The sequence below is a fragment of the Perna viridis genome, chromosome 2 (genome assembly GCF_037379345.1).
Source record: "Perna viridis isolate PV_CMFRI_1.1 ecotype Kerala chromosome 2, ASM3737934v1, whole genome shotgun sequence".
Taxonomy (NCBI): domain Eukaryota; kingdom Metazoa; phylum Mollusca; class Bivalvia; order Mytilida; family Mytilidae; genus Perna; species Perna viridis.
Window position 1 is genome coordinate 37,706,240 of NC_142446.1, and position 137,518 is coordinate 37,843,757.

A 137,518-nucleotide genomic window follows, 5' to 3' on the forward strand; every position below is an offset into this window, starting at 1 on the left:
GTGAGCTAGCACACTATAAACCTGACTCAGGCTGTTGTTTCTGTGAGCTAGCACACTATAAACCTGACTCAGGGTGTTCTTTCTGTGAGCTAGCACACTATAAACCTGACTCAGGCTGTTGTTTCTGTGAGCTAGCACACTATAAACCTGACTCAGGGTGTTCTTTCTGTGAGCTAGCACACTATAAACCTGACTCAGGGTGTTGGATTAGTACAAAGCAGAGTCTATTCAATTAATCGAACTTTTCTGACTTGAATTGCATGAAATCCATAGGATGCTTAGCTACAACTAATGAATCAAACCTAAATGGCAGAGTAGAAGAGGAGTTATTGGTATATGTCTTAGAACATTTGCTTAGGTAAAATAAAAACGACATCCTGTTGATAGCTTTCTCTGGTATTTTTTGCATTTCATATTTTTTTAAACATGGTTTAAAATTCTTATATATGTATCACTAGTATCTAGGGGGTTTATGTTAGGATACAAAAATAGGATAAGAGAAACAAAATTGGATTTTCTCCAAAAGGAGAATGACACTATCTAAGATATTTGTGACCATGTTAATTCCTCACCAACAAAGGTATGAAGAGGATATAGTGAGAAAATCCTTTCTTCTGGTTCATTCCATCATTCTGGAATCATCATCCTTCGATGTAAGTGCATGCTTTCTTTTAGGACAATCTAAATTAATTCTTCAGATCAAAATTATTTAAAGTTTATTTCGTTAACATTATAGAATCACATCCTGCTTTTGATCCTACTTTGTACATATTAAGTTTTGATTGATAATCTATTTTTTTTTATTTGTTTTGAAGTTAATCTCTAGAGTTTTCACAGGTGCCAGGTGATGTAACATTTCACTTAACCCTTGTTCAACAGAACCAAGTAACTTCAATTTTTTTTTTTTTTACTTTTAGGGTGCCAGCATTTAGATGCGAAATGATGACAATGTACTCAATGGTCCTTTTTATAATTGAAACTGTTCTTAAAATTTGACACTTTATGGTAAATACAGCTTCAATGAAATCATTTGAATCAGAGATTCTAGCACATAGCTTTTTTATCCTTCCTATATCCCAATATAAATGTATTAGATAGTATCAGCTAAACTTAGCAATTCTATAAGTAAAATCCCAACATTTTTCTCTCTTATATATCAAAATGTATTTTTATAATTCTCATAACAGACACAAAGTTGCATGCATCGTGATTGAAAATCTCATAAATCTAACAATTTAACTTACATAAAAATGAAATAGGAACATAAAAGGGATATGTATCTACCAAATGGTAATAAGTCAATTCTCTTACCAATCAATTCAACACTTAGAAGAAAATATCACAGACCAATCACAATAAACACATCACCGTCAATAAAACTCCTAACCTAAAAATTATTGTTGGAATTATTACTTGGATGTACATTTTTGAGATATGCTTTTAATTACTCTAAAACTAATTGTACATTAGGGAGTCTTGCAGGGGCAGATCCAGGATTGAGTTTTTTTGTTTTTTTTTTTTTATTTTTTTATTTTTTAATGGGGGGTTAATTGAATTAAATACCATGCAAAGCAAGGCAAAAATATGGGTTGAAACTTGAAGTGAATTTTTTTTTCTCACCGATTTAGGTGGGGGGCATACGCCCGGCACGCCAGCCCGTGTTGATTTGGATACCCCTGCCATCAAAGTTTTGGAGATATATAAGAATCTTATTGTTAATCTGACTGCCCATACATTCCTGTAGCTTTCATAACATACATTTAATTTTGATGAATTTTGCAAAAAGTATAGGCATCTTATGTAGATATTAGGCAGATAAGCACGACAAGATACTTAAAAAGGTAGAGCATTCAACGTAGGTGTTTTATACGTTTTATAAACTTTTAAGTGTAATTATTCCTCCTCAAACATTCAATTGACTTAGTTGAATTTTGCATGCTTACGAATGCTGATACGCATAAATCTAGAAGGTTATTCGGTGGCAAAAGGAAATGTTTGTCATACTTTGTATTGTAAGCGTTGGGGTGTTACTGTGCTATTCCGGAATATGCACGTGTTTCAGAACGAACGCATACTGTCAGGGGTGTGCGTGTGTGTCTGTCAATGAATTAGGCCTTAATAGGTGACTTATTATAAGACCATACGCGTATATTTTGACAAATTCGTTCATTGACTAAAGAATAGTAGCAATGGGCTACTTTTATTTGTCAAATGAATTAATTACAATGAAAAATTAAATTGCAGGATCAGAGAAAATTCGGATTTGAACAAGTGCCTAGTGTTCTGTTTTTCTCATCGGACTATATAATCAAAATTAATATTTTTCTCGACTATAAAAAGTATCAAACTAATATATATTTTGAACTGTTAATATTCTTCACTCAGGGTATTAAACTGCTCATATTACTTCGTTTTGTTTCCGATTAAGGGAGCAGTGTTGAAATTTGAAATAAAAATGTAGGATGAAATTAAAAGTTTACATAAACAAAAAGGCATGATAAGCCACAAGGAAAGAAAATAAAAGGAAAGATATAGTTTTGTCTTCGTATTTATTTTAAAAAAAATCGCCGCTTTTAAGAAAAACTGCAGTGCCTATATTATCTCAAAATTAAAAGGTAGGATAGAAAATGTCATTTTTGCCGCCTTCATAACCAAATGGTTGCTTTCTGTGTATATATTGGTTTAAAAAACTTTCCGTCACACTTTTGTCAGGATTTGTCGAAACACTTTAGAGCGCTTTACTCGCCGTATAAATGTGTGACGATCTAACGTAGTTTAAAAATGAAATACACGATGGAATGCAAGACTAATGGTTGCATTATTTTTAGTGATCATGCGTAATGAGCTCGAATTTTCCTGGTTTCTAACTCCATGGTAAATATTCCTTAACTTGTGTTTCTTTCATTTTATTCATTTTATATATGATGACCTGTGGTTGACTTTTAGCTCTTTAGAATCCGATGACTTTATCACATTGTGGAATCGGAGTAATTGCTGGCTCAGGTAGTCGTTTGGATTTCCGGAGCTTTATGATTAAATGGCATCTCCTTGAATTTTTTCTTAGAATTCCATCATATATGATATCGGAACGCGAAACATTTGAGACGTTCTTAGACGAATCATTATTTAATATCAAAATTGTCAATAATTAGAAAATAAAACCGCCGTAAAATCCTAGGTGGCGGGTTATTGCACTGTGATTAATGCAAAGCCATTAGTTATATAGCATTTGACAGACGATATTGAAGATAATATTTCTATCTAAATACAAGTCAAATCAAAATTTGTTCATTTCAGTCCGCATGGGAGCGGGGCCGAATCCAAATTAATGGCTGTCATATTTGGATAAATAATATGTGGGAAATACGTGCATGTCGCCTTGCTGTCCCACAGCAATACACCATCGAAGCAGAAATTATAATGAAATGATGTTTTCCCATCCATCTTGTTATTTGGTGGCATTTTATTCTAGTAAGAGATGAGAATTTCTAGATTTTAACTGAATAAACCTAACTTGTAGAATGACAATACACGACTGACTCCATACGGTACTGTATATGGCCGACCGCGAAGTCTCCGTCTACATTTTCAATTTTTAAATAGACAAACCGCGATGTCATTAGGACTGCACACTAAACAATATTAACGTAGTAAAACACATGTCAAATCCATGTGTTGATTTCAAGATCAATAAAGTATGTTTAGACTTCATTAACCAAAATGCCTGAAAATCATATATAGTTTATGCATTGGGCACAGGGACTTGCTCCCACTATCAAATGTGCAGCCGACTAGTATGTATATGTATTTTTTTTGTCGTTCCCTCCGCGGGACTCGAACTCCTGTGACATTTATGGCAACATCGCCTGCACTAAGTCCACCGCCCTAGACCACTCGGCCAGCTAGGCTATATTAAAATATAGCTTTCGCTAACCGTGTCATTCCTCCTCGTAGGATTAATCTAGGGCTGTAACTTAATATACGATGTATGGTAGTACGGGACAGTTCATCTAGGTGTTTTTATGTAGGACAGAGGATCAAATTAATGATGCTTATCATAACAAATCAATATTATACAAACGTCTCAGAATGTGACGACTCCATTCGCTACATTGCTCCATCGGATCAAATTGATACAGGGAAGATAATGTAAACTTATAGAAGGGTCTGAAAAAAACATCGTTGGGAATTTATCAGACCTTAAAAATTTGCATGGCAAATTTGACAGTTCAAACATCGTTGGGAAGTTTATTTAAAAAATATGAGTAAAACTTTTGGTCTTATCAGACAAAAAATCCGAGTGGATCCAGGATTTTTCAAGAGAGAGGGTGCGCGCGCGCAGAAAAAAACTCTTTTTCTACAAGCTCAGTGAAAATGTGAGGGATGGACGCTAATGGCCACCGCCGTACTTTAATCTACTTTTTGGAAGAGTAATCAGAGTTATAGCGGTAATCAAAAGAACGTAATCCAGGGACAAAGACCAGACATGGAAAACAGACATACACAACAAAGAACATAAAGTAACTAAAATCATACATACAGAGTAATAAAAGTAAATGAGCAACTCGGACTCCACTAAATACTGGGAGCATGGACCAGGTGCACCGGTAGGGTAAGCGTCCTCTGCTTTTCTAGAAACACCCGCCGAGTTGCTCATAAAAAGTCAAGTCCGGGGTAGACAAACGAGGGAAGGAAAACTATGACCCGTTGAATAAATCAGTTTTCATTGTGCTGATGGATACACCATAACGATCCACGAGTTCATGATGATGACCATAAAACTTCTGTAGTGATTACATCAATCTTGTAGAATATTTTATTGTTGGTTACTCATGATCAATATATTATCGTACAAAACTTTAGAATTTAACTTGAAAGCCCTATATGTTGTGATAAAATCGATGCCGTTGTTTGATTCTAGCTTATGTTTCAGTGTACAGATGCTACTCTACAGCTTTGAAATGCTTTGAAATCCTGACGATATACACAAGGAGGAGTTTGAACTCTTAATTACTAGAAAGCTTTTTGGTGTTTCTATCACGTGTAATTTCTTGATATTTGTAGCGAGACTAAATATTGAAACCCTACCACTGAAAGATGTCAAGAGCCGGAGTATAGGTCGCTGAACTCGATTACAGATTCCAAAATCTGGGTACAGCAATTACCAAGAAGTGAAAACATTCGTCTTCTCATGATTTTCTTCTCCATTAGCGCAGAACATAGTAAAAAACTTTAATGTTTTGATTTCTATTTCTGTACAATTTCAAATCTTCAGACAATTTATTGGTTTTCACAATTGCATAACATGAAAAATGCCAACAGATATGGGAGGTCTTAAAACATTGTTTGATGCCATAACCTCTAGTAGTGCAATCGCTAATTATCACAAACGATGAAATTATGCATTTATCTTTAAAACTTCTTTCCATTCTTCTATGATAGCACGCTGACTCACAAGTTGTTCAACCTTTCTCCTGTTCTCAACTTTTTGCATATATCTTTCCTCTCTCCTTTCATAATTTTATCAAAAACTCACAATTTTTCATTAAGGTATCTCTCTTTACAAATGTATATTTCTAATGATGTTGACATAATCGCGGTTAGCCACCCTCTCGGCGTATACGTGTCATTAGCTACGTTACCGTTTGTTGAAGCGTTTCACGTTACGTCATAGCCGTGCCAAAATTTTGGTTATCTTGACAATAGATACAATCGAAGCACGACGTTCTTATTTCAAAAATTCTTATCTTCAAAAAAAAAATTGGTCAGTCTGACTACCAATTAAATTGTTTCTATTGGGATATAGATAATGATATAGATAAATGACATACATTTTTTCCGTGATCTCCTCTAACACCATCATTCAGAGAAAACATCATTTTGGATTAATATTATAATGCTTATAATTTAAAATAGCGTATTTGTGTTTTCTCCGTGTATCGTGTTTGTAATAAAAAGTCTGTATTGTTCCGCTCTGGATTTCATAAAAATCTCAAATCGAAAATTTCTTTCTTATTTAAGTCAGTTATTTTTTTTCTCATTTTCAGTAATGATCGATTTGATTGGTCAAAATTTGAGTTGAGTAAGAATTTGAGGAAAATTTCAATTTGAGATTTATTATGAATACGTGCATCATACCCGTAGGAAGGGTATTCTGGGTGACAAAAACCCCCTCTCAAAAAACGTAAAAAAAAAACTTTAAAAAAAGATCAAAATTTGTTAAGCACTGTTAAGTCAGGAAAATTTGAACAAATAACTCCTTCAAACCCCATAAAAATGTCTGGCTACCAACCTGGCCGACGTTCCTATAATTTTTGTGAATTTAACCTCGACTGCTGTAAATATTTAAAGCTGTCTTGGTCAAATCATTCGTAAAATGGTATCCAGTGTACACCCTGGAAGACCTAGACTTTGCAGACGATATAGCTGTCACTTCGCATACTCACCACCAAATTTCAACAAAATATCTGTAATACCATTTCAATTTAGATTGAGGAGGGGGGTAAAGGCAATGAATGAATATTGGTCAAATTAAAAATTGAAAGGATGAATACCAGCGGCGAATGACCTGGACTGTAATGGAGGTCTAAAAGATAAGCAACGTAATGAACGATTCAACTTTTCATTGATCATTGATAAGGGGAAATAAACAACACGAATGTTTTAGCTTTTTGATCTTCATTTTTTTAAGCATTGAAGTTTGAATCCGGTTCACTGTTCATCAGGTTATAGGTAACTTATAGCCTTTTAATGGTGACCGCAATTGTGATATGTTTCTTGATCTCGATTGATAATTGAAATAGAAGGAAAAAAAGTTTTATTCCAAGGACCAAAATCCATCCGATTCGGTCCATTTATTGTTTATTTTATATATATACCAGTGTATATCATGATTCCGAGAGTCAAAGATATTTGATTCAGTGTGCAGAACTTGTATGGTTATTTCCTAACTTTTAACTGATTCTCAACTGCTGTGTTTCTTTTTAGTGAGTGTGTGTATGTGCGTGCGCGTGATTTGTTTCGAATACTTTACATTGTCGGGTGCCTAGGCTTTTTATACATTGTTGTAATATGTGCATGTGCCTTTATGTCTTTGAGCTTTCACTTAAGACAATAAAAAAAGCTTTTTTTAAGAATTCAACCAATCTCACAATATACGTCTACTTTGCAAGTGGGTGCAATTATAATGAGCTCGGACATTCAAAGGATGGAGCTTTACTAATAAAAGGTGAAAATTCGTAAAAGTTATTTTAAAGGTTTTTTTTTATTGTTGTTTTTGTTTCCTCGTTTTATTGTGTTTTTTTGTTTGTTTGTTTGTTTGTTTTGTTTTGTTTTGTTTTTTGTTTTGTTTTGTTTTGTTTTGTTTTTTTTTTGTTTTGTTTTTTATTTTATTTTGTTTTGGTTTTTTTGTTTGATTTTTTTTTCATCAACCTCTCACATGAATTCGGCTGAAAGCCTCGTTCTATATCGGCGATAACAATGTCTGGGTTGACTAAAAACATTATTTATATTTTGTTTTTCATTCATTTGTTCTCACTATATCAAATATAACGTGTGTGTTCTATAAAGAATTCTGTCTTCTAGCAATACAAGTACTTGACAAAAGTGTTGTTTGCATTAAGATACGAAGATACCAAACTTCTTCAGGGCTTCAAGAAGAATTTGATAATTATTTTCAAATTTTCCTCCCCATCATGCATATATACTGTTGTAAGTCATCATTCATCTAATGTACGTCATCTTATTAACGTGGGTTTAACATCTTTTGCTGTCTGTCGAGTGATTAGCTCCGATAATTACGGCTCTTTGAGAATCAAGGGATAAAAAAAATCGTGTTTGTTTTCAGTCAATTTAATTAGCTATGACAAGGTACCTCTTCTTAGCATGAAGATCATCTTGTATTTTGATTTTGATAAATTATACAAATGAAATTTTGAAAGGAAGCCAGATTGTTGTCGGAGTTGTCTTTCCACGCTGAGAAAACATAGTTCGGGTCTAATTGGCAGGCTCCATCTTGAAATGATCTACGATCTCGTAGATAATGTCTCGTGTCGTTTTCTGAAAAACAACACGAACCTGTCCTCATTTGTATTCCACGATTTCTCAGGTACTTTTTTGTTTATATTTCCTAGATGTCATAGATCGAGTTACAGAACTTAAATAAATATAGAAGATGCTGGATAGAGACAACCCTGAGAAAGTGACTGTGTTTAGGCCGTACTAACGAAATATACAGTACTAATCTTAGATCCCAAATATCATTAATGATTCCAAGCACAAGAATGTGTGTGTCTTAATTGTATAATTACACCACGACATTGTGCATGACAGATTGTTTTGTTGTTCCATCAACGTACAGACACATTGACGTGAAATGTCTATCGGGGAGCTGTCGTCATCAAAAAAATGTCAGCACCATGGTATTAATATCTTTATGAATCTGTGTGGCTACAACCGCTAGATGCCATATAGTCTATTGCTCTGCCGAGACCTCTTTCATCTTGTTAAATGTTATTTAAAGCACAAAGACCCCGACGTTTACTTCTGCATTTCCTGTGCATTAGTGCATCGTGTAATTAGCACCTACTGCAGTGATACCTTCAGAAACGGTTCCCAATCTGACGAGGTGATGAGTTATAAAACTATTACATCCAATGCTCTGTATACAAACTCTGCTAACATCATCAACCTAAGCTGTTTTCCTTGGCTAATGCTTTTTTGCTTGGCTATCAATTTTTAAGCAAATTGGTACCATTTGCACTGGAAAGATGGAAACGGGTCAAAGACAGCACGAGGATGAAAAATGCTTAACTAACCCGGCAGACAGTTCCTTATTGGATATTAATTGGATCTTGAAGAAAACTAATGAGAAATGTGCGAAGAAATGTGTAAATAGCTTGTCTGGTATTAAAACAACGTATAATCTACAGTGTATATTGCATAAGATGAAGGATATATGGTTACATCATGGAACAATTTAGTATACGAGTACCTATAAACAATCTGGTAATCCAGACTCCCCTCTCTGTGCTAGACCATTCACTAAGTCCATCGCCTCCTATAAGAGCCAAAACATATTGACTGATTTACTTAGTAATTGTTGTACTGATGGTTCTAATACCATGACAAGGAAAGTTTCATTTTATTTAATAATAAAAAGTATGTGTAAAACTGCTTAAGATAAGACAGATACAGTGTCATAAATAAAATTTGAATAAGTTCCATTTTGGAATATTTCCCTTCTATCGAGCAATTCAGTGAGTGTCTATAAGATACGATATGTATGTTTGCCCAACCGGTGCACGTGGTTCGTGCACCGGGTGGGGGTAACTTAAGTACAATGGATAGGTACAGATGTGCGGCCCATATCGGTCTACTTCTTATGATTAGTAATATATGAAAAGGGTAGGAATTTAGTGGCAGTATATGTGATTGGGGTTAAAATTTACAAATTATAGCCTATATATTTACATATGATTTTACATCAATTGAATTACCCTCAAAGTCAAAGATTAACACTTGACTAATAAGCAGGAAGAGGTCCAATTAGCTCGGACATGATGTTCTGACCAGTATCCTGCTGTGAATGGGTGTCGGTTTTCATTGTCAGAATATATGAATGGGGTGGGTAAAAATTTTTGGGACCGCACACCTGTACCCTTATACCAGTTAAGTAACCCCCCCCCCTCCGTGGGACCACGCCTCCAGTCTTTTTTTCTTGTTTATGGTACTTGTTGTTTAATATTTTTTTCTCGAATCTCTCCTTTTTCCTTTTTTTCCCATTTCTATGGCAATAAGACCAGTTAATGCTAAAGTAAGGTATGGAGCCTATAAGCACAACACGAGTTCTTCATTTGCGTATGAGGTCAATTAACAACAAGTCTTTTTAACATTTTTTTCGGAATAGATTTATAAAAACGAATTTTTATTGACTATAGTACAGGAACATATAAATTCAAATAGATAATAGACAATAGATAATTCTATTTGCACAAACACATACATTTACAGTAAATGGTTATAGCATGAACAAAAATAGTACAATGTAATTACATTACATGTAAACTAAATTTATGAGCAAGGTACAACATTGGTGTAAATCTTATCAAAACAGATTAATCTATAGTTTAAACGTTATAAATTAATATAATTTCAGTTAAATTAAATTAAATTGACCTTCGATTACAACATTTATGCATGAATTTGATAGATATTTTTAGTATTTCTATAGAGCTACTGTTTAATATATATGCTATATCTCTTGGTGTGAAGTGAGGTTTTGATGAAGAAATTAAATTATGGTTGTCTAGTTTCATTTTGTATTGATTTCTTTGCGGTATGTAGTGGGTGCACACCGAGAAGAAATGCTATTCATGCTCTATATTCCCACTATCACATGATTTACAAATACGGTTTTCTCTATATTTTTGTACCGACCCCTTTCTATATCCAGTGCATGTGCACTCAAACGAAATTTACTGATGACAGATCTTTCTATTTTAGGTATATATAATTCAATACATGGGGGTCTTTTAGACGGAATAAATATTTTACGGAAAAATGACAGTTTTTCACTCATAGCTAGTGAGCCTACTAAATTTTGCTTGAATTGATCGTGTAGTTTTTGTTCGATTCTTTTGATATAAAATTGAAGGCTATTAAGTTGTAAGTTAAGATGACAGAACCCCAATTTATTTACTATATTTTTTTACATGGGACACCCACAAGTTGTTGTTTTTAACTTCTCTGAATATATAGTGTATCAAAGGAGTTAGGAATATAGTTTAAAAATTTAATCGTATTCAATTGAACTTTTAGATGTAGAGATGTTCTGTTCAGTTCAGCTAAGCATGCAATGTTTGTAGTTTTACTATTTACTCCAAGGATTTCTTTTATGAATTTCGAATGTAAGTGTTCATATGGTCATATTGGTCAGAGTCACTGAAAGTTTTTCCAGCTCCCCAGACCTCATCAGATGTAAGTGTTCATGTACTTTTAAGCAAAGATCTCTGTGATGGTTTCTTTTTTGCAAGTCGAGTTTGATCTTGGGAAATTAACATTAATTTTCTGGTAATATAAGATCTAAATTGGCATAATGATCTTGTTTGTAGAAACCTGATCATCAACTAATTTATCTTTTAGATAGGTACTCAAAACAAACCTGTTAAGCAAATTAAGTGAGGGGGTATATCGTATCCAGAACCCATTCATTATGACGGATGATTTTACAAGTACAATTCTACACTCGACACAATGATCTTAGCTTTTTGTCCAAAGTCAACACCGAAATTCAATTAATGAATTTTGATCTTCGTCTCTTATCAGAATGCACGATGGATTAGTGAAAAGCACGGAAAGTTTAGATCCAGGTATGTACTCCCTAGTGATATTATACATTCAAATTTATAATAGATCGAATAACTTCGAGATTTGAAATTCCAATAAGACGAGCTTCAAAGTTTTAGACCACAGCCATGATCAAAAAGTGATAAACACATGAACAATTATCATTTTATTGAAAACATAGGCTGCGTCTATTCCAAAATATGAAGAAACTAGTCTCTATTAGAATCGAAATAAATCACGTAAACTATAAATGGCCAGTCCATTGTAAAGCAATGATAGAATGAAGTTTCCGTGATCTATTTCTTAAGTAAGGTGTTTCCTTGTAGCTCTGTCTGTTCCGGGTTATACAGAATAAAGAGTTTTAAAACAAAAATCACCATGCACTTCAATTTTGTTATCACAGAAAATTCTGCTCTAACAAGTACCATATTCCTTAAAAGATTAAAAGGGGTGTCTGATTTCCCGGTCTACACAGCTGTAGTATCCACTTTCTGTTCGAGAAATGAACGTTCGTGATGAAATTACGATAACTAGGAAATTAAAACCTAGCTAGTGCTGTATATAAATCGATGAAAAATTAATTTAATACAAACAAGCACCTGTAAATGAGATATTTTGGACCGTTATTTATTCATTTAGCCATCGTTTTAGTTTAATATTGGAATTTGAAGAACGTGTTTAATTCTAATTATTGGGGAAATGGCTTGAATTTCACAGCATAGGTCAAGTTACCCGATGCTAACGGTGTTTACCTAAGAAAACTAGTTCGCTCTACAGCATTGAAAGTGGCACGAAGTTAGCGTAATAAAAGGGTAGTTAAAAGACAAAAGGTTATGGGGTCAATCTTAGTCATTTAACTCAATGAACATCTGTCGTTCTTACAACATTGAGTGGTCTATGGTATCAAAAATCGTCAGGGTCGTGCGACTCAAATTCAAATTTTACATGACAAAAAGCCGGAAATCACTGCTGGAAATGAGGACAATTGAAGTTGCTCTAATGATACATACTTGATAAATTGACCATCTATAAACACATGGAACAAACTAAACTGGCATCTAATCACTAATTCAATGTTAGTTTTCGATACATTTGTTCATGTCATTAAGGATTGAGATACGTACTGAACATCATTTCTGATTTTTTTCTATGAAGCATTTTTTCTTAAATTTTGTTTTTGTTTTTTGTTTTGCTTTTGCTTTGTATTGTTATTTTTCTTTCCTTTTTTTGTTCGTTCGATCGTTCGGTTGTTTGTTTGATTAAATTTTACATTCTGATTACTGATCAATCATTACAGAATTGTTTGTCTGATATTCTTTTCTTTTTACAGATGAGAGTTGTCTATCTTTTGTCCCAGAGAAATTTCAGTTGATGGTGTTCAGTTTTTCTATATTCAAATGTTAATTTTTGGACCGTATAATGCGATTTTATTCAATGTTTATGCAGTAAAGAAACTTCAGATTTGTTAGATTTTTATTTTGATATAGATCAATTGAAATTCGCGTAGTACTTTGATATGATTTTCAGTAGGCGTGGTTTCAGGGGAATGAGAAAAGTTGATTGGTCTAACGATGCCGATCTAATGTAAACAAAAGCACATGGCAAGCGGGTGCTTGTACAACGTTATATCATTTCAAATCGATCAATGCTAAAGTATACCATTGTCAGTTGACCACCTCCATGAGAAGTTGGATAAAAAATAATTTATTAATGATTTCAGCATAAATATTTTTAAGGTGTTTGACAAATAAGAATTTTAAATATTTTTTTTGTTTTCTTTGTGTAACTAATGGATTTTAGAATTTAAAGCTTATATAGCAAGCTGAAACAAATAGATTGTAAATGATATTCAGTTTTAACTTCGACGCATATTCTCTTCACACAGAATTGAAAGCTGTCTCTATTGAGTGTCAGGCAAATTCGTTATCACCGCCTATCTGTTGGATTATTTTCTCGCGAATGCGCAGATGCTGAGCTGGGGGTGCGAGTCGGTCAATCAGAAGCTGAGATAACAGGCACTTTGACAGTTATTAAGTTTTGTGTTGAGGTGTAAATTGGACATTAAATTTGCGATGTGTATCTTATGACAGCAATTTTTATAAGCTATGGATTATCGATATAACACCGGAATTTGTATAGCATTAGTTAGTTTCCTTGGTAAGTTTTGTCAACTTTAATAGTTCTGATCACTGACTTAGTGCATTGCCCCTTTAACATTGTTTCAGCTCAAGTTCTTTTGTAGTGAACTTTTCCTTTGTCCGCAATAAATTACACATTGGTGTCAACTGACCAATAACCCAGCGTGTTGTAATGTGAATGGTCATAAATTTAATAGCATTTAGATTAATTCCTGGTCAGGGGTGTGAAAAATACCAAATTAACTACAAAAGGAAATTAATGACAAATAACTTTTTTCCTTTGAAAATCGAAGTCCAGGGGTTATGATGTAAAATTGTGAAAGCCATTTTACAGGTTGTCACTACTGGAAATTTTGCACTTCCTTACATATTTGACAAATACAAATCTGGAATTAACAGTATGAAATTGTCATATAATGAAAATGTCATAATTCATTTAAAACCTAATGTGTCATAATTTTCTGACAATGTCTTAAAATCATTTAGTACCTTTGGATTTCAATAAATTTTCAAATCCATTTATTTTTAATTAAACAAAATGTAAAGAATATAATATTTTTTAATAGACCATATTAACTTAAAAAGATTTGAATTCTTGTTAGGATCTGAATTTTTAACTTCAGTATTTATGCATATTGGTACTATTACCTTGCATATGTGAACTATAAGATTCAAAATAATTCTCAGGTAGTCTATTGGAAAAACTTTGAATTCTAGTTTATAATTAACAACATGGTAGATATTACTTTTTCTCTATTTTGGTAGTTAATTTATGACAAATGGATAAAGCACTTAGGAAATTTTTTTTAAATAATCTATGATCAACCACACATGGTAGAGAATGCCAACATTGGATCCATTTTAATTTTATCAATGAATAATGGTTCTGAAACCTCATCTATTAACAGATCTGTTTTTTATCTAAAATTGCTCTGAAATTAACCACGTTAAAACAGATTTTTACCATGTATTTTCTGCAAATATTGTCCTATTTTTTTAAGGTACAAAAAAATTATTGTGCGTTAGTTAAAACATTTTGGATTTTGCAATCTTAAAGAATGATAAAGATTTTTTTCATTAAGTTGCATCTAGAATATCTCTTAAATATTACACCTAGTGTTTATATTTCGCATGTCTTCAACAAAGATGTGAAGATAATCTTGTTTTAAACCATAACCTGCCTTTTTTACCTCCAACACAAAAGAATAGGAATAATAATGTGTCTATCAGAGTGAGCCATGCTGTGGGGTTGTTGGTCTATGTTAAACTTTATTGACTAATAAAATTTGTTTTATTTGCTTTGTAATTCAAATATGGACAATAAAAATTTAGTATGAATAAACAGTAGATTTTCTGACACTTCTATGCATTGTGAAAAGCATGGAGAATGAAGCAAGGTAACTTCTCAGAGTCACATTATAAATTTATGGGAATATGAAATGTAGAGAAGCTATTTTTTAAGGTGTATAACACTGAGCTGGCTGAAAAGATTTTAAATATACATCATTGAACTAAATATGGATCTTTTGAGTATGATTAAAGGAGCTTAGAATTTAAATTCAGTAGAAAAACACCTTTTATATCATGTCTAAAAAGTTAAGTTTTTTCTTTTTAAACAATACATGTACAGATATATACAGAATTAGTGCCCTGCCCCATAGGCATTCTTTGTGTAAATCAAGTAGTTTTATTTCATGAACTTCTTGGCAAATATATTATTTCCTAATTCTAAGCTACATGTACAATTGACGAATCGTAATTCAAATGGTTGCAATATATAGACATTCTTTTAGTATTCTGTAATACATGTACCCATACATATTTAATTGCTAACATTACCATAGATGGTAACGTAAATCAAATAAATAAATTCATTGTTTCCCCTTTTGTATGAAAGACAGGGGCAGATCCAGTCCCTTTTAAAAGGAGGGATGGCAACCAGGGTTCCTGTGAAAAGAAGGGGTGAAAACTTAGGTTCCTAAGAAAAAAGGGGCTAGGAGAATGATTAATCATTTTTTTGTCAATTTTACACATGAAAATGATAAATTTCCCAATAAAAAGGAGGGGGTCCTAACTGCCTGCATCCTTTACCCCTGGATCAGCCATTGATAGAGACTTGAGATACAAAATGTATCCACAGTCTCCAAAATAAGGGGTGGTACAACATAGCAGATCATCCTAGATTTAGGGAGAAAATGGAATGCAAACCTTTCCTCTTTCTCTGTTAGTGGCAGATCTGTAACAGTAAGAGTCACAAAAAATGTTGACTGTTAATACAAGTTGATGTAATTACTGCACAGAAACATCACTAAATGTCAGAAATATTGCTAGAAACACAAGAAATCTAATAAAACCAACACCGTAACTGTCGAGTGTAGATGCTCTCGACAAATGGTACTCAGAAGCGATAATAATAGGACTGTCAAGCAGGTCTTGCTGACAGGCAGAGTCATTATATTGGCAGAAATCAAACATGGAGATAAAGTCAGTAAACAACAATGTCACATCCTGAGCAGGGAACTTGGTAGATAGGCTCTATAAATCCCTCAACTTTGTAAACATGTACTTAGCCAACTAATGTAGCTAGGGATAGGGGTTGATAACGGTGGTATTGGATTTTCTGATGAAAGATATGGAGAATTATACCATTCTAATTCAATAAATTTTATCTAAAGGACATTTTGTAATCATTTCAGAATAATATCATTTAAATGATGTTCAATATTCATGAACACAGACTTGTTTGTTTACATGCATGTTATACATTGTATTATGGTTTGTTGATAAAAAAAATGTTGAGCTGCTATTCTATATTTCAGCCTAAAAAATTCCTGTCATTTATAGATATTTCATTTTTCAAAAGTTCCATGTTTGCTTTTTAAAAAGATACTTTGTTTTATTTAATTTCTTCATAATTGCTTTAAAGTCCCCAATGGAACATTCTGAGGCTATTTCTAGCAAATTTTCTGTTTTCTAGGATTGAATCATCCATCATTAATTACATTGCTGTATGAAAACATGTCCAAATGTATGTTAACAATTTGATTGTATTTGATCAATCTCACCTCACATATATTTGACTTTCATCTTTACATAACACCCAACAACCTTACTTAGTTTTTCTTTGAGTGTAACATGTGATTATGTTATCTTAGAAACGAGAAAATGATTAGTAGCATATTTTCCATCTCTTTCAAATGGCCATTAGCTCTTTGATATTATTCACCAGTTTATGTATTGGAGTTTGTTTATTATGCCTAGGAGAATTATAAATGGTTGTTATTTCACTTTTTTGTCTAATATACTTTATGAGAATGGTAAAACAGCAGACAATCCAAAACTTTCAGTGTAATGGACTTGTTATATTGACATAATGTAAAGATTTTTAAGAAGATATCTATCATTTTATATGTTATACTTGAACTTGTATTTCCTTGATGTTTCGTTATCAAAGAGGACTATAGGGTATGACTTTGTATTTAGCACCCAAACACCTTGACCATTACGCTTCATTCACTGATGTAATATCATACCAGAATTATATTATGCAAGTGCTGATATCTGGTATACATTTGTATGTAGCAAAACAATGAAAAAAAAAGTTTTCATTATTTTCACATTCTACATTAAATTCATCTACTTATATTATACATTTACATGTGTAAGGCAAAAAAATGGTAGTCTTGTTTCCAGCAACCAATAAAAAAAAATAGGGTAGGTACATGTAGGTAGGGAAATTATTTTATTTTTTTCAATATCACTTCAAATAGAGTTGATGGGGAAAATATCTAGACTTTCACAGTGCTTGAGCCAAAATTTCCATAAATGTTTAGGGTAGGCACAAAAAAACTAGTGTAGGTAAGGTAGTTGAAAAAAAAACCTTAAAGCCTAATTAAGATTGATATGAAATATCAAGGTCCACATTATTTGTACATGTGCATGTAAAGGAACCACTAAAAGTTTAAATAAGTATTCAATATAGAAAGGTTCAGTACTGTTTAAAATTTAATGCCAGAGGTCAGTGACTGGAAAATCACATGAAACATAGGTTATTCATATAAATGGACAGTACATGTATTAAAGTCTATTTCAATAAAGGCAAGTTCTGAATCTGTGATCCTGAATTAGGTCTATTCCAATTTAGACAAGTTCTGAAACAATGACACTGACTTATTTAAACCCTGATAAACAACTGTAAACCATCTTATACATACATGTACATGTATTTTTATGTTTCAAGAACAATTCAGTCTTGCTGATATTCATTTTTGCAACTTGCTTTCTTTCCAACATGCAAGAGACTTTTTCATAGAGATTTATTTTCACAACTTTTTCTTGCTTGTGAAATTAGCCAAATTAAATTGATTGTGAAAATACATTTACATGTACATTTAAGTTGGTTTACATCATTGAAGCAAATATTATGGGTGCTATTAAAACTAAAAAAATGATAGTTTCCATCGGGCAAAATGTAGTGCTTTTATGTGGAATAATTATATAAAATGTACCTTTTTCAGGATTTTTATCTGATGCTCAAGATACATTTTACTTCAGCCAGACTCCACAGGACAGAGCTGTTGTAGAAGGTACAGAAACTGTTCTAGCATGTGATGTGAACAATCGCAGACATATTGTATTTGATTGGACCCATGATGGGAAATTAGTGACTAATACAAGTAGACGATTTCAGGAAGGTAGCAATCTGCGTATTTTACGTGTTACAAGAGAAAATGACGCAGGACCTTTTCAGTGTATTGCTACAAATATAACTTCTGGATTTTCGCTTCAAAGCCGGGAAGCAGTTCTAAATATAACATGTAAGTGGCAAATATCTCTAAATTTATTATTGTTCAATAGGATAATGGAAGATGACCTCAGATTAGTGAAATAAGCCTTTTCTTTTGTGTTAAAATGTGTTAATGATTTTAACTATTTTGTGCACATTTTTAGGTTTATGATGTAAACAAAAATGTACATCATCTTACTATATTTACAATTTATACATTTAGTTTTCTTATTTACATGAACATTTTGTGTATACATGTACATATTTACATGTACATTTTGTGCATGTGCTAGGACATGTTTTTGTTTGCAAATTTGCCCTAGATATTAAAATCATAAAGTCGTTGATCTGTAGACCTCCAAGAATACATTGTATACTTGATAGCAATTCACAAATAAAAAAGTAGTTCAAGTCCAACCTTGGGGCCCTCTTGTTACCTTGATTCAAAACCTTTGGCTATTAACAAATAAATGTAGAAGATTGTGTAAATAAACAGTTCTATCTGTTTACATTCACAGACAAAAGTTCAGAAATGATTTTCATGTTTATTTTCTTTAATGTTACATATATTTCCTTTGTGTTTCTATAAACAAAAGATAATCTCCTATCTTCTCATTTCTAAAGCACTAAGGGATTACTCAATAACAGTACTGCCAAGACAAACAGATTCTAATCTATGTAGAATTTACTACATAATGTTTTTACAGGAAGTGATCATTTTTCTATGGAATTATGCTGGAAGGAAAGATATTGTAAATCATTGTATTGAGCGTGTTTATATTGGAGTTGATAATATACATGAAGGCAGTATGTTGGATGATGTGAAATTACATTGTATGACTTAAATATAACCTATTTGGGGAAAAATGGTTGACCTAACATATATCTTGGCTGCAAAAATTGAAATAATCATTTGAGATAATTCTCAGTTTTTAGGTCACCTTATGAGAAAATTTCAGACATTTTTTTTGGTGCAAATTGCTTGCTTTTATTTTTTATCAGTATTCAAAATAACAGGATAAAGGTGATAATTTTGCTGAATATTAAAAGAATTCTGATTTAAATAAGGACCTTCTTAAAATCAACCCTACAAAATACCTGTCCAATAAATTTTAGTTTATGCTGAAACATGAAAATATTGCAAAACTGTTATGCCTTACATGTACAAGTAAATTTTATCTGTTCCTTACAGCTAAAATTTTCATTAGTATTAAGAATAAATTTATTTTATTTGAATGAACTTAAAAGTACCAGGTACACTCAGATAAGCTGCTTAATTCTGTATGTCAAGTGGTACACCCATGTACATACACAACCATTACCAGTAGCCACCAAAGTTACAAAACATGTACATGCAACTCATAAACTGATTAACCTTTAACACTAAACATGCTAAAATGTGTGATAACATGGATAAAACTAATCAGAAATCTGTGGGAAATTCTCTCACATCAATGGGCTTGAAGATTTGATAAGGCTATAATAGAAACTGATGGTCAATTTGACCTCTATTGCCTGAAGGTCAGACAATGATGGATGTCTGCTAATTTAGTCCAGGGTCTGGACAAAAGGAGAATTTTGTTATTTAATGTAAAGTAAAGATTTTTGACAGGTGTCTTCAGTCAAGTTTGAACCTCGGGTAGCAGTTTAATAAATAGATGAAACATGGCAGTTTCTCTCTCATCACCATTTGAACTAGTTAATCAGGCATAGTTGAATGATGAGAAATTTTTGCAGATTTGAACAATAACTTGTGGCTATTTGTGGGTTAATAAAGGCGTTCCATAAGAACACATCCTATCTATACTGAAATGTCAAATGCTATGGAGTGAAGTTCCATAAGAACACATCCCATCTATACTGAAATGAAAAATATTATGGAGTGAAGTTCCATTATAAGTTTGTTTTGTTATTCACAGAAAGCTGAAGATGATGATTTTCACAAGTAATATAGAAATATACTTGTACATGTATACACAATGTCCTCATTTGCATATGCAATTTTGTGAATCTTAAACAGTCGTGACTGTTAAACTGTGCTGTTAATGCAGAATTTACATTAATGTATAAAAAGATATGCTATTACAAATTTGGGTTGTTATCCAAACACATAAAACTCACAATTTTGAAAATTTGCTGAACTAGTGCTAATTTACAATAAACTTCATGTAGGTATTCATCTAATTGTATTTGTATTATATAACACACTAGGGTATTCATTGTATACATTTAAGGTACAAATCACTAATTGAACTGCTTTAGAGCCAAATTCATTGCCCCTATTCTAAATGACTTTGCTAATTGAAAAAAAACTGCTGTGAAACAATTGTATACAGTTCAATACAATAAGATGTTTCTGATCATGATAACATTGTGTACCCTCAGAAATCTAAGATCTCCATGTTATCGACCCTATTTGGGTGGGCCTTTGTTATTTTTGCCCATTTATCTTCCCATGATTTGATAATTTATGGGTATTTTGGTATGAAGGGATTTATTTTGGCTAATTTTATATAAAAGGTGACTTGTTTGTCCCAAGTTTAAATGGTTAAGGATCAGTTTATGTAAATTTTCAAGTGTTAATAGGTTTTCTATTCATTCTTATTGTTGGATGATTATTCCCTTAAATAATTATGATGAAAATTTCAAAATGTGCATTTTTATTGCATTTTGCGTATTTTTCAGATGGACGATTTGCGATAACCTTATGTTAAGAATGTGTTTAAAGTAAAATCTAAAATAGACAAAAAACACATTTTAAAAGAGTTCCTACAGCAATACATGAGATAAAATGCTTTTATTCATGTAATCTTTAATAAAATCTTTTAAATCGTTTTTCTTGTGTATAATAATCTTCAATTCCTGAAGAAATTTTCAATGATAGTTTATAAATATTTTTGCTTGCAAATGTTTTTTTGTTGTATAAGTTCAACTTAGTGAATATGAGTCTTAATCAGGTCAATCTTTGGAAAAGACGAATCCTGTTTTCTAAGCATTTTCTTGTAGATATTTCTAAGGGGTTTCATCGCTGGAGAATTAAAATCATTTGGTTTAAACAGGTGTGTTAATTACCTAGGTTAAAAATATATTTAAACTGACACAAAGGGGTTTTAATGTGTCCAGTTTTTAAATATTTTTAAGGTTTAGAATAAGCAGGTTACAATATACATGTATTTTAAAAGTTTTGGATATGCAAGTTACATGTAGTACAAATTATGCTGGTTAATGAAGCTTCAATAATACAATATACACATACTTGGAGTTTATAATTCAAAAATTACTGTAAACCATGAAATTTTCGCGACAAGATACATAAAGTGAAAATTAAACTGTTACAATTATTTTATTTGGTTTCTTATTCACAGCAGAATCCACAAAAAAAGTTGGCGCAATTTTTCCAGTTTACAGTACTGCCTTGAACATGAACATGTATTTATAAGGAACTACATATACAATATTAAAATTATATACTTTTTGGTACATGTATGGTCAAAATGCAAACTTCCCATGAAATAAAAGTTCTTAAATTTCGAATCTGCAATAATAACTAATTTGACTATACAGTCTATATTCATTAGACACCTGGAACTACAAAAGTTTTCTCTGGAGCAGTGGGAGAGAGAAAAGCAATTTATCCCATTGGCCATATCTGCTACCAATTTACCCAGTAACTGATTCAGCATTACATAACAGCATGCGTCTGGATCTTGTGAAACTTAGTGACTAAAGTCCTCCAGGGTAAAAAGTTAATAATAACATGCTATACCGTGACATATTCAATAAATGGGGAAAATTACTTGATTAATTCGGTTGACCGAGGGCACATTATATCTGCAGGAATTCTGAGGGTAATTTGATACTTGTCCATTCAGTGACATGTCACACAAACAGGAGCCTTATTCAGTTTATTCAGATCTGTAATGTTTCAAGGTTGAGGGTTTCTTGGATGGCTGACAGGGATGGCTGATGGGGACAGGTGTTAATCAATAATAAAGGGTGTATAATTCTCAGCTGTGATGATTTGGTCATGAATTTTTTTTTTGAGAATATTTAATACCTATGCATACAAGCTGTCATTGTTTGTCATGTGTTGTACTGTTGAATTTGTTGAAATCATTAGAACTTTTTCTTAAGTAACTTTGACCTCATAAGAACTTTGCAAAAAAAAATAGAATGTCAGAGTGGGAAATTATAAGAAAAAGGGAGGAGGTTTTTATGAGCATGAAGGAAGAAATCATTAATGGAGGTAGTCATTAGACGGGAGGAGAATTATTATCAGTTAGGAGGAGGAAATTATTAGTATGGAGGGAGTTGTCATTTGTGAGTAGCAGATATAGTGATAAGTATGGATCAGTAACCATTAATAGGAAGGGGAGGAGGTCATGACAAGTTTGGAGGGATCAAGTATTCATTAGTTGGTAGAGGGAGGAGGTAATGATCAGTTTGGAGGTAGTATTCAATTTTGACTATAGGGTTGAGGAAATGATTAGTATGTTAGTGGGTAGATGAAGGCAGTCTATACATGTAGAACATAGAAAAATAAGTTTTGAAATGTTTCTATTTAAGAGTCTAGACATGGTAAAAGGGCTCATGAATTTCATTTTAAAGATAAGATTGCAAACTCTGTGGTTTATACTAGTATACAATTTGATACAAATAAATGTACTAAATTTAAGAAGAAAATTTAATTATTGCACTGTAGTTATGTAAGATTTTAATTCAAACATCATGAATATAGGATATCCTACAGCCTTCTGACATTTTTGGGTACTTTTATTTAAGTGCTATAAGTTCTCATTACAAAGCAGTGACTGACTATTATAAAAATTCAAGTTCTTTGTCATACTATTTTTTTCTGCCATTGGTATGACAGTATGGCAGTTACCTGTATAATTAACTAAAATGTCTTTTGACAGAAATCATGACTTATAATTTAGAATTGAAGCCTCAGTTTTATTTTCTAGTTAAGGTTATTATTACCTAATATTATTGATGTTTCATTGCATTTAATAGTCCTTTAATGTGAACAATGCACAAATCAAGTTTCAGTAAAAGTGCTCCCACTTCTCAGTGTTGCCATGGCGCAGCGATAGGTGACGGAAGAATGCAGAATTTATAATCACATTATTGTTGATCAGAGTTTTTTTGCAATGTTACATTGCATTTGAAGAACTATCTAAATGCTTTTAAATGGTATTTAAATAACAAAAAAAACATTAATGTTTAAGTCATAGATTTGTTCTTGTGGTTTAATCTGACAGTTTTATAGTAGATCTACTAATGTAAATAAACATGTATATAATATGAAAATTTACATGTATGTTATAACAATGATGTCTAATGATAAAGTGTAAAACATTCATGTATGTACTTGATATAATTAAGCACTACTAGTATATATTTGTGTTTCCCCTGCTTTGGAGCCACAGGTGGTTATGGTATCCATCTGTTTGACTGCCTGTCTATCTGTCTTCTACACCTTGTGGATGCATTTCCTCTGAAACTCTGATTTGTTGATTGTTTCCATATTTTGAAGGATGTATTGTTGCCATTTTAATGCAGAATTTTTTTCGAGTAATGGGAATAAGGCATGCAAATCTTTATAATTAAAGTATGGCTAATATTATACTTCATAATCTTTTTTAAGGGCTTTGTACTTATATTCAATTATTTTGTCTATTTTGAGCAGGGAAATTTAAATTTTCAGAATAAAATGTACTTGTACATGCAAATTAATAGCTACTTGTACACTAGAAATTCTTTGATTCCAATTAATTTTTTAACAATATTAACCAAGAAAATGCTCACATGTACCATAATATTTTAAGAAAACAATAAAATCATACTAGCGGATACAGGAACGTGGATGTATGGCATACTTGAAATACACATTTGAATTCCTTCAGTTGCAATGTTCCCTGACATCTGTGCACTTGTTGCAGGTAGTACGCCATGCTATTGGCAAACATAGCATTTTGGGAAGGAAGGTTTATCAAACTTCGGATGCCAAATGTCTCTTAGCATGACTTTAGTTTCCTGATAATTTACATTGATTTTTAGTTCAATCACTGTGGTATTCTGCAACCTGTTGAAATGCAGATTGCTCAATGCACTTGGCTTTAGGATGTTTCATAAGGATCTAGTGAGGCTTTGTTAAATGATTCAGAAGTAAATGGACATCAATATGATGTATAAGTTTTTTTTCAGATCTGAAAACTACAATTCATTGCAATTTGTGCCAATATTATGCCTAATGCATTTTGCTTTGAACTTAAATGTAGTTTTCAGTCTTTAAAATGAATAAGTGTTAAGTAACTCTCCAGCTAAGAATCATGCAAAATGTGATTCATGGGTGAAAAGCCTACATATTTTTATTTCTGATATTTTGTTTAAATTGCCATAGATAGTAAACAGAAATTAACATTTGGTTTTTCGTATAACCTGTGTTCTTCAGAGATAAAAATTATATAGAATGTACTGTAGATTTCAAAATTAAGGGAGATAACTCTGTAAATGACACTCAAATACAATAGAATCTAATTGGATTTTCAATTTATTTATCCCCTAAGAGCAGGCAAATTTGAATGAATAATTACACATTTCATAGTATAGACCCATAAAACAACTTAATTACAAAAATAAAAATATGTAGCCTTTACTGGGGTGTATCACATTTTTTGAGATTTTGCATGATTCTTACAAAGACAGCTACTTAACTATAAAACTTGTAATTCTAAAAGCCTTAAAGCAAAACTGAATTTATCTGAAAACTTAAAAAAGAAAAACCTATAAAATAAATACAGTAAAACAAACATCAGTTGGTGGTATTAGGTACATAAAATGATACTTGCTAACAGTTAGATTAAGCAGATGGAACTAAATTTGTTTTTACTGAACATCACAACATTATATGTGTGGCAGTCCTGTTTGAAGTTTTATACCAGATCACTCTTTTATCTTCAAATTTCAATTGAGTGGAAAAGTTACAGTTTATCTTAGAAATTTCACAAATGGGCAGGCAAGTATATATCAAAAGATTGGGAAACATTGTGTGAAAGATTTAAACAGGATATACCACCAAATCATTTCTAAATCGAATTAAACTTGGTAACCCGGCAACTACAGATAGTGGGATTAACTGTATAGGGAAATATATCCACTGTAACTTTGATGTATGTAAGCCCGCCAAGCATGCAATTATTAAAAAATTTTGATATTGGAAAGATTGTGTGAAGATTGGAAATTTCAAGCCATGTGACAGTTTTGTTTGGTATAGTTTAGCCTTTGAGGTGCAGGTGATGTTTACATGTTTAAGCAAGCTAATGCTGTGCATGACTGGGAGAGAATCCCTTCAATTAAAAATCGCTGTCAAAGCTAGATGTTTATTTCCATTCAATTTCATAATGAAGCAATGAAATCAAAGAAGGAAAGAAAAGTCAACAATTCAAAGTATAATAGTCATATAAGAGAATGACTTACCAATTATCCTATGTAAGGTTTTTCATTGTTCGGTTGATAATTTTTTCTTTTGTTTTCATCTTTGTTGAAGTTTTTGTATAAGTTTTGGAAATTCGTTTAATTGTGACAGCTGTATAGAAGATTGTTCATGTCCTACAGGATACATCTACATGTACATGTGTATAAATGCTACATTTATAATGATTTGAATTTGTTCACAAACCCAGTTAAACTTTTGTATTCTAGCTGTGTTTCTCCACAATATCAAATTCTTTTGATCAATTTGAATAACTGGGTGTGGACTTGATCATTCTCACTATCAATATAAAGGAAAAACCCTTATCTGGTAAGGTTCATGTAAACAAAAACTTTGGCTTAGGGTTTTAGCCAAAGATCATTTAGAGCTTAAAGATGACCTTTAAAGTAATTCAATCAGAATTTTGAGAACATTCTTACATTTTTTCTTGCATACCAGTATATGTTTTTTAAAACACAAATATATTTTTAAATAGTGGCAAAATAGTTTAAAACCTTGAAATGATAACTACTTGTGTACAAAAAAAAATGTAGGTTGTAAAAAGAAACAACAAAACTTAGTGGACATTTTCTGATGCTTTTTTATTTACAGCCACATGTAACAAAAATCTTCAAGTTTTAAGTCAGAGTTACTGAGTTACTGCAAGTTGAAAATGATAAGTCACTGGCTTCCAAATACTATTTCATTCTGATTGACAATTAGACATTCAAGTATTTGTATGTTATTACATAGGTTCTAATACATTTATATAGACATGTATATATGTACTTGCTAAGTATATCTTATGTCTAAGATGTACAATACATGTGTACATGTATATCTCACTTTTGAAAGAAACAAGGCCAATCCAGGATTAGCATTAAAACAATGGTGGTCCAGCTTATGGTCTCAGTATCGTATTAATTTTCCCATAGACCTCTACAGTGAAGTGCATATTTTTAGGATTTTTTTAAAAATATGTAAATTGATTCAATAAAACTTTCACTTATGTAGCATTTCTAAGGACATGTGAAAAAATAATTTCCTGCAAAGAAAATAGGGTGAGTCCACGAAGATTGGACAGAAAAGTAGTCTTGAACTATAAATAGCCATTTTCCCTACTTTCACTTTCGTTTTGCACTCACCTAACCAACCTTTTCAGTGGAACATTTTTATGATATTATGTTAGATTTTCTTTTAAAAAAGTTCTTCATCTTACAGTGTGATGTTTGCTCTATTTTTTAAGTCATTGTTCATGTCTTTTGACAAAACATTAGTTTGTAGAGAGGCAAAAAGAAAATGCACTATATTTTTATGGCATCCATGTTTTGACGTACACCCGCTCAGGGATATGCAATACGATACTGGTACCTATTACTAATAAACATTTCAATATAATCCTAAAAGTTGTTGTTTTTCTGCTAGAGTATTCATTTCCATACTGAAAATTCAGAATATCATTGCCCTGCTACAAACATGAGTTTTCTATTAAAATTCTTATATAGGTACCCTATTCCAGGCATAAGACTAATATCTCAATGTTAGCCAGAAAATATTACTTTTGATAAAAAGCTGCTGCATTAATCAAACTAAGCAACTTTGTGGTTTATTCTGACATGGTAGATACATAAGCTGTACTATGAGTTCCAAATCATTATTTAATCCCCACTTGTGAGTTCCATATATGGAAATATTAATATCCGAACCTCCTTTTTTGTCTTTAACTCAAGGGAGCCTCTTGTTTAAAGTAAAGTATAATGACCGGTACAACCAACTGTTTTAAACTATAGATATGGTCATTTCAATTATAATAAATCCAGAAAAAATTATACCAATATCATAGTTTTAAAAAAATATAGCTTTTCATATGCAGAAAATACAGATTTTAAGCCATTTTGGTACCCCAGGCAGATACAAATGGACCTCAATGTCACAGGAAAAGGACTTTTTCTTTAAAACAGATAGCTATGATGCAAGAAATATAGTTTACTGGTATAAATATTATAATAACAATTGTCTGCTTTAGATACTTTTTGAAAAAATTCAGTTTTTATATGAAAAAACACCATTATTTTTCTTGCCGCATTAGAATCTGTCCATTTGAACCACTAAAAAAAGTCCACTAAAAAATTGGCTGATGACTTTTGTGACATTTCTGTGTTTAAATCAACCACACAGTTATATGGCAACTCATTTTAGCTATTTATTTGAAAGAAAAACAAAAAATAAAAAAAATATTCATTTTTTCATATATAAGAGGCAATGTATGGAAAATGACTATTTTCAAGTCCTAACCACATACTTAAAATGTGTTGTAACTTGAAAACTATCCTTTATGCAGGAGTATTACTTGCTTTAGGTTACCTGAATATAGATATGCTCATCATAAATAGTCAAGATAATAATTTTATTGAACTGATATCCTACAAATTCATGAAAACAAAATGCATTTCCAAATTTGGTCAAGATTAACCATAAATGCAAAAAACCAGAGCTACCATAAAAAATCAGGTTCAAAAGTTGGCTAATTCATCTTAAAAGTGTTACCTGTATTGGGGTACTACTTTTTCTGCTGGTAAAGACCACTTGCTGAATATCCAACTTTACTTGAAAAACTGGCTTACTAGGTCTCAGTATCGTATTAATTTTCCCATAGACCTCTACAGTGAAGTGCATATTTTTAGGATTTTTTTAAAAATATGTAAATTGATTCAATAAAACTTTCACTTATGTAGCATTTCTAAGGACATGTGAAAAAATAATTTCCTGCAAAGAAAATAGGGTGAGTCCACGAAGATTGGACAGAAAAGTAGTCTTGAACTATAAATAGCCATTTTCCCTACTTTCACTTTCGTTTTGCACTCACCTAACCAACCTTTTCAGTGGAACATTTTTATGATATTATGTTAGATTTTCTTTTAAAAAAGTTCTTCATCTTACAGTGTGATGTTTGCTCTATTTTTTAAGTCATTGTTCATGTCTTTTGACAAAACATTAGTTTGTAGAGAGGCAAAAAGAAAATGCACTATATTTTTATGGCATCCATGTTTTGACGTACACCCGCTCAGGGATATGCAATACGATACTGGTACCTTATAGATGATCATGAATCAGCTTTAGCTTGTCTGTCCTGACATGACTTCTGACCTCTGGTGGTGATGACCAATATTTTATGACCTTGTCAAGCAGGTAATAAAATAGCCATAAATTCAGCATAAACTGGATGGCTATCTTGTAATCTAACTGTAAAATTGACAGAAAATATTATTGTTATGACAACTCACTTGGGAATTCTAATTTTCTCACATTTGTACATGTACATGTATATGGATGATGTACAAATTCTAGATAATAGAATGTTTTGTAAAATTTTAAGGGAATGATAATTTGATACAGATTTCAACCCAGTCCTAGACCATTTGAAAATATTGAAAAAAATATGCTTATTGTCCAGACTGTACTGGTATGGCCCAAATTCATGCATGGCCTAGCATCAGAATTAGTTAATAGTGTCACCAATATTTCAGAAGATTAGTGTTTTCCCATTAGTTCAGTTTACAACAATTGTACCCAATAATTTAGGTTAATTGATAAAAAAGGAATTTTAAAATAAAATGTAGTTACACATAATCATTGTAAATAATTTTAGTGACTGATAAAATTTAATATTCATATAAATTGTGTCTTCAGGGGAAAGGCAATTCATTATTAGTAAAAAAAATATTTTTGTAATTTTTTCTTTGAAAAACTTCCTTGAAGCTAATGATAATTTGTATATTGAACTCGACTTTGTCATTTACACATTGTCTGTGGGGGGTACTCATACATGTACATGTAAATATATGTCATATGTATAGGTTCATCTAGTCCATCTGTTATTTTAAAAATCCCTTTATCAAGATAGATGTAACTTTTTTCTTTTGTTAGAACAGAACTGATTTTTTTCACTGATATTTTTACAAAATATTGATTTGGGGTTTTCTGTTTAGAAATGTTGCAAAGTAAAGATCTCCAGGTAAGATAAAATGAACAAACATACTTTTTATCCCACAAGGAAAGTTTAATCTTGTTGATCTGGAAACTTCACATTTTGACCCTTAAATTTGGAATGAACACCTGTAATTAAGGTTAAGGCTACCTGGGACTTTTTTCTTTGATCTCATTTCTCAGGTGTTTTCTACATTCTGTCACAGATAAATTGAGTTTCTTTGTATATTGTTAAACTTCAATTATAACTTTTTCTTAGTCAGAAATTCTGTATTAGATTGGCTAAATATTCACAGAGTTTTCATGGATGTTATAAATTGTAACTACAGAGTTGATGGAGTTCTCTAATAGCAATCAAAAATAGTTTAAAATTTTTGTCTATTTTAAAGATTTTAAACTTTTATAAGAAAAATAAAATAGGACTTTGATCTTTCCATTAGAGTGAAGAGACTACCAATCAAGCATTACTCCATTGGATGAACAAAAACATTATTTTTTTATTGCACTTGTGATAATACTACATTTTGTATCAAACATGAATCAAGATAGCTCTGGGCTACAATTTCTTGACACTTTGTGTACATATGAGAAACATTTAAATAGCTGTAAATCACTCTATTTTATGATTGAGATGATAATCACATAATATAGAAAAGATTCATAATTCACAAATCATAATTCTGGATGTATATGAATTCTTTTCAATAGAAAATGTTGATATAAAATTTAAAAACCAAGAATTTGAATTGAATTACACCAATTTGACATTAGGCAAAGACCCAGGACTTATTGACTTGGCTTTTTACATTAATGAATTTTCAGTTTTTTGATGTCTGCTCCGTAGAACTAGACTTAGATATTATTGTGAACTATTCCATCTTGAGCATTTCTTTCATTTTGACACTTCATTTTTTATTTTCAATTTTATAAATGATATTAGATTTTATATCAACACATTAAGGTGTAGGGTGTCAGGACTTTATTGAAGACCTTGTATGATTAGTTCATGATGGCTTTGCTGTCCTTTCATTTTAGAGACGTGCATTTGAGAATATTCTTCAATTTAAACTTTCTTGTCCATAACAGAGGACTAATCTTTTCAATTCAATAGGTATTTCTTCTATATATTAATTATGCTACGAAATTCTCTTCATGTTTTGTTGGAATCATTCACACACAAGTTTTAGTCTAAAGCAAATTTGGACAATATCTGGCTGTATACCATATGATATCTGTCTGTTCCTTTTTTCTGTGGGAAAAGAATAAGAACAGGAAAAAAATACTATGGAAAAGATTTCATCTCAATCTCCCACTAATAGTATTATAAGTATAAAGTATAGTGAATATACATGTATATATGTCTTGTCAGTGTATATACATATATATGTCTTGTCAAGCATAGTGAATATACATGTATATATGTCTTGTCAGTGAATATACATATATATGTCTTGTCAAGCATAGTGAATATACATGTATATATGTCTTGTCAAGTATAGTGAATATACATGTATATATGTCTTGTCAGTGAATATACATGTATATGTCTTGTCAAGCATAGTGAATATACATGTATATATGTCTTGTCAAGTATAAATATACTAAAGAAATTGGAATAAGTTCTCGTCTTCTGAGGCCATTTTAAACAGTGGGAAGACTTCAATTTATATGAGTATTGTGATACATGAACAGTTTTAATTAATATATAACCAAAAAATTTGAAATAGGTAAACATTTTTTTCAGCACCTGAATAAAACAGTTCTATGCCCTTGCTTCAAAGTGACTGGGGTGAATTTTAGTATAATTGTATGTAAGTGCTACTGATTAGATAACAGAATGAACCACATATCCCTTGAATCATAATGAATAGAACTACTAATGTATTTCAATAGATTTGAATGTTCAGTTTGAAGTGGTGCTTATTGGTCCCCTTTTTATTAAAAAGCATAGGTAAGGGTGTTGAGGAACTACATCCACACTACCCCTTGCTGTTAGTGATCCCAGTACCCTGTTTTTACTAAAAAAAACATGTGTATGTCTACATCAGACTTGGGCACTTCCTTTTGGTTTAGGCAAATACTAAGACTGAATTTTCAATGATTTCATCATTAATGAGATTATACTTTCTTGTGAATCTTCCTGCACTTCTCTTACAATGCAAATCTAAATTGAATGAAGATATTGCAGCTCTGTAACTTCGCAATCATCACTACAGATAAACATGTGCAATGCTTTCATTACAATGGCATCAACTGCAGATGATTTACAATGAAATGTGCCAGGCAGGTCATGATTTAAGGAAAACAGGGAACCTTACAATGAAATGTGCCGAGTGCATCATGATTTAGTGAATCCAGGGAACCATTGTCTTGAGCTGCTGTCATCGTTCAGGAGATTTTTTCTACAGATTATCACATATTCTTCACAATATATTCAATCCCAGGTGATGCTGCCGCAGGAAATGATGAAAGGGGTTTCTAGAATCTCTACAATCAAGGATATTAGGGCAGGAAATGTTGAAATATGCAACAGAGAGGATGTTCAAAACTAATTTTCTTTTGGCAGGCATGGTCTTGAAATTGGTTCATATTTTCTATGAACATTTTGCACAGTTTGATTGTAGGAAGTTGTGATTTGACATGGTTGTATATAGTTTATGCGTGTAAATAAGCTATTTAATGCATGAAAATGTTTAAAACAGGAAATACCCTTAAATGAACCTTAGATATATATTTGAAAAAAAATTATGGTATAGATGTCGCTTTGACCATGGTCTCTCATTATTACTGGTTAGCGAAGGTTGTTCTAATACATGTACATGTAATGTTGGACTCCATTTATATTTATTTTATTAATAGATAGGAATAATGATAGCATTGGTTAATAGATCAGTTGACACTATTGCATGCCATTCTATATAAAGAGTTTTTTTTTGGAGGGGGTGGTCTTTCAGGTTAAATTGTTATTTATGTTTTGAAATATGGGTGTATTTTAACAAGAAGAAAGGTACTGTCTGTTTTGGAACATTTACCAATACTTGTAATACATTCTTACCGTAAAATTTTCTACATGAATCTATAGATTATTTGGATTTTAAATGCTGCACCTGGATAATTTAAGAATTACATTGTGATAATAAATTCTTTAAAATTTCTCCTAAATAACAATAAAAAATTGTTTATAACTTATACTTAATTTTTAGATTTAGGGTTTTTTTTGCCTTTGTTGTGTAGTTTTATTTTCTTCTGTTTCACAGTGTTCAGAAATCACAACATAAAAATTTCATAATTATCATGATTAATGACTAATATTTTACAATTTTATGATTTTCCCTCTGCAACCTGTGCAGGTAAAAAGTTAATCCTCCCAAATAAGACAGGTGGGATGAAGAACAATCATTTAGCCATATCACACTGCATGCAGACTCATTTAGTCATCTTGGATCAGAACAGAACAGCAGTTTGTCATTTACCAGAATTAAAAAAAAAGCAAAACTGCTGCACGATAGGATTTTGACATGTCTTTGTTGAGCAGGTTATTTTGTGAAAGCCATTGATTAATGAGATGAAAATTATGTTTGGAGAGTGGGTTGACACTTTTGTCAATAAAATATCGGCTACTATTATAGTTTTCTGTTTACTTTAGAACCACTTAATTTTAGTCTATAACTTCAACTTTTTTACAGCTCTCTCTTCTTTAATTGTTCTGCAAAGAAAAATTTCTATCACCTAATGTGTTATATTGAATAAATGTTTGGAAATAAAGGTGATGATGAATTTAAGTGGTTTAATTTCATTGCAACTAGGAAAGTAAAAAATGTCCTTTCCTGTAGTAATAGGTGCACCTCTTTGTCTAATGTAAAAAGATTGATATTTCATGAGTGCCAAGTAGTCTCTGCCAATATTATGGTGAATACAAAATAGTCTTGTAGGTTCTCATCTTGTTTGTGTGTATTGTTATGGTTCAAAAAGGTTATTTATTTATAAGCTTTTAAGGGTTCAGTGGGTATGGGTAAATACCATATGTACCTAGTCCTTTGTCATTTTTTCATTGTTGTATTAACTGCCTTTTAATAATAAATCTTGCTCTTAAAATCTTAGTACACTCTAAACCTACTACTTTTCAAGGTTGCTTATTTTTACAGACTTTGTCAAGTGAACTTGTTCCAGGGTAGGATTTGTCTTTGCATTTAAAAAAGATATGTGTGTTAAAAATTAATTTTTAGGTACAAATTTTCATGATTGTCTACATGAAAGTTAAGACAGATTTACAGTATGTCCTATTTTAATATAATTATCAGACCAAAAATCAGTTGAAGTAATTAATTAAATGTCATGTAAAAGATTGGTAGAAAACTTAAAGTGACCCCATTGGCATGTTACAAGGGTTGCAGTGTCTAAAATCATGACTTTGATCAGAATGAAAGCCTCTTGACCAGCCACAGTCATGGTCAGAATTCACGCTATGGTCTAAAGTGGTTCTTAAGATGCTCAGTGTGGAGAAAGCCTGATACAATCCCCATCAAAGAAATCCTCCATAAATCATTAGAAAATCTGTGGTCAAGATGCTCTTTAGGACTTGCACCTGACCATTGAAGTAACAGGAGATAATTGATATGGTAAAACTACAGGACGAAAACACACCTTTATAATGTTTTCTTTGAGTATCCATGCATGTTAAAAGGAAGAATGGCATTGTTTTCTTTACCTTATCAAGACCAGCTGTCACTGTAATACCAACTGCAAGTACTGTCTGACTTTTTAGATATTAGCTGTAATATAACATCTAGCACAAAGGATAGCTCCTTATTTGTCCTCAAAATCAGAAAGATGAATTTGAACTTTAGCATACTGGTAGTTACGTAAATTTCATGATATTAGCAAGGAATGTATCCTAACTGCAAAAATACATTTTATCAAGCAATACCTTTGTCTCATTTTTGTAATTTTGTAAATTTTCCAAATACCTGTCTAAACCAGACACTTTTTATAGTCCCTTCATATCAATTTAAATGTATTTTGTACCTTTGAAAACCAAACCAATTTAAGTCAAAAGGGGTTCTGATTGGACAGGTTTCTTTTTACCTTTTTATTAAGTAGATTGTTTAGTGGTCATGCCATTGTTGCTAACTAACCAATAAGTCAATACATATTCAATCTAAGTTCTTCCAAAAATTTGTTATTTTTTTTTTAAGTATTCAGATACAGCAATTAATAGATGATAGATGTAGGTGAACTAATTTTTGGAAAAAAAACATGTGGCTTTTATCAGTGCCATTTACTCATGATACATATAGTATCTCTTGCTAATTTAAAACTCTTCTTTTTCTGATTTTAAAGTTTCTGATGTAATGAACATTCTTTAAGATATGAAGGTAGGTTAAATGTCAAATGTCAGATTTATGATGGTTTTGAACTTATGTGTGCAAATTTGACAGAATAGGTACCTGTTTTGATGGTTTAAAAGCTGCAGGAGGTTCAATGTGTACCTGCTAACAATTGTGCAGTTAGAGGTCATCGCCTGATGGTAACACTAGGACCTCTGTCTAGAGAGCAGGGTTCTTGGACTCAGTAAACATCAAAACACCTGTCTTGAGAGCAGGGCACTTGGACCCAGTATATGTCGAAATCCTCTTATTGGGTAGGACATTTGGATCTAGTTGATGTCAAAGCCACTGTCTAGAGAGTAGGAACTATTCACAAAATCAAGTTATTGTCATATTGTCCATCCATCTGTTCATTTGACTTTTGTAACAATTATCTGAACTACAAAAGATTTATCGATTTTATTCATTGTGGTTGCTGTCCAATATCAACTTCATATTTTGTGATATAGAAAATTTTCATCTCAGAATTCTTGACTACCACTAGATGAATTGATTTCAAATGTTGTTTTTGGTGTTATATAGATCAGGAATATGTTAGGAGTGATTTTGGTTACTGCCGTACAGAACCCACATGACATGTGTGCAACTTCATTTTTAGCAATCACCTTTTACATGTATTTTATTAAGATACTGTATTTTGTTAATTTGAACTAATAATCAAGAACTAAGTTAAAGAAATGTAAAACACACCCACGTTATAGTTGTATCATATTTTATATTTCGAGTAGGGAATAAGGTAAACCAAAACACAATTACTTAAGTACAGTTCTCAGAACATGTACAAGTATATTGTGAATCTACAATGTACAAAGGATATGAATATTTGGTAAACTGTTTTGTTTTTTTTTTTTAAAGGGTGGGGGTACTAGCTAATTTGTTGATTGGCTTCGTTCATCAGGAAGTTATGTACCATCATACAAGGTAATGTTTATATTCTATATATTAAAAGAGGGAAAGTTAAGTTGTTCATGTGTCCATTTTAATAAGACAAATACTGGAAATATTTTCTTTGTTTCTGAGTGGTTGAAACTGAATCCTGAATATCTTGTAATCTATGATACAATTTATACAATTATTGACACATTAGATGCTTGAGACAGCTATACAGTTGACACTATTACATGGCCAGATGGAAACTCAGACCATGAACAATTAAGTCACAATATATCTGAAATTTTAGTATCTGATTTGCTTGTGCCAATTTAAGATTGTTAGAATGGGATTTTATTGTTAATGATCTTTTCCGGTAGTGTATAGATTATAATGATGGTATTGTTCCGGACTTTGTGTCCTAGGTTAAGTTACGAGACTTGATTGACAGATCATTATGAAGATTTAATGGATGCTTTGACCAGTTTTGGATTGGGTTTCATATTTTATGATTAGGTATCGCCTATTGTTAAAGAGAAAAAAATATTTCTACTTTGTTTTCCTTTTTTAACATCTGACTTTTCCACTGTATTTGATAAATGTTATAGGACGTCTGCTAATATATGTTCGGATACCATTGTAAATTAATGTAGCAAGTTGAAGTGAAGCAAAATGTCAAATTGAGTGGATAAAAAAAAAAAAAACCAGTAAAGATGGTGGAAGGCAAATTACGCTAACCAGTACAACCAGACTTTCATAGCTTCTTAAGTTGTTCTTTGTCATGAAGGATGAACAATTTTGTTATGCGTAGTAATTATGTACTAATATTGCGTAGAACAGGATGTGTGGGTAGGGGTCAGTATGGTAACAAATAAATACAAATTTCAGGTTTATTCACGGTTTTGTTAGACTAGTTTTACTGTTGTTTTCCCTAAAACCTCATTTATCCAAACACCTGTCGTATATAATCACTATCAGTTGTTGAGATATTATTGACTATAGGAACTTCACTGAAGCATAATTTAAATGAGCTTTTATGTCCATTTATCTCCTTTTGGGAATTCTTATTTTTCTTTCATTCTTTTCTTTTTTCTTTCACAAGCTTTATCAATACCACTAACTGTATTGACTAACTCAGTCATCAAAGAGTATTATAGCACCATTAATACAATCACCAGACTGATCTTAGACTAAGTCTTTCACTGCAAATAAGAACAGCATTTTCATTAGTCTGTGTCATCTGATTATATTCTGCAAAGAAAACTGGATATTCCCCTTAATTTTCACAACTGCACTAGATGATAGGCAACATAACCATCCATCAAATATAAAGCAGCTTTCAGATGAAAGAGATGGTAAATTGTACCTAAAATGAACCAGTTAGTTTCATTTCATGGTTCACTGATTCTCACTTGTTAAAACAAAATTTTACAATTGCTTTTTTGCCATCAATTATTTTTAAGCATGTTTTGATGGGATGTAATGCTGTTTTGTGTTTATTGAATGTGTTGTAAATTCCTAATGTGTGTTTGTCATGCAGTTGATTGGAAATTTTTACCATGCATTGATTAATTGTGGTACAGGGCGTACCAACGGAAGTAAATATTGAAAGACAGAGTAATGGAAAAAAAATAACATTTTGAAGTCTTTTTTAGCTGAATGCATTGGGGCAAATTCAACTATTGTTAAAAACACATAAAGAAAAACTTAAAAATTGGGTTCCTTGAACAATTTTGTGAGTCGAAACAAATTCAGCTATGTCCAGTACAATTTTACCCAGTGATTAGTCAAATACATGTATAGTTGAAATGGTATATTAGATAACTTAAGCGATATTCCACAAGTCCATTGCTGAAAGCTTATTTACCTTGCTGGATTAAAAAAAAATCAAATATTCATATATGCAGAAGTTCATCCTCCTAATCGAGTGTGAAATCTATGAAGATAAAGAATTTAATCCCTCTTGAGACAGCCTGACAAAGTAAACATATAAAAGTCGAATGTTATGAAAATTGAACCTTTCAAAATTGAAACATTTTGCATTTTCAGAAGTTGAAACATGAAGCATGGATTTCTTTTTGAAATAAAGGAAGTTTGATCTTTGAAGGGAGATCCTTGTATAGATGTGGATTTAAATTGGGTAATCTGATTGTGACCTTAAATAGAGGTTCTAAATTGGGTAAATAGGAAACTTTATAGTAACAGTCAAATTCCTTGTCAATACAGGCATTTCAGTTAAGAAATGTGCTAGACTACTATTTATCAGATTTTGTAACTTTAAAATGAATTATTCTGCCTGTTTCCTAATGAACCAGCAAGAAAAAGTCTATTGTTGTACACGTATGAAGAAATTGCAGATTTTTCTAGTCATGCAGCAAAAGAAGTTATATAATGATTGGACAAGCTTGTAATAATGCAGTTGATATGACAAAAATTCCTAAATGAAACCCTTTTTTTTGTGTGATTTTAACCACATAAAATACTATTTTATGGAAGTTTATGCCCTATAGATGAAACCTTGTGATCTGCGGTAGATAAAAAATTAGGATATTAAACATATGGGTACAAGTTTATTTAAGTTTTACAACAATTTTATGGAAGAACCCTTGGCTTTGCATTCCATTTTGATAGCAGTATAATTTGAGTCATTTTTCACTAGTCATAAAAAAGTTTATACTTGTTAAAAATTTGAGAAGAATCATCAGGCCCATTTTGATTGGGTAATAAATCATCCTAGTAATTAATGTGAAGTGTTGGGTGGGGTAGACATTGAAAAAATCCAGATCAATCATCTGAAATCTTTGTTGAAATGGTTTCAATGCAATTTGTTGCGCAGCAGTTTTAAGTGGTGAACCTGGCCAGCTGTTGAACAGAGGAACACTTACATGGAGCTTAGGAGCTAATCTGGTCTGGTTTTCTGATAATTTAACATGTGTAGTGTCTGCATGTACTTGTCATAGTCATTCCAGAGAACAGGCTATTAAAAAATAGTCCTGCATGGGAAGAGATGTGAAAAAACACTTTCTGGTTTTTTTTAAATGGCACCTGTTGTTAGTTTTCTAAATTGTTTCATGTATGTTGTGTTAAAAATGTTAGATATTCTTAGACTATTGTCAAGTTCTTAAAATAAGTAAAGAAATTAGTTGACCTGCTCTGGATGTGGTAGACATATTATCGAATCTTTCAGTCATGTGCATGTATTGACTCTGTTTCATACAGAAGTACAAATTATTAATCACTGCATTGTGTAAAAGAATACCAATAAGCTGTGATTTAGTAGAAGGGTAGAGATCAATATTAAAATAGAAGACTCAGCACTGCAACTTTTAATTTAAGGTCAGAGCTCAATTGACTAGGTGATTGAACACTGCGATTTTTAGTCAAAGTTTGAGGTTAAATGACTAGGAGACTCAGTACTTTGGTCTTTTGGCCTGGTTAGATGGTAAACACTCTTTAGTTTGTATAAAGATGATATCTTACTTGGACTATCAATCACAATTAAAATAGGTAGACTATATTCTGATGGTGTGTAACTCGATACTTTTCTACAACTGTCACTTAATGAAAAATACTTTTTAAAAGGAGGATACTTCAAATGAAATGGAAGGACACCTTTTATATGATGATAAGTAGCAAAAAGTTGACTGTCACCGTAGTTCAAAAGGTCTCCTGAGGATAATAGGGGGCTTGCATGACAAGGTGCTTAGTTAGATGGCCGATTACCGATAAAGTTATATATAATATACATGTCACCGAAATAGTAACCTGCAATTATAATAGCAACGTTACAAGATTTCACAGTAGATTAACTCATTCCATAGTCATTTGACATCTGATTGTTCATCGAGTCAATAATACCTTTTGTGGATGTGTTTCAATTGAAAAATCAAGATAAGATTTCCAAAGAAAAAAGACCATAAATTTGAAACTGATTACCAGACATACAGATGTACTTTTTAGAATGTCAAAATTATACATGTTTTTCAATTATGTTTTTAACCAGGGAGTTTCTCATGGAAAATTTATGTCTTATTTGTCAGGATCAGCGTTCAAATTGGTATACAATTCAGAAAATTTATGTCCATGTTTCATTTGTTATTTTGTATGACATATCTTGGGTGGGCAATTATAGTATAACTTTTCTGAATACTGTGACATTGGTATTGTTTCAGGGACATATTTTATACCAAATATGTATATATCAATTTCTTAATGGGGAATTTGTCATTTTGTATCAGCTCAGAAGGGCTTGGGTTTCAATGGATTTTCCAGTTAGGGAAAAATATATGATTATAGAGACTATTAACACATGTTCTTCATAACTCAACTGTCATTGAACTTACTTTTTATCCCATGATATGATACAATAGGTAAGGAAAAAATGGAAATCAGCAGATAATTATGTTAGGTAGCATAATAAACAATAATAAATATAACAACATGTAACAATATGGATTTTTTCATTAAAGGCATTGGTCATTTTGCCAGCCTTTCAACTAAAACTTAATTTCAAAATTGTAACCACACAATGTAGAAAATTATTTAATAATAGTCAGTAGCCAAAATTTCATCCTTGAAGATTTATCTCCCTTATGTGATACATGTATATTTCTCTTTATTTTGACATAATGCCCCAGTCTTGTCTATCCTGTACTGTATTTTTGCTTAATCTGGTAAAAACATTAACTTGCTTGGCTTGGTTAATTACTGATTTTGAATGTAAAGTAGAGGAAAAGCCAGACAAAATGAGTTAGACAAGGTTTTTCTTAGCCATTTTGCAGGCATTTAATCAAATACACCAGTTTAAATGATGGATATGTGATAGAGCAGATAAGTAAATATGATTTGGTCTTGGCTTTAAAGAGAACCAATGGGATGAATGGGTCAGTTGAAAGCTCAAATGAATAGATACTCTGTTTTAGATCAAGCTTTCAATTTATTTGAATATTTTGGTTGTGGTTTGAAGAGGAAACTCATCCTTTTTCGATGTGAAATGATAGCACCATTGATATAGCCCATGTAGAATTGTATGATGGAAGTAGGGCCTGCAACATAAGTACTTGTGTACCTGAACTTCTTTCTTGGAGTGTTTCAGGAAGAAAAAAAAACAAGTGTGAATTTTATGATTACCATTATAGTGTATCATTCCTATCCCTTGTAGATTGAGAAATATCTGTTCCCCAAACATCCTGTTTGTAAAATTGTACCTCCCCAGAAAGGCCTTGTTATGACAATAATTGATCACTTCAAAACATTTTATGTAATGAATACTTGAAAGCATGGTGCTTGTATGTGCTGTTTGAATATTTTAGCATAGAAATATTCTGTCTACAGGAAAATAGCAGGAAAAAGCAATGTGTGAAGTAAATGTATAAAAATATGTGATTCATAAGTTTTCTTACATATTTGGATCTTAAAAATCATTTGGCAATAGATTACGTCTTTTTTTAATACATACGGAGTATCAGATTATTCTTTTCCATCAATTTTACTATTTCATGTACATCGCATATGCTCTTTGTTGATAGCAACTTTTCATTGATCTTGGATCTTAGTCAAATAAGCTGTTTGAATTTAAAAAGTTTGAAGTGTTGTTTAAAGAATTATGTCTTTTTTGCCGATTGAGTATATTTTCTTTCGAAGATTATCAGTCTCTCCAAGACAAAGTGAAAATGGGTTTCTGACATGAAGCTCTGTATAACAGCAGGTGTAGCTCACACTTTTTCTTTTTTATCTCACAAGGCAAATAAATAAAGTAAATATCTGCAAAATGTTTGCAGTGTAAATGCATTTGGTGTTATTATTTAGCTCGTTCAGGTATATTCTGCAGCATGTTTTAATCTCTCATTCACGTTTTTTATGGGGCTTATTGAAATCCACCTGAATATTTTTTATTGATAAATAATACCATTGTGATTGATCCAGGCAATGGCTTTGCTTATTTATCTTCTGAGGTGTTATGCAAAAAAAAATAAAAAAATAGGCCAGTTTGATTTTTAATCCCATCAACATGTTTTAGATAATTGTGAGAGAGTACATATGCCATGTTTTGTATAGTCTTGAACATGTTTGATATACAAAAAAAAAATATGTAAGATTTTCAATTAACAGAATAATAATCTGTTACATAATTGTAGTTTTGCTTAAATTAATATTTGCATGTAAATAAATAAGCTGTGAGGTGCATATATATAAATATTTTTTGTTGATTTGGGGCAGGATAAACCCATTGTGGTCAACCAACCAGAAACAATGTTTGCCTTTTTGCTAATTAAAGTGGCTTGTACATTTTCTTTACAGGGATAAATAAAGAAGCTATTGTGGAGCTTAAGAGACCAAAGTTAGAAGAAATTAGATTAGGATCTGAAATCCTGCTGAAATGCCAAATTACAGGAAACCCAAAGCCTACATTTCTGTGGTACCATAACAAATTCAGGTAGGTATTTATTTGCAGGGTTGATATACTTATAGACTTCCTAACAGATTATAACATATGTTTAAGTTAATTAAGTACAGCTCTGCTTAAAAACCAGGCAGAGTCTTATAATGGGTTATTCATGCATTCCTTAATCCCATATATTTTTTATTGCAAATCCTTTCATAGGCCCATATAAACTGTCTTAGGAAATATAAGTGCAAAAAGTTTGAAAGTATCCACTGGAGATATTAATACTTAAAATTTTATTATGTTCTAGTACAGGAGAAGTATTGGCAAATTTCCTGCCAGTATTTTTACACTATAACCAGTAAAAAAAATATTTCAAGATACATGGATATAGAAGATCCCAAATATTTTTTTATTGGAAATCCATTAGCAGGCCTCATGGAAAGAGTAACCAAGGGAACCAAGAATCTAGTGGAAATCTAAAGAATTAAATCCAAAGACATTGACAAGACATGGAAAACAGACAAACACAACAAAGACATAAAATAACCAAAATAATACTTACAAAGTAACAAAAAAAAGTAAACTTGGACTCCACAAAAACTGAGAGAATGGACCAGATGCACCAGTAGGGTAATTGTCTTCTTCTTTTTTGAAACAGAAACTGTATTAAAAAATAAAAGGGCAAATGAAAGTTGCCCTCTAGAGATATTAACACTTTGGTTATGCTCTACTACTGATACAGGAAAACTTCTGGCCGGAATTTTTACACTATAACCAGTCAAGAAATATCTCACTATAAGTAGCAAATCAAAGGAGTTGAACATAGGACATGTTGGTTTTAGAATCTAACAATCACCCTTTGCCTAGTTTTTAGGCAGAACCGCACTTGATTTCTACAAAGTAAGGAGTAAGAGGACATCAAATCAAAAAATTGCTTCATTCACTAGCAATGCTGGAAAAGCTATCAAGGTATTATAAGAATTTGATGGAGCTATAGTATATATATATTTCAGTAAGAAGGGTTTTAGTAAAAGCATTTAATGAAAGGAAATTTAGTAAAAAATAGCCTTGTTCTATACCCTTATCTACTTTCCTAAGCAACTCTTTACCTTTACTTTGTCCTATACCCTTATCTACTTTCCCAAGCAACACTTTACCTTTACTTTGTCTTACTTCACCTGTAATGTAGAAAGTTGTTAGTTCAATCTCCAGCCTTGTCATACCGGAAGTCTTTTTTTTTTATTGGCTGAACCGGCAGCATATAGAAGATAAACTTGTCTTGGAAGAGTCATAATAATGTGCCTGATTGGAATAACAAGCATTTGTGCAGGCTCTTGCTTCTGTGGGCTAATGCAGGTTCTGCTTGAAATTACTGTCATAGGAAGTGCTTAATGAGATCAATATTTGAATTCATCTCTGGCAATTCCCAAAATGCATAGTACTCATTGTCAGATACAAATGGTACTTGCAGAAAAATTGTTGATATGTATCTGATAAAAATTGTATGAATACATCTATTAAAGATTGTGAAAATATTTATATCACCTTACTATAAATTGTGCCATCTTTACTGATAAAATATATTTGTAGTCAGCAGTTACACACATGCATCATTGCCTTGTCAGCATGATCCATAAAAACAGCATAAAATTTTACCCAGTGTATACAACTGTTATAAGCTATTTTCGGGCTGTTATACATCATCAATGTAATTTTACAGGTAAAACTTCAGGTAAATGCTGTTGAGTATTGGGTTTCAAACCATGTTGAAATTGCCTATAAAATCTGCTATATGGTGGTTTTATGTGTTTTTATGCTATAAAAGTTTGTCTTTATGATGAAGGGAAGAGCTGAAGTTTATATCATATTTGCATGGAATAGTGTGATAATTTCATACTTGCTTATTTAAAATCAATGATATATCCGTTTTCATGTAGTTAGTTATGACTATATTTGTAACATTAACAAAGATAAGGTTAAAAGATGGCTGAAAAAAAATAAATTAATTGCTCAAAATATCTCCTGACATTTTTAAAATGTGAAAGACACATAAATTTTGTATCAAGAATTCAATCTGGGTTTTAGTGAGTTCATTTTTGTAGGCTGTCAATTCTAATGGTAATATTGAAAATTTTTGTATTAAAGAGGAAGATTGACTGAAACTTTTAAAACAGCTGAGCTTAAAACACTCAAATAACTCCCCATTAAAATATAACCTTTAGATAAATTGATGGCACCAGCATTCCTGTTAGAGGAAGGTATCAGTCTTCACAACTCATACCTACTTTATTTATGTAAAAGAAGATTGGATTAAAAGATCCAATAAATATGTTCCATTGTAATGGCTTATTTGAAAAAAATATTTATATACAAATATTTTATTTAAATGAAATCTGATTGATTAATGAGGTTTTTTTTTCACTTTATGTTGGTATTAAAGTACAAGAAAAGGAAAGAGTTCTTGATAGAAATGTATCATAAAATGTAGAATTTTGATTGTTTGTTGGATGACTATATCTCATTGGCAATCATACCACATTTATTTTTACATAATTATTTATTTTAATTGTTCAACCAGACTTCAAAACAATTTGACAGAGAGTATTTTACTATATGTAAGTTGCTAAGAAAGCGCATGTAATGCATGCTAAAATGAAAGTATCGAACAGATTTTTCTTCATAAATATTAGGCTGAGCAGTGATGACAGAATATTTGACGTGCAGTAAACCATTTTTAAGACTTTAAAAAAATTGGTGCATGAAAATAGAGGAAAGAAAATTTGTATTACTGAGAAATATTTTTTTGTACTTTTACCCACCCGTAGATAAAATACCATAACAGTCCATTACACCTGATATTGAAATGCAATAACAGATGTTACTAGGGGTCATTTTGAGAAGCCTGACCACACATTTGTTAGCTAGATTTATCCATTATTTATGTTTATTTATCACCTATGAAGAACATCTTCTGCTAAGTAATCAGAAATTGATATATTGCTCATAAATCTTTAGATGTATCATATACAGTGTAGGAGTGAGGGTAGAGCTACAACAGATAGCATTCAGGAAGTAATAACTTCATCTTGTTGGCTGTTTTTATGCCACACTTAGTTTAACAAAATTGCAGGTTTATAGACTGTTCTTCTATCAGTTTACCTAGGTTTGGGTTTAGGTACATGATTAGTCTGTTCATCTGTCAGTTTACCTAGGTTTGGGTTTGGGTACATGATTAGTCTGTTCTTCTGTCAGTTTACCTCAGGTTTGGGTTTAGGTACATGATTAGTCTGTTCTTCTGTCTATTTACCTCAGGTTTGGGTTTAGGTACATGATTAGTCTGTTCATCTGTCAGTTTACCTCAGGTTTGGGTTTAGGTACATGATTAGTCTGTTCTTCTGTCAGTTTACCTCAGATTTGGGTTTAGGTACATGATTAGTCTGTTCTTCTCTCAGTTTACCTCAGGGTTGGGTTTGGTTTGGGTACATGATTAGTCTGTTCATCTGTCAGTTTACCTCAGGGTTGGGTTTAGGTACATGATTAGTCTGTTCTTCTCTCAGTTTACCTCAGGGTTGGGTTTGGTTAAGGTACATGATTAGTCTGTTATTCTGTCAGTTTACCTCAGATTTGGGTTTAGGTACATGATTAGTCTGTTCTTCTGTCAGTTTACCTCAGGTTTGGGTTTGGGTACATGATTAGTCTGTTCTTCTGTCAGTTTACCTCAGGTTTGGGTTTAGGTACATGATTAGTCTGTTCTTCTGTCTGTTTACCTCAGGTTTGGGTTTAGGTACATGATTAGTCTGTTCTTCTGTCAGTTTACCTCAGGTTTGGGTTTAGGTACATGATTAGTCTGTTCTTCTGTCAGTTTACCTCAGGTTTGGGTTTAGGTACATGATTAGTCTGTTCTTCTGTCAGTTTACCTCAGGGTTGGGTTTGGTTTAGGTACATGATTAGTCTGTTCTTCTGTCAGTTTACCTCAGGGTTGGGTTTAGGTACATGATTAGTCTGTTCTTCTCTCAGTTTACCTCAGGGTTGGGTTTGGTTTAGGTACATGATTAGTCTGTTCTTCTGTCAGTTTACCTCAGGTTTGGGTTTAGGTACATGATTAGTCTGTTCTTCTGTCAGTTTACCTCAGGTTTGGGTTTAGGTACATGATTAGTCTTTTATTTGGTCAATATACAGTGTAGGAGTGAGGGTAGAGCTACAACAGATAGCATTCAGGAAGTAATAACTTCATCTTGTTGGCTGTTTTTATGCCACACTTAGTTTAACAAAATTGCAGGTTTATAGTCTGTTCTTCTGTCAGTTTACCTAGGTTTGGGTTTAGGTACATGATTAGTCTGTTCTTCTGTCAGTTTACCTCAGGTTTGGGTTTAGGTACATGATTAGTCTGTTCTTCTGTCTGTTTACCTCAGGTTTGGGTTTAGGTACATGATTAGTCTGTTCTTCTGTCTGTTTACCTCAGGTTTGGGTTTAGGTACATGATTAGTCTGTTCTTCTGTCTGTTTACCTCAGGTTTGGGTTTAGGTACATGATTAGTCTGTTCTTCTGTCAGTATACCTCAGGGTTGGGTTTGGTCAAGGTACATGATTAGTCTGTTATTCTGTCAGTTTACCTCAGATTTGGGTTTAGGTAAATGATTAGTCTGTTCTTCTGTCAGTTTACCTCAGGGTTGGGTTTAGGTACATGATTTGGTAGTTCTATCGTGACATATTACACACATGATAGTTTGGATGGACAGGGAATACCTACTTCCACTTCCTTTCCTTTTATTTTGACTCTTTACCTAAAAAAAATCCCATTACTTTCTTGCCAGTTCCAATCTTACATCCCCACTTCCTGATCCCCTAATTACCATGCTCTTGCATCCCCATCTTGTCAGCTGTTCCATGGATAAAATGAAACTCTGGAATATACAATAAACCAATTTTAGGTTCAGAATGAATTCTACAGAGCAGACAATATCTTAAATTATTTTCATGTAAATACTTTGTTCTTCTTCAGGCGTTACTCAATTTCTTAAATGTTTTTACCTGTCCTACTTTAATAACTTTGGATAAGGGGTGGATTTTTCTGCTGCAGAGCCCTAATTAAAGGATAATGGATAGACTTTACTGATAATCCGTCTTTATTTTTAGGTAAAGGATGTGTTTTATTTTGAACATACTTCTTAACTTAGGTAGACTGTGTCTTCTGTAATAAGGATGTCTGCTGTAATATAAAGGATGTCTTTTTCTCTGGTGCTTTGTAGGGTTGATAAATGCATTTATAAATATGGATTAGTGTACATTAATAAAGATTTACTTACAGATTGTTTTTTGGCTCCAGCTGTTAGCCTTAGGTGTAAAATATGTGTTTCTGGAGCAGTTTTTTCTGCTATTATCACGCTTTTGTATGATTGTATGTCGAGTTAATAAATGTCTTTTTTCTTTGTCTGACATTACCAATAGATCAGGTCTAAATTGCTTGAATTCAAGTCTGATTAGTTTAAATCATCCTGCATATTGTTTGTACAATCTTGCAGTCCTGGCATACCAACATGTCTAAACATTTGTATGCTTTGCACCAGCAATCTGTTTTTTTTTAACCAGTTTCCATTTTATTTTTAACTCAAAGCATTGAATAATTGAGTTTAATGTGGTATTGGTTGTTGTATATATGAGGCATTGACCAAGAAAGTCTGTAAATCTGTAAATAACTTAATATTGAAGACTGCACCCTTGGCCTTGGCCTCTACAGTAAACACTTCCTTTAACATTGTTATGTCACTACAAATAGACAATAATAGAGTGCATCTTATATGAATAAAGCAATTCTTCCTTATAACTTTTTGTATTTAATAGACTAGAAGGCATAAAACTTCTTTTTTTCCAACAAAGATTGTAAAGATTATGACAATATAAAAGTTAAGTAGCATTCCAGCTAAGAATCATGGAAAATATGATACATGGTTGGAAAGCCTACATATTTTTTATTTTGGATATTTTGTTTAAAATGCTTCAGTAAACAGAAATTAACATTTGGTTTTTCGTATAACCTGTGCTCATAGGAGATAAAAACTGTATGGAATGCACTGTAGAATTCAAAATTAAGGGGGATAACTCTGTAAATGACACTCAAATACAATAGAATCTATTGGATTTTCAATGTTGATTATCTCTTAAGAGCAGGTAGATTTGAATGAATAATTACACATTTCATGATATAGACCCATAAAACAACTTAATTACAAAAATAAAAATATGTAGCCTGTTTTTGGGTGTATCACATTTTTCAGATTTTGCATGATTCTTACAAAGACAGCTACTTAATAGGTATACCCACTTTGTACTTGTTTTACTTAGTACAAAGTATTGCCAGTGATTTCTTTAGTTTACCATTGCCATTGACTTGATAACTTTAGTCTACCATTGTTGACATGATTGACAAACGGTATGCCAAGAATTGTCAACCAATTCTATTTTTTCATTGGCAATTATTGTATATGTTGGCAATTCACATGTTACCAATTAGTAAGGTTGCCAGTGGAATAATATTAGGATAACTAATTGGAAATTTATGAGTGAATAACCAAAATTTGATCACAAGTGCCAAAGAGTGCCTCGATTTAACAAGGGCATGAAACTATTGTTAAGTTAAATCTTCTAGTGTTTTTTTGCACAAGTAATTGTATTTTGGTAATTCACAATAACTGGTTGATTGTCCTATTTATCATTTATGTTTTTTCTGTAAAGGCAACAATTTTCTCAGCATTATTTTAATATTGTTAAGACTTAGTGTTTATTCAACAGAAGGGATCTACCGTGTTAGTGCTCAATGAAAATGGTTGGTTACTTCTGGGTATATACCAGTAGCCTAGCATTGCCCAAGTATATGGGATTTGTAAAGAACTGTTCCTAGCCAGTCGAAATCCTAGAAATTTATATGTATTGGAACAATTATAAACATGCTTACATATCTGTTTTTCCAGTGTACATTTAGTTGTGTATCATTTATTCAACATTCTTGTAGTTCCAAGATGAATTTGAAATTACCTGTAATATATTATGTGTTTTCATGATAGCATCAATTTATTAAACTTTTTAAGAAAACATATAACTGCTAGGGAACAAATTAGATGACAAATTTTCATTATCTTGTGTGACACAAGAACAAATAGGGTCATTAAAATTAGAAACCACAAATAACTCATGTCCTCCGAGTTATTTATTAGTGGAAGTTTTTGTCACCATAATTGAATGTTTTAATCATATGGGAATTAGTGTTCTGTATTTAAGAAAAGGTTGTTATCTAAATTAGGTGTGTATATCATAGAATGGTGTTTTTTTTGTGAGTGTGTAATTCAATAAAGTTGAAAAGCTGCTGCAATTTTTTAAAATCAGAATCGCTATCTAATGTAAATTGGAACCGTTTCCAGATAAGTCAGTGTGATCGACCTATGGAATAGCTTTGCTGATAAGTTATCAAGTATATGTAAAGAGAATATACCAGTATGCAGATCTACACCAAAGTCGTATAACATGCCATGGATGGACAAGGAAACATTGTCAATAGTCCGAGAAAAACGTAAACTATGGATGCATTACATTCACTGCAGGAATCAGCAAAATAAACAAAACTATGATCAAGCAAAAAGAATAGCAAACGCCAAAGTAAGGGAAGCTGAGATAAAATATGAGAAATCAGTAGCTGAAAAAACCAAAACAGACCCAAAAGCCTTCTGGAAATATGTCCAATCAAAAACCAAGATTAAAGAAAACATAGATTGTATAATGGATGAGAATGGGTTGATGTACAAGTAATAGTACAAAAGCTGAACTCCTAAGTCATTTTTCCAAATGTCTTCACAATTGAAACAAATCTAGACAATTTGCCACCCTTCAATGCCAGAACAGAGGAAACAATAGAAGAAATTGTTGTTACAGAAGACATGGTAAAAATACATCTCAACAAAGTAAACGAAAATAAATTGCAAGGTGCAGATGCAGTACATCCAAAACTAATAAGAGACAGTAGATAGTATTACCAAACCAGTAACAAACATATTCAAAATGTCTTTAGAAACTGGTGAACTGCCTGAAGTTTGCCTGGGTCCAAAACATCAAGCCTCCAACTATAGACCAATAAGCTTAACTTCAATCATCTGTAAAACCGTAGAGAGAATAGTGAGGGACCAATTGGTAGAATATATGGAAACAAGCGAACTTTTCACCAACCACCAAGATGGTTTCAGAAAAGGTCGATCCTGTGTCACTCAACTTATAGAAGTTATGGAAAAAAGGATGGAAGAGCTAGATAAACAAAATGCTATAGATTGTATATACCTCGATTTCCAGAAGGCTTTTGATACAGTTCCGCACTGGCGTCTTATTCACAAATTAAAGAGATATGATGTTTCTGGGAAACTATTGAAATGGATAGAAAATTTTCTGTCAGATAGAAAACAACGGGTGGTACTCGATGGTGAACACTCAGAATGGACTCAAGTCACAAGTGGCATTCCACAGGGGAGTGTGTTCATGCCTATCCTGTTAACGATCTACATTAATGACCTCCCAGATGCAATCGAAAATATGGCAAAGCTGTTTGTGGACGATACAAAAATTTACGCAGAAGTGAATACATGTACAAACGATGATCAGAACAGCTTGCAAAGGGATATTGATAGCCTAATGGACTGGTCAGATAAATGGCTTCTCAAATTCAACAAATCAAAATGTAAACATTTCCACCTAGGTCAAAATAACTGAGCACAATACACTATGAACCAAGAATAATTGAAACTACTACACAAGAAAAAGACCTTGGCATAACTATAGACAGTAAATTAAATTTCCAGGATCATATGAACTTACAAGTTTAAAAAGCCAACCAAAAATTAGGAATGATCAACAGAACATTCAAGTATATAGATAAAAATATGTTTCTTGTGCTTTACATGAGTATAGTGTGTCCCCATCTAGAGTATGGGAGCTCAGTATGGTTGATCATAAACAAAAAAGAAGCGGTAAAAATAGAAAACGTACAGAAAAGGGCTACAAGACTACTCAAAAACATCCAACATCTAAGTTATGGGGAGAGACTGGTGTATCTAGGATTACCGACACTACAGTATAGAAGGGAGAGATCAGACCTAGTAGAAACATATAAGATCCTTAATAACATTGATAAAGTTGAATGCGAAAACCTATTTCCAATGCGTGAATCAAACACCAGAGGTCACCAGCAAAAAATATATAAGCAATACTGTCGAACATATGAAAGCAAAGAGTGGTTGATAATTGGAACAGATTACCAGACAATCCAAAACTGTAAATAGTCTTAAAAGTTCCCTGAATGCTCACTGGAAAAACTATCCAGTAAAATTTGTGCTGAGTTTCTGTGGGCCGGAAGAAGGCATTAGAAGAGAAAACCTTATCAATATGGGTCTGAGATGCGATGAAACGTAGTTACGAATTAACTGATCTCAGGACCTGATGAACCTGATGATAAAGTAATGGCATGGTTAAAGTGAAAGTAGAAATTTGAAAGTGTCTAACTGGTAATGGCCTCCAACTGTCAAAGATACCCTTGCTCTTTTACCTGACTGGACATTCAATGATCAAAACATCAGGTGTCTTGCAAGAAGCAGGAGTTATCTATCCATCCAGAGCACCTGAGTTATCTACCCATCCAGAGCACCTGAGTTATCTTCCCATCTAGTGCATCTGAGTTATCTACCCATCCAGAGCACCTGAGTTATCTACCCATTCAGAGCACCTGAGTTATCTTCCCATCCAGTGCATCTGAGTTATCTACCCATCCAGAGCACTTGAGTTATCTACCCATCCAGAGCACCTGAGTTATCTACCCATCCAGAGCACCAGAGTTATCTACCCATCCAGAGCACATGAGTTATCTACCCATCCAGAGCACCTGAGTTATCTACCCATACAGTGCACCTGAGTTATCTACCCATCCAGAGAACCTGAGTTATCTACCCATCCAGTGCACCTGAGTTATCTACCCATCCAGTGCACCTGGGTTATCTTCCCATCCAGAGAACCTGAGTTATCTTCCCATCCATTGCACCTGAGTTATCTTCCCATCCAGAGAACCTGAGTTATCTACCTATCCAGGGCACCTGAGTTATCTACCCATCCAGAGCACCTGAGTTACCCTCAATTTTTAGATGGCTGGGGCTGTTCTGTTTTTTGGTGTATGCTTTTAGTGTTGTCAGCATTGTTTTGTCCACAGATTCTACCTGATCTGTACCTTTGAAATTATCTTCATTTACTTTGAGGGAAATCAGACATTATCAAAAAACATAAGATACAGAAACTCACAGAAAACTACTGAAATAAGTTACTGAGCGGCATGCAGGCTTCAGGAAATATGCTATTGTTTCTGCCATTTTCCAATATTATACAGAAGAAAAAGTGACTTTTGACCTTTTTAGTACAAAGCATTTTATTGTTCAAAGAATGCATCTCAATTCAGTGGTGGACATCAGATCTGCCCTGAAACATTCTGCCTAAATTGTCCATTTGTTGGCATGAAATATGATACTTCCATCCATCTGGTGAAAAATTATGATAAAAATCCAAGAGTCATTAATAATGTAGCATATTGAATGTTGAAAATATTAATTGCTTCATTTATAACCTTACTTTTTATCTTAAAGATTTGAAATTTGGCTTGAAATTGAAAAATGTTGAAAATAAAAGAAATTAGTCATTTTATTAAAGGCTTTTTAACTTTGATTAATAAGCTCCACTTAGCATGTAAACGAAGCCATTATTAATAAAATCACTTTTTTATATTCCTAGTGAGAAAAATTAACGGAGACTCTTCTCTCGCTTTTTGACGGCTAACAATATCATTAATATCTTTAACAAGTGATTAATCTTCACATTTTTTTACCCATTTGATAGTATACAAAAAACATATGGTAAACTTACCGCTTTGGCATTGGATTTTGGCAGGTAGAATTCTGCCGACAAAGTTTAATTAATGAGTATGGAATTGTTTAGACTGATTTTGTGTAGAAAAGTAATTAGAAATAATTACCATGTAATGTTTAATTTTTCTTCTTGTCATCAGAGAATAGACAACCAGTTGCATTGCAATTGGAGATAATTTTACAGTAGATAAGTATCAGAAGATCATCAATACTTTTTTGATGGCCGACACTTGCCATTTTTTCACTTGCTTGTATGTTTATACATCATAACCATAGCATTATTACTAAGAGTAAAATAGCATGACAGTATATTTATGTAGTATGCCAATCAGTTTGAGAATCTAATGATTAGAATGTAAATCTGTAGAATAGATTTTCATATGCTTTTAAGTACAGAAGTTCAAGCATTATTTTACTTAGGAATAAGGTTTTGGGAGAATTGGTTCAGTCGTTGTATAAAAGATTTTGAAACTTATTTTTATATGACCACTTAACAAATAGAATGGTGGTGTTATTGTTGTCTGCATTGTCATTACTCATAGAAATTATCAAATTTATCAATGAAAATTAAACACAAGGTTCCATCCCTCAAAAAGGAAGGTGAGGATTGATTTTGAGGATTGTGGTTCCTATAGCCTCATGTTGACATGCTTTTGAGAGAGGCTTTGGGTTTGATTGATGACTAAGTCATACCTGAATGCTTTTAAATTGGTAGTCACTGCTTCTTCCTCAAGCATGCAACATGTAGAGATCAAGTGTCAACTAGCTGGTGAGTAAACCTCATCATGAAATGCATGAAATACCTACGTAATAGACTTTAAACATTTAGTCAATCAACCAATCAGATTTACAGAAAAAAAAATAATATAAAAACATGTACCAGTATTTAATGTTTAAAGTTTTTTCTTGTTTTCAGACTCTTTAACACAGACAGAGTAAAGTTGTTAGATGCTGGGAGTAAAGTCAGGATTCAGAATATTAATGCTGAGGACAATGGGATATACACCTGTAGGGCAGAAAATGTGGCAGGAGCTATTGATAGTATTGGGGACTTTATGCTCAATAAAGCAGGTAATCAGACATACAGACAAATCAATATGTATATGAAATTTAATGCATGTATTCAGCGTATATATATAAATATTTTGCTTTGAGCAAATAGTTAGCAATTTTGTATAATTCCACTAGTATTGGAAAGTAAGGGTAACTTATCTTGAATGTCTTGTAATGTTGAAGAGGCCTCGTATTGTGATAAAACATAGAATTCTTAAGATTTATGGTTTTTAATGGATTTAAAGAACTGTACATTTGGCAAAGTCGATAAATGTCTTACTAATGTCATAAGGTAGACAGACAAACAGACAGACAGATTATTAAGCTAAAAGTATTTCACTGGCTTTTAAGACTGCTTTCAAATAGTTTAGACATACATGTAGTTTACATTTATTTAAAACATCTTGCAAAAAAGAAAACAAAACATGAATATTATGACATTAATTTCATCCAAAGTTCCATCATACATAGGAAAGTCATGAATTAAAGCATTTTAAAATCAGCAATTTGTAAAACATTTGACTTGTTAATGCATTTCAAATGTTAGCTGTTGGCAAGCATTCTTTCAGTAATCATTTGCTGTTGTACAAGTACATCAAGCCTTTACTAATGTCAATTTTAGAGATGGGTAAATATTGTAAATTATATTATTAATGCAAGTAAGGCAATCAGTGTCAAAACTAAAGTGCTGCTGAAGTAGTATTGTTATAGAGTGACACTGGGTGAAAATTAGTTAAATATGCTGTGTCCTTATCCTTAATTAAATGTTAAAGTTTAATTTATCATTTTGTAATTAAATTTTTATTGGTTTTATTATTTTATACCTAATGATGGGCATTTTAGTTGTTGAGGTTGTTCATGTAATTGCAATAATGTATTTGATCACAAAATTTAATATATTGAAATTATCGAAGCATCCAAAAATTATAATATTGCATGGATAAAGTTATGTATGTATATATATACATATGATTAATCTTCATGTCCTGTGGACATCTCACTTGTGCTTTTGGAGTGAAGATAAAAGAATTACTCAACTAAACCTTTAAAAAAGGGTTGAACCATACAAAATAGACCAGTGCCTATAACAATACAGTATAATGTATATCACATATATCATTCAAGAGTTCAAGTCCCCTTTAAAGTATTAAGTTTGGAATGCAAAAGTATTTGTGACCACCAAATTTTGGAATGTAGGGGTATTTTGGTCCACCATAGAATGGAATATGTGGGTATTTCTGACCACCATAGGTTGGAATGGAGGGGTATTTCTGACTGACAAATCAATTTTCTCTGATTTATGAAACTGGAACCAAAGAATAAAGACAAAAGTGATATGACAAAGTAGGATGGTACAACCTACAATAAAATACAATTATTATATACCATCACAGATGTGGTACTTAGAAAACAATACTGAACTATTCTTTTTACTATCATCCCTCGTACTTATTAGAAACATATTGTTCTGGGCAGTAATTTTTTTTTTTTAAGTTGATTTTTTTGTTAAGTGATTCTTTGTATTTTAAGGAATAATTTCTGTTTTTTGAGGAGAGTTTCGTTTTATATTTGTACCTCTTTGTTTTTTCAGGCTACAATTCATTGTTACAGAAGACATAGCTTCTTTATTCTATGTCTATTTACTTTCATACTCTTAATATATCAAAAGATTTGCCGAATTTATTGTCATGTAAAACAACTGTTTTTACTATGTTATTTCATGTTTGATGTAAATTTTACTGTCTGTTTATATACTTTTTATATATTCTACAGTTTGTTAACTTACAACACATTTACTTACTTCAATAAATCACAAGAAAATTGTTTTAGAAGAAAGTAGTGGGTTAGGACATTGTGAATTAGATAGGTGGATCCTCATGTCTACAGCACGAAATTGGTGTTTGAAGAAAACCTTTTCTTAATTATGTAATTTACTTTGATGACCTTACTAAGGGCCTAACATAAAGTTCAAAGTGTAGAATATTTATAATGCTCATCACAAAGAAGATGGTATTAAGTACCAATCTCTGTAAGAATCATGCAGAGGGTGAACATGGTATGAAATATCCCACCACTTTGAAATTATTACCATCAGAATTGGGGGATGAAATTAGGTTTTTCAAAATCATCTAGGTTAATCAAGTTAAAATTTCTTTAGAATACAATGCAAATTAACATTTGATGGCTGGTAACTCTGTCAAATCCTCTTTATTTCAAAGTTTTCTAGTAGAATATTCCTTACATCTCCAGCAAGGCTGAGATCAAATAGTGGTAATTTATTTTTATATAGAAGACTCCTTGAAAGCATACTGTGAGGTTGGTGCGGTTTTGTCATGCATTTTTCAGATATTTCACATTTTGCCTGATTCTTGCGAAGACTTTTACTTAATATCTAAAGTATAGAAGATTTATGCTTTCCATTATGTTAAGTTTTTATTAACCTTTGTGTTACTTGTCTCCTAAGGAAAGATAATTGTCACCATCTTGTCACGTTTGAAGCTTTTTGCAGTGGTGGTGGCATAAAATATTATTCTTCAACAAACATTGCGATTTGAAATTAGGATGACTTGATAATATGCTTTTCATAAACCATGGTTTAAAATGCTGATTTATGTTTTTTTCTGGTTTCTCTCTTGCATTCAAGTTTTATGGCTTCTGGTATTATGTTTTTTGTATGAATTTTTGTTGTTGCAAGAATATAAGCATTGTGATTTTAATGCTTCAGTTTTTTGTTCAGTTTAATACTCTTACCAATATATGATCCAGTTGACAGTTTTTTTTTTCTTTTTCAGCACCTGGTACCCCACATCTGATAGAGGACCAGTTCACCAGATCCGTACTGGTACAGAAGAATGATCCAGCTTGGTTACACTGTCCATTTGAAAACTTTCATAGAATTGATTGGTTCTCTTCACATGAAAAAATGACCAATAATTCAAGGTAAAGAGGGCTGAAAATTTCGGCAATTTGAATGGAACTGATATCACAGATCTAGCTAGGCTTCTACGTCTCTCCTACATTAATATCAATGTGTACTACTTAAATTATCACTTGTGGGATCTTTAAGAATAAGGCTAAGTGGTGGATAGTTAAAACTGAGGTTAAGGCAATCATTGACAGGTACTGAGTCAAAACCGACTTACAAAGAAATTACCTAACATTTATTTATTTCAAGTAGAGAGTATCCAAAAAAAGAAAATCAAAAACAGAACTAGCATTGAAAGGACTATTGAATAATATACTGAAAATAAAATGCACTGTTTCCAACACTATAACTTGAATCCAGCATAGTTACAATTTCTAGCTGTGTGCTCATTGTAAGATCATTGTAAAATTCTGTTCGCGATAAGCAGAAACAGTACCATGCAACAACGAGAAGTAAAAACACAGATTTGTTAAGCCATCATATACTTCATATCTTAATCCTATATGATTGCAATAAATCACAGCGTACTGCTAAAATGTTACTAAGGCAATGACATAAAACAAGTATTATGTAATCTTAATCCTTTGTTATTCCTTTGTTTCTTAGATCAGTCACATTTCTGTGGCATTTCAATGTTCAAAAATATGGAAACTATTTGACTTCTACTTTTATGATCTCATGGGTTCCAATCAATGCTTGCTCAGCTGTATTTTTTTCATAAATTTTTTATCATCAAAAATGTGGTGCAGTCATATTTTTGTAAATGCTTAGGATTAAGATTGGAACGAATAGGTGGGTTAATCCTTTATTTCAATAATTATATGTTGAATAATGTTTGCACTGAAACTAAAAAAAAGATATCTTAAAAATAGGTAAACTAAAGTTTGTAGACACCGACTTATATTTTGATTAAAATATATTCCGAGCAACAATTCCATATGCATGCACAGAACTATTTGTCCGTTAGGTTAGTGTCGACAGAACTATTTGTCTGTTAGGTTAGTCAGTGACAACTTAATCCTCCATCCCATTGTTATATAGTATAGACATGTGTTTATTGAATTTGTTCTCAAAAAGTGATTTTCTTATTAAAACTTCTAATAGTGGATGATTATTGACAGGCACACTGTATTTCCAAATGGTACCCTGCATTTCCCAAGAGTCAGACCAGCAGACGAAGGAAGCTATAGATGTGAAGGTTTAGGGAGGAGTCGTAATATTCCTGCTCAAACATTTGTTTCTGATTTATTGTTGACAGGTATTACAATTTTTAAGCAAAAGTTGAAAACAAAAACATTGATAAGAATGTAGGTACATGTGATTGGTGTTTCTTCACATGAAATACACATATCTCAAAAGAGCTTTCATAGATTCTAATTTTTCTGACAAGTCTAAATTTTTTAAAAGACAAAGATTGAGAGAGAAAAGTCTTTTTGAAATATGATTAATGAAATGGGACGATGAAGACTGAGTCTATGTACAGGGCACATGATTTGGACAAATGACAAGTACTATGCACAAAGTAATTGTCAAATCAAATTTTGTTCTCAATAAAAGTGTAAGTGGAAAAAAGAATGGACATGGTGAACAGCCATGAGCATATAGCCTAAATCCAAAATAGTAAATACTTTCAGACATCACCAAAAGATCTTCAGCCAGTGTAAACACACTTTTAAGTAAACTATGAAAGTCCTTAACAACAAGAGTAATAAAATCCACAGTAACAGAACAATTCTTCAAAAGCAGATGAAAAAATAATATAAGGACACAAAAACAAATTAATGACCAACATCTCCTGATGAAATTTGCAGTGAGGTTAAACTAGTTTAATAAGGCCTTTACAGTTCCCCTTAAATGTAAGTTAAAAAAGAACTGAAACAACAAACAAACACATCATGACATTCACTTAATAGTAAATCCAATTATCTCCATGAAATACTTCAATATACACTATATGGACAAAAATGAGATATGCTTGCACTTACTGAAAGCTAGCTCAAAACATTTCAAACTGCAACTTCCTTCACCGAAGAAAAAAGTTTCAAAATATGTCAACAACTGTAAGCAATAAAGTTATTAGAAATTTGTTACCATTTAGTAACTTTTTCTTAAGAAAATCTTTTTGTCAAATCTTTCTGGTATAAAAGAAGGTGGTCTCTTCAAGGCACCATGATCACAAAAATAATCCACATTGCCTGTACCTTTGAACTTTGAAGAGCTTTATTTAGACAGAAATAAGATTTACTGCAAATTTTGAAATTTAATTTAAACAACTTTTTCTCTATATTCATGTCACACTTCTATAAATCTTGAAACTATTCCATCTCAATTATGCATTTGTTTACATGGGGTCATGCCGAGAATACTTTGTGGGGTAAATTACAATCTGAAATTGAGACTCCAAATGTAAGCTTAAGTTCAGTACAAAATAATTTTTCAAGATGTCATGCTGATGCTGCTTATGGTTTCAATTTCAATTTGATTTGGCACAGAAGATGTCGGCAGGTTTAAATTACAAACAGAATGAACCATAAATCATACTTATACATACCTAAGTATACTAATTACATGTGATCTATTGTACTTCCAGGCTACACAGTCTGGTGCAATAATGAATCAATGGCCAGATTTCATTATAAACATTTTGCTTAAATAGTATGGGTTCACCGAACTTTCTGCCTAGCTAGCTTAATTTGTCACATTAGTTTATTTATGGGAATGACTAGTTGAAGTTCCATATTTAAATATCAAACTGAAAACAAAATACAAATTAAATAATCCATTTTACATTTTACAAAACTGGTTAAAAAAAGTAGTAGGACATATTTTTGATAATAACTGTAAGATGGCTAGATTTAGATTCATGTGGTATCAAGTTCTCTTCTTGGCAAATGTCTTCTGTATTTAGGAAACATATGTTGTCAAAACAGGATGGTAGGAAAATGCCCATGTGACAAAAACCATAGCAAAACACAATACACGGAATACAAGTTTATTAAGCCAATCAGGCATCAACATTACAACGTGAATAAAGTTTAAGATGTTTTAAATGGCGCTTCTAGCATAATATATATTTTTTAAAGTTTATAACAGATTCAGGAGTGCCATCATAATATGTCAATATTTTTATATACCATATCTGTTATGGATAATAAGAAGGCTATGTCTGTGTTCATCTATGGTTAGGATTCACGCTAAATGGTCCTGATGACTGTGCTTAGAGCTTAAACTAGTTGATCTTAATAAATTTTCCTTTATCCTTTTTATATTTATATCCAATACTAAGGGTCTAATGAACTTACCTTACCAGGTGTTGGGTCACATTTACCCATGTTTAATATTTATCACGTTTATCAAAAAAGAAAATTTGGAAAACACAGGAACACATGAACATCCAATAAGAATTAATCATAGCGTATCTTCCTGGAAACTACAAATAAAGAGGACAAGATAAATTTTTAAGGGGACTTAATTTGTCTTAATATACAGTTCTTGAACCAATCAATGCAATTATTTGCCAGACCAATTTTTGACTACTGTCATTAACCAATGACTGATCAGGTCATGGCCTCAATAAATTGACAAATGATTGATTCATTTAATTTTTTTAAAATTTGTTTGGAACAATTAAAACACATATATAAAGTAATTGTAACTTTAAATTAGGTTCACTATATCAATTCTATGATTTTTGTTGGTTTTATTAACAACAGCAAACTAAAAATAGAAATAGATTGCCATAAAAATATATGAAACAATCACTAGTCACATGGTGGTGAATGTTTGTCACTAGTCACATGGTGGTGAATGTTTGTCACTAGTCACATGGTGGTGAATGTTTGTCACTAGTCACATGGTGGTGAATGTTTGTCAATAGTCACATGGTGGTGAATGTTTGTCAATAGTCACATGATGGTGAATGTTTGTCACTAGTCACATGGTGGTGAATGTTTGTCACTAGTCACATGGTGGTGAATGTTTGTAAATAGTCACATGGTGGTGAATGTTTGTCACTAGTCACATGGTGGTGAATGTTTGTCAATAGTCACATGGTGGTGAATGTTTGTCACTAGTCACATGGTGGTGAATGTTAGGTGATTACCAGTTTAATGGATTGGTTTGATGGATTGATGACTGATTTTTTAGTGAGCGAGGATCAATTATTGATCTTTTTAGTGATCGACAATCAATGATTGATCTCAATAATAGTTACATAATTAGGTTTAGGTACTACACTTATATATGTCAGTCATTCTTTAAAACAATAAGACCTATTTTATTCTTTGTACATGTACAAGTAATTTTAGTTCTGAGTTCCTAATATAAAAAAAAACCAACCCATTATAAGCTTACATTTTCTAGGTGACATCAATTCCTGGAACAAACTCCAAACAGGAAAGAGAAACCTGATAAGGGAAAATTGCCTAGGAACTATAATAGGATTAAACCAGAACATGCCATATTTTAGAAAACTATAAATCTTAAAGATTTCTGTTGCTTTGGTGTCTTAAAAGTACAGTTTATTCTCCAGATACTAATATCTCTTACATAAGCTGTTATCAATGTTTAATAAGACGTTACTCCAGATACAATCTACTTGCTTTCCAATTATACTGTAGGGACTTGAAGCCCTTAAGTTGTTTATTACATCTTCTAGGTTTTCTGATTGTAAAGAAAACATTCATTTATTTGGATTGGTTCTGAACTGGATCATGAATTAGGGTTTTGATACTTCAATGTCAATATCTCCAAGTATATGTGTATACTTTAATTTCATTAAGGAAAACATGATCAGTTTCTTCTGGTAACTAATTTACAGTGCACTAGTTAATTAAGCAGTTCATTTGTCTAATTAATTTTAGAATCCCACTGTTTTAATTGTAGTTAAGGATGATGGAACTGGGTGCATAAATCTATTGAACCATGGTGTAATTGTTGATATTAATAATGTTAATTAAGGGGCAGGAGTGTTGATTCCTTACTCAATATGTAATGTATATTGACATTTATAGTAATAGGGGTAATTTCAGTTGGGGCTTTTATTAATCTTTTCTCCTCTGTTCATGTTTTTGCATACAGATGTTGCAAATGAAAGAGTTGCTCAATTTTAGTTTAATGATTGTTCCTGAGAATTTTACTAGAATACTGACTTGAGCTTAAAACTTGAACATGACTCAAAAATAAGTCTCCTCACTGAGTTTCCTCTACCAAAAAAAATGTTTAAGCATGCCTGCTGTTTTCTTTTTCATGCAAACATGTTATTTCCTTCATACTCTAGACACCTCCTTAAAAATGTAAGTGTGGTCTTTACTTTAAGGAGTTTATGAAGAGTTGTCATGAACATTTTGCCATGAGCAATTGCCTCGAATCTAAGAGCACTATTGACTTTTATTATGGTTCAGATGAAGGCTTTACAATGCTGAACTTTTTTCTTGTTTCCAATTTTTCCTTGCTTTTCGGACCAACAAATAAATTCTTGCTTACGTTGCCTTTACTTTTTTCCAGAATTAAATTGTTATCTGCTAAAAAGTTGCTGATTAAAGCAAAATTGCTTTGAAAATAAATCTCAGTGCTCTTCATTACCCTTTTACATGTCTATTAATTTAAAATAATAAATCATTCGGCTCAAAATAAAATTAAAAACTATTAAAAACAAATAAAATCCACCTTCTATAGCAATAAACCCCCATATTGAGTTTGATATTAAAAAAAATGAGTGATTACATTGAACCTCACAGGATTAGGTATCTGATAATATAATTTATTGGCAAATCTGCACATAGAATGATATATTTTTCATTTTGACATACCAGTTTTATTATAGGGATTTAGTTCTCTATGGGGAAATTTGTAATTTGTAAAAATGAACAACATAGGAAATTTGATGACGGCTTCAGCGAAAATCTCTTTCTTTCTTCAGAAGAGTTCACACTCCTCATATTGTTTCGGAAATGGATTAGTTTGGACAAAAGACAAGAAAAACAAGTGAAATCTGCTAATGTAATAGATATAGTGTGACATAATGAATCGAGATAGTATTGCAAAGGTTTTCTCATTAATTTTACTCAGCATGTTAGATATTAAAATTACACCTATGCATATTTTACCCAGGGAGCCATTGTCAAAAATTTCAATGATTCTTGCCTATAAGCCAATTTTTGAGAAAGGCTTGTTAAATGAAGCTGTTGGATTGGTCAGCAAAAATTAATTTGATGTTAGATAAAATAGAAATATGACTAAAAATTTTTTCAAGGAAAAGCTTTTAATTTTAACTAAAGCTGGCAATATTTTATATTGGCCAGTAAAATTATACATGATATGTATTCATTGTCTTAAAATTATATCTAACCTAAATGACGTCCATGGCTGTAGCACAGTCTCAAATCCAGTGAGGTTTCAAAGCAGTGTGCTCAGTTTGTTGAAATATGAAAGTACAGGGCCTGGCACCAGAGAAGTTATAAATACTTAAGTCTGAGAATATTCTTAACTTCCATGGTAACTTCAATCAAAGTCTTTGAAATTGATGATGTCACAAACAGTTGAGAATTTTCTTATACTTAGGTAATTTGTTTAAAGTTTTATAGCGCTGGTGCCAGTTATGTGTATTTGACTACACTCTAAAACCTTTACTAAGAACTCTTCAATTCTTATGGAAAACTTAAGAATGTCACAAATCTTTTTTTTAGTTGTTGTAAGAATCTGTCATGTAATAATGCTTGTTTATTAAACAATATCTATTTATTTTTCAGCATTAGATGATTTTAGAATGGATTCCTTTGAACCAAGACTGGTACCAAACTATCCCATAGTTGTGCCAATACACAAACACTTTGAATTGAAAGTTTTTAAGCCATATGGACGTCCCCAGCCATCTTTAACGTAAGTTTAAGTATTATTTTAATTTTGAAGTTTCAGTCTAAAGTTCCATGAAAATATTTCTGTTCCTTGGGTAACAATGCTTCAAGTAGATCTACACATTATTTCTCCTATTTCATTTTAGTTTCATCTCAGATGACCTTTCTGTTTAACCAATCTGATTTGAGTTTTTCATGATCTATAGAGAAAAACCAAAAGATTCTGAAAAGGTGAATGGAGCTCTTTTAGATGCAGTGACTGAATGGAGTAATTATGTAGCTCTAATTTCACTTAGATTGACAATTCTTGTCATTTTTGTTTGATGATCAAACATAATTCCCTACTAAAAGTTTATTCAGTAATTGAAAAGTATGGTTACTGGATGTATGGCTCAGATTTCAGAAAGACAAATTTTGCTGGCTTGACATTTCAGAGGAGGTTTGACTAAATTACAGGTACACATTCAGGATGGTTTCTATGATAATTGTTAGTTTAGAGATATAACCCTTTTACTTTAACTACCTTTGATCCTTATTATTATACAATTAACATCCTTTAAGTCTAAGACTTCCAAACTAACCTGACCACTATGATTCAGACACAATCAGTTGCTCACGAGGAAGACAGCAATGTAATTAACACATCAAAGATAGATTGTTATGATTGCTGGTCATTATTGTTGCTTGTGTTGGCATTTACAATAGATTTACCCTATGTTCTTCAACAGTAAGGCTACTGGTCAATATAACTTTGTGTCAGTAGCAGACATATAGCAGATTAACACATATAGCTTTGTTCTTATGATGTTTCATAGTGTCTCTTCTCTCAAGCATTTTACTTTCATTTAAGTAGCACTACACATAAGAATCATGCAAAATGTGATTCATGGTCGGAAAGCCTACATATTTTTATTTTTGATATTTTGTTTAAAATGTTATAGTTAACAGAAAGTAACATGTGGTTTTTCATATAACGCATGTTCATAGGAGATAAAAATTATATAGAATGATCTCAAAATTAAAGGAGATAACTCTGTAAATGGCACTCAAATACAATAGAATCTACTGGATTTTCAATGTTGATTATCTCCTAAGAGCAGGCAGATATGAATGAATAATTACACATCTCACAATAAAGACCCATAAAACAACTTTTAATTACAAAAATAAAAATATGTAGCCTTTTTTGGGGTGTATCACATTTTTCAGATTTTGCATGATTCTTACAAAGACAGCTACTTAAAACCTATGTATTGCATTTATTTGCAAATTTCTTTTGTGATCAATGTTTTCAATGATAAATTATTCTGAACTAAAATGCTCTAAAACACTAATCCATCTCAATATGTCCTCCACATGCAATTTCATTAATGAAAAAAAAACATATTTGTACTTTTATTTGGCTGGAGTCTATTTAGATAAATATCATTTAGGAAAAACAAGACTGATAATATCCTTAGTATCTCAGTCAATGGGAAAAAGAATCTTTATTTTTTTCCCTAGCTAAATCAATGGAAATTTATGGTGTTTTTTTAAATTGAACGTTAAGAGCTATTACAGCTTAAACTATTATTGTCTTTGTCAATAAATGAGTTAATGTGACTTTTTAAAATTCTAGGAAAAATGTTTGAACTTCAAGCAATGATAATATAAGCCATTATTGTTAGTAAATTTCCATGTTTTACAGGTTAGTTTCTTGGATTTGATATAAGTTCTATTGGTATATTCTGCTTCAGATCTTGCTGCATAATTTTTACAGCCACTATCCTCAATACTTATTTTATAATGTTTAGAGTAATCAAGGGAACCAAGGTTTTAGCGATAATCAAAAGAATGTAACCCAGGGACAAAGACCAGACATGGAAAACAGACATACACAACAAAGAACACAAAGTAACTAAAATCATACATACAAAGTAACAAAAGCAAACAAGCAACTCAGACTCCACTAAAAACTGGGAGCATGGACCAGGTGCACCGGTAGGGTAAGCATCCTCTGCTTTTCTAGAAACACCTGCCAAGTTGCTCATAAAAAGTCAAGTCCAGGGTAGACAATGAGGAAAGGAAAACTATGACCCATTGAATAAATCAGTTTTCATGGTCCAGATGATTAGATCTTCTCTTTTTTTTACTTCCTCAATCCTGTAGTAGGGTTAAACTTACTGCTAAAGAAACATCCCTTTTAAATTCTATATTCACTGTTAGATAATGTTTATACTTCCTTCATCCTACAAATGCATTGGATGATACCTACTCCTTAAAAGTATTCTGCAGACCTTGATTTTAAAGTGCATATAAATTTGTCTTAAATTGAACCATGAATACATTGAATACTTGTTACAACCAGAGATCTCTCTGTAATAAAGATTAAAATTTTGGGAATGGTACAATTTTAATGGTCTTGAGAATTTCAATAGGCCATTCTTTAACATTCTTTGTAAAAATTCTGATTTTGATGGAACTGTTTCAGCATGAATGTGATAAAAAGCACAGGGTTCACTTCAATCCCAATCACAGATCTCTTGATGTTCCTTCTTATAAGTCTCATTGCATTAAGAACCTGATAGATCCAGATACCCTGTCAAAATAGAATATTTCTCAGTTGGAAAGGGGTTCAGTTTGGACAGATTGCACTGTATTTCTACTGAATCTATACTTGGAACCTGAAACCAATAAATGGATCAGTGCCAGACATTTTCTACAATTTAATTAATTGTTTATTGCCTAATGATACCAGAGATGTTTAATGCTTAGAGAAAAGCAGAAACAAAAATCACCATCTTGACAAAACTTAATAATCAACCGCAGACACAGATCAGAAGTAATTGAGGAGGTATTAAAAATAAGTACAGTTTTTCACCAAGTTTCTTTTGATGGTCGTTCATATCAGAAAGATTTTTCTTTATGTCCTAGTACTACTTAAACATTGCAAAACAATTTTCTTGAAATGAATTTATGTTTTTCATTATTAATATTGTGTGTTATGTGCATATCTTATTAAAAAGCAATCAAATTTTTATGTTATAAGGAGATTTATGTCTGTAACTATACTGATATGAGCCAAATTTTGACTATTATCAAAGAAAACTGAGTAAGTTTTGAGTCCATGACATCCTTAACTCAGACATGGAGCCTTGATACAGTGTTTTATGTTTTTATGGTGCCTGACATTCATACCTACATCAATGAAGTTTATCATGTTATGTTAAATAACCTAGGTTATTTCAATAACAAGATTTTAATTGTATTGTTGAATTCTTTCTTTTGACTACCCAAGATGCTTGTTAATTACAGACAGAACAGTTAAAGATATATATGTACATGTTCATAGGAAGTCTTTTGCTATACCATTATCAGAATTGAATTAAAAAATCAAGCTTAGTCCAATTTCAATGCCTTTGGAATGCTCTGTGTCTCAAAAAAAAAACAAAAAACAATTCTTTTACTGTGGGAACCTAAGAATTCTTTACTTGAAAGATTGCTGACAATATTCAAGAAAGGGGGTCCTGGCAGTTGGAACTTTTTCTTCGTTCGAAAATTTTAACATTTTTGAGTATTTCTTTAGCAAGAATTGGCCTGGAACCCCTCCTTTTTTCTGGACCCCTTATCAAAATCTGTCGATCTTTGCCTGGTTTTACTACCTAGAATTCCATAAGATTGAAGATTGCTGACATTATTGAGCTTACTGTGTGGTTTTACAGAACTTAACTTACCTTCACCTGTTTGTTGATCTATTTTAAAATGTTTAAAGTGCAGTAATTGTATCTGATACCAGGAAAAGAATAACATGATTTATATAAGCCTTCTTACATAATACCAGAATTGTAAATTCAGAAATCTGTTTATTTCCTAAACATTTGAATTATCCAATTTCAAAAAGACTGCTGGATATCCAAATTGAAATTTGAAAAGCAATTATATAAGATAGATGGAATTTTTGTGTGATTTTGAGAGGTTAAATCATAAGAGGAGAATTCTAGATAAGATAATTAGGAAGGATTATTAAAGTTTTGATGTCAGATTTCTATTTATATTTCATGATCTTTGTTGCTACGGAAATGTAGGATGTTCTTCCCTCCAACAATGAAGATTTAATCACTAGGGATTTCATTAAACCAGGAAAAATAAGTTAGATTAACTCATTTAATTCCAATAAAATGTGCCATTACATTTTACATCAACAGGATTTTAAGTTCTGTTTATGGATCATTTATCTGGATATTTATCATCCATTTATAGCAGAAATAGGAGTTAAGCCCATTAAAATCTGCCAGTTAATTAACTACCTAACCACACTAATTACAGCAAAAGGACTCCATCTTTCCATCAAGTTTATTTTGTTGTAGCTTCTTATTTTCACTGTGTTATTTTCTAAAGTAACAGCAGCTTATAGTCTAGATAAGCTAACCACTTAACAGTCTTTTTATTTTGACTGTGATTTCCATTCGACTGTTACCAAAATTATCGCTTGTCATGCCAAGCGAAATGTAGTAGTCAATTTACTGTAATGAAGGGAAAAAAGTCACTTTGTATTTTCTAGATAAAAATCATTGGTTTACAAACAGGTAATCAGTTAAAGTTAACAAGATTAAGAAAATGATTTATTGTTAATAAGGAAAATTCCGGAAGGTTCTCTTTTTCTGTAATGATGGCTTATAAAGCATCTAAGTTCAATTAAAGTCATGGTATTTATATGTTTTAGGCATGAAAATATGTTACAATTAAGCCTGTAAATTCAGAACCCATTAGGGACTGAAGAATTGTTTGTAATGACTCGGACAATATTCTTTTTCATGCAGGGTTAAGTTAAAAAAGGTTTGGGGTTAATTCAGGGTATTGATTGGACAGGTTTTTATTTAATTTAGAGTTTTGATTAGACAGGTTTTAGGTTTTTGTAGGGTTTGGTTTGGGCCTAGGGGAGATTGATGTGGGCTACAAGTACTATTTCATTCTAATTTCCTTTATCATATATATTACTTTCATAGTTAATGCAACATGTTAATGGTACTGCTATCCAATTTCTAAATATCATGGTATCAGATTAAATTGATTGTTTTTGTATTGTATGTTAATTGATTTTTGGTAGAAGAGTCAGCTGACCCATTTATACTGCATGTCCGGTCTTCCAATTCTGTCAAAAATTACTGCACCTTATCTTTACTTATGTAGATGTCAATTTTTATCTTAAAATTTAGTATACTTTAGTGGGAAAATATTTACCCAAAAAATTAATGTAAATGAAAATTTCCTCCCTCTAAAAATGGAGTGGGTAACATTCTTTTCGACATTTTAATTTTTAGAAGGTTGTCATGACAATTTTTCATATTTCCATTTTTAGGTGAATAACTGTCCATTTAAATTTTGAAACCTCATGTTTGTTGTTCATTTATTTCTGATTTTACATTTTAGAGTGATTGAGGTTTTGTTAACACCAAAGTAGAGGGGATGAGCATACCTTGTGTATATTACTTGTACCCTGTTCTTAGATTTCCCATGCTTGACATAATTGACTTCTCATGGCCCCATTTTGATTTTTTTCACAAAACCACAAAGTCAAGATACTGAACGATTGTCTCTGTAAGAAACACTTATCAAAATAGATAATCAGTTCCTCCAAGGTTATCTTGCTCCTTAGAGACTGCACATTAGTGCAATGGAAAACAATGTCCAGATGTGAAACAACTAATTAATCAGAGATTTACCATTGTCTAATGCCTGTGTTCTCTTTGTCTTTGGAATTTAGGAACATCAACAACCGCATTGTTTACATTCCTGATGAAATGAAATCTTTTAATGGTTAACACTTCTGTCCTTAAAATGAATAGTGGTGTCTTCATGCCAAAGTGAGGTACATAAAGTGGCCATTTGACTCAAATATTATGATATGTTGTTTGAAATTGGGTCAGAACTTGTGTTTTTGTGATGTGATTGATTTTTTAGAGATAATAGGACAAGATTGCTTGGAAAATTTATCTTCATATTACGGTATTTTTTTCATAGAATTCTGGTGTAAAATAGATGGAAAAGTTTAATGAATGAACCAAAAGTTTGTATTTGATGTGGTTAAAGGGTGTTTTAGTGTTCTCACCCAATGGCAAAAAAAAAAGTTAGTAGTTGATGTGGTTAAAGGGTGTTTTAGTGTTCTCACCCAATGGCAAAACGTTTGTATTTGATGTGGTTAAAGGGTGTTTTAGTGTTCTCACCCAATGGCAAAATGTTTGTATTTGATGTGGTTAAAGGGTGTTTTAGTGTTCTCACCCAATGGCAAAAAGTTTGTATTTGATGTGGTTAAAAGATGTTTTAGTGTTCTCACTCAATGGCAAAAAGTTTGTATTTGATGTGGTTAAAGGGTGTTTTAGTGTTCTCACCCAATGGCAAAAAGTTTGTATTTGATGTGGTTAAAGGGTGTTTTAGTGTTCTCACCCAATGGCCAAAAAAAAGTTTGTAGTTGATGTGGTTAAAGGGTGTTTTAGTGTTCTCACCCAATGGCAAAAATAAAGTTAGTAGTTGATGTGGTTAAAGGGTGTTTTAGTGTTCTCACCCAATGGCAAAAACAAAGTTTGTATTTGATGTGGTTAAAGGGTGTTTTAGTGTTCTCACCCAATTACAAAACATTTGTATTTGATGTGGTTAAAGGGTGTTTTAGTGTTCTCACCCAATGGCAAAAAGTTTGTATTTGATGTGGTTAAAGGGTGTTTTAGTTTTCTCACCCAATGGCAAAATGTTTGTATTTGATGTTGTTAAAGGGTGTTATAGTGTTCTCACCCAATGGCAAAAAGTTAGTAGTTGATGTGGTTAAAGGGTGTTTTAGTGTTCTCACCCAATTACAAAACAAAGTTTGTATTTGATGTGGTTAAAGGGTGTTTTAGTTTTCTCACCCAATTACAAAACATTTGTATTTGATGTGGTTAAAAGGTGTTTTAGTGTTCTCACCCAATGGCAAAAAGTTTGTATTTGATGTGGTTAAAGGGTGTTTTAGTTTTCTCACCCAATGGCAAAATGTTTGTATTTGATGTTGTTAAAGGGTGTTATAGTGTTCTCACCCAATGGCAAAAAAAGTTTGTATTTGATGTGGTTAAAGGGTGTTTTAGTGTTCTCACCCAATTACAAAACATTTGTATTTGATGTGGTTAAAGGGTGTTTTAGTGTTCTCACCCAATGACAAAAAGTTTGTATTTGATGTGGTTAAAGGGTGTTTTAGTGTTCTCACCCAAAGGCAAAAAAAATGTTTGTAATTGATGTTGTTAAAGGGTGTTTTAGTGTTCTCACCCAATGGCAAAACATTTGTATTTGATGTGGTTAAAAGGTGTTTTAGTGTTCTCACCCAATGGCAAAAAGTTTTGATTTGTTTCATATTTAACCACTTTAGATCATTTGGTTTTCCATGTGGATGGTAAACACCCTGTTAAACAACCATTGGAAAACTATTGCTGTAATATAAAGAAGAAATCTTTTTTGTCAGGCAAATTGCATGGTTTGTATTGGATTTAAATTGAAGTGGGAACAAAGGATATCATATTTGTACCAGTATATGACATTGTACGGTATAGCCCCTGACATTTTCATTATAAAGAGAATATCAAATGATTGATCCTTATTTACATATATACTTATGCATCTTTTCCTTTTTTCAGCTGGTTTGATAGAAATGGAGACCAAATTGGCACATCAGGCAATATTTATGTCCAGGACAATAATCTGATTTTTAAAAATCCTGCCCAGATCGACACAGGCAACTATACATGTAAAGTTTCAAACCTGGCATACACTAAAAATCAGACAGTATGGATCATTGTTTCGGGTAAGTGGTTTTTAAAATGCATGGCATATCTATCTATAACAATCTGCTTTGCTCTCTTGTTACATAACTATATTGAGTCATAAGAGCAATTGGCAAAAACTGATAAGAGGCTACACAATGTATGAGGACACTCCTATGTAGGTTTTGAGTGTTTAATTGAAAATGAAAGTCTAGAATTGAAATAAGGAAGACAAACAAACAGACATATGTGTTAGATAAATTGGATGTTTGAGATACTTTAAATTAAATATCACTTTTAAGTTTCTGTATATGAGACTACTTCTAAATTGCTAAGTTTCAATGCAAGTACTTAAGTATTATTCAAGAGAAAAATGAATTCTTGAAAAAAACTCAATTTATAGCAAGGCCATAATTTGCTTTATTAGCATGAAATGGGTGGACATATAGGCAAAGCATAGAATTAACAATTTTGTATCTTGAAAGTTTAATTGCAGTTTCTAGGGTTATATTTTTCAAATTGTCTAATTTCCCATTCTAATTGTCTTATATTATCCCAAACTTTCTACTGGATCATAGCTATGCTGTATCTCATTCATATAATGGCAGTTAAAGCTTAAGTTTGACTTTAATCAGCTGAGATATTAGAACAAGATAGGTTGCCCTAATATACAGACTCTTGTCTTCACTTTATTGCCTAGTACCTTGAGGAATTCTTCCTGGGGAAATATAGTCATAGTATTTAACCATTTCATAGATAATTGTTATGTTAGTAAATTAACTTTTGTTGTAAGATAGTGTAATTGATGTTTTGACCCTCATTTTGAGATTAAGATTTCTTTGTATTGGGCAATGTCTTCTTCTGGTTTTCCCATTAACTCAAGTAGAAATGGGTGAACTATCAATTCAATAATGGTTTGATATTGTGAATGATTACATTTTTTACCTGATGATAATGTAATTTTCTTTGATGACAATCTTAATACCCTACTTTCCTCTTCAGAACACCTCACAGATACGATTATTTTGTAGTTCTGTAGCAAAGGGTTTTTGAAGAGGTGTGTTTTAAAATAGAAAGAAAACTAGAAGGTTTTGTGGAAACCACCATTAATATAATTTTTTTAAATATGCATACAGTACACTGTACACACAGTTACAATTACTATCCTCCCTGTACTTTCCAATATGGGAGAGCTGTATTTTTTTAATCATGTTTAACTGTGTAATAAAGAATTTGGAGATGAACTTTCCAGAAAAAATATTATCAATTGTTTTAATTTAACTCCTATGTACATGTGGAAGAGTAATCAAAAGGAACCAAGATTCTAGTGGAAATTAAAAAAAAACATAATCCAGGGACAAAGACCAGGCATGGAAAACAGACACACACAACAAAGAACATAAAATAACTATAATAATACCTACAAAGTAACAAAAGTAAATGAGCAACTAGGACACCACTAAAAACTGGGAACATGGACCAGGTGCACTGTTAGAATGTTGATCTAAGAACTTTTTTTAGTAATCCAATAACAGAGTATGGAAATATTAGGAAACAATGTGGTTATTCCTCTTCACTACTTTCCTTAAGTCAGTGTTATATGTTGGTAAAATTTTAGATTACATGAGATTACAATGATTCGTTCTGTTCCTTAAACAAATTGATATTTTGAACAATGAAATAAACATTTGAAACAATAAATAAATGAAAGCATCTTAAACTGGCCTAATTTAACTATCCAATAACATTGGTCCTCATCCTACTCTGATCAATGGATAGATGATTATCAATAAATTGTCTTGTGTTCCTGATCAGCCAATTTAGCAGTTAGATAATATTACAGAAGCCAGGTTCAGTTCAATACTGCCTTGTTTAGCGTGTTGAATCACATAATTACATCATTTTATTCTTCTCAGATCGTGGACTGATCACATTTATTGTCTGCTTTGACAGAAATCAAATTTTATATGATGGATTATTAACTGGTTGACTAATCTAGAGATTTCTATCAGTTGTGATATGCTGCACATACATGATGCATGAATGGTTCCCAACATGCCAGTGCACACAGTTTACTTTCATTAATTTGTATTGTTTCAATAATGGATTTTTTTTTTCTACAAAATAAAATTCTGCAGTTCTGATCTCTTTGCAAAATGAATTGAATGAACAGTTTTATGTCACTGTCAAATACTGTGAAAGTACTTTAATTCGTGGATACCAATATTCATGGTTTAGGGAAGCAACATAAGTTCGTGGATTCTTGAATTCATGGTTTTGAAGTTTGCAGTATAACATCAATGGGATTCATCTTTTCATTGGGTACCTAATTTCGTAGTTTGGCCTACCCACGAAAAACCACTAAAATTGGTACCTAACGATAGTACTTTCACAGTACATGTATGCTACACATGTATCTTATATATATGCTAGTAACTAGTTGGAAAACTTGTAGTTACTTCAAATTTTGCTATATTTTGCTACCCTTTCTACATAGGTAACCACTATTTGAAAAACAGACAGATCTATTGAGGGTGTAGGAAAAGAAGATTCCACACTCACGTATTACCATTCAGTTATCTATTATCCACGGGCAGCATAATACTACTTGGTTCATGAAATACATTATAATCTTTTTTGAACAGAAATGTATCAAGTGGGGGTAAGGACACCCTTCTCCTCTTGTTGGAAAATTTTGTTAATTTCATGCAAAATTGGGGCAAAAATGAGCAAATAATAGCTTGGAACCCTCCCCTTTTCAAAGCCTGCTGAATACCTCTTCTTCTGAATGAAGTAAGAAAGGTTATTCCTTACATTTTGATGATGCAAGTTGTATGTGATACTATTTCTTTTGGCTTAGAGAGTACATAGTTACACCCATCGTAACACAATTATAACGGTTAATTCATTTGAACCTTTGAAAGAAAGTGATGGTGCAAGGCTATGATTTATGTTCAAACAAATCATTATGTTGCTCATCAGAATTATTTTCATAACTCATATATATTATTCCATCTGTGTAAACTGTATCTATCAGCTTAACAAAATTGTGTTTACAAAACACTCCAATCCTTACAATAATGAGTATTAGTTTGATCTTTGTACATCATCGACTTTTTTCGTACCTTGCACAATAAGTTTTTGAGCCTCTCTTTACTTTTATTTGCTTTTCCATACATAACATGTTAATTTTTTAAACCTCTCAGTTCTTTTAAGTGTTTTTGAAATTACAAATTAATGGAATCAGAGTATTATGTTTACCAGATGTGAAGGAGCCACAAATATGAATTGACTCTTTGCTAATTTGGAAGTTTATACCTTTTTAACAATACAAGGGGTACACCTTAAAGTTTGGTGTGGCAAGATGATGTGGAAAAAGGTGTGGAGCAACATGATGTGTTTTGAACCATTTAATTGTTGTAGAAATTCTAAGTACTACTGATCAATATTGAAACTTTCTGCATGAAAAACCTTGGACAAATTGTTGAAATGGTCACAATATAGGACAAAATCAATTAATGAAAATATTACATATAGATATCTGTAGCAGAACTGCAGTTCCATTCCTTATTTTACACTATTCCTGATACCAGGTAGGAAAGAAAGTCAGAGTAATTTCCTTCAACAAATGTTTTTTACTCCTGCATGGTTTATGAATTATCTTATCTAAACTGCACAGATCATTGAGTTGAGCAGCAGGGATAATGATTTCTTAAGTGGTTTGTATCTTTTTGACCATTGGGATTAAAAGCATCGCTTCCTGCCTCTACTAATAGGTAAAGCATTGGCAATTGTAAACTGAGGACAAACTCTTTTTAGAAATAATTGTAATCTCATTTCCAGATGTGTTTATGAGATTTTTTAAATTAGTTTTGTAGACTTCAGGGAGGGTTTTCCTATTATGTATTCAAAATTTCTATTATCATGGGTCATTTTATGATTCATGAAAGTATATCTTGCTCTCTCATTAAACATGAAATGACCCATAACAAATCATAGATTGTTTGGGTGTGTCACAAAAATTGATGAAAGCAAAATAAATTCATGTGAAGCTATAATTGCCGGAATGATCAAATTGAGAATTTATTGAATATGAGATTTTTTATACTCGAATTGTACTTCTGTCCCTCCTTAGTTACTGCAGAATACAAATCTTAGACTTTATAACTTTATAAAATTGTAGAATAAATCTCTTATCTTCAATTGTATAACAAATGCTTTAACTTGTCTTTTTTTTTTCAGTACCTCCTGTGATTACACGACCTCCTCAGCCTAAAGAGGTTGAAGAGGATGGCAGAGTAGACCTCCATTGCCAAGTGGAAGCAGATACAGCATTTCCAGTAACTAAAGTCATATGGAGGAAAAATGATCAACTTATTAACCCTGTGAGTGAATATATTAAACATTGATTTAATTATAGGAGAATAAACTACTGAATCATGAAAGGTTGTGCTATCCAATTTCTTTACATCACAAACCTAGAGTCTCAATATCATATTAATTTTCCCATTGACTTCTATAGTAAAGTGCATATTTTTAGGATTTTAAAAAAAATACGTAAATTGATTCAATAAAATTTTCACTTATGTAGCATGTCTAAGGACATGTGAAAAAATAATTTCCCGCAAAAAAAATAGGGCGAGTCCACGAAGATCGGACAGAAAAGTAGTGTTGAACTATTAATAGCCATTTTCCCTACTTTCACTTTCGTTTTGCACTTACCAAACCAACCTTTTGAGTGGAACATTTTTATGTTATTATGTTAGATTTTCTTTTAAAAAAGTTCTTCATCTTACAGTGTGATGTTTGCTCTATTTTATAAGTCATTGTTCATATCTTTTGACAAAACATTAGTTTGTAGAGAGGCACAAAGAAAATGCACTATATTTTTATAGCAACCATGTTTTGACGTACACCCGCTCAGGGATATGCAATACGATACTGGTACCTAGATAATGTTCATTCATTAGAGTTGTCTTCCCTTGATAAAATGACAATACATGTATCTGATGATCATCCTTATGTAGTAACTTGACAATTGACAAGGAGATTTAATTTTTACCACTAGGTGATCATTTAATCTCTATCCAATTCTATTGCACTGTAACAAAATGTAGAAAATCCTATAATTTGACTTATAAAATTGATGAAGGTATGGCCAGTCAACAAATTTTTTATGATATTTTATATATGAACAAATTATGATCTTAAATTCTGTATTCTTTGTTTTATTAAATTATGCAATGTAGAGGTAACAGAAATATCACTATTTTATGGTTAGTTAAGTTAGTTAAATTTGTTATATTCAAAAATTAAATTATGTATGTATAACTATATACAATTACTTTTTTGTTTTTATACATTAAAAATTTTACACTTTGCAATGAATCCAAAGTATGACATTATTATATTTCTACCTCGTCACCTTCAGGGATCCTCAAGGTATCAGATGGACATGGAGAAGGGTGTACTGACAATACCGAGAGTTGCCGTAGGGGATGCTGGGACTTATTCATGTGTAGCCAACACCATAGGACAGGCTCTGGTTATCTCTGCTAAAGCTTATTTAGCTGTTAAAAGTAAGTTGTACATGACTTACACTGAATAAAATACTGTGAAAGTATTATTGTTTGTGGGTACCAATTTTTGTGGCTTTCGTGGGTTTGGTAAACCACGAAATTTGATTCCCAACAAAAAGTAAATTTTCCACTTTTTTGTATGATAGAGTTTTCAAATCCATTAATTCAAGAATCAACGAACTGACAAGTTTTCCCTAAACCATGAAAATTGGTACCCATGAATAAAAATACTTTCACAATAGTTAAAACAGGATTTAAATGGTATATTCCCTAAACCTGATGCAATGAGACCAAGAAATAAAGGAGTATGTCTTTCAGGAAATATCAAAATCAGCTCTAAAACTAAAGTGTATCAAGTAAATTTGAAAATTGTACAATTCAATAGTTGGATACGTGCCTTTGTTAAAAACATTTTCATTGCTGTTAATGTATGTGTTGCACTTAAAATTGTAGATGAAATAAGGCAAAATTAGAAAAAAATAGTGTTATTGTGTTAAAAACCCAATTTCATGAGACTTTTTTATGTAAAAATATTGAGGGCACTTGTTGAAGTTTTTGATATTTATACAAAAATAGCCTTCTGTGCCATCACAACTCCTAACCAAGATTTTGTTGGAAATTCTTGGAAAACTGTGTAGAAGCGTTGTTTAGGTCCTTCTTTGTAACTAAATTTGTAAACTAAACACAACAGCTTGTATTTTCTGTATATAAGTATTCAGATAGTAGGTCTGAAACTCGTGTTCATGATTTTACCCCCTTTCTATCAGATTTGGTTGAATGATGAAATTGAAAATCTTCTGAAATAGTCTGATTAACTACCTTAAGCAGTTCATCAGTAATGATCATTCAATCAAAAGAAGACCAACCCCTGAAGTGAACAATTTTAATGGCTGTAAAAAAGGTACTATGCAATCACAAGCACAAATGAAGAATGTCAGATTCACTTAATTCTCTGTGAGAAGTACATCTTAAGAAAAGATGTATCTATCACTATTATTGCATTCAATGAAAAAACAATATATTCATTCTACAATTTTATAGTTCACACAATGGTGATGTTCAGGAGATAGAGTTGGTCTTCCCTTATATCAGACACACATTTAAAGTTCCTTTGAGTGATAGAAACTCAAAATCTCTATCTTAGTAGTCCAGTTAAGTACATAAGATATTTCATCAGTTAATGATCTTTCAATCAAAAGGAGACCAAGTTTATCCCGTGAAGTTAACTGTTTTACTGGTTATAAAAACTTATTATTGAATCACAAAGAAAAATGAAGAATGTCAGAATAACTTATTTCCCTGTGGGAAGTAACACTTCAGTAAACCATTTGCACCTTTTCACTTGTATCTATCATTGAAAAATAATATTTTGATTCTGCAATTTTAATGCATAAGCACCCTTCTACTCAAGTCTTGAATTGCATTCAGAGAGGCAATTTCATTTCCCATTAAACAGAGGTTACATTCACAACATGGGTTAAATTAATTTTCGGTATATTTCATCTCAACATGACATTTCATATGATTTTTACAAGGTCTGTTAATTGATGGAGGAATTGGTCTATCTAGGCTTTGTAATTTTACCGCTACATTATTACATCATCTAGGGGATGCTTTCATTTTAATTCTGGAATATAATAAGGAATGATAACTTACCAATTACTTCCACATTGAAAGAAGAGATGTTTGATTTCAATTGAGACAATAATAATTTGTCTCGACAAAAAAACAAGCAATGCAATTATTTAATTTCCTATGATGTCTCATTATTATTAAGGTAAAAGATAATTGATTTAAATGCTTTTACATTTCTGGATGTGTTTAAAGAAGATTTCCTAATGTTTCATGGCAGAGGAGATTTTCAATCAGTTATCATGGCCCACCTACCTAATGGAACAATTACATCTTTCTTTTGGTTTTTGGTTTAAAGGTGTCTACATAGGAATGAAAAATTGATTGTGGATACATCCATAATTTGTCCGTATGTTTGTATTTGTGTATTTTCCCTCAGTTTCTCTGTTTGCATGTCAGTCTGTCCATTTAGTCTACAACACAGTGACACACAATGGTTACTTTAAATTATAGGATATCAAGATTGTCATGAAATTTGGCATTCATTGTTGATCAACTAAACTGAAACAAAGTTGAAGGGGTTTTCTTTACTTGTTGGTTTAAGTTGTTTGTTAAAAATTGCTAAAGATGGTTGTAATTACAGTTTAGAGATCTGGGGCCGGTTTGAGATTTTTCTGAAATCCTTCCTCAACTCAAATTTCAACCAATCAGATCAGTCAAACTTGAAGATTAGAGGAAAACTCATAGATTTGAGAAAAATCTCAATTTGAGAATTTTTTATGAAACCAGGCCCAGATTTATTACTAAGATAGTGTTATTTATTGTTTGTCAAGTTTCACATGTCTTTATTTGTTATTTACTGCTTATGGCAAACAATACTTTATGAATACTCCCTTCTACTTTCTCTACCTCTTCCAGATATCAACATCAGTAGGCACTGATATGCTTTAAATATGTGTCAAAAATAAACCAATGGTGATTTGTGAACATATTTTCAAATAAAACTTATTTTTCAGAAAAATTAAAATTTGCTCCTATACCAAGAGATTCGAGTATAGAGCTAAACAAGAATGCATCAGTTCCATGTCGAGCCGAGGGAGATGGACAAGTGAAAATTCGGTGGTTTAAAAATAAGAGAATAAACATTGCAGAGCATATTACAAATATAGATGGTACTTTAACATTTCTGGATGTACAAAGATCAGATGCTGGACGGTATACCTGCATGGCTGAGACAGATACACAGGGATCCATTAATACAACTATTAACATAAATGTAGTTGGTAAGTTGCGTTTTTTTGTTTTTTGTTTTTGTTTTTGTTTTTTTTTTTTAAAGTTTGTTTTACGATAAGACTAAACATGGAAATTTTCTGAGGTTGTTTTAGCCATTTGGTTTGTCAAATTTTTTGCTGTCTGACGTTTTACTCCTTAAACAAATTAAAAAGCAAAAGTCTAATATGAGGTTGTTATTTTAGCAGACAATAAATTACCTCATCTTTATACAATAGGGGAAAAATGCATTTGTATTTGGGAATGGCTTCATTGTTGGCCATGTTGTCTGTGTTCAACATTTTGCATCCAAAGATAATTAGTTTCTGTGACATCAATTTATATTAGCTGGTTGATCTGCAAATAATTTTGCTACAAGGGGCCAAACCACAAAAGAAGGTTGGATTTGATTTTTGGTGTAATGGTCCCAACTGTTTTGGAAACGATTGGCCACTTTGATTCTGGTCCATTTTTTATCCTGTGTTAAATGTCTATTTATGCGGCAATCATAATTTAAAGCTTTTCACTTGAAAAGTGTGTCCATACTTGCCCTCCTCTTCAGGGTTGAACCTCTGTGGTTGTATCAAGCTGTACCCTGCAAAGCATTTCTTTTTATCTTTGAATTGAGTACTACATGTTTTTGAATAACTAAATTATAAAAGACCTCTCCAGCTGGTACTTTGAAAGTTCCCAAGCAAATTAGCTGATTGGTTGATACAGTGTTTTTTTCTAAAAACTATCAGAGTTTTGAAATTTTCAAGTATTTTGCTGTATAATGGAATTTTCAAAATTTTGCAAAACACACTGCTTCAATAATAGTGCATCTTGGCTACACCATAGCTAACAATATCAAAATCATTTTATAAATCTTATCACAGCAGATGTTCTACAAATCCATTTGTTGTATATTTATTCTCTGTACAAAATATATGTTTGCCCTCAGCATACTTTTAGTGCATAACCAAGTAGATGGAGCTATTTTTTTAGTAGAGAATTAATCATAATTGTATGCGGATGGTATTAAATGATATAAAATTATCTTTTTTTTTTACCTTTGTGTTCCTTAATGTAAGTTGTATTTCTTTGAGAGATTTAGGCCACACTAAAAATATTCTACAGATTATTTAACTCAATATTTAGGGCAAGTGGACTAATTTTTTTTATTAGTTTGAGTGAATATAAAGAATTTGACAAAAATCAAAATATTTTATTTTTGGGATGGGCTGAAAAAAATTGGGTTAGGAGGGGATGATTTTTGTGTTTTGGCCTCAAGTTTTTACAATTATTTTAAGTCTGTCTCTATTACCAGACATTGTGGCATATTCAAATAGTTAATAGGAATGGTCACATGACATTAAGTAATCTCTTTTTATTTAAGGTAGGAAAATGTTGTTTTGGAAATATAATCTTCAAAAATATTTAAAATCAGCTGTGCAGTTCTCTTCTTTTTCAAATGTATCCCACATTCTACATTTTCAATTCTCTCAGTATTGGTTGTTGACTTTCATAACTCGTGTAATCTCTAAGGTACATGCAACCTGTTGCTTCCTTACTTTTAACTTTCATATTAACCTGAAAAAATTACAAAACAAAAAGCAGAAAACTTTCCCTGGAGAAAGATGGGGAGGAGGAAGGGTTAATGTATGACAATGACTTTGTTAAATTACAGGATTGAACATGGAGGTGGATGTTTTGAAAGTGGAATAAGTCTACTGTTAGGCGTTACATAAAATTCTCACCCAAACAATATTGCCAAATTATCGACTTTATGAAATGTGAGTTATCTTGGAACAATAATACTTCTTATTATATTTGCAGTGAGACCAAAGTTTAGAGTAGTACCTGTGAATACAACAGTAATAGATGGCCAGTCAGCCATGATACATTGTGTAGCCAATGGTGAACCTACTCCTAAAATTTACTGGGATAAAAACTATTACCAGACACCTTTTGATCCAATGGAACAAAGAATACAGGTAAGTTTATCTAATTAACAAAAATATTCAATGACTGGGGTTTACCATTTTGACTGAAGCAATCCAAGTTGAATTAGTGTTTAGTTGTTTTTTTTGTTGATTGTTTGTTGATTTTTTTTTTTTTTTGGTGTGTGTGTACTTTTTTGCCCTTTTGTGTTATACAGTTTTTTCTGTGTCTGTTGTCCATGTCCTTGTGGTGTTCTCATTGTTCTTTAGTCCACGTGATTTATCTTCATATACCCTGCCACACCAAGTGGTGAGGTTTTGTGTTATACCTTCTAAAAAGTTGCCTGTCAGTCTGTCCATTATCCAATGTTCTCCAGATTATAACTTTACAAGATATTGAAAAATCTTTCTCAAACTTTCTATAATTGTTATCATTAAATACAGATCAAGTGTGATTTTCAGTTTGATCACATAACTTACTCAAAAGTAATTGCTTTTTAAAATTGTGTTTATCCCAAAAATATTTTATAATGTGATGGGTATCATTTTATTTTACCTGTGGTATTGATACCTCTTTGTTTTATGAGTACTTCAACAAGTCTAAAACAGGGGGCTGGAAAATGAACTTGCTTCAGCAGTAACAAAGAGAAAGATACAGAGAGGATGGAAGTGTCTAGAAAAGGAGGGGTCCTTACCCTGTCGGTGCACCAGGTCCATGCTCCTAGTTTTTAGTGGAGTCTAGTTGTTTGTTTACTTTTTGTTACTTTGTATATGTTGTTTTGGTTGTTTTATATTCTTTGTTGTGTTTGTCTGTTTTCCATGTCTGGTCTTTGTTCCTGGTTTACATTCTTTTGATTTCCACTAGAATCTTGGTTCCCTTGATTATTCTTGCTATTCGACTCCGTAAGTTTATATAGCTAACTTATTAGGTTTTCCAGGATGAGATGACATCTTACCCACTGGACAAGACGTTTTACCTCTTTTCCTACAATAGAGCATAACTAAGGTCTGTAGATTGGGTCATTATGTACCTAATTTGATCCTTCCTTTCTACACAAAGCTTGGAATATTTCTAAGGTTTATGAAACCTCTTGGTTGCATCAAAAGTTTTGACAAAATGATAGTAACTTTACAAATTCCATTCTACAAGATTGTTTATGCATCATTACTCAAATAAATGCTAATGATAATGTATTTTTTTTTATTTTCTATTTATTTCCAAGTATGCTTATACATACCTGAATTTTGATATCTTGTACTATTAAACATGTCAAAACATTTATGAAATGTTACAATCTGTCCTCATGAAGTATGTACTTCCACATGTAATGTAGATTATATATTGTCTGGCTGTAGCACACATTTATGGGTCCACTACTTTGGTTCCAATGGAATGTTTATGCCCTACCTTTTATGCATCAGACATGTAAGATCTTCTACAGTCCATTTTTTTTTTTATCCCACAAGTTTTTTTTCTAAAGATTTAGGATCCCAAGGAGATGATTCTCTTCAATGTTTTAAGAAACTTCACCATGGTCATTTGTGGGTAACTTTGTCTCAGTTCAACATCACCTTCCCTGTTAACCATTTGTTTGATTTTTAGGGGTGAGTCTGGCCTCCTCATCTGACAAACATATTTATTTTAATTAAACATGACTTGTCACTTACATCAATTACTGTGAAAGTTCTCAGGAAGTTCATGCTTCATCTGGGCAGATTATATACTGAATTTCAAGGTGAAGACACAATCACTATGATAGTATTATAGTCCTAATTTGTGTATTGAATGGATCTAATTCTTCACTAATGTTCAGATAGGATTTCTCTTTATGAATTCAATGTCTTTAATTACAAACTCAGTGTTCACAAACAGAAATCCAATCCCTTGATATCTGTAGTGAATTATCCCTCTACATCTCATGTATTTCCTCTCTCTTATACCTATCAGTTCCAAATAGATTTGTACACATAAAACCCTAGTTGGTCGATTTTGATATACTTCCAGCAATTTTAATAATGTGCAAAAATTAGCCTCATATCTTTAAAAAGTAATGAAAAAAAGATGCTGTTAATAAACATCACACATTACTTTGTTTTGTGGGTATTATATACATGATTAATGCTGTATTTATATTGATATTACTACTTTTGATTTGGTAGAGTTATTTATATATTGTTTTTATAGTGATATAAATACCTTATTCTTTGCAGAATTCTTTCTTTTCTTGTTTATTTGATATAAATATCACATTTTGTGCAGAAAGATTTCTACTGTTTTTTTCCTTTAATTACAAGATGTGTATGTGTTAGTCTATGTAAGAATTATGTGTTAATCTATGTAAGAATCTGGCAATGGATGAAAGTGTATGTGTTAGTCTATGTAAGAATCTTAAATGGATGAAACATGGTCCATAGAAATTCCCCACTTTGACAACATGATATATATGACAATATTTGAACTATCAAAAAGAAAAAAAATTAAGACCAAATTTGCTTTCAATTTCGCAGATTTGAAGAAATGTACCATTTTCTTTTATAGTTGAAATTTACAATTTTTGCCTTAATTCTACAGGTACATATACTCAAACTTTCTTTTTTTAATTTCTTGGTCATGAAGTACACAAATGTCATTATGAACAATGTACAATGTGGAGAATTATCATTTCTATGGCAAATTTTGGGGAAATTGCCAAGCACTTTAATTTAGAAGTCTAAAAATTATTACCTTTATATCTAAAAAATGTCTTTCTAATTTACTTCAAAACACGTGAAGTCAAAGATGATTACATGATGGCATTCAATTAGTAGATTATTCTTGAGTTGAAAAATACAGTAAAACCTCTGTAAACAGAATTCTGATTCAGTAAAAACCTGTCAGAACCAGGCTTCTTTTTTTTCAGATCCCTTCTTGTATGTTGAAATATATTTTGAACATAACCTTTGAAACATTTTATGTGGGAAATTCTCCCCCATACACATACCTGTTAACCTTTAGAACAGTTCCTGTTGGAGACTCTCTCCATTGAGATACCTGTTAACCTTTAGAACAGTTCCTGTTGGAGACTCTCTCCATTGAGATACCTGTTAACCTTTAGAACAGTTCCTGTTGGAGACTCTCTCCATTGAGATACATGTTAACCTTTAGAACAGTTCCTGTTGGAGACTCTCTCCTTTGAGATACCTGTTAACCTTTGGAACAGTTCAGGTTGGAGATTCCTCCCCATTGACACTGTCTCATGTGGGAGATTTTTATGTTATAACAAATCTTTTATGTAAAATCTCAATTATATAGTATTTTTCACCGAAATAAATAGTAGCCTTAAGCAAAAAGCTACAACAGACCTTGTATCCCAATATTTATATAAGAGATTCTAAATTCTTCATTGATTTTGTTGGAGTCCCCCCTCCTAATGTGGAAGGGTTAACATGTATGATTTTGAACCTGGTAAACCAAACACCTCTCTGAACATATCTAATTATACAGTCCTAAAGGTGTTTGTTTTACTGTATTTTTAACACAGGTGCTCCTGGTCTGAAATTTTCTAATATTAATTACTTTATTAGAACTTTATACAATATAGTAATTGGTTTGCTTAACATACATTTTTGTAACAAATATAGATATGATATATAATATTTTTATGGTGCAATGTTCTGATTAACTTCAAAAAATAGCTTTACTTTCTTCCTTAGAATAAGGAAATTTGCTGGATTTTTTTTCCTCATTGTAAATGTTTAATTTATATTTCAGATTTTAAGCAATGGAACACTTCATTTTAAAAAAGTTTATATGGAAGATAAGGGAAGATACGGGTGTACAGCAAACAATACTGCAGGACACATACGAATTGAGGCCAATTTAAATGTATTAGGTAAATTGTTACACTATTTTACCAGTGATGGAAATGTTTAAACTATGTAGTATATCATGAAGTAGTATGAAATGTAAGGACTAGGAGTGTTTGTAGGTAAGGTAACTTTAGGTTGATGGTGACTTTTCAATGAAAGATAATTAGTGTTTGATTCAAGATAACCTTTGAAGAGATTAGTTAGGCAGTATTGTACACCCTGTTTTTTGGTTAGAGCAGTTTAATTGCGAAGTTGTTGGTCCTTCACTATCTTACTTCACTTACATGGCTCTAAATTAGATTTAAAGTTATTCTGTCATGAAAGTTTCATTTGCTGGCTCTTTTTCCTAATGTTGGTAAATAGAAAACAGAGGTACTTATTTAGGCATGTGGGCAGGGGGTTTTAGGGGCTATGTTTACAACCCCTTTCATCCCCTTTTGGAATTGAAAAAAGATCAAAAACCCTTTAAATGACCTTGAATTGGTTAAGCACCATTATAGTCTGGAAATTTTTTTTCAAGTACCCTTAAAAATTTCTGGATACTGGTTTGTTTATATTAACATATACTGCTTTGTATTGAAAAGTCATATATCCACATTGTATAAAAACATGTTATGTTGAAATTGATACTCAGTTTTGAGGATGGTTATCTCCCCTTTTTGTTAAAATATAGATTCAGCAGATGTTGTTAATAGCTAGCAATTTGATACCCTTATTTATAGTACTTGTCAGTGTGTATACTGTCCAACTATGCAGGAGTTTTGATTCAAGGAAAAAAATAATTCATAGTTGTTCTTTTATTATGGTGACATCAGATTTATATACCTACGTTATTTACTCTCTTGGAGAGCCTATAAAAATGACAAAAGTTACAAATTGGACCTCTTTATAAAATTTCGACAGATTAATATATGCCATAGTCTCTTTGTACAAGTGCAATATCTTTTCTATTGCATTTGTCAACTGCAGCAAGTGTGGAGTAGATTTACGATGACAATTTCGACACGAAAATGCTGTTGGTGCACAGCAACTATCTAGGTTCTTGACACTGGTTGCAAATAAAGGACTTTTAAATTCATTCTAAATTGGTAACATTTGAATAGCCTAAGGGCCCTGAAAATCAATTAACATTGTATAAATCAAAGTAACGCTTTTTCATAGTGAAATATGTTATCCAGAGAATTAAAACTTTAAACCTGCCTGATGTATGATTCAAATTTATCAGGATTTAATCAGAGAATGAAAATAATGTCTAAATTAGGTTTTTCTATGCCATTATTCCGCTGTTTATTACCCATCATGCCATTTTTGTAGCTTCTAATCAAGACTGGCGGAGATATAGAAATGGATGTGGCCATTGTTTATCAGGACATTATTTGACGATTATTATCGGGATTTATCACGTTTTTGTATCATGGACCAGAATACATTCCCAATTCTAATGTCATCTTCAACATTCCGTTCATTTTAAGGATAAGTCAAAAGTGCAAATTGTGTTGCATGGCTGATATGCCAATTTTGTATTGTAATGGTGGCTCATGATAATAACAATAAAAAAATTATATTTCATAATTTTTTTTTCCTTTGTTTGGCTTTTGCTGATGCAAATCCATCATGTATGCATTGTGATGTGAATAAAATATGTATTAAAGCAACTCTATCATAATTAAATCTACAATCTTAACTATTTGTTATAAGGTGTAGAAAAATCCAATTGGAGGTTATGTCAGTTGTCAACATGAATGCATGGTAGCCTTTAAAAATCCTGAAGAGTATTATTTTTTCACTAGAATCTCCATGTATATATGTTTACCTCTCAAATGCTAATGGGATGTTGGTTGGTCTTCTCAGAGCAATAAGAACTAAGATGTTGGAAGATTTAATGTTGATTAGGGTTTGCTATTAAAGCCTATGAGTTTTGTCATGATGATGAATGTTAGATGTGTTTTATTTGCTGTACTTAATTTTCTAAATTAACCCTATTAGTTTTTCAATATCTTTCTATAAATTTATACCAAACAAACTAAAACACATCTTGATTTTATTCTCCTGTACTACAGATAAAAGATAAGGAAATCTTGCAAAATTTAAACAAATTCTGTTCCTTTTATTTCATCCTTTCAACTAGTGAAAAATATTTTTAAATAAGAAATACCTCTTGTTTTGCAATAAAGAAATTGATTTTCTGCTTGTGAGGAATCATGCTTTGCATATTTGATGGTTTTGCATGCAAAATGCTGAAATATTGTTGAGATATACATGTAATGATGGTATTGTACTTTGTGAACTTTTAATCAAGTGCTATCATAGTTGTATATACCAAGTTTTTGGGTTATATACATCAATGCTAGTATTCAATGAAGATTTCTTTTCTATGAGTTCTATTAATCCACTGCTATAAGTTAACTTATCTGTTGACTGAACTAGAAATCTATGTAATATTTTCATTAATTTTGAAAATTATTAACTTAAAAATGCTCAATATGGCATTTTTCATATAGCTTCATTTTTCCTGACAAAATTATTATTTACCTTCCATAGTTAAGAAAATGATAGTGTTGATTTATGTAAATGTTGTTTTTGACAATGTCACATACTTAGACCTGTATTTCTATTGCATTGGATTAATCTGACATAACTTCAGGGAAATAAGTGTAATCCGCATAATAATGTTTATATTGTTGAAAGAAAAGGGTACGCATTTAGTCACTTTCATCAAGAGGAAGAATGTTTTTGGTTTATTTCACACATTTGTATAAATACAGAATGTCATTAGTAACTTTTGTGAGAACTAAAATTTTTACAATTGTATATCATAAGTACAAATTTTATGGCATTAATGAGATTTTTATGTTCATTTTATTTACATGTATATAAGTCTTGATATGTTATTATGCAACAATATAGCAAAGCCATTAAAAATACTTAACAAAAAACACTGAATGTAACAGTATATCAAGACGTATGTTTCAATTCACACAAATATTTTTTGGAACTTATGACATTTGGACATATTCTAAACTCTTATAGCCAGACCAGATCATGTCAGGCTGATAATGCCTGTCCAACTTTTAAAGTATGCCATGATGCCAATGGTATTCTATATAAATATTTAATGCTGGTAATTTTATTTCAGTGCCCTCTGAGGTTGATAAAGAAGGGGTAGAAGATGAAGAGGGTATTGATATGGTGAAGACAATCATTATTGCTGTGTGTAGTGCTGGAGCTTACTTTGCGTTAGTTATTGCTTTAACTGCATATTTTAGCTACAGACTGTTTATGAAGAGGAAGAGAGTCGCTAAATCATTTGGTATGATATTTAAGTGAATAAACCTTCTCCAGAGACAAAAGAATTTTCTTTTTTCTCAATGCAAATCAATGTTTGGTTTTGTTGTCTTGTCTACAATTTAAATGTGTAAGGATTATTACTTGTAGAGTGAAGAGTTCAGTATTAAAAGCAAAACTTGCTTTTGTTTAGAATATCGCTAAAAATGACAAATATCTAGTTCTACTGGATAAAAATTAAAAATGTTACAAAAAGCATGAAATAGAAGATTTTGCATCGTAATGCATTGTTTCAAGGTCCTGGAAGTAAATAATAAAATGCAGATCGGTCTTCGAATTTCACTATGTCCTACATTGGTAATTTCAGAAAGAAAAATGAAACTAAAATGAGACTTACTAATCCTATACTGGCTTTCTCATTATCAACCAAAATTTACAAATGGTACCTTACTATTGAGAAGTACACAACTAAGCCAAATGGTACATGAAACAGTAACAATGAAATAGAAAAGAAAAATTCTCAAATTTTCCAATAATGATGCATTTTTTATGTTCAAAACTGGTATTAAACAGTCATATAAAACTAGATAAACACTGATTAATGCTCACTGAATTAATAACAACACCTTTTGACCTCTAAACCCCCTGTGTCCCCATCATATTCATAAATGACAGAATGCATGTTTTGCTTTGTAACTTTCTAGAGAAAGTTGAAAAGTTTTAAGATTTGGCTATGAATGCCATAATAGCAACAATTAAATATTTGCTATAGTTAATTATTTACGCAAAAAAAAAAAAAAAAAAAAAAACTGACCAAAGATTTTAGTTGCTTTTTCTATTATTAGCTAAATCTGAGAATGGTGATGTCAATAGGGAGCAGCATGAATTACTGGTCAAAGATCGTGATAGTGAATCAAGAGGACAATTACGTAGTGATAGCGACAATAGGTCACATGTGTCAGGACTCAGTTCACACCCATCACATTCATCACAGTCACAATCAACAACTTCACAATCACAGAAAAGTCGTAGAGGGAGTTATGACAGGCTTGTCTTCCCTAGACATGATCTGGCAACCATTGGCATGCTGGGTAGGTTTACAGAATCAATTGTGACACATTATATATCATATAGCCCCAATAAAATAGTAAATACTTACTGAGATCACCAAAAGGTCTTCAATAAGTGTAAACACACCTTCAAGTAAGACTCAAAAGTCATTTTGCTGTCAGAATTTTATTTTGACAAAAATGATCAATATGATTATTATTAGGAGTTGCATACAAAATGTTTGGTAGAAAGTCTCAAGTATTGAACATTTGGAAACAGGGACCCTAAGACTGTGTTTGAGGGTGACTGAATTTTCTATTCTAAGAGGAACAGGCAATTTAAAATCATACAAAGGGATCAAGCTTAATTTTGTACTACTGTGTATTTTAATTTACTTTGTAGAATACAATGTAGTAAAAAAGAAACATGCTAATGAAAACCAATAGGTAGAGTTACATTATACTACTGTCACATTCTCATTGCAGCTCTATGTAACAAAATGTAACCTTTTACTGAGTGCATCAGAAGGGGAATTTCTTTGTTGCCAGCTAGACTTATATTTGTTTGTTTGTCTTAAATAGAACACAAAAAATATCTATTTCTAATGGCACATAATGTATGAGATAAAACAAAGCAGTTGTTTGCATTTTTCAACTTAAAAGCTATTTTATATTTGTACATTGTTGTTTTTGTTTTGTCTGGTTATTAGATGTTTTTCTACAGAAGAGTGCAGTAATTATCTTTTTTTGTTTGTATTAGGGTTTCAGGTACTTTAAAACCTTCTGTTGAGAAACTAAATAACATGTATTTACAATATTTGAAACTCAGTAAACCCTAAAGTCCAACAGCATTTTTCCATTCAGAGATTTTTATTATATCATTATAAATTCCATGCTAACTTTTGCAAAAAATATTTAATTGAGGATTTCATAAAATTGTAGAGGTCATCTGTTGGGTGAAACATAAGGCTGTGGAATGATTTAAGGAAAAAAAATCAATGACAGATTTTTGTGAAACCAATCTCAGTTGTTTTGCTGTATTCAAGATTTTTAGGATTTTTTTTTTTTTTTTTTTTTTAATTTTTTAAACCCATATTTTTTGTCACTGAAACATAATGACATACATGTTTATTGCAGGAAAGGGTCTGTTTGGTGATGTTTTCCTTGCCAAAGCCAGAGGCATAAAGGACTATGAACCAGAGACTTTAGTAGTGGTCAAATCACTTTTAGCCAAAGATGAGCATTTGTATTATGAGTTCCGACAGGAGTTGGACATGTATTCTAAATTGGACCATCCATGTATAGCTAAAGTCTTAGGTGTTTGTAAAGAAATGGACCCACATTTTGTCATCACAGAATATTGTGACTGGGTAAGAAATGCATGCTTCTATTGGTGTTTTACAATCCAGTATTAAACTCAATATGCGTAAAAGTCATGAAATTAAAAATTTAGTAGACATAGAATCATCTCCAAAAAAATTGGGGAAACAGTTATTTTGTTAGGCTCTTTATTCCATGAAGAAGAAAAATCTGTAATGTCAGGAGTTATATTTCATTGCTCATTCAAATATACATATTCGGGTATGGCACACTTATGTTAGCTCACAGCTACTTGCATCAACAAATTATCTTGATCTGATCTAAAAAAAAAATCTAGCTCAGCATCTGATATCAGTTATCGTATATAGGGTTAAAAATTTAATTGTAAAAAAATTAAATACATTTACTGTGTTATAAACTGTAATTTTTTTGCATTTAGATATTTCTTGAATTTATCAAATGAAATGCATGCTATTAGGCTTAGAATCTAACTCCCCTCCAACATCGTTAAAGTTAGACACGTAAAACAGTTCCAGATATACTATAAATATGGAAATTGTAACCTTCTAACAAAGATAACATGATTTTACATGCTTGTCAATTGATTGTGAAACTGTGCAGCTGTAGGGTTTTTATGGGATTCTCCTTGGCACTTGTTGGTTTTCTGCGATGGAAATTGTTCATGACAACATCATATAAACATGCAAGATCTGCAATTATGTAATTATAGTTTAGAAACCTGCCTCACAAAAACGTTTGACATGACAGGATCTGATCACTAATGTCAGAAGCTTTTTTTTGATGTAGTTCTAGACTTTAGTTGCTTGTGTGGTTCTCAATCAACGAAGTGAAAAACAGGAGTAGTTTTATATCAATCCTTTTGTATTTACCTTTTGGGCGGAAATGCCATTTAGCAAATTATTTTTGTAGGCAAAATTTGTTTTAAAATTTTTGGAAAAATTCAAAATTGATGTTGTTTTTGCTTTTGGAAATTAATCATTTCTCTAACATGTAATTTGTATCTATTCAAAATATTTTTGGATCCGTTAATCTTTAAAATATTGACAATGGTCTTGTAAGCACTTTCTTCACATTAATTTCTCATTTCAAATTCTGAAGACTGCTGTAAAAAGTAATTTCTTTTTTTTTTGTAATTTAAGAACCTTGGCCCAATTTATTACTAATTTATGCTGCAATTGTTCTATTTGAGCAAAAATACATTGACAGAATCTTTATTAATGATACATAGTCACTGACAGTATATAACACTTTGGCCCTGCTTTCCTTCCTTTCTTGCATAAAAGACCTTGATAATTTTGCATTCATTTCAAAGGCCAACAGTTAAGAAAAATGATAAATCATTTAATAGAAAACTTTATAGAAACATTGCAGTAAAGACTAATAGTGTTATTGTCCAGTATGAGGAAAGTTCCTTCTGTATCTCATCATTCTTGTCTCTACAAAAAATTTGGTAAAACACTTCAGTGAAATGTTACTGATTGAATTTATTTTTATATTTTCCAGGGAGATTTAAAGCAGTTCTTATATGCTACAAGAGGGGGAATGAATGGACAGTTTCCAAGAGTACCACCGTTAACAGTTGTACAAAAAACCAACATGTGCCACCAAGTGGCATCCGGGTTGGAACATTTATCAAACCATCGTTATATACATCGAGATATTGCAACGAGAAATATTCTACTGACTTCTCGACTGGAGCTAAAAATAACCAGTCTTTCCTTGTGTCGGGATGTTTATTCTGGTGAATATTACCCATATGCTCAGAACTTGATTCCGTTGAGATGGATGCCACCAGAAGCAGTATTCGAAGGTGACTTTTCTGTGAAAAGTGACATATGGGCTTTTGGTATATTTGTATGGGAAGTGTTTCATCTTGGAGACTTGCCATATACTTCACAAAGTGATGATGAAGTGTTTAAACATTTAAAAATAGAAGATTTGAAATTGACGATGGTTGACATGTGTCCGCCAGAAATTATTGACCTTGTTACAAAGTGTACAGCAATTAACCCAAAAGAAAGACCATTATTCAGTGAAATATGCTCTTTCTTTGGAGATTATATATTGAAGCTGCAATCTACTGCTCCAGTTTGACTGAAATCCATGTCAGTTTTGTAATAGTATTTATTTTTGTATTTTATACATGTGTCTATTGTACTATCAGTATCATTAAGAAAGTCCAAGTATGTTTTAATATGTAGTTATTTTGTTTAATTGAAGTTATTTCAAGCTATATGTGCATATATGTTTACATTTTGTAAAAGGCAAAACATTTCTGAAACAATCCAGTTGAAAAAATGTATCACTATGCTAGTAAGGTGTCATCTGTCAATTAAAAAATCAATGATCTGAACAAAAAGTACAATTTATTATTTGGCTGACAAATTCTCTTTGCTTACAATACTTTTTCCAGTAAAAATGCGATGATTGTGTAAGAAGAAGTTCAGAATATTAAATGTTTTTTTTTCTTTTGGTATTTGTACGATTTATAATTATGGTTAGGCCTGTGCTATTAGAGAAACAAGAAAAAGATATCATTTCAAATTTTAATTATTATGTGGTAAGACCACAGTTACTTGCAAAAACTTGAGAATTGCAAAGAAAAATGTGCAATTTTTAATCTAATAAAATCATTTTCTATACAGGTTTTAAAACATTTATTTACAACTACTTTAGATATTCAGCTATGCTGGCGTAATCTTTTTATCCTAGTAGTAAACTACGATTTTTCTGTTGTATCAAAGATATTTTTTATTGCTAGTACATTTTTCTTTGTTTTTTTTTCTCCGCCATTTCTACTTAATCGTGTTTTCCCTGAACGAGAAGTTTCTTTTCATGATTTGTTTTTGTTTTTCTTGATTTGTATGAAAGTATTTGTATTATTCAAGACTTCAAAATCTTACTGTTGGAAGTAATTTAAGCCAAGAAGTTAGACATATTGAAAGTATAATTCCTGCTTAGTTAGTCCTTATCATTTTTTAAAATCAATTCAAAACCACTCATTTATAGTTTTTAATGATTTATATTCTTTTCTTTTTCATAGTGAAGAACACTTATATTCCATTACAGTTATATCCTATTTATACCAAGTTACAGTTTTTTTATGATGGCTCAAATTTTCATGCTTTTGATTCCTATGTTAACGGGCGGATCCAGGATTTGAGTTTTGGGGGAGTGAAACTTGTGGTAAAAAACTTTTTTCTTACGGATTTAGGGGGGCGTTCACCCGGTATGCCAGTCCATGGATCCGTGCCTGGTTAAAGAAAAGTTTCAAGGAAGAAAAAATGTGAACAACAAAAACAAATCAGATATACATATTTTTTTGTAGAACTGACAACAAAGTTGTCATGAGTGATATCATACTAATATTGTACTGTCTTGTAGCGTTTTAGATTTGTTTATGTCAATGTTAGATGACTTGAGAAAGGACTGCAATTGTGAGCTTGAGATTGTCTCTATAGAATACCATATAGTGTTTTTTATGGGTGTAAAATTGAGGCCAAATGATATCCAGAAATGTTTTGCAGATTTTAAGTGGTGTACTAAGTACTAAGCATTAAGTGTAAATATTTCTGAGATTTATTTTGGTGTTTTCAGAGAGACCACTGAAATAATGTCAAAATAAGTACACCCCTAGATATTAGCCACTTTATGATATTCTGATGTGTGTGTGTTAGGACGCAAGGAGAATGTTGTATTATTCATAACTTTTAAAGTTTTTTTTTTTGGTGATTTCTAGATATTCTCAGACTCTGAAAGTATATTGTAAGCTACCAAAACTGATAGTGTCATGTGCAACCCTTGACATTAAATTGAATTTTCATTTCTGTCTTGCCTGGGGGTGCAGACTTAATGGAAACATCTCTGATAAACATGAATCAAAGAGAAATCGAGTGGAGTTAATGATAAGTGTTAATTAATATGAAATTCATACATAAAAAAATGTGGAATGATAAATAATATTAGGCTTGACCGCAAAATGCAGTTTAATTGTTTTTGTCTGTGACATAGGAGGCCTATAAGATTTACTAAACGTGTATGTTATGAAAACCATAAGCATTACTTAAGTTTTCTGATAACTTTGCCCATGGTTATATACCCAGGAAAATGGCATGGGCAAGAAATACATGAAATGTAGTGTTGCCCAGGCACTTGGTAAAGTTTGTACTTATCAATGATACTTATATCATTATCAACTCTTCTCATTTGATTCTGCATTCCATTTCTCATATGACACTGTATATATTATCATAAAAGATTTACTGAAATTTCATTACAGATTCATCTTATAAACATTGTAGTACATTTTTTTTTATTATTGTATGAAAGACGAAAGAGGCTTGGTTAAAAGATGGTGATAATCACAAAGCGTTATGAATTTTTGTAATGGCATATTGTTTAAAATTGTAATTTTTGCTGAAAGTTGACAATCCTAGCATTATCAAGAAATGTGCTTATGTTTTAGCTGAGCTTTAACCAAGGATGCTTCCATTTGATATACAACTACCAATTCCAGAAGAAAATGCTTTCACTACAATGCTTGAAAAAAATAAAACAGGAAGATTTTGAAATTGTACTTTTAATAAAGTATGGGATAATAAAATTATTGACCACTTAAACCCTCCAAAAAAAAACTTTTGCTTGTACAAGTAGCATTTCTACTTCACAAGAGCAATTTAGTCTCTTTCTAGAAAAGGTTCTTTTTTTTTATTAAAGTCGATATTTCCATCAATGTTTAAAACATGTGTTATATGCTCCAAAGATATCAAAAAGTCCCATATACATATGAATTGATTATACAACAAAAATTATTGTGTAATGCATCGACTTAAGAGTATTGCTAAAATTTTATTGCTTTTTCAACTTTCTTACAATTAACATTTATTGAGACTTGAACTATTGTAAAAGGAAAATAGCCTGTATGATTTCTTTTATACAAATAATTTATAATATAATTTACCCACTAAAGTTTCAGAAAAAAGATATATTTTCAGTAGTTGTATCGAACTCTTGGAATATGAAAGTGATGGATGAGTTTGAAAGTTATTACTGAGTAACGAATGAATGATTATTAAACTATGCAATTAGATTGACGATGCTTATTTGAAAGAAAAAGAATATAATATAATCAATTGTTCTTTTGTGTTTTGCCAATGTTGCTTCTGTGGTTAACTGCGACGTTTTACCAATAGATACATCCGTAAATATAAAGGATTGCAAGAAAGTTTTGTCTTAAACATGTAAAATGAATTTTTGCCAATATTCAAGTGGTCACATTAAGACAAGAGTGCAGAAATTAAGATTTAAAATTTAACGACGTAGACAGCAATATTTGCTAGGTACAGTCTTACATTTCTTTATATTGCTTCATCTGGGTCGAGCCTTTGTAGTCATACGTCATACAGAAAGAATCATATCCGTTGAAAATTAGCTGTTCATAGCTCGCTATAGCTATTTAGGTAACCTTGTTTTGACCTTTTTGGTGTCACGGTTAAGCCTAAACTGCTTACTTGCCCATGATATTTTACACATGTTTTCTATCTTAGGCAGACTTGAATTTTCCATGTGGTGTTCATCACATAGTATTGGCATTTTACTCGTTTTCATAAAGACCGTTCTCCAAATTTCTCCCGCACACACTAAATATTTTGTGATTATCTTTCGAACATGTAACACGATATCGTATCTAGGATTTAATTTTTGCATTACCCCAGTGGAATATCAGTTAATACCTGACGATAATATAGCCATTTCAAACTCTCTGATGTTGAAATAAATTTATAAAACGTATAATGATCTAAACAATGTATAGACAAACATCAGTACACGCAGTTTTAATCAAAGAAAACAATGCTGTAAATTATTTAGACACGAACAAAGAATTTAAAGACCCATTATTAAGCCTGACCCTGCACTGCGCCAAGTAACACACCAAAAAACTAAAAAAACTTGGTCAATCAAAGCCAAGTCATACTCCTACAACGTTGGTGAAGACATACATTAACGCATAGAGCAAAGCCAAACATCAACGCACTGATCCAAATCATACATCATTACACTGAACCAAGTCGTACAGCAACACACTGATCAAAGTAACACACCAACGCACCAGACCAGGTCCCACATCAACACACTAGACCAAGTCCCACATCAACAAACTGATCAAAGTAATACAACATACCAGACCAAGTCCTTCATCAATGCACTAAATCAAGTTCTACAACACACTAGACTTAAGTCATCACGTGAAGTCCTACATCAACTTCCTATGTTATATCAGACATTTTAAAAACACTCCGAGCTTAGTAATATCTTAACAAACTGAGCTATGTTATATTTTAACACACTGAGCCAAGACATGCATTAACACAATGAACTTAGTATACATGTAATATCAACGCACTAAGCTAAGTTCTACATCAACGAACTGAGCTAAATCCTACATCAAAGAACATAGTCAGGTCTCATAACAACATAATAGGCAAGCAAATGAAAAACAATTCTACGAAGTTATTGGACGTCTAACACTGAATCATTCAGAACAAAGCATCTGTGTTCTGACAATGAGTGGATAAAATCGGTCCAATATTTTTTAACTACTTACATATTTACTTGTTCTATTGTGCTTGTTATATGCTTACATTGTTTTCTGAAATGAAAGCTGTGCAGTAATGGACAACTGAAAGAGTCACTAAAATAAAACATGCTTAATGGATAATATGGACAAGTTGATTATCAAAATGAGTGTGCTTTTGACGGAATTTCCTTTTCAAAAGATTAATATATAACAAGTTTAATTTGAAAATGAATGCGGACCAGATAGAAAGGGAAATCATGACAAATACAGCAAATTATAAATGATTGATGCAACTAAATTGAACCCTGAAAACTGAACATAAATGAGTAACTCTCACTGTGCGACCTGAAGACATAAAAAGGTACAATAAGAAGGCACTAATTAAATCTCATTATCGTACCGAACCAGATGGTCATACTGACCACAACTAGACATTGATTGATGGAAGCTCTCCTAAGTATCTGGACTATGTAGAGTAGTTACTACCAATAATATTAGAGGTGAACTAATGAAAAGAAAAACAAAGAATTTTGCAACAGGTGTGTTCATTCAGTATTGAATGTTCGGTGGTTGCTTTATAAATAAATTGAAGATACGGCCAGATTTCTGTCATCAACATTTGAAAGGATTAATTAGTCAAAAGTGAATGATGAGAATTTGCGATTTAAATTCTTGCAGATTTTCTCGGTGATGCTTTAATGTACAAAAACCTCTTCTGAAAATATTTCATTTAAGCAAAAACTTACATAGCAATATTATTTAAAGGTTTCCGGTCCTTACGATTATAATTACATTGCCAGGATTCTAAAGATATTTTGAAGATTTTACACTGTCATAAATCTTAAAATGGCATGAAAGATGTTCACAACATACGTAGTATTGCAGACTTATTGTGTGTTTATAAACGATTTCGTTTTGCCCATATCTTGCTGAACTAATTCTAGAGCCGTCTTTGGATCAATGTGTACGGTGAACCATAGATATATGGTGAACCGTAATGGCTTTCTTTTTATAAAACTTGAATGACAGTTGATGAGATTTAGGAAGGTTGCTGTAGGTAGGAACATTAATGACTAGGTTCACTTATACTGTAAAGGGAAATGGCGAAATAATCCCCCGTTTATGGCTCTAAATACGATCTGCGGGTATTTTACAAACACCATAAAATGGGATATATCTTTACCGTGTAACGTTGTGGTTTAATGTCCTATAAATGAATACTGATTCTCCTTTCCTTAGGCATTTCTAGGCCAATAACTTTCAATGTAGATTTGGCTTGTCTAACCTCATATCTCAACCCCTAAACAAAAAGCCATTTCAATTGTGTGTGTGTGTGGATGTTAGGTACAACAAGACGATAACATTGTCAGTCTTAATATGGCAGGTTACCTTGATGTAATTGTTTCATTTGGGTGGGCTAGTGCAACACACTATTAGAGAGAGAATAATTCTGAAATTTATGGAGGCCGTTGGCTGCAAATAACATTTTTCCCATCCTTCTTGACTTAATATCAAAAGAAGCCAGTTTAAGAACAATGATACAAAGTTCTGATGGAGAGAGACGAATTAAAATTTTCGAAAATACAGAAATTAACATGATGAATTATAACCATGATTTCTTATGTTAAATGGATGTAAATGTTACATTAAGTGTCGGGTTTGTCCAAATTTATTAGCGAATTATACCTACTTTAGATTTTAGTTCAATCTACAAAACACATATCGCGATATCAAACATCAGAAACGTTATTCATTTTCAACCGGTTAAAATGGCTTTTATAGTAAGATATTATTAAATATTAAACAAGTCAATTAAAGTTAGTTTTATATGAATAGTTTTGATAATCACGAAGTAAATTTGATGCAGAGTTTCATATGAGATATCATTTCCTCATACACTAATTCAAGAGATCTTAATGCAACTCAAATTATCATTGCTGTCATATTTTAATGACAATGTCAGATTTGTCTTATTCTTTATCTTGGACATAGGAGCTTGCCACTTTGACAAAGGACAATCCGACAGTTGAATCGTGATAGTTATCTAGAGATTTTTATCAGCTTACCATTTGCATATTTTCTATATCCTTTCAATTAGATGACAGTTTCAATACATTAAAATCAGTAGGACATAAAATTTACATAATAAAAATCTGAATGAAACTCGTCAGTTTTCTGTTTTCCTTTCAAAATATACATTCCCTTACTCATATTTAGGTATTAATTTAACTGCTGAATTATTTTGCAAAAAAGAACAGGAAAAGTAATACTTCATATCTCATGCCCGATTAGAGATTTAATTTATAGGGGGCGAATTGGATACTCAGACAAATTACTCGACTATAAAATGTGACAGAGGGCAGGTGAAACATTCTTCCGCTAATTTGGAGGTTGAAGGACCTTTCACCCACAAGGAGAAGTGGTCAACTATAACCAGCTTTAATTTATGGCTGAAAATTGTTTATGGTCTACTACTGAGCGTAAATATTTGTAATTTAGTCATAAATGTTATAAGAACAATGTCACGTATCAAGTAATACATTACTAGTATGCTCAAGAATTTTTATAAACAAATGAATGCTTTCCATCTACTAACAATGACCAGCATGCGTTATTCAATTTACATCACCCGGCGTTAATTAGATAAGAAAAAAATCCCTGAAAATGCTCAAAAATGTGTTTGTGTTGCCTTTACCACTGGTAAATATTTAAATTTCAGCATATTTTATGTTACAAATATCATAAAAATGTGATAACAATAACATTTGATCTAGGTAATGGAAGATGCTGTTTGTGAAAAGTACGGTCTCTAAAATGAAAAGAACATATAGCTATTAAACGAATCCGGGATAAGGATATATATTTTATATAACATCAGAGAAAAATGAACCAACAGTAAAAATAAAATACATTGTATAGTGATATTTCTTATAACGTGACAGCACGTTACAATTGTCTTGATTTCTTCCTAAGCTTTTAAAAGGCAAAAATAATGGTTAGCTATACTATTGGAAAACATTTAGTGTTCACGTATTTGCAAAACAAAATGCATCACATAATTGAGTTATTTTACTTTCTTCATATCTACCATGAAACCGTATCAACTACTAGCAGTTTAAATCCAGGCAACAGTTTAATATTTATCATAAATAATTCATGTTCTCATTAAACATAACTATGACGTAGTATGGTTTCTTTCTAATTTCACTTTTTATCAAAGTGTAGAAAGTTTAATCAAAGAATTCAGTTTACATGATAGTGCATTTGTTTTTAACGAGAGACTAATAATTTTCAGTTACAGAGTGAAGCTAAATCAAAATCTCTTTGATTTTTAACATGCACCGTCGAAATGCAAAATATGAAAAGGAGACCAAACAACTCGTGGTGACACAACCCACTCCAATGCAAGTGCCAGTGCCTTTAATGTTCTGTATATTGCATTTTATTACTTATCATAAATTTAGTTTTAATGTTTTAACAGTTGGTCAAAATATCATAAATCATAAGATTTTACGGTAACAAATCTTAATCGCATCCTACATTTATTCTTTTGATGGACATTTCTATCTTAAAAAATGCAACTTTAATGGTTAAGAGATATTATTCCATTCGAGTTGGATACTTGAATTAACATTTTGAAAATGGCTTCTGTCTGAAAAGGTACACTAAACAACTACACTGTTCATTGTTACCTAGGTTTAGAGCGTTCAAACAGTTGTTCAGTATAATTATTTGTATTAATAATACATTTATTACGGTTTTATTGGCTCAGTTATGCAAATGTTCGTGTCGTCGATGTTGTTGTCTTCATTCGTCGTCGTGTTTTTAATTCATTTTTTATATAATCACTGATCACATTTTTAACAGAAATTGTAAGAAGTAATTTTTGAGTATTTCTTGTATTCTTTAGATTGGATGAGAATGTATATAAGATAATGTCGACATGAAATGGACTGGGTTTAAACGAAATTTATACAATTTTGTCACACATGCCAACAACGCTCATCCATCAATCAGATTCCTTATGAAATTTCTGACACTAAAATCACATTTTTGGATACTACTACTACGTCTGGAAGAGACGGGAAAATGTCAATGGATCTTCACAGCAAAACAACTGATAGTCACCAATACTTGTCTCCCAATAGTTGTCACCAAACATAGTACTAAAAGCATACCATACAGCCAGGCACTTCGAATTCGGCACATTTGCTCATCTCACGACACCCCAAAAAACGTCTATATGAACTGTTATCGCGTGGCTACAAATCAACAGACGTAGATCGGGGATTTGAACTTGCTAACAACATCAGCCGTAATGATCTCCTCGAGTACAAACCATCCATTCTTCGAGAAAGTCTCGCAGCTACTTCATTCGAACTGGGAAGCCATTCAAAAACACCCTAAGCTCTCCAACTCTTCTCTGTGGCACCGGTTCTGGCATTCCGTAGACCTAGGAGTCTAAGAGATGCCCTGGTAAGAACAGAGATTTCATCTCAGCCCAAACAAAATTCAACGGGCCAGTGTCAACCATGTGGAGATGTAAGACCTGTACCCAGATACTGCACACCCAAACTTTTAAAAGCAACTGCACTGGATAGGAAAATGCCATTTTTTGCAATGTGACTTGTAAAACTGAAAACACCATATACCTTCTCCAGTGCCGATGTGGTATGCAGTACGTTGGCGAAACAGAACAACTTTTCAACAGGTGTATGTATGGTCATCGTAGTGAATACAAATGTAAACCAAACCCCCTCTAAGTCCCCATCTTAGATCTGCCGGACACACCCAGGATGATCTCCACAACATTGTTGTTACAATCGTAGAATATAAAAAGAACTGGTCAAAATGTAAAAGAATGTCTCGAGAAAGCCTTTGGATAAATAAATTACAAACAACCTCTCCAGATGGAATAAACGAGATAAATAATCTTTAGGTATTGGTCTAAGCTGGAGAAGCACTACATGCTATACATCAATACGCCGTACTACTATATTTTGACTTTTCTTAATTGTTTTCCGCAGTTAATTCATTTCTAGTTTTTGCTTATGTTTGCCTTTGATAAAGGTACAATCACCTAAAGCGTGCATGATTCAGCGTCTGAATCTATGTTTTGATCATGAACTTTATTAGTTTTATGCTGAAGAAGGATATCGGTTATCCGAAATATTCAATGTAAAAAATGGATAAAACATGAGAAAGTAGACAAGAAAGCCCAAGATTCTTAAAAAATAGTTGAGTCCCAAATAAAACATTTTGAGGAACATTTTACTCCTACGCTTACTCTACCGGTGCACTTGGTCCATACACCCAGAGTCCGAGTTGCTCATTTGCTTTTGTTACTTTGTATGTATGATTTTAGTTACTCTATGTTCTTTATTGTGTATGTCTGCTTTCCATGTCTGGTTTTTGGCCCTGGATTACATTCTTTTGATTACCGCTATAACCTTGTTCCCTTGATTACTCTTACATATGTAGATAATGTATTTTCTTTTTCTCCGATTCGTCTGCATTCAGAACTACTCGGCCATTTCCGCTACGCTAAAAAATAACCTCGGATGCAGAAATTTCTTCTTGGAAAATGTGCCGGAATTGCAGTCATACGCGACTCAAAGTAGTTCTAACCACCAAATAGCGCTAACAAATTTTGTTTGATACAACAAGGGTAATTGCAAGAAATAAAGAACAATAACTAAGTCAAGAATTTTTGTACGAAGCTAGGGGCTAGGAAAAAAAGTAATGGTAAAAATTTCAACCAGTAAAACTATAATTTTAGAATCCGGTCAAAATTACGGACAGATTTTTCCCCCTAGTGGCCCCGAGGTTGTTCTTCTGTGTAACTAGAAATGCTGAGAATTTCCGAATGCTTCGTCTGCGGCCCTTCCGCAATTATTTGCAGAGAGTAATTACGGAACGGAACGATTAAGATCCGGATCTAAATTTAGAAGTATAGCATCAATATACATATAAATAGAAACATAGCGTCAATATATTTAAAAATAGAAACAAGGCTTCGTGTACATGTAATATCCTTTGCATCACATGATCATAATGTCCAATGTTACACCATATCTAATATTTGCAGATATGTTTTGAATATGATATATCTTACTTTCTTCCCTATTCATACCTGCTGGGAGGTAAATACATATGAAAAAGGAAATAGGTTTTTTGTCATTAAGATCATCGACCTTATCCAAACAATAAGTGACCTTTCAGTTTTCCTAATAAACTTAATATCTGACTTTTTTATACCGATGGGGTTGTACTCACTATATCCATTCTTTTTCTATTGTACACGTACTAACAAAATAGTATGCTAACAATATGATTAGATTTAATTTGCGGTTTTTTTTCTATTTGCAAATTTTCAAAGTAACATAATCAGCATCAATGGGGTAGATCACATTAATTAAGTACAATAAATCAGGTACACCATCAGAAACATTTCTGTTATAGATTATATCATTTAACTAAAGTACATTATATTTGTATGTCCCTTTTGATTTGGGATATTGTCATCAAAATCATTCACTAATTCTTTCATCTAAGCAAGTGCTTGTAGTAATGAAGAGGGTATTATAAACATAGCCCACACGTGGGAAATTTGGTTCTAGTTTTACACTAGTATACCAAATTTCAATTAAGACTCGTACATAAATTCAAAAGTACACGATTAAAAAGCCAGGTTTTCCAGGCTTTTCATCCGTCAACTCCTTTCTGACCCTTGGGTAGGCATTGATTGTATCAGTTTTGTTCAGAAGATAAACAGAATTTTTTTTTTGTAAATTTTGTAGTAAATATAACGAAAATAGGTATGGTGTATATGTCAAAGAGACAACAACCCCACTGGGTTGAAAATTTCGGCCCAAAACTATTTGTCATATAATCAGCTTTTCTTTCCATATATTAAATATAAAAATAAATGACCTTTCGAAATTTTTAGACATTTCACAACAAATGAAAGTTAAACTGTATAAATTTACAGTTTGACGAAAGGAATACCTAGCCTAAATGCACATATCTGACTATCAGACTTTTATTATCTACTGAACTCAATTTCTTTGACTTACAATATGCTCAATTGATATGCTAAGTTTTAAATAAGATCCAGGCAAACTTTGGTGACACAATCCACTTCATTTTAAGTGTCAATTTCTTTAATGTCTTTTAAATTGAAGTATTGTACATCATAAATATGTTTTAGTGTCTTGATAGTGACTTTGATATTATAAATTTGGGAATTTATGATAAAACAAATTAACTACAGAATGCAGTATTTTTGATTGATAATTTCGGACAAAAAATTGTGATGGAACAATATATTTAAAAATCAAAATCGTGATAAGTAAAATAGATTCGAAATACAACGCAATAATACACATTTTTAAAGTAAATTTCAGTGAGTGGCTCAATGCGGAATGACTTATAAGTTTTTGATTTCGTAAATAAAGAGAATAATACGGTTCTTGTATGTATGATATATAGATAGAATAAGTCATATAAATAAAGTCGATTGCATGAAAATCTCTTTCATCTACTCATATCTATGGCGCAAACAAAGTTTATCCAACGCTTGTTGATGTTATGTAGCAGACAAATAATGTGCCGACTTGTCAACAAGTTTAAGTAAATAAACCATAACCACATGTCTATGTATTATATAAGATAAAAAGTTTTGATGAATAAATACTGAGATTTTCAACAGCATATTACCAATAAGTTATTGAGACAAATGTTGATGTCTATTACAACACTGTTTTATATTATATTTCATGAAGATAATGGAGTTCTTAAGATTTTTTTTAAAGTTAAATAATTAAGTTACTCAATCTGACAATTTGTAAATAATTTTAAAATTGTAATTTATGCACGCCATAATTATGAATTAACAGTATTAGAAAAAATAAATTCATTTTCCATGGTGCTGTGTATATGTTAGCTTATGAGAGCACATGTGCTTAGGCCTGGGGACAACGCATGAATTAAAACAATAAAGATATAACATACGCGCAGTGGTAAATTCAAAGCACTTTGTCGAATTGTTCTAATTTTATTTAATAAATTTCCAGGTTTGCATATTTTTTATAACATATGAAACATACAACCAAAAAATATACATGTTTTTACCGTGCTTGTTTATGGCTTATTAAATATATAGATTCACACAAAGAATTATATAGCAAAATCGAGCTGATCAATGCTGTATCTAGAGATTAAATTCCTCATTATTAAACTTCAAATGTATAGCAATAGACATAAACTACCAACATAAACGAAATCACGATAACACATGGAAAATGTTCTTACTGAAAGTTTAATGTCATGGGGTAGCTTATCTGTTTGATCTTTAGACGTCATGATGTGACCCTTGAAATTTGCCTTACACACCTGTAACTATAAATGACTACCTGATTATACTCTCTTTGATGAGAATTCTCAGGTGCATTCAGCCTTCTGTCACTTCTAAATTGACTTTCTTTGTCAAAAGTAATTGCATTTCTAAATATTTCCCTAGCTGAGGTGTCCGTATAATGAAATGATTGCCTTGACTTGTGGGATATCATAAATTATTTAAGTTGGCATTTCCATTTTCTAAAGTACAATGAATATATACTGAACTTTTTACTCCAAATTCAGACTATCATAGAAACAAATACAAAATTCAAATCATCAACTGAACATGTGTTTTTTTTCTGTCAAATCAAAGTCTAACATGGTTAAAGCTATTTTTCAAACTTGAATGCAAGAGAAAAAGACAAGGAAAAAAACCGAGACAACGAACAACATACAAAAACATTGTCATTTACCTTATCACTATGGCCTTAATGAGAGTTTTACCTGATATCATATGATAATTATCTACCTGCCATTTGCTTTGCGTGTTGCTTAAATGTTTAAGTGTTACTATCACATATCATAACCACTTTACTAGGAAAAAACTTATACAGGAAGTATTTACCATGACGCAATAACACCTTTTACCTTAATGTTTTAAAGGCGATGAGTTTGACAATGTTGTTAAGTTAATGATAAAATTGCATGATCTTCTTTAATGCCAGTAACAGCTATTGTTCTGTCCTTTGAATGTCATGATGTGGATGTCGTCCGTATTTTGCATTTCAAGAAACACCTAAACATTGACATTAAAAGATGCCTTAATCTATATTTTAATCAAATACGCATGGTCGCTATTTCTTCAACAATTAAAATATAAATGAAATCTAAGATCACTTTCTGTATTTCAATACATGTAATATTTAACAAGAACACGGGCAACTGGATTCTAGTCTTTTTTACAAGATCAACGCCCCATTATTTGTATTAAGACAGAGGTGGCCTGAGATCTGCGCCAATGATTTATTTTTCAAATAAATAAAGCAGCATGTTTCAGGACGAGCATACTACTTCTTGTTGATATCAAAATGCACATTAGCACAAATGCTTCCAGAATTAGCAGTTTTAATTCAAATAATTGTATGTTTTGTTTAGAATAGAATTCTTTTTTTTTAATCATGATTATTTATATGCCTATACTATCACTTTCTAAAAGACAAGCGAAAACGGCGTATCGACAGAACATTTTCTTTCTAGCAGGTGTATTAGTCTGACATGACCTTTTTTTCTGAAAGAGAAATAAACAACTTTACAAGGATGCTGACTCGACAACCTGCTTTTTTAAAACAAAATTGTAATTTTTGTAAATCATACTCTGTCGAAAGTATATTTCATTTGGTAATAATGTATTAAAACAAGGTAAGAGTTGAATAAAATCAGCATTAAAAAAAATCACTGCAAAATTTCCACAAAGAAGATTTTATAGCACTCAAAACGGACACATTTCAAATTCTATAACATGCTTGATTGTAACATTTTTTGTAAATCATTTGAGTCGTTTTCAAATGATTCTCGTCCATACGTGATAGCTTGTTCGCTCGTAATGATCGCTTGTAAGAAAAATGCCAACTGCCAATTATGGCGAATGAAAATTGTGTTGAGAGTAGATATTTTGAGGACACGTAATTTAATGTGTAAACGGTTTTGTTTTTTACCTTTAACGTGTTCCATTTATTCGTACGTTTGTTTTTACTGATGGACGTCGTCAAAACATTATGATACTAAAAGGTGCAAAATAGGGGTGCCTTAGTCGAAATAATGTCTATGGGACCATTAAAACGATTTAGCAAAAAAGGGGGATCGGAGGATTGATATATGTTTGAAATGAAAAATAATCATTGAAGAGTAATCAAGGGAACCTTGGTTCATCTGTGGCAACATCCCTTTGGCTCCTGCGTATGGAGTGTTCATATCACAACTCATACGTTATGCCAGGGCTTGCCGAAACTACGCAGAACTCTAACAAATAGGCTTCTGGAACAGGGTTATGTTGCTACAAGATTTAAGTCATCACTACAGAAGTTTTCACGAACTTGTGGATCGTTATGGTGTATCCATCTGCACCATGAAAACTGATGTATTCAACGGGTCATAGTTTTCCTTTCCTCGTTTGTCTACCCCGGACATGACTTTTTATGAGCAACTCGGCGGGTGTTTCTAGAAAAGCAGAGGAGAGGACTCTACCCTACCGGTGCACCTGGTCCAGGTTCCCAGTTTTTAGTGGAGTCCGAGTTGCTCATTTACTTTTGTTACTTTGTATGGATGATTTTAGTTACTTTATATTCTTTGTTGTGTATGTCGGTTTTCCATGTCTGGTCTTTGTCCCTGGATTACATTCTTTTGATTACCGCTACAACCTTGGTTCCCTTGATTACTCTTTCAATCCTTTTAAGCACTTTATTGATATGGAGGACAACATTTGATCTGTAGATACACAAGGTAGTCATGTATAAAGAAATTATTCAGGACATGAACATTACCTAAATAACCAATAAATGCTATTAAAAATATAAACATACATATGCTCTGAAACTAAAATATCGACTCGTACACTCTACCAAACGCTTAGATAAATTTTACGGTTTATGATATAACTGCATACACATGATATAACATTTTTTCTACAGGGGTTGCATTCAATTTTAACAATTTGTTGTTTTTTTTCAATTAATATGAAGACAAAGTAATAACCTGAGAGTATAGAACCATGTAAACAAAATACTTTTGTATTTAAGATCAAGCTTATGGGTTTCCTGGTTTGCAGTGAACATTATATCAAGCGTCATTCAATAAAATATTGATATGTTGTTCAGAAAATAATCTGTGACGTGTTTGTCTACTTCAATGTAATAAGAATTTCCACTTTTTGACAAACCCATTGAAAAGAATTGAAGGAAAGACAATAAAACTGTAAAAAAGGGAATACGGAACTTCGTTGAAGGAGAAAAGACAGGACTGATGGCAAAACTGCAATCTCCAAGCTGTTTCCAACCTGCAAGTCAATCACGGCTTCAAATTATAGTTCAGAAATTCGATTCATGTTTGAAACTATCGTTATCAGTTGTATCGACTCATATTATAATAAATGAGTCGTCGAAAGGAAATAAAGACATAAGACGTTTTTTTTTCATCCGCTGTTATCAACGTGATCAAACTTCCTGACCAAACCATTTGTAGACAATTTATGGACGAAGCAAGTTTCCACCATAATTATAAGCTATGTACATTTCTGTTTTATTACATAATTTGCTGGTTTCTGACAGAATAACTACCCTGTGGAATAGGTTTCCCCACAATTTTCTCTATTAGAAGGAATTGATGATAGAGTTTTCTATCTATCAGCTACAGAATTGATCCTGACATTACCCAGACCACCTAGAATAAGTTTCCTCTGTTGTAAACACGTTGTAATTGTCTATAATTGTTCCTGATCATGATGTCTAGATTTGTTTTCAAAAATATACAAACTAAGGTGAATATCTAATATATTATAAGCAATAATATAAACCATAGAGTTTATGTATTGTATATAGAATAACGGCATTTTGAAGGATTTGCAGAAATAACTACAATAGGGGGTCTTCATGGGTATGAAAGTGGTAGTGTAGAAAGTTACATTGTTAGCCTTTTTTGTTGGCCATATCACAGTCAACGTGACGAATAAATAAAATAAAAGAAAAGTGGCCATGCCATGCTTGTCTGTTAAACATAATAGGAAGTTCATGCTGGACGTAGCCATAGCATTCAATACGTAAAATAGTGTCCTACTCCTGCTGCGGTTTTAATACAACCAAAAATCAAAACTAAATTGAAAGAACTAAGTTCTTAATTAGAACGTTTGAACAATATTCATTTTGTCCATGAAAGTAAATATCAGATTTCTTGCATGAACTAAACGACAAAAATCATGGGAATATCATTCGGTGCCCATTATGATAATATCTATTAATTTGTTTTCTTGGTAATCTGAAATTCTGTTTATCGAACAAAGATTGCCAAATCAATGATTCTTTTCCAGGTAGGTACAATTTAAATTTATGAAGATGATTTGACAATGCATTTGTAAGTTTTCAAATAGAACATTATACATGTGTAGTATTTACACACGTTCCTTCAATACATTTGTAATTTTATCTCTGCCTAAGTATTCAACGCCCTCTTTTAAAATCAAAACCTCTTTCAAATAAACACTTGTTTTAAGTAAGTGGGTAATTCATCGTGAAATGAGCAATCCTACAGCAATCATTTCTCAGAAATATATTACACCGACTCTTAATCGAGATATGTTTGTTCAATTAATAATATACCATAATATGTTAAAGTGGAAGTTTTGACACTGGAACTTGGCAGCAAAAATGCTGCAGAGAAAGTTTAACTAATGAAAGGAAATGTTTAGAATAAAAATATGTAGAAAAGTAATTATAAATAATTACTGTTATTTCTTCATGTCAAAACAGATTTCTGTAGCTAATGAATTTGATAGTTTTTTAGATAAGGAAAAAGGTTATAATGAATCCTCAGGATGAAACTAGTTGATTTTGTTCATTGTTTATAAACGGTGTTCCAGTAATAGATTCTTAATGTACTTTTTATGAAAAAAGCGTGTGCTCGGTCCTGCGGGTTTAATACACTTTGTTCATGCAGCAAAAATGTTTATTGAAGTTCGTATCATATTCTTAGTCACGAATTGGATTTTTAACTAAAATGTATGTTTGGCTTTTGATTTAAGATGATTGAACGAAAATTCAAAATGTAAACACGATTTAAAGAGTAATCAAGGGAACCAAGGTTATAGCGGTAATCAAAAGAATGTAATCCAGGGACAAAGACCAGACATTGAAAACAGACATACACAACAATGAACATAAAGTAACTAAAATCATACATACAAAGTAACAAAAGTAAATGAGCAACTCGGACTCCACTAAAAACTGGGAGCATGGACCAGGTGCACCGGTAGGGTAAGTGTCCTCTGCTTTTCTAGAAACACCCGCCGATTGAAACAGTTGTGTTAAGATTTGGGTATTTCATTATTTTCTCCCGTAAAACGTAAGATTGGACTCATGATTTTCCTACTGAAATGTACTTCTACGGAAAGATGATGTAATAATTTAAGTAACACTGTTTTTTTTTTCTTTATATGAAAAGAGGTCAATGGAGTACGATTCCAGGTGAATAGGAGACAAACTAAATGTATAAGAGTATCATAGTATTATATAAGAAACCGATCTGCGAATTCTTACTTTTTCCAGAAAGTAATAATCCTGAAAACAAAGTTGAATTACTTTTTGCAGGTTGGGCTCCTAAAAGCAAAAAATGACAGGTTGTCCCCTTTAAACAAGTAATACTGTACGTCTATTTGTCGACTGTGTCTTTTATAAAGCAGTGTCCTCTTGCAACACACTCTTGCCAGGCATTAAATTGTCCCACTGAAAAATATACCAGCAAAACATTTGACAATATATAAATCTCCATGTACATACTTGTTTTTTTCCTAATATTGATTGTGAATTGCTTGGTCACTTAAAAAATGTTTGAGAAGAAAATGCAATGAAAGATGTTTTCAGTAATATGTTAAAGAGTAACTGAGGGAACCAAGTTTCAAGCGGAATCAAAAGAATGAAATCCAGGGTCAAAGACAAGACAGGAAAATAGACACACACAATTAAGAACATCAAACAAACAAAATAATACGTACAAAGAAACAAAAGTAAATTAGCAATAGACTCCACTAAAAACTGGGGGCATAGACATATAACTAACTTAAAAGCAACAGCATTAAAAATTGGTTGTCTTCCACACATTTCGATAGTAAGATGAAATATATTTTAAAAAAACTTCATTGTGGCCTATATAACGTCTGAAATTTTTACCAATATCCACAAAATAACACTGTAGGAGATAATCATGTACATCACTTTTCATTTATTTTACAAATTAATCTATTTAGTTTTTACGTCAATTTTATGCTATCATTTCTCTTAGGACAAATGTGTTTAACATTTGCATATGTACGTGTTAAAAGAAAATCTTCTATAGATGCTGAAAAGACTTTTTACATGTAATCCTGTTTCATTTTTTTTTCTTTTTCTTTTTCTTTTTTTTTTTTTTCACTACTCCAAGATGAAGAAAGATATTTTAATTAATTCTTTCTGTCAATGTAATCATTCCTTTTATGCTAAAATTTGTCAATGTAACAAGTCTTTTTTCTACTCTAAGTGGGTATTTGCTACAATATATTAACACGCTGACAGCTAACTATGCAACTGAGATTTCCAGTCTTTGATCGGTTTATCGCGAGTTCTAAAGACACTGCAATGTTTTCTTTATCTTTGAACTGAAACAAAAATATAGAGTTAATGGTTTCTTTAAAGAAATTAATGCTTTGGCAAAATCTTAAATAAACTCCCTCACACAGGGAACAGTTTTAGTACATTATACTGCTATGCGTACCATGATTCGACCTTACTTTGTATACTTGGTAGACAGTATTCAACATTTTATTTTTCATTAATTTTCATCTTTGTAATTTATTATTTGTTTTTCTAGTGTCCAATATACAGTAGAACACTCCAGATGTGACTTTATCATTGCTTACTATTATAATGAAAGTTGTTTCCATTCAAAACAAGATTTTATTTTATGTCGAAACTGTAGTTACAACAATCTAATTGACTAGAGAAAAAATAATACATTGCATTCTTCCTCTTCCGTTAGTTTTGGTTTTGAGTACTTCTTGTTTCCAATTAATATTTTAATTATGATCTTCCTACATATTTGATTTTAATGCTGCTGATGAGAGGTTACTCCTAGAAACACGTGTACAGCATATCGAAATTTACAATATATAAAACTGGTATTTTTGTATTTGCGTCACAATAAGATGTTTCTTGATTTGTACATGCAAAAACCCCTAAGCAAATGACTCCTATGAGAACCAACTTGTTTGCTCGCAATAGCTGTTTGTTTTTCTTCCATATTTCAAAATTTTAGTCTCAGTTTGTCATTTAATGCAGGTTGCTTGGTTCTCGGATTACCATAGCTTTCTTTTTCATACAGGAAGTCGCCACTGTTACATAGATAGTAATTAACTCCATCTTTGGAATCACAACCACAAAAGTGACATAAAATCTTGGATTGAAAATATAAAATTAAAAAGAATGTATATAATAAGAAATAATCGGATTTACAACAAGATAAAGTGTACTTCAGAGAAATATTTGATTTGACAAAATAACTGTTTAGAAAACGGAATGGAAAAGTACAATGGATTCTGTTCAAAATTATCACTTAATGTATTTTAGAAAGATTGGATTAGTGTACTTTAAACACAAAAAATATTTACATCTGTCTTATACGACATCTAACAATTCTGTAAGCATGAGAATTTTATAAAACTCTCAAAATCATTCATAGTATATCGAGTATTTCATCTTCGCAGGAATATGCTGGGAGTGTATAATGACTTTCTAAATATCATATAAATTAATTTGAACATTAACCTACCAAATATGACCCATTTTGAATGATCCTAAAAAAACTTCCTGGTGCTTTCAATTGTTACGCGACTTGTGTATCATGTTTAGCTTTGAGTATTCATGCGAGGCGGGAATAAACGACACCTTCAACAAGAAGTCGCTGTTCATTGACGAAAATTGCATTTATTTCTTAAAAATTAGAAATAAAAACGATGGGGTCGTAGTTTTCTGTCTTTCACTTTTTACTGGTTTTACTGCATGACGTTTGTTTAAACAGATTGCTCTGATTAGAAGCCTTCGAAAAGAACACAAACTCGTTAGGCAAACGTTGATAACTTTAATATTGTAAGCTCTGTGCTGCGTATAATGAGTTCGACCATCGTTTAAGAATTGTCATGGAAGGTCAGATATTGCACATGCATTTTGCAATGGAAAAGTTTTTCTCAAGAGCAAAAAGCTACACGATTTGATTTTTTTAAAAATAGAAGTGTCCATTTTTTCAAATGCTTGTTTTTACTTTTATTAAACAGGACTATCTCAAATGTGTTGAATTGTTGATACATAAACATTTGTGAATAAAAGCGAGGAATTTAGGTCATTTATTAGGAAAACCATATGTATCAGGTCTTTTTTTTATTACTGATTAAAACCAGCTTTACAACTATATGCCTCAGTTTTGTTGATATAAAACTATACAAGACCCATTGTTTTCAGTTGTATGTGTTTATAGTCTGAAGACTTAAAACCGTAGATTAAGTTATAACCAGGAAGAGTTAAACAGGTAGATTAAGATTAAACATACATTCTTACTTCATTTGAGTGAATTGGTTTAAATTGTTAACATTTTCGTTCTTGCCACTACGATTTAAAGTCTTAGTCGGACACCACCCATTCGTTCCGTGGAGGTGCTGTCTAATTAATCGTCGATTATGATTATAATCAGTCATACGAGTACTGTTGATGTGGTTTTCAGTGATTTATCTTCTACATCATTTATTCCGATTTACCCATATTTTGTTCCCATCAACTAATAGAAGGGAGCTTATATACATATTTCATGTTTCCCGCCATTCCGCTCACAAGACTGGAATCTAGATTAAAAAAAAAACACGTAGACATATTAATGTATATACTATGACAACAAATTTGAAGCGATCTGATGGACCAAACCTTGAGTAGTTGAAGGAGTCGATGACCTCTTCAATTTTAGATTTTTTTAAAACTGGACCTTGTCTTATAACAGAAATACGTGTATAATCAAAACATTTATATCATAATGCTGTTCAATTTGCAAAAAACAGATCGATCGATTTAAATCTTTTTTAAAAAAAATAATGGATGATCTACTTTGATTTCTTTTGTGCGTTATAAGTTCGATTTGAATTCTTCAAAAATAGGAACAACTAACGGGCATGCAGTTTCTATTTTCACATCAGCATTATCGAAAGAGTAATCAAGGGAACCAAGGTTATAGCGGTAATCAAAAGAATGTAATCCAGGGACCAAGACTAGATACAGAAAACAGACATTCACAACAAAGAACATAAAGTTAAGTCATACATACAAAGTAACAAAAGCAAATGAGCAACTCGGACTCTACTAAAAACTGGGAGCATGGACCAGGTGCATAGGTAGGGAAAGCGTCCTCTGCTTTTCTAGAAACACCCACTGAATTGCTCATAAAAAAGTAAAGTTAGTGGTAGACGAAAGAGGAAAGGAAAACTATGACACATTGAACAAATCAGTTTCCATGGCGCAGATGGATACACCATAACGATCCACGAGTTCATGATGACGACCATAAAACTTCTGTAGTGATGACTACAATCTTGTAGCAACATAACCCTGTTCCTGAAGCATATTTGTTAGAATTCTAGCGCAATACAAAAGTTCTGCGTAGTTTCGGCAAGCCCTGGAATAACGTATGAGTCGTTATATGAACACTCCAGACGCAGGTGCTGAAGGGATGTTGCCACAGATGAAAGGATAGTTGACAATTCTGAATGAAAAGTCATCACGTTTGTCGTAAAGTTTGGTCAATAGTTTTCCTTTACCATCGATTTCTAAGTGTAGGTCAAGAAACAAAGCTAACCTCATATTATCTGTAGTATCCTTTATCTCAAGGTCCTTGGGGGTTGATGCGATGTATCAAATCCCCAAAATTAGGATTGTTTAAAGATAATACGTCATCTGTATAGCGGAAACTGAGATTAAAGGATCTAGCTAAACGACATTCTTTCTTTCGGATCAGATCAGCTATAAAGTCAGCCTCATAAGAGAGAAGGAATAGACCAGCAAGAAAGGAGCACAATTTGTTCCCATTGGAATGCCCACCGTCTGTTGAAAAACACGTCCACCACACTGGACAAATATATTGTCGATTAACAATTCCAGCATTTTGTAAACATCTTCTTCTGTATATTTGGAAGATGATTTGGAATTATTTCTTACAAAGTATGGTGAATCTCTACCGAGAACTATATATGTGTATCTAGGTGTACCATCTTTTTTGGAAAAACAACGATGTATAATGTTTTTATGTCGTGATTTTAACTGAGTATGTGGAATAGAAGTATGCAGTGTTGAAAAATTATAGGTTTATATTCTGATAATAGTCTTGAACTGATTGTCTCCAAATGATCTTTCGAAGTGTTGTGGTAGGAGTGCAGACCCTCTTTGACAGCTGTGAGTATAGAAGTTAAAAGTTTTGAAAGAGGTTTGGTGGTATATTTTGCAGATCCAGCTATTTAACGTTGTGTGTATGTCTTGTTTGTCTTGTGGAGTTTAGGAATCCAATACATAGACGGTAAATCACAATCATCGTCATTGGTAGAGACCAAAAGAGGATAGCACAGCTTCATGGTTTCCCACAATCTCTTCTTTGGAGAGTGTGGTAGCAGTATAGGTCTTATCACTGCTATTGTTTTCTACGTCTACCTCTGATAATAAATATTGGATGTAAAACGTTTTGCAGACAAAAACGATGTTGTTTAGGGCTTTGTCTGCTGGTACGACAACATATTTGTCATGTTTAGTAGACAATGTTTTTGTTACATCAGGGTCATTGAGAACTGATGTAGCATTGGCACTCATTGACCTACTTAATACTTTCATTCGTTTCAAAATTAAAGACCTCACGGCCTTTAACGACTCTGACAGAGTATCAATGCCTCTTGTTCTCAATTTCCTTGGGTAGTCCAATTAATTACAAAACACATTTTTTAAATTGATTCTGTCCAGTTACAGTGACACCGTTAAATGAATTTTACAACTAGAGAATTTAAACAAAATAGGAAACAAAATTAGAATTTAATCTAAAGATTGGTGAATTCGTATTTTTTTTGCCAGAAATAAACTAAAAATACGGATTGCCAAGAAAGGCTTCATGAAACAAAGAAAAAAATCAAAACAAGAGAAATGATTTGATCTTGTTTTCCTTAGTTTGAATGTTACTATGTTTTTGTTTTCAACCTTAGGCCGTGTCATTATATCTTCATGCTTATTGAAAGTAAATGAGGTGTCCAATAAAACCAAACCACGATTAAGCAACTGGTATTCCTGAGTAATCTGAACCGCATTTTTTAATTCATTTTTTTTTCTATTAATTGTTATGTATTATCTATTGATTTGTGATCGCTGCAGTGTCAGAAATGGGGTACGTGTGAACAAACCTTAGACAGAGACAATTAAAGACAACAGACGAAGATGAAAAACGCAAAGGAAATGAAACACTGACAAACGAGTAGCACAAAAACCACTAAAATCGAATTTTGAAGGCTTGAAAGATTTCGGACTGTCTTTGCTATTTAGTTGGCTTGCATATGATAACCTGTAACATTACTCTCAATGATTTTTGTCATCTCAAGTAGCTCGGTTGGATTTCAATGTATATTTGGCAATATTATGTATTTCGCTGTATGTTGATTTCTATTGTTCTGTTTCATATGTGTAGCCTTTTTGGAATGAACGGATTATATCGTTCTTAAGAGCTTGCTGCAAATTTTCACTGTTTGGTAGGATTGTTAACGCTTTAACACATTCCCCGTAACTTGTTCCTATTTTTTTAAAAATTCAAATCGAACTTATAACGGAATTAAGAAATCAAACTAGATCATCCACTATTTTTAAAAAAAAAGTTTAAATCGATCTATTGAACAGCATTTAAAACAAGTACGTTAAGAAAAAAAGAAACCCACGCAGTAAAAATCTCTTGTTTTTACTTATACTTTTCATTGAAAAAAATATACAATACTTGAGACACGGTTTCAATTTTCGATACATTTTTCGCCACTAACTAATCAGTATTTTTCATATCGGGAAACAGAATTACGATCAAATTTCCATATTATAGCGTCTTTAATATCAAGGACTAAAATAAGCCAAACCATACCGAATGCGTCGGAAGGATAACCTTCTTAAAACGCTGTTGTTCAAGCTCCATTGCTTTGTTAATGTACATTGTTACTGCTGTTACTAAATTTAAACTTTAATTAGTAATTTTTGTGTCTGTAATCTATTCTTGGTAACTTTTTTTTACTGTGACTTTCTATCTTGTATCAAATCAATTACACAACGTAGCTCTTTTTAGTAATCATTTTTTAGACCTCTATATTTTCTGCGTAATCATTAACGTTATGTTTTACGTTTTGGAAATTTCAAACCTTCATAATCAAAATAAGTTTAATAAAATGTCATTCTGCTGGATAACAACTATTTTCGTCACTTCCGGTGTCGTTTATCGTCTGCAATAAAAGTGTCACGGCATAAAACACTTGTTTTCTATTGTACTTTTGATTTTATTCGGTATGAAATTATGTTTGGAGTTGAAAGTATTATATAAAAATAATTTTGCCATAAAGATGCCTTAAATATGCTTTTGTCATTCCCAGTATGAACCCAGTCAAGAAATCAGCCTTGAATTTTCATGTCTCTATTCGCTATGACAGAGGTCACAAAAGAGAAAATGTACTTTTTCGTCAACACTTTACTGGTGAAATTAGGGAGAAAATGCGACAAATAAAATCAATGAGTTAAATTAAGTTAAAGTTAAGTTAAAGAAATATACATAGTTCCAGTTTTTACTGTCTTTTCATTTATTCAAGGTAGAATAGAAGTTTGTGGTTGTTAAGGTTCACAAGCGACTAGCTATTGTTCTCGATTTGTTTGATTTACATGGGGTACGAATGTGTGCTTTTCCCAAAAAACATAGCAAATGTAAACCTAAACACATAATTGTTTTTTTAACCATGAATCACCTCTATTTTCAGTGTCTTTCAGTGAATTCTATATGGATTGATACTTACAATATATAGTCGTAGAGAGTTAATGCTTAATAACCTTACCCATGTCTCATAATAGTACCATACAATATTAAAATGTATAACTCTTACAAGAATTCAATATCATACAAAACACAATTATTTAAAACAATGCTATATAACTTTATTCAAAAAGTCACATTTACAGAGCTCTTTACTCAGTGGCAATTGACATGAAGGCTTTTGTAATTTCGAACGTCCTACGTATCTTGTAGAGAAACGGTGACATTTAATGAGATCAAGAATTTTAACGGATACACGCGCGAATGAACATATGCATGAATAAATTTGATATCGAAATATGAAAGGCAAAACTATTCTTCAATGTGTTAACTGCTGGAAAACGGGTAGGTGTGAACAGAAAACACACACTAGACCTACATTTGCATTAAATTGCAGTTAACCAATTCACCTTTGACATAGTAAGTCAGTTTTTATATATATTAAATTTAAGTAAATCCCATCATTATTAAAAAGCAATTCATTTTCATTTAAAAGTACCACCCAACATAGTCTGATTACTTTTGCATCTTTATGACATTAAATTCACATTAGGTCTGTCTTGTTGCATAGAAGAAATTTCCTTCTTTCGTTCCTTTATTCTTATATCTTTTAAGTTTGAAAATTCTCGAGAAAACCACAATCGCGAGTGATCACCATTGAAGATATACTTCGGGCTATTTCCGGGGTGTTATATGATCTAACAAACATAACACAAAATTGGAATACATTCTGCGATTGAACTTTTCATGGAATCTCGTTTGTTTCGTAATTGATTTTTCGTTCTGTGTTATTTTGCTCTGTTATTTGGTATTTTTAACTTGTGATGTGCATTATTACATGACTATATAAGCCAATTTGTCTCCTTTTTGGACGAAGTGCATACACATTCTTATAATTTGAAAAGAAAAGGATCGATTTTTTTTAACGAAAACTGGACAGATGAGCCAGGCGCACTAGAAATTCAATTTGGAGATTCTTATCGTTACATGCAAATATGCAACATTCTTCCCAATTTTGACGAAGTGGTCGATTCTTATGATTGAACATATAAACACATTAATGCACATCTCACATTTGCTTAATTTCTATTTTCTTATTTTATCAATTATGGTTTGACCTATAGTTTTTTTTTCTCAATATACTAAGGGATAATGTTTCTCCAAGTTGGCACGAATTGTTTTGATTGTATTGCCAAAACTTATCAATGGAAGATAACCAAGTACTCAAGGTTTTTTTTATAGTGATTGCAATTCAATGCACATACCTATGCACCTGTCAACATTATTTTAGGTCGTTCTGCACAGGTGTAATGATCTCTTAGATAACAAAAGGAATCTGGATATTCAATTAACATTTTTTTTGTAAAAACAATGGCTGGTAAAATTCAATTGTTTATCGGTGCAAATCGAGCGATAGATTTATTTACTGCATAGATGAAAACATCAAATAACTATGACATGCTATAACATCATCAATTTCTGCAGTAGCATTAACTATTTCATTTCAGTAACCAAGGTTCTACAATATTTTCATATTTTACATCTTTTAGTTTACATGTAGTAACTAATCACTCATAAAAAGTAACATATTTATCAAAGTTCACAAATTGGTCTTGATTGCGCGCTTAACCTGGTTTTCATTTGTTTTATGAATTTGTCAAAACTTCAAAGCACGTTTTCTTTTCTTTTATTTACAAAATGATACTGCATGTGATGAATGATATTTATAAAAAAAAAAAAACCTCCATTGTTTCACCATTTTATAACTCTAGTGCATCATTTAAAACAGAAAGGTCGTTGTATCATCACCGTTGTCTGATTAAACTTTTTTCTTTTTGAATCGTGTTAAACGTTTTATTGACTAACAGCAATATAACGTTGTAAATCTTATAGATATCTGGTTGAGTTTTTTTTCTAAATTTAGTATTTGTTTTATATTTGTTGAATAGTCATTCTGTGTCGAATGGAAAAAATGACAATATCGAACTATCTGAAAGTATGAGAACATTTTTTTACCGTTTTTATTTAGGTAAAATTATATTGTCTTTCAATTACATATCCAAGCATAATATAGTCCTGTTATGTATCATGTAGATTGCATAATAATTTACTGCAGACAGTTCAACTCAAACATGTTGTCACCTGTTCTCTTCTGTCAAAAGTATTTTTTTCTGAAAATTGTTGAATGTGTTCTTTAAATTCATCTTCCACATTCACATCTTCCCTTTTAAATTTGGAAGCAACCATGAATAATTTGGTATAAAAAGTATGCAAATGTTTTAAACGAAAAACAAATCCTATGCAATAACTTAGATGAAAAAAACGTCAAATAAGAAACAACATCATTAACTTTAAGGTGAAAGTTGGAGTTTCCCATAACACCCCCTTGCCAAAAATCAAATGGTTGGTCCCGTATATTCCCGTCGTATCGCTTAATGAATAAATGTACCGATGAACAGTATGGTGCAATGTTGAAGATAAATATGTTCATTTCAAGACTTGTTTTAGATATTGTATATGTAAAACATTTGTTAAATCGATGGCGGTAGTTGATTTAATTGTAAACTATTTAGAATTATCCAGAAAAAAAATTTTAGATTAATCTTGATCTGCTTTTCTTTGCCAGGTTTTCTAGACGTCTGGAAATTTAACTGTTTGTTTTCAATGTGAAGTACATCTGACTTTAAGATGTCTAGTAGAAAAAAAATCAAGATGTGCGGCTGTAAATATGACCATACAATATAATTAATACTTCAATTGGTTTTATTCTGAAACTGTACTTTTTTTTAAAAATTAAATTCAATCATATTTTTTTACGTTCAGGATTTGTTATTTATCAATTTTATGAATAATGATTTTTGCACAATCCTTATTAAAATGGACGTATCATACAATCCAAATAAGTTAAGCTGAATAATTAAACGACTAAAAGAATCTTTGTTTCCTTAAAACTACTAAAATGAAAACGAAAACCCTTCCATAAAAGCATAAAAGTGAATAACAAATTGAACATTCAAGTGTGTATATGAAACTATGTTACTTGTTTGGTAACACTTGAATGGTTAGTATTTATTCACTCTTTTTTAGGAAAAATGTTTTACATTAAAATGTGTTAATTTTGTCACTCTATTATACATATTACGATTAATCAAAACCATTTCGATAAATGAATATCACAGGATGCAAAGATAAAACTACAACGAAAAACTGGAAATACCGTTAAGCTTTTTCTTTAGGTAACATCAGCTAATATGATGTTAAATTCTCATTCAAGATAATAGCCATCCAACGTTTATCGAGCATAAAAGGCAAAACAAATTAAAAAAAAAAGAGTATATATAATGTGTTATAATACAACTAAAACCCTTTCATGTAAGTTATAAAAAAAAATATGGGCTAAGGGAACTTCCAGTTAGAATTTAAATGATTCAACTCATTATATAGGCATTATTTGTCATTTCTTTAATTTATTCAATGTATAATCCATTTTAGTGAACTACAGTTACAAAAGTTTTTTTTATATTATGTTTATGCAAAGACAGAACTCTATGCCACAATAGTATCCAAAAATGTACTTTTAAACTTCCCCTTTAATATCAGTAAATGGAATTATTTCCGTTATTGTGATTTAAATTTACTTTTCTTTTATATACGAATATTACTCAAGTGACCGAAAGTCAAGTGATATTTAGCAATCAATCAAACTAAATAGAAATAAGTATTTAAAATTCAAAAAGGAAATGAGCTTTTTAATGGTTAGACTAAGTAATTCGATTATTAAATGCATTTTATTGAAAACATGCCAAAATGATGAGCATAAACCCAGATAATTGCAAAAGGTGTACCGCGTTTCGCCGGTGTGAAAAAAAAGCTTTCGGATCATTCTGTTTAATTTGCTGCAACTTCTGACGCAAATGGATTAAAACTTTAGTCCAGTAAATTCTGTACTTTCCACAAATAAGCAGATGAGTTACCAGCCTTACCATATCAAATATAGATGTACTTGTAAACGAGACGATTGCAGAAGTGTACCGGCTATCCCCTGGTTTAAAAATCTTCTGCAACATTGTGTTTAATATAATGCGATTTCTGACGGAAATGCATTAAAACTTTAGTCCAATATAATCTATAATATCCGCAAATAAGCAGATGATGAGTTATAATATTGTTGTCAAATTGTTAAAAGATAGCATATTGATTCGCTCATAGGGTCTTTACATAGAAATAAAAACACTTTATTTGAAAGCAGTATTCGGCATGACATGGGTTGTGTCCTTATTGTATGACTAATGATGTACCGTAGTTCTCAACCCGCTTGGGGAGAATTCGGATTGATACTACACACGCTGAGGAAAAAATTTTCTGTAGGTTTAAACTGGTCTGCAGTTGGCATGTCAGTTAACTGCTAGCAGTCCTTTGTATATTTGTGTAACGTATACTAATAATCAGTATTCATTGTTTTTACAAGGGCTCAGTTCCTCAAGTCTGCAGCAGCCTGACCTTTGCGAGGATTTCTTCGTCATTCATTCAATAGCCATTGGTGACCTTGAGCGGACATTTTTCATCCTGGTGGGGTTATTATCTCCTTGACATATTCACCTATCCATTCTCCTTATAATATGGCAACTCAAAGTATTTTAATTCCGGTGAACGTAGCAGATGCAATACCTAGCCATCGTTTTCATTGACTTATCACTGTCTTTGTCCGGATAACTTTCTTTTCTTCTAACAACAAAATGTCTTATATAACCGAAGAGTAATCAGTAGGAGTAACGATAGACTATAGGTTGTGTTAATGAAGACAATTAGTGGACTCAGTAAATACTTGATTTCTAATGTGTTTCCTTTCATTTGATAAAACACCATCACTGTCGTTGTTGATATTTGTTTTTTGAAAAAAAAAACATGTTTTCAATTTTTTAATGAATTCGCAATTATTTGGCTTGTTTTGCTTCTTTTAAACCTTGATATTCACCAGTGTATCATTTGACTTTTTAGTTGTTGATTTGAATGTTCTTACTTTCTTTTCCTTTATTCTCGTTCGAAAATGTGAAAAGTAGATATATGATTTCATTTTATGGTTTTCCTCTTGTATGGTATTTAATTGGGATATTTTACAATGGTTATATTTTTTATTTGTCTGATGCAATATGTTTTGTCATCATCCTGGCATATTTTACCGTAAAGAGCTTTTGAGTGAATACAATTGACACTTTGATTTTTGTATTGCAAATACAATTTGAAGTTTTCAAAATTAAAACACATAATGTATCAAGTTTATGAGGACTGTTCTTGATATTTAAGTACCTATTACGATACATTTAAATCAAATTTATTTTATTCTTTGTCCATCTAGAAATGTGAAACTGTTTTGTTTTTCCTTTGTGTGTATTTGTGTCCGTGATGATCACCATGATAATACATGTGCACAAATAAAGTCATAGCTATAATCAAATCACAATAACTTCTGAAGATAATATTACGACAAGGATATTTCTATGACTTTTCATTCAGAATTGTCAACTTTCCTTTCATCTGTGGCAATACGCCTTAAGCACCTGCGTATGGAGTGTTCAGACTTTTTGTATCGCGCTTGACTTCTAACAAGTAGACTTTTGGAATAGGGTTATGTTGCTACAAGATTTAAGTCATCACTACAGATGTTTTATGGTCGCCATCATGAACTCGTTGATCGTTATGGTGTATCCATCGACGACATGAAAACTGATTTGTTCAACGGGTCATAGTTTTCCTTTCCTCTTTCGTCAACCCAGGGCTTGACTTTTTATGATAAACTCGGCGGGTATTTCTAGAAAAGCAGAGGACGCTTATCCTACCGGTGCACCTGGTCCATGCTCCCAGGTTTAGTGGCGTCCGAGTTGCTCATTTGCTTTTGTTACTTTGTATGTATCATTTTAGTTACTTTATGTTCTTTTTTGTGTATGTCTGTTTTCCATGTCTGGTCTTTGTCCCTGGATTACATTCTATTCATTACCGCTAGAACCTTGGTTTCCTTGATTTCTCTTAAATAATATGTGTCTTTTCTAATCGTAACAAAATCATTAAAGCGTACATGCATGAATTTACTCAAGTTCATATAAAATGGACTGTTGTTTAATAATAAAAACAAATTTCTTTCTATATTCAGATAAAAGTAGTCGAATATTACGGAATAAGTTGCCCACACGAATATTGAGTATTGTTATTTAATCACTTGTATAATGGAAATTATTATGTTTGTTTTAATATCAATATTTGTTCATGTCAAACGATGTTTCCGGAAATGATTCAATTCAAGTAAGTTGATTTAGATAGGCATAAAATTGATGACAATATTTCCAAAGATTATGTAATTTTATATTAGATTAATGCATAAAACGTAACAGATGATTGCCTATTTCCTTTAAATCATGCCTATAAATATAGAAATGACTTTAATTAGAATGATATATGAAAAACTTTGATAACTTTCATGTGATTTATTGAAAAACTATTACCTTGAACTATGCTCATTCGTTATGTTTTAGCGGGCCAAATACTCTTTTCATTAATGAAAGCATTGCTCAGAAATTCATTTTATAAATGATTCTGTATTAGAACAAGAAATTTACCCAGAATTTTGATCCAGTAATTGTAATTGTTTAGAATAAGAGATTTCCAGCAAAGTCGAGTTATCACAAGAATCGAGATCTTAATGTCTCGAGTAAATCTGCTTATAAACTTTATTGTTCCCTGCAACAACTGTATTATTTTATATGATGCCGACAGTTAGTTTAATGTTAAATTCCGTATCTTGATTTTTAATTACGCTTTATCTCATATGTTTTTTTTAGAGAGTATGGTAAATATAGAAAAAAAAATACAAGGCAAGAATACATGTCATTTGGAAGCTGACATGTTTATCCTTATAAATCAAAGATCAGTAATGGGTGTCATTGCTGAATGCTTCCATCAAATGTGATAATGAAACACTTTATAACTTTTTGTTGCCATCACGAATGTATGGTTAGGTAGAAAGCTTGTGCATAGATTTATCGCCATACAATGTCTATTGCATTTGTTAATTTGTTGAAGCCACTATTATTTTATTTGTAACCCCCATTTATTCAACAGTTATTTGATTTAATGAAAAGTGAACAAAGCTGCTGTAGGTGTTTGTTATTCGCTTGACTGAACTTAGCTTATGTTAGAAATATAAGGAGTTTAATGTAATTAAATCATTCAAAAATATAACTAGGCTAAAATACGTATAGAATCCGGAAATGAAAAAGGAAATCTAATGTCATAAAAATGAGGAGATAGAACCAACGTATTACACATAGCAATTCTGAGCATATGCATATACTTCATAGGCCATTTTAATGGTGATCTTTCCACATTTAACCTAAAATGATAGAAAATCTGATCGATAAGTTATTTAAAATGCGAAATTTATAAAGTTTTCACATACGAAATGAAAAAAAAATGGCGATCAAAACAAGGCAAAACGACGTGTATGACATATACTAGTATCCAAAATGAATAAGTGAATATCCAGCATAAGTATCAGATCTATCGACATGATCAGCATTTTACTTACTGAAAAAGTAATAATTTTCGCGGTGAACATAAAAGCGCGAAAAATAGTACCCGCAAAATTGATTTTTAACACTATATAAGGCTGATCATTTTTTGAATATATCATTGTTTAACTTCTACTATATATATGTTGTGTAGATATTTTCGAAATTTAACACAAAGGAGAATAACTGTTATATAATAAGTATGCATTCCAAATATATTTTTTAACATTTCTTTCTCACGTATTGTAAAGTTTATCTGCATTACAAAACTATACAATATGTCGTTATACATAACTATGACAATATCCTACTGACTGTAAATTCATTCTATATACATTTCACATTGTATAGCTATGTAAGTATATAATGCCTTTGTGGTCAGGTTCCAATTGACAAATTATGAAGATGATGATAGTTAGTCGTGTCGTAAAATTGAAATATCGCAGTAATTGCCATATTTTGCCCTTTTTAAAATGTCATGTACGTTTTCAATTTTGTCTTTACCATTATGGGACTCACCTAAAGATAATGCCTTCTTATGTTATTACTATAGGTCGTTTTACACGATACTTTTGGTTTGATATTTGGGAGCAGTACTTCAGGGTGAGCTCATCCATTATTTTGTGTAATATGTATATGAAATACAGCAGTCACACAATGGAGAAATATTTATATGTTTTCAGGGTTGAAAAAGTAATTGATCTTAGTGAAACTGTTCAGTTGAATTCTATTGGAAAAAATTCCTGCTTTTTTATGTTTTCTACATATCGCTATGATACCAGTCAATTTATTCTCTACTTTCTCAATCTTATTCATTATCTTTGTTGGTTTTCAAATTACAAATTGAAAAAAAGTGTATTTACACTATTTGGAAAGTTAACAAAATCTTGTGTATATTGCTTAGGTGAATCTGTATATAAGTTGATTACTGTTGATATTCTATATTTCCTCTTTATTTAGATGATTTCACAGTCAATGAGAGGCAGTTATTGTATGAGTGCTTAAAAGCATAGAGACAAATAAAAACAGAAACCAACTTTCAATTTATAAATAAGACAAAATATTCATCATTTCTTTTCGTATATTGTCGATAGCTATTATATAAAGATCACGGAAAAACGACTGCATAAAATATATTTTAATTAATAAATAATTTGTATGTATACTTCAAAATCTAAGCTGTATGGATCTAAACACGCCGTTAACACCCGAAAATTTAACTTATTTTTTTTTTCTTTTCCATTCAGAAGGTACTAGAAGAAGACATAAATTCCAATGTTACATCAGAAAAAAAGAACTTTAATGTATTATCATCTTTATTGTGTTAATATAAACTCTTTGAAGTATCAGTGTCCATCATTCATTTTATGTTTATTTCTTATAATAATGTTGTCTTAATTGCATCAACCAAATGTTCAAAGACGAAGTTTATTAACTATCATACAGATACTTTAGTTTATACCTTACAATGCTTTTGTAATTTCGAGTTGAAATATTTATGTTCATTTATTGAATCGTTATTTACTAAATATTTTTGCATGATGTTAATTAAGTCAATTAATTGTTTTGCGGCTTTAGAAAAAAAACAATGACATTTCTTAATATTCTGTTAATTGTCATTGCATACATTATATTGAGTAACTGTATGATCTTATTTATCAATGTTTCTATTCAAAACATGGGAATAAAATGCATAGTGTTGCTAAATGTTGGAATTTCCAGTCAAAAATACTTTTGGTTTGTCATTGTCGAGAATGTGATGTGTACACTGACTTTCTAAGTAGAGAAATTTTACCGCCAAATAAGACTCTGAGACAGGAGTATGTTCAATGTTTGTTGTTGTCGGTTTTATGGTCGCTATTACAATTCAATAGATCGATATGAAATTTATATCCTGCAGGTGAGGCCAGATTCAGTAATATATCACGTCTTACCGGGTTGACAACCCATGGACATTAAATTCTTACCAGATTGCTGTAGAACGGGTGGCGCTGGCGGAAAAGGGCATTTTTCATCGCGGTATTTTTACATGAAAAACTATTTAAAAGAGTAATCAAGGGAACCAAGGTTATAGTGGTAATGAAACGAATGTAATCCAGGACAAAGACCAGACATGGAAAACCTACATACACAACAAAGAACATAAAGTAACTAATATTATACATACAAAGTAACAAAAGCAAATGAGCATCTCGAAACTAAAAATTGGGAGCATGGACCAGGTGCACCGTCCTCTGCTTTTCTAGAAACACCCGCCAAGTTGCTCATAAAAAGTCAAGTCCGGGTAGACAAACTAGGAAAGGAAAACTATGACCCGTTGAATAAATCAGTTTTGTTGATGCAGATGGATACACCATAACGATCCACAAGTTCATAAAACTTCTGTAGTGATGACTTTAATCTTGTAGCAACATAACCCTGTTCCAGAAGCCTATTTGTTAGAGTTCTAGGGCGATACAAAAAGTCTGCGTAGTTTCGGCAAGCTCTGGCATAACGGATGAGTTGTGATATGAACACTCCATACGCAGGTGCTGAAGGGATATTGCCACAGGTGAAAGGAAAGTTGACAATTCTGAATGAAAAGTCATCACGTTTGTCGTAAAGTTTGGTCAATAGATTTCCTTTACCATCGATTTCTAAGTGTAGGTCAAGATATGAGGCTGACCTTACAGTGTCTGTAGTATCCGTTGGGGTAGATGCGATGTATCAAATCCCCGAAATTAGGATTGTTTAAAGATATAAAGATAATACGTCATCTATATATAGCGGAAACTGAGATTAAAGGATCTATCTTAACGACATTCTTTCTTTCGGATCAAATCAGCTATAAATTCAGCCTCATAAGAGTGAAGGAATAGGCCAGCAAGTAAAGGAGCACAATTTGTTCCCATTGGAATGCCCACCGTTTGTTGAAAACACGTCCACCACACTGGACAAATATATTGTCGATTAAAAATTCCAGCATTTTGTAAACATCTTCCTCTGTATATTTGGAAGAAGGTTTGGAATTATTTCTTCCAAAGTATGAGGAATCTCTACCAAGAACTATATATTTGTATCTAGGTGTACCATCTTGTTTTAAAAAATAACGATGCATAATGTTTTTAAGTCGGGATTTTAACTGAGTATGTGGAATAGAAGTATACAGTGTTGAAAAATCATAGGCTTTAATGCTATTATATTCAGATAATAGTCTTTAACTGATTGTCTCCAAAAGATCTTTCGAATTTTCAGGATCCACATTGAATTATTACCACTACGGGAGTAACAAGTGTTGTGGTAGGACAGCAGACCCTTTTTGACATTTGTGAGTAAAGAAGTTAAAAGTTAAAAAAAAGACTTAAAGTTCAGTTCAGGTCATCTTTTGATTGTTTTAGTAAAAGTTGTTTGGCATATTTTCCAAATGTCATTGAAAAGTAACTAATCTGTTTGCTTTTTCGACAGAACTGAATCCACTTGTAACAGACTTTAAGTCCTTGCTCAAGAAAAGGATCAGCATTTGGCAAAATCCATTAATTATACCTTCGCTCGAACAGCTTGCCGGTTTTATTGACGAATAGTCATTGATTGTTGGTGCATTTTCAATGAATAATAGTCCTTGGTTGAATAATATCGAATTGGCATTCCTTTTAAATTGCCTTGAAACCACATATTTTTGTTGTTCGGATTCGTGCTAAATAATGAAATTAGGATTTTAATTAAAAGCACCACTTCAAAAGTATAAGAACGATTTTCCTTGTCGTAGTAGGTATTATAATATGTTCGTGCTTTTTTAGAGAAAGAACATGATATATGCTCTATAGTTTTGTCGTGAAGTTAAGAATAATCAAGGGAACCAAGGTTATAACGGTAATCAAAAGAATGCAATCCAGCAACAAAGACCAGACATGGAAGAGTTATCAAGGGAACCAAGGTTATAGCGGTTATCAAAAGAAAACAGACATGCACAACAAAGAACACGAAGTAACTAAAATCATGCATACAAAGTAACAAAAGAAAATGAGCAACTCGGACTACACTAAAAACTGGGAGCATGGACCAGGTGCACCGGTAGGATAAGCGTCCTCTGCTATTCGAAAAACATCCATCGAGTTGCTCATAACAAGTCAAGTCCGGGGTAAACAAACGAGGAAAGGAAAACTATGACAAGTTGAATAAATCAGTTTTCATGGTGCAGATGAATACACCATAGCGATCCACGAGTTCATGATGATGACCATGAAACTTAAGGTTGCTTATTAATATATTTTGTGTTTATTTTCGGCTTGTATTTGGTTTATAACTGTAAATTCCGGTATACTTTGCTTTAAAGTAAACTATTAGTTATGGATTAGCTTATAGATCAATTATATAGATTCAAAATACAATTTTTTACCTAAAAATGCAAACAGCATATGTTTAATATGTAGCATGGAAACAGATGTTTTGACATATTCTTTTCTTTTTTAAAACCAAACAATTTCCGAAAAACGAATAAGTATCGCATAGATATATGAATTTCGTTAGTTTACAACAATTTTTATCATTTGGTTTGCAAAATACATTCAAAGTAATATTTATTTTCAATTTGAAATATTATAACTGTCAAAAACCAGATTTCCGGCTACTGTTACTATCAAATGACGATTTTGTATACGAACTTGTTGTAATTCTTATACTAAGTTTGACATGTTTATGATGACATCTTACATAATACAGATATGAAATATACAAAATGTCAAAGACACAAAATTGTTTCTACAGATTAATTCCAGATTTATATTTAAAAATTCAACCCAGGAACAAAGATTAAGCATCATTTATTTTTGTTGGAGTCACAACCATTGTATTTCAAGAATACAAACATTCATCAGTCAAAAAGTGTGCTATGACGCAAATGTCTTTCTTGACGTCATTCTTAATTAGGTGGTTGTTCCAGAACTTGTTTGTTTTCTTTTATAAGAATGCCCGTCTTACATTCCTTCACATCTAAGAAACTCCGGATTCAAGACTGTGTTTCGTACAGTAAATACCGTCACTAAAAAGGAAATATCTTAATGCTTGGTTTTGCCTCTTAGATAAACACTTTATACCACATTATTCGAAAGACTAGAATTTATTCTTAACAAATATGCTTATTTCTGCTTATTTTTTTAACTTCATTTGAAGAACAACGGTTGCTTTGTTTTTTGTTTTTTTTTTTGGTTTTTTTGTTTTTGTTTTTTGTTTTTTGTTTTTTTGTTTTTTTTTTTTGTACATTACTGCAAACATATGATATATTACCAACCATTTCAGCGCTAAAGAAGTAATAGCCATATTAATCTATTGCACAATTAACTTAACAGTCATTGTAAATGCAACGCTAAATGGCTATCAAGTTCCTTCAATGGAAATTATATAGTAGATTAGATGCCATTCAGATAAATGTTAGTCCCATGTGAAATATTCCGACATTTTCTTACTTTCTTGGATAACTAGATGTATATTTTCTGTCAGATCATAACGTAATTTCTAACTATAAATTTGGCATCGTTATGAATCTTTTACAAAGTTAGAGTATTTAATGGGAAATTTGCACCAGAAACTTTAGTTTTGACACTTTTGTATATACACTTGAGATCTCCAGTAGTTGATTATTTTATTGCTTAATTTTGCTGATTTACCAGATGAAAAATAAATCAAGTTTATTCCCACGATTAATAATAAACAAAATAGATTTCCGCTTTGATATACAAACTTTCATTCCAGCAATCGATTGATATCAAATAAGATTTTTAGCATATTATGATTCAACACCACCTACATGAACTGTCCTGTACAACATATATTATGTACTAAGTTACATCACCTGGTCAGTGTCAGCTATATTTTACCATAGCTCAACAATTGGTTTACGATGGTGCTGTACTTAGAGAAAATAGTATTGATAAAGATGAAGGGTTATTACAAAATTACCGAACTGATAAGATCTAGGCAGTAGTCAAAATGAATAGCTAAAAGGAAAGTCCGTATAACAAATGGCAATATCAGGGTAAAAACCAGCAAATTTGATACCACCGCAATGGTCCTGAATTAGTACATTCATTTCAAAATGAAAAGTGGGTTAAGCCAGGTTTTATAACGCGTTAAACATCTGGTTTCCATTTCAGTTCTTCATTGGTATATTTCAACACATATGGGCATCAAAATTGCCACCAGTCGAAACCGGTAAAGCCACTAGTCAAAACAGTACAGAAGATAGATGTCACATTGGAATGATTTCAAGTTCCGACGAGGGAAATACAAAAAAATTGATTTGTATACGTCATGGTTTTTATTGGGAAAAAAATATCTTTTTATATTTATTTCATTATTGCATTCTTTTAAGTGCAAAGAGTAATCAAAAGAATGTAATCCAACACAAATACCAGACATGGAAAACAGACATACACAACAAAGAACATAAAGTAACTAAAATCATACATACAAAGTAACAAAAGCAAATGAGCAACTTGGACTCCACTAAAAACTGGGAGCATGGACCAGGTGCATCGATAGATCTGTTGTTTTCTAGAAACACACGCCAAGTTGCTCATCAAAAGTCAAGTCCGGGGTAGACAAACGAGGAAAGGAAAACTATGACCGTTGAAAAAAATCAGTTTTCATGGTGCAGATGGATACACCATAACGATACACAAGTTCATGATGACGACCATGAAACATCTGTAGTGATAACTTCAATCGTGTAGCAACATAACCCTGTTCCAGAAGCCTATTTGTTAGAGTTCTAGCGATACAAAAAGTCTGTGTAGTTTCGGCACGCTCTGGCATAAAGTATGAGTTGTGATATGAACACTCCATACGCAGATGCTGAAGGGGTGTTGCAACAGATGAAAGAAAAAATTGACAATTCTGAATGAAAAGTCATCACGTTTGTCGTAAAGTTTGGTCATTAGTTAAAAATCATATTTATATTGCAAATAATATGCTTACATTCAAATACATAGGAAGATCTAAATCGAAAAGTATTTGTACACTAGAAGTACTCAAAACCAAAACTATCGAAATAGGAAGAAAATCCGTCAATAAGACGTTCTACCATTTACAAACAAATGAAGCTTCTGTGTTTAAGGGATTTGAAATAGTGCAAATTTTGATGATAAAAAGTATATGGGATAATTCGGGATGAGAGAAGTCTAACTACCGGGTTAGGAAAATTAAAACGTTTTTTGTTTTTTGTTGGTTTGCGACAAAACACGTTACGTTTGCACTGTGTATAAATATAGGTAGCTATATTAGTTTGAGACATTAGGATATTGTCAAACTACCTTATACAAAACATTCTTGCAAACTTTTCAATCAAAATTAAATTTTAAGACAACAAAAAGTACAATCATAATTCATATGTGATGAATGAGGTTACCATGGTAATAGCGACAATCAGTTTTTTATATTCCAACTAGAATGCATAGAAAACGATGACAGACAATGAACAATAATACAATAACTTAGCAAACACACAAGACTAAAAAAACTAAACTGTAATGAGGATAATGAATTAAATGAATTACGTTTGTATTTTATTGCTATTACAACGTTAAATGGAAATCCTTTTGTATGCGTCTTACGAGATCCTAAGATCCTATGCCTATTAATTCGACTCTTTTGTATTACAAAAAGTACATTACTCTTTTTCTACAGATCTGTGTTTGTGTGTAGTTAATTACCGATACATTCCTAGTGAAATATTCATTTGAACTTTCGGACTACAGACAAAACACAATTAGAGCATCAAAGGATGTATATTTTCGACTTAAATTGTTGAATTTCTTGCTGTTAGAAGGTCATGACACTCCCAATCAAGTTCCAATATACAACAAATGAAGAGTGTGCTATTATTAATTTACCAATACTCGTAATTTAAGAATTGTTCGATAATATTCATGTACTGAAAGACAAGTCTGTGTCAATTACAATTCAAACTGGAGAAAAGGTAAACAAGACTTCCCTAAATGTCGTTGTGCCATGTGTTCAAATACAAAACAAGCAAATACTTAGGTCTTAGAATGCTAACACCAACGAATGTCTCTCAACAAAACGTATCAAGTTGACTTCGTATAAATGAGAGTTTTCAAGTCTAAAGAATACTTAAACAGAAAAAAACCCATCATTTGTTATGCATTTAAGGTGATATAATCTGATATAAGATTTTAAAGTGTAAAGAATGCATAAACAGAAAAAAATCATTTGTTATGCATTTTAATGTGACATAATCTCTATTTTTGAACTGAACTTTTGATTTGCTGTCGCAAACAAACATCCTGTTAAACCATAATGGAAAGTGATATGAACTGATGTTTGCCCAATGAGAAAAGTCTATACTTTATATCAAAGTTAGCTATAATTTGGTGCTATTGACCTATTTATAACGTTTTCGTCGAACAAATGCAACAGCAGGTTAAATGTCGCATGTTGATTATTAACTGTCATTGTTCAGAAATATCAATCCACTTCAGGACTTTAACACTCGACTTTATTTTTTTTTTGAAGTTGTAATACCTTCAAGGCCAACTAGTCCTTGATATGAATGAATTATGTTATTAACTTGTTAAGATGGTGTTGCTGATTTCCAAAAAGTCAATGTTATCAGTTGAAGTATATTTGATTTGATGTTGATAGAAAGAGTAGTTGGTAAAGTAATGGATTTTATATTGATTAACGGGGAAAAATATTCACACTTCCGGTCAGAGACAGTGACAACAAGATGGTTTTTAGATATTCCTTTTGCATTTATTTCCCATTCAATTTCTTTACATAGAGTACAAGCTTAGTACCCGCAATGGATACAATGCAAATGAATAACACCTAGATTCGGATTGATATACGCGAGCCAAACGGCTTGCAAAAGGAGGCTATGCATGCATGCTCCTCCATTAAACCTTGATTTTTATCGTAATTTTTGAGATACGGCATTTCATATTCCTACAATAATTATTGAAACGACGGCGACGTGTACCGGTCGCTATGTCCATGTAAGGACATTTTAAATTGCGATTTCTATGCATAATTGGGTACATTGTGTTTTGTTCTTCCTTATAATTAGGTATCAAGTTTTAAACTCCGATCAGATATTCATTATGTTTTCTTAATTGTGTAAAAAAAATATTTTGGAAATGACAAGTATGTTTATTTTTTCTTCTTCACATGACTGGATTTAATGATAGCGTATATCGCTCTTTTTAAGATATCAAAATAAAATGTATTGTTCATGTCAGTATCAATTATGTTTAAATGGTTAATGTGACTGAGGGTCAAATTTTACAATGTGTTTGCTACAACTGAAAATCTATCTTAACTGCAACTCGGTCTGAGTAAAAAACATACAATTTCAAAACTATATACAGATAAATTTCTGAACGTTTGATATTACAAGACATTTATGACAGAACAATTGATTCTTACTTGATTTTCCACAAAGGCAAACATAACTTCTGCTTGATCAGGAAATGTCTTTAAATATCTAAAACATTATTTTCATTAAATATATGTACTTCATGCAATTCCTGGAAAGCATATAATGAAAACCCGCACAGCTCCTTTAACATAAATGTATCGGAGCAAATAAAAGAAATTATTTCATTTGATTCACTACGGTTTCATTTACAATTATAAATCACACTACCAATCGATGTTATTTTTTATCTCATCTTTTTTGCTATGTTATGAATGGTCCGTCCTCCCAGTTTTTACTGCAGTCCGAGTCATTCACTTTTATTGCTTTGTACGTATTGTTTTGGTTATTTTATGTTCTTTGTTGTGTGTGTCTGATTTCCATGTCTAGTCTATGTCCCTGGATTACATTCTTTCGATTTTCTCCTGAATCTTGGTTCACTTGATTACTCTTTTATATCAAGTTTTTCTTTCTTTCTTTTTTACAGAACTTAAATGATTAAGAGATATTCTTGTCTTTTGTTTTACTTACGATGTATTAAAAAAACAAAAAGAATTAATTTTCCACAGTATTTCTTTAAATCAATCAATGGCATGAAAGTAGTTTGAATTCGTTTATTCCCGGTTTTGTTGTTCCATACAAAACCTAACATTACGAGCTTGGGCTGCAAAGACTGCCGTTATTCTTTATCTGAGTTGTTTTTGACAAAACTTTAAAAATATATACATACAAAAGGACAAATGCCTTAACAGATTTTAACAGCAATGGAATTGCCATTTGTTCGTCGTAAGTGTTTAAACGAAGAATTACATATACCAAATGCATTTACTTTAAATGAAAAATGAATCTCATTTCATTAGGGTGTAGAGCGGTTAGTTAAGAGTTTCGCAGTATAGAAATCATAGTAGTACAAAAAGAAATGTGAACCTGTTGGTATGAATATCGCGGGCAAAGTCCTTTTATCTATAAAATGACAGATATGGAGAGACTCAGTGACC

At 31.8% G+C, this 137,518-nt stretch overlaps 1 protein-coding gene across 1 annotated transcript; it reads left to right on the forward strand.

Moving 5' to 3' along the window:
- The first annotated feature begins 12,997 nt into the window (after nt 1-12,997).
- On the forward strand, nt 12,998-96,902 carry LOC148624920 (inactive tyrosine-protein kinase 7-like). The gene is made up of 17 exons (XM_088568043.1): nt 12,998-13,503; nt 18,002-18,301; nt 42,289-42,424; nt 54,232-54,386; nt 57,161-57,308; nt 58,416-58,552; nt 64,044-64,173; nt 71,783-71,949; nt 76,151-76,293; nt 77,340-77,487; nt 80,076-80,342; nt 82,147-82,304; nt 86,002-86,122; nt 89,236-89,409; nt 90,230-90,475; nt 91,571-91,803; nt 93,278-96,902. Exons 1-17 carry the CDS (start codon nt 13,452-13,454, stop codon nt 93,866-93,868), a joined length of 3,306 nt encoding a protein of 1,101 aa, XP_088424169.1. The 5' UTR covers nt 12,998-13,451; the 3' UTR covers nt 93,869-96,902.
- Nucleotides 96,903-137,518: the final 40,616 nt, after the last annotated feature.

Excerpts from the sequence above, each read along its gene's own strand:
- LOC148624920 (XM_088568043.1), top strand. The coding sequence starts at position 13,452 with ATGGATTATCGATATAACACCGGAATTTGTATAGCATTAGTTAGTTTC. Across the intron at positions 13,504-18,001 it reads AGCATTAGTTAGTTTCCTTG|GATTTTTATCTGATGCTCAA; the intron begins GTAAGTTTTGTC and ends TACCTTTTTCAG. Across the intron at positions 89,410-90,229 it reads GAGAGTCGCTAAATCATTTG|CTAAATCTGAGAATGGTGAT; the intron begins GTATGATATTTA and ends TTCTATTATTAG.